At 35.0% G+C, this 144,179-nt stretch overlaps 1 long non-coding RNA gene across 2 annotated transcripts; it reads right to left on the reverse strand.

Moving 5' to 3' along the window:
- Positions 1–34,470: 34,470 nt before the first annotated feature.
- Positions 34,471–88,907, reverse strand: LOC140608036 (uncharacterized). Of its 2 annotated transcripts, XR_012009981.1 has the most exons (5): positions 88,625–88,907; positions 65,930–65,998; positions 51,013–51,127; positions 34,872–34,994; positions 34,471–34,780 (listed from the first exon to the last, which is right to left on the reverse strand). It is a non-coding gene; the product is annotated as an uncharacterized lncRNA (long non-coding RNA). The 2 variants fall into 2 exon arrangements; XR_012009982.1 differs by lacking the exon at positions 51,013–51,127.
- Positions 88,908–144,179: the final 55,272 nt, after the last annotated feature.

A 144,179-nucleotide genomic window follows, 5' to 3' on the forward strand; every position in this document is an offset into this window, starting at 1 on the left:
TGTTTCAAATATTTCTTCTCTACCATTCATTTTATTTTTCCTGCTTATTCTTTTTTTTTTTAGAAGTATGTTACAGAATCTCATGATAATCTCTTTGTCTCTTTATTCCTAGTTCCTGTCTGCCATCATTTTGTCCCTTCATACTGCTTTTTGGGCCATTCTTTTGCTCTGCCTTCAAATTCATTAAGTACCTGCACAAAGATTTCAATCTCAGTGTTTCCCAGCTTCCATCTCATCATGGAACTTCTAGAAAATACTAATAGTTGTAGGGTACACTCGAGTAAAACACAAGTCTGTTCATTCTAGTAATTTGCTTTAAATATTTAACATAACAATTGAGGATCTTTCAGTCTCCAAGACTTATAACTGTTGTTATTAACCAGGCACCGTCACTAATATCTTTACATAGTCAACTTGTAGTAAAAATATTTTTGACTTTATAATCAGGGTTTGGGGTTTATACTAACTAACATGTCATCATTATGTATTTTATTCACATTCTTCGGAAACCAGACATTTCTATTTCTCTTGTTTTATTAAAACCAAGCGTTGACAATTGTCTTGCAGGCTCATTAAGTGAATTGTTCTGCAATGTGTGTGCTATTTTGATTTCAGTTATTAACTGCAAGATATTACAACTAGTGCTCAAATGAATACTATTGTGATGTCCTCATAAAAAAAGTTCAAATTTCTTCCTCATGATGAATTTTTTGTAGTAATTTGCTAGCATAATTATATAAGGCTTGGCACTATTGCTGGTATAACTGCATAATGCATGGCATCATTGCTTCATTTGATCAATTTCCAACTGAAATTATTTAGTTTAAAAATGAAAAAAACCATTTAGTTTGAAAATGAAAAAAATATTGAGTCACACTGATACATTTGTGTATTTTCATTTTTGTTACTTCTTACCTCCTCTGTCTTTCTTCCCTCTTTTTATTCCTCCTCCCCTCCCCTTCCTTTCTTCCCTTTTTCCCTCCTTCTGTTTTCTTCCCTTCAAACTCCATCTCTCCCCCAATTTCTCCCTCTCTCCCTTTTTCTTTCTCATTTCTTTGTGTTTTTTCTTTGATTACTGCTCTTACTTGTGACTTTGATAATTGAAACCAAATGCTCATAAGCTTGAACTGTAAAGACATGTAAAAATTAAATTATTTAAATATAAAATATTTAAATAGAAGAATTTTAGCCTCAGAAATCCATTTTTTAAAGATACTGTTTTTAAAAAAACTCTAAAGAACATGTTGAAATATCTAGCATGGTTTAAACAAATTTAAAAATATTGAAATAGTAATTTTGTTTAATTCAAAAAGTACAATTTTATAAAATGACAAAAAAGTAATGGTATATTTATATACAAAGTATTGAGAAAAAATCAATTTTAAGAAGATCATTTTATTTACCAACATAGCTAGTTTTAGAACCAAAGATTCTTTTCATTCTAAAAAAAAATAGCTTACTTTGAAATTCTACTAAATATCCAACTGTGGCTAATTTTTAGCTTCAAAAATTAATAATGATAAGAGAGAAGAATAAAATAGAAAACCATGACATGAATGTAATCAAGGATGTTCTATTTCGGAGTAGTTAAGGTCAGATGATGAGAATAATAATCACTAGAACAATTCAACAAAAATTCTAGATTATATTAAAAAGTGCAAGATTGAAGAATATATTGTATAAAACATAGTACAAAAGAAGAAATGCCAGTGACAATAAAAATTGAAATAAATAATTATCAAACTAAGTAATATATTTAATAGGAAGATAGTGAATAAGACTAAGCAGCGTGGCCAATACAGAACACTCTCTAGTGGCAAGGACTAGGCACAGAGTCACATGGAAAAAAATATAAATTATGGATTCAGGAATTTTATAGAGGAAAGCACAAACACGTTCTAACATAATTTCGGTGGTTGTAGAAGTATTTTAAAATTAAAATTTATGATCATTTATATCTTATAGTAAACTATAATTTACTCAAACAACAACAGTGGTGGGAAACTCTGGGCTTGTTTATTCTTTAACTATATATTGATTTGTTTCTAAACTAAAATAACTCTATTTAAAAAAATAACTCTCTTTTTTATTTCCAGATTTTTACAATGGTTTATTCACGATTCATGGGAGCTATCTCATCCCAAAACTCTCTAAATATTACAGATCACTGCTAGTATCATCAACTTAAAAGCCTAGATTCAACCAAAACCCCTAGGTATGGTATGTCAAACATTCTGACAAAGATTAGGGTTGAAAATCACAAATCCTAATATAGACTTTTCAGGCCTTTTAGTCCTATTCTTCTGTCTTTAAATTCTGTTGTGAATTTTCCTGGGTTTGTGAGCAATTTTTCATATAGTAATACTCTCCATATATTCTATAGTTTTTGTTTGTGAGCTAATTTTCAGCAGTCATCATCTTTCACTGTATCTTTGTAGAAAAACATACTACTGGTACACTTTTCCCAGTTAATACTATAACACTACTTACAATTGTTGATTTGCTAAAAGTTTAAATGTCTTTAAGAGTTCAGTTGCTATCAATTTTAAATTTTATTTCCATTTTGTTATTTCAAAAACTGACAGCAAGTAGAGGTTTATTTTTTCACTCCTTTAGTGGTCAATTCTCCTATATTTCAGCCTAGATAGAGAACAGTCTTGAGGTGAGATTCCAAGATAGCAGATAGACATGTCCCAGTCCCTATTTATAGGCAGTACAGCATCATTCTGGCTTCTGGCTTTATTCAGACCAGTTTTAACAATAGGTCTCTGTGGGTTTTAAATCTTTTGCCTAATAGCCATATTTACTCCTTGTCAGTCTGTGGGCCATGTGATTTTAACTCCTATTCATATTCTGGATACCATGAGAGACACACAGAGAGAGGCAGAGACATAGGCAGAGGGAGAAGCAGGTGCCTTGCAGGGAGCCCAATGCAGGATTAATCCCTATACCAGGATCAGGATCTGAGCCAAAAGGCAGACAGACGTTCAACCACTGAACCACCCAGGTGCCCCTCAGAAATATATGTTAATATATTGCTGTAAATTTTAAAACACTACAATATTTTCCTGATGTGATCTAATTTTAATCTAAAATGTAAAGTCAGATACCATTCACATTTTACGTGCAACTTTTTAGTGGTTTAATAAAGCAATCAAGAATTTATTAAGCTCTCAGTACTCTTATATGTTTAAATTTTTAGTTTATTTTTATATTACAAAGCAGATCCTGAGGTTGCTGTAGTAATGTCAAACAACTATAGATAATGATATTTTTGAGGCAGGATAACAAAAAAGACTTAATTTGTTCACAATGATTATATTTTCCCCATTGTCTTGGCTAGCAGTAAAATCCTAACTACCTTATTCTGTTTTAGTGAAATATTAGAATATCCTTAATGATTCTAAATTACATATTACCTAAAGATTGCAAAAATCCTTATCTGTTGGAAATCTTGCTATCAATAACTAATTTAATTCCCATCTTATTATTGCTAAATAATTCTAGATGGTTTAGACATTTGAGTTTCTAAAAAAATGTGGAACAGTTTAATCTGTAATACAAATGCTTGTGTTTTATATACACTCCCTACAAAAGATTTCTGATACTAATTAGCCTTTCTCTCAAAAAGAACTGTTCTTGGATAATATGATTGTCCTTAATTCACAAATCGTTTTTCCCATTTCCTAGTCTTGCTTACCTTCTACATATGAATTTCTTACACATTTATTATTTTTCTCTAACACGATACCTTACTTCTGCCTTCAGTACTTCTGATTCCCAATAATGGAAAGCAGACTGTCAGCAACAAAGCACTAACAATTTTCAGAAGCAAGGGTAATGTTTCAAAAGCCAAGTCTTAGTTTGAGGAGTTAAAGTTTGGCAAGCATGCTTTATAAGTTCTGATATTCTATCAAATTTTAATAGTTTTAATTGCCTAATTATCTGCTCCAGTGCAATAATAAAGGCTTTTAATATTTCATTTTCTAGTACAGGAAAAGGTATTCCAGTCTGTGCAGGAAAACCTCCTAACCCTCTGTTGAATGTTAAGCTGAAGTTCTTTCGTATAATCTTGCACTTTTGTAAGCCAGCTCCATCTGTCATTTTACTTTTGTCCCCTCCACCTCCCTCCTTACCCAAATGTTACTTGTTTATTCAAGGAACACCTCGTTTTCTTTCTTTTATCTTTTTGTCATTGGCAGCTCTGCTTTTTATATCCATTTTTATACTCTTCAATAAATTCCTCTCTATATCTGTGTGTGTGTGTGTGTGTGTGTGTGTGTGTGTGTGTGTGTTCTTTAATGCCGGCAATAACTCGCTTTCTAAATCCTATATGCCTCCCCGTGCCTCTGAAAATTTTGTTCTCTACTCCCGATCTTGTCACAGCACCTCTGAATCTGCTGCTCATGCTGTACTGAATAGTTAGGAAAGAATCAATGCTTTTTTTCAGGCCACGACAGGAAGAACTGCCTCGGGCCCACACTCAGCAGAACAAGGGACCTTGAGGTCAACAATAAGAGTATTTAAAGACAACTTCTAGGTACAGAATTTCTACTCAGAAAATTCTGGGATCCATTTTGAGTCTCCTTTATTGAAGTACTCAATCTATGAGAAATGTATAATGATTATGAAAAATTACTCTATTTATTTACAACTTGGAAAATTTATTCCTCACACCACAAGTGCACAAGAAGTTCCAGGGTTTCAGGAACAAAAATACTGTCATGAATGTTTAAAATATTACTATTTTTGTACCCAAGATCAGTACTTGAAGTTTCTATTTCCTACACTGGGATCAGCCCATCAAGTTATTCAGCCTCATTCTTTATTTAGGTACTTACTACCTACTAACTGTAAAATTTTTGGCACTTCACAAATGAAAATGAAAATGTTTACTTTCAGTTTCATTAGAAGGTAGCAAAAGAACTAATCAACAGTAATTAGGGCTTTAAATATTCTTCAGTGATGATGCACCCATTATAATCAGCTTGGGAAACTATGTAAAATCATTTTCTTTTCCTGTGAAAAAGGTAATGTTCAACTGAGAAAATTTGTAAGAAACCAAAGCAGCCATATTCTTTGAAAATCATTCATCTCCAACATAATATTTTTTCTTTAGAAAAAACTAAGGTATTGCAATTCACAGGAAAATATCAAATAGAAGTGAAAGATTCTCATGAGTAATACAACTACTCACATCATTAATGTGTTTCAATAACACGTCAATAATCATTAACTATATTACCATCTAGACTTAATCAAAATTCTTTTTATGTCTTAGGGCAGATGAAAACTAGACGGTAACACCAAAATTTAAACCCACAACTGGTCCCAAAATTTGATTTGGTTTTACTTATACAAGGGATAAAAAAAATAGCGGTTACATGTGTCCTCATATAATACACCTTACAAATAAGTAACTAAAGAAGAACACTTCACAAGGAAGAATATTTATAGGCTTAAAAAATGCTACCCCAGGCTTAGATGTTTTTGTATCATACCTAGACCATTATTTTACACATATGTTGAAAACAGCAAAGAATATGCTTCACTTGTTTTTGAAAAAGCCTTTGATGATTATATATATATATATATATATATATATATATATATATATATATATGTATTTTTTTTTTTTTTGTGACAGGCACAAGTTGAAAATTGCTAGCATAAATGTTCCAGAATAGAACACCAATCAGGGATCCCTGGGTGGCGCAGCGGTTTGGCGCCTGCCTTGGGCCCAGGGCGCGATCCTGGAGACCCGGGATCGAATCCCACATCGGGCTCCCGGTGCATGGAGCCTGCTTCTCCCTCTGCCTATGTCTCTGCCTCTCTTTCTCTCTCTCTCTCTCTCTGTGACTATCATAAATAAATAAAAATTAAAAAAAATTTAAAAAAAAAGAACACCAATCAAAGGGATTTGGTTAAAAATTGAAGTAGAGCATTTGACAAGAAATAATCTCTATTATGGTTTTAGTGATCACAACACTTGTTAGTAATACACAAGGAACTCAAGTTCTGACAAAATAAAGCATTCACACTATAAAAGAAAATACATTTTAGGAGATTACAGCTTATAAAATGTTTTACATTTTCTTTGCAAATGTTTTGTTAAGTTGGTAGTCTTAATATAAATGAAACATATATCCTTTATTCATTTCCAAATCACCTCTCTTCAAAAAAAATCTGAATTAAAATATTTACTCATTTAACACGTTCATCGATGTTTTTAAAAATCATCTTACATGTGTCAGGTTTCTTAAGCTGAACTACTTTAAAACAGTGAAGATGCATCTTTAAAAAAAACAGTTAAGTAAACAAGTGATTGGTTCTAGAATTATGCATACTTAGCTACATTAGAAATCAAATTTATAAGAAAGAAGATAGAGCTGATATTTTAAAAGGGTTTAGCCAGACCAAAGAAGCGTCACATGATTTTTGCAGTTTTGTTATTTTATTACATGTATTTGTATATTTGCTTGTATTCCTGTAAGTGTTGCAATAGTTAACTTTACACCTAACCCACAGTGTGAGCTGCAGGGTGGAGTGGTCGCTAAGCAACCTAACCAGAAGAACATTAAGTACCAGATTCTCCTCATTTAAATCTGTGTGAGAGCTAGAAAAGTGAGAGATTTTTATGGGCAGAACTTTTCAAGTTGATTTGGCTAAACTAAGCAGCCTGCAATTTGTATGCTTGAAATCTTGTCAGGTTGGCAAAGGCCAAAACAACAGAAATTGCTTTAGAAAATACTATTACTACCGTGAGAATTTTTCTTTAAAGGATAGACTAAGTTTTATTCCAAAGTAAGAATATATTTTTTTCAAATACTGTAGAAATTTCATATTTTGTGTATTTTTCTTCCTGTATCACTGGACGGTCTGAAACTAATTCCTTTTTTTAAGACTTTTTTATTTTTATTTTTAAGTAATCTCTACACCACGAGGCTTGAACTCACAACCGTGAAATCAAGAGTTGTGTATTCTACTGACCAAGCCAGCCAGCCAGGTGCCCTTGAAAATAATTCTTTTTAAGGCAATATATTATGCCATCAAAATTAACCCAGACCAATCTTAGATGGAAACTCTGTACTCTTCTTTATAGGTTTAAGCACAGAAAATTTCTATTCCTCACAGGTTCCTGATAGTAATAACTCAAATTAAAGGGGTGGCTAGTTTTTATTTTAAAAAACCCACGAAATAACAAAATATTTTTATCTTTTTATCCCTATTATGAGTTTTAAAAAAACAATTACTTCCTTGTTTGAATGTAAGCTTTCATTAACTATGTATATGTCCTTCTAGTTTATAATTACTTATTTTGAGATTTATATTAATAGAATCATATATTCTTTTATGAATTAATAATTTTTGGTGAAAAATTTTGCAGTTTTGGATGGACTGCAATCTACTAATTTTATTACTATGTGACTTCATTACATAAATGTAACTGGTATAATTATTTGGGTCAACTTAATAAATAAAATGGATAAATATATTAATAGTCTATCAACCGTTAATGCAAATTTAAAGTGTTTCCAGCTTGGTGATATTAAAGCCAATTCTGCTATGATTCTTATATATGTCTTCTCATATACCTGTGAAAGTGTCCTTTGGGTTTATTTTATAGGGTAGAAGACTAGGTCATTGGGATGCTACAACTTTAATTTTACGAGACTTTAACTTTGCTTAGACAATGACAACTCCCTTTCCAAAGTGGTTCTACAGATATATACTCCCACCACAATATTTGAGCATCTATAGATATGGGAGAGCTAGGTTCTTGTCTCACAGAGTCGAAGAATGAATCTCGCAGACAAAAGAGAGTGAGCAAAGCGATATAAGTTGATCAAACAAAAATACAGAGAAAGCTCTCAGAAGTCCTGACAGGGCTGGCACTGAGGGCTTGTAGTGGCAGTCTTTTATTGGGAACTGACTGGGAAACTTGTGGCCTTGAGATTCTTGTGCTATCTCAGTTTGAGTAAGGACTGGTGATAACATCTTTAATGGTTACTTCTTCTTTGGGGTTTGGTTATTCTTTGTTGGTCGCAGATGACTGTCATAAAAAGACACCCTCCCCACCCACACCTAGGGCAGGGTGGTCTGGCTTCCTTCCCTCTGATTTCCTTACACCTTGGCATTTTGGGGACTTCCGTGAACCTGATCACATAGCACCCTGTCTCTCCCTACGTAGTCCCACCTCACTCATTATTAATTGTTCCAAAATTTGTTACCATCAGATTTTTTTTAAAAAAAAATTTTTGCCAGCCCCACAAATTATCTTCATAATTGATTAGAATTTCTGAGTGTCATTAAATATATTTCTCATGTATGACTTGCCCCATGAGAGATTGTAGGAACATTTAAATCTCTGTTGTTACTTGAGGTATGCTTCCCTCAGTGCTCCTTCCTGTAGCAGGTTTATATAGCTTGTCCTATTGAATTAGGAGTGAACACAGTGTGGGTGGAAACTATATGTTACTTCTCTGCACAATGTTTTAAATCCCACAAGTGATTTTCATAATTCTAACTATCGTCTGTCCTGAGGCCAATAATATTCCAGATGGGTTTGCTCTGATAGCAGAGGTCCCTAAGTAAGACCATAGAGGTGGATCAAAGCTCATCTGCAATTGACTTGCAGTGTGAAAAATTAAGATTTGCTGTTTTAATCCACTAATGATTTGTAGGAGTTTAAAAATATATTCTGGACACCAGTCCTTGTTGAATTCAAGCTTTGAAAACATTTTTCCCCATTTTATTTGTTTTTCATTCTTTTTGTGGTGTTTTTTGATGAAAAAAAATTCTTAAACAGAATTTATGTGAGTTTATTATTCTTTACCCTTCTAATAAATCTAGTTTAAAAATCCTTCCCTTTCCTGAGATCATTATATTCTAAAAGCATTTATGTTTAACCTTTCCATTTCAGTAGAACTTCTCTGCAAATATATTAAGCCTTGAGATTTGTCTGCTTGGTTTTGTTTGTTTGTTTTGAGAAATGTTTGCTATTTTTTTAATGACTATAGAACTGGTTATGGTTTCTTTTTTTTAAGTTTTAATGTTATATTCTTTTAGGAATTTATTAACTTAATATATATCTTCAAATTTATAAGCATAAAAATTTTCATAATATCATTCAATAATTGTACATGAAATGTCTGTAATGTGCAAATGTATTTTTGCCCTCTGTATTTTTATGTGAATTTAAATATAAGTTTTTAATTTTCATTAGCTTTTGCATAACCAACTGTGCCTTTTTTAATCTTTTCTTTTAAATGCTCGTTTATTTTTAATTAATTTCTGCTTTTGTTTTACTATGCCTTCCAGTTTAAATTTTGTTTTAGTTGTGATATTTCTCTATTATCTTGAAATGGATACTAACATTAATTTTTCATCTTTCTTCTCTATTTCAGTAGTTAGGTTTCTAATCACAAGTTTTATGAGGAATATTTTCATTATCATTAAGTTCAAAACAAGTTTTATTTTCAATTTTCAGTTCTTTAATTCCTGGGGTATTTAAAGGTGAGTTTAATTTCTAGCATTTTTTCCTTTTGGGTATTATTTTCTAGCTCAACTACATTTGGTCAAAAATATTTAGTTCTTTGAAATGTGTTGAGACAGTTTTGGGGGAGCAGGTATTTTGCATGGGCAAGTGATCAAATTTCATAAACATTCAAAGTGTGCCTAAGTAAACATTTATTTCATATTTTTCTACAGAGATGATATAGATGAAGAGGTAGACAGATTTTTATTGGTAAATTTTTGTGAGTTTTATTTTATTTTTAAAGATTTTATTTATTTACGAGAAAAAGAAAGAGTGAGAGCATGAGCAGGAGAGGGGCAGAGGGAGCAGGAGAAGCAGACTCCCCATTGAACAGAAAGCCCAACTGGGGTCTATCCTGGACCCTGGGATCATTACCTGAGCAGAAGTCAAACATTTAACCAATTGAGGCTCCAGGTGCCCCAATTTTTGTGAATTTTAATGTTTAAAATATGTCTAACTTTTCTGGTATTTTTGCTTGTTTTATCAATTTATCAGTCATGATAGTAGTACCCATAGTGGCATGTTAAAATTTCTATCTATACATTTCTATTTTTCACTATATTTCCCTATGAATTTCTATTTCTCCCTATAATTCTTTTATTTTCATTTCACTTACTTCAAAGCTATATTATTGGCTGCATGAAATTATAAAATATTTTACTGGTTAATTATGCTATCTCTCAATGTTCTGCCTTAAAATAATAAGTTTTATCAAATATTACTGTCTAATAACTTATAAAAGAATGAAAATTAGTGTAGCAGCAGATTCGCCAGCAATAATGAAGTAACATTTCCAAAGCACAAAATGGTAAAATTATCAGCGTAGAATGAAAAGACGTGGCAAAACTCTTAAGTCTGAATATCAACCCAAAGCTATGAAAATTTACCATCAAGAGACTCTCATCAAAAGAATTCTATGATTTTAATTCAGGATTTAGGAAAATAATCTGAGAAGTTAGATATTAGGTGCAAAAATTGAAAGAATAATAATAGCAAATATATAGGGCAACTTTATAAATTAGCAATCTCTATCAAATTCATAAAGTTAAACCACAATATTTTTTGTTAAATATCAATTGTTATACATATCCTGTATTTTCACATCTCCTACTAACACACATAGTAGGAGATCAAAGACTATTGCCTAAATCTATTCAGTAAGCAGGCAGCAATGTCATTTTTTCAGTACAAATTTGTTTATAATATAATATCTGGTAATTCTTGTGATAAAAAGAACTACATAAAAAAACTACGTGTTCCTTTTTACTCTTTGTATTCCCTATGACTAGACTTTGCCTAACACATAGCATTTTCAAACGCTGCTATTTCAACAGTTGCTATTTGAATGAGTGACTTAATAAGAATTTTATAATGCAGTTGATCTTTCAACATTAGACTCTAACTGTTGGATTCCCTTCTGTTTTCTAGTGGTACGACTCATGAAGTATGACTGTGTGCATTGTTGGCCCAAAATTTATGATACATTCCCTCCAAAATGCCCTTGTTTATGTTCCCTATAGCCCCCTAGGCATTGTGAAACAAGGCAGAGAAGCAAGGCTGGTAACCAGGGAACTCAATCATTCAAATAGAAGCTGAAGGCATAAAATCAGACAAATAGCAAGCAAGGTGAAATCTTATAATAACTATTATAATAACAACAGAATGTTTTGGTAAATGACATAAAAGTCACTCAGCAATTTTTTTTTTATTTTTGATAAAAATCTCATAGTTAAGATGATCTTTGGATAAGTACAGCAGCAGAATTTGAAAATATCAGTCCTGAACAAAACGGCATAACATGACCTGGAGCAAAATAACACAAAGGTAAAAGAAAATCAATAGTATTTGGAAGAGTCGAGAGGAGGAGAAACCAAACTTAACCAAAGAAGAGAACATTCAGAAATTCTAAAAATCTGGTATAAAATTTTCCTAACTTTAAGAAATTCACCAGAAACTGGGAAAATTTTAGAGATTGTTCCTTATGTTAACTTTGGCGACCAGTTTTCACTTACCCACTTATGTATTCATTATTAAAATTATATTTTCTGAACATTTACTAAGTGCCAGGAAGTTAAGAACATGGCAAGTTTTTTAATCTCTCACTGTGTCAATTTTACTACCTGTTAAATAAGGATAATATGCTTTACTCACTGAATTGCCTTAAAGGTGAAATGAGTCGCTTCATCTCAAATCCTTAAGACAGACAGCTCTTTGTACATAGTAAGTGCTCAATAAAAGCTAGCCAACACCAATGTTACATATCCACCAGATAAGTGAAGTAATAAGGTAATAGCAATGGCCCTGAACAATTGTCTGCATAAATCTCTTTTTTTGTCTTTCCAAGTCAAATGAAAGTTAACAAATGAAAAACAATGATAATTATAAGAACAACAAAGCAAAGTAAAAATAAAGAAAAGTATTTCAGAATGTTCTTCAATTCCATCTACCCAAGTGTTTTTCACTCTCCCTCCTTGGGACAGAGTTCCAGTGACTGAAGTTAGCTTTTCACTCTTCCATTTATATCAGCTAAGGACCTCTCTAACTATACTCAAAATATTTTCTGGGGAAATTACACCCAACACTCCATGTTTAATTTAATTCAGCTATGGAGAATAAAAGAAGATACTTGAAAACTGGAAATAAGAATTCCAAAAAGACAAGTAAGTGTTCCACAACTGAGAGGCACTAAATATGGGATCTTGGTCAACAGGCATTATGTACACCCCACACCACTGGCTTCAAAGCAGAAGAACACAGGTCATGAACTTTCTGAACAGACATAACTTTGAACTCATGTCCTTCACAGTTGTGTGTTGTTTTTGTTTCGGTTCGGTTTTTATGAGATAGTATGTGCCTGGGAAGGAATAGAGAAAGCTGAAATAGTACCCAGCCTTCAAGGTACAATGTGAAAGAACTATAATTGGAAGGAGGCTGAGACTAGAGTTTGAAAGATGCCAGTTACAAAGCAAGAGGTAACAAAGTCTTGAATGTAATTGGCGGTGGCTCTTGCCATGGAGATAAGGGAAGAGTTGGATCCCAAAGAATGAATTTGGATATTTCAAAACTTGATCTAAGAAGAGTGGAGAGAAAAATGCAAGATATTATCCATATTTCAAGACTAAAGTTCTAAGAAGAAGGGAACTGGAGCATGGATTTTCCTTCACCCAGTGTAAGTTCTTGATAATAATAGCATTAGAATCAAATATCCCCACTCTCAGAAAAAAAGATACAGAATTGGAAAATACTGAGAGAAATGGTAACAGCATTTATGAGTAACTTGTGTAATTATTGTCAAGATTAATGATGAATTGAGAAGTAGTAATGGAATTTTCAGCACTGAAGATTTCATTATCGTATCTTTACAAGAAACCTATGTTAGATTATTGTTTAGAACATATATTTTTCAAAAGCCTATTAAAAGAATTAGAAGGTCTCTTCATTTTGGCTTGCATCCTCCACTTATCAATAAAGGCATTTTATAGGTGCAAACAAGTGTTTGACATTGCCTCAGAGAAAATAAGCCAGAGGGTCAACACTCTTGGCTGACAGTTGTTCTAACTGAGCTTTCAGATTCTAGCCTGGAATAAGGTCACATTGTTGCATTAGATTCCAACATAAATTTTTTTAAAAAGTGACAAAATCTATAATATTTCCTAAGTAAATATAATCATAGGCAGGAAGTTTGCCAGTTACATTCGTTTGCACTGTCACTTAAATCTGTAATTCTCTAAGAGTCATCCAATCACGCTGGCCAGGAAGAATTACTTATCTACTAGACTTAAAGTTACGCTACCAAATGAAGAGTCAAGGCCAAACTATAGAAGCACACTATATAATGTGCACAGTACTCAGCCTTCAAGGTACAATGTGAAAGAACTATAGTTGGAAGGAGGCTGAGACTAGAGTTTGAAAGATGCCAGTTACAAAGCAAGAGGTAACAAAGTCTTGAATGTAATTGGCGGTGGCTCTTGCCATGGAGATAAGGGAAGAGTTGGATCCCATAGAATGAATTTGGATATTTCAAAACTTGATCTAAGAAGAGTGGAGAGAAAAATGCAAGATATTATCCATATTTCAAGACTAAAGTTTTAGGAAGAAGGGAACTGGAGCATGAGAAAGAAAAATTAGTAGTAGGAAGAAATCATGAGCTAAAATTGGATATGAACAATCTTACTGTTGGCAAAACTCTAGCACGTATGGACTTAGTATCTTAAAAAGGTCAAAATTCCCTCAGATTGAATGAGAATATGGGAAGCAATGAAACTGGCATGAAGCCCGTTTTGGTCACAAAATAATGTGTGGCTATCCAATAATAATAGTCTCTCTTTTTTTAAAGTTCTTTTTTTTTCTTTTTTTAAAGTTCTTATTTTAATTCCAGTTGGTTAGCATACAGTGTTATAGTAGTTTCAGATGTACATAGAGTGATTCAGCAATTCAATACATCATCCAGTGCTCATCATGACAAAGGCACTCCTTAATCTCCATCATCTATTTAACCCATCCCAACTCCCTTCTCTTCTGGTAACCATCAGTTAGTTCTCTATAACTAAGAGTCTGTTTCTTGATTTGTCTTTCTCTATATATATTTTTCCTGCTTTGTTCATTCACTTTGTTTCTTAAATTCCACGTAAGAGTGAAACCATATGGCATTCGTCTTACTCTCACTGACTTATTTCCCATAGCACAGTGCTCTCTAGCTCCATCCACATCATTACAAAATGGCAAGATTTCCTTCTTTTTAATAGCTTAATAATACTATATATGCCTTCCACCCCTTCTTTATCCATTCCTTTATTGATGGACACTTGGGCTGCTTCCATAACTTGGCTATTGTAAATAATTTTGCTATAAACATAAGGGCACATGTATCCCTTTGAATTAGTGTTTTTATATCTTTGGGTAAATAGCCAGTAGTAAGGTAGTTCTATTTTTAGAAGTTCTATTTTTAGGCTTTCTGTGGAGCCTCCATAATGTTTTCCAGAGTGGATGCACCAATTTGTATTTCCAACAACAGTGCACGAGTATTCCTTTTTCTCCACATCCTCACCAGCATCTGCTGTTTCTTGTGTTTTTTATTTTAGCCATTGTGATCGGTGTGAAATGATATCTCATTGTAGTTTTGATTTGTATTTTCCTGATGGTGAGTGATGATAAAAATCTTTTCAAGTGTCTATTAGTGAAACCCATCTTTTTGGAAAATATCTGCAATAGTTAGAAGATTGGTAAGAAATGTTCCATAAAAGTTTTAAACATTGACAATGTCACTGAAGTAAGTGACAGCCTTCCAAAATTACTTTTTGAAGAATTATCATTTGGTTGCAGAAGTTCTAATGCATACATTTAGAAAAATAAATTCTTTGATTTTTTTGCTGGTCTTCTTATACTATATATGTTTGTATATTTTAAAAAATGGATAATTTTAGGGGATGCTGGGTGAGTCAGTCGGCTAAGCACCTGACTTGATTTCAGCTCAGGTCATGATCTCAGAGTCATGAGTTTAAGCCTCCTGTTGGGCTCCACGCTTGGTGTGGCATCTGCTTAAGATTCTCTCCCTCTTCCCCACCCATGCCTACTCGTACTGTTCTCTTTCTTCTGTCTCAAAAAAAATGATATTTTTAAGAGCATTCTCAAACTTCAAAGGTTATTTTTTATGATAGCAGATATCACTAAAAAATAATAGCAGTATAATACAAGAAATAATTTGTAGTAACTCAGTGAGGGGGAGTAATAGATAAAGAAATATATCTAATTAAATATATCCAGTGCTCAAATTTCTCTAGTCAGACACTACTCCTACTAGTATACAAATCTCTTATAAATCTGGGTGTAAAAAAATTACATTTGAGAAAATGTATGAAGAAAGCATTGCTCATTTGCATTTGGAGAGCAAACAATGTAATCTGGAAGAAGAGACAGCTAAAAGAAAGGCATGCCCTACCAATGGATTGTGAAAAGAGGGCTAACCAGAGTAGTTACATAAATAAAAGTAACATCATCTTCAAATTCTAAAATAACATTCATCATGAGATAGAAACAGTACACAGCAGGGAAAGACCTCCTAGGTTGACTGTTACAGTGAAAACATAGAAGTTGTTCAAAAGCAATTATAGTAATTTCATGCTCACAAAGTGGATGAGGGAAAAAAAAAACCAAAAACTTAAGCTCTGCACGTGAGCTACACAGGGAAGAGCAGGTTACCCTGTCACCCATGATGGCAGGTTTTACTCTATTATTGCTTGATATATTCGAGCATACCAAATAGGTATAAAATGATGGTAGATGACCTCCTGTGGGATTCTGTGCACAGAAATTGGAGGATGAATCAGCCTGAATTGAATTGTGTTTCTCTTTCCCACAGATAAATATTGCATACTAAATCAGCTTCAGTGTACTCATGTTGCCTTCCATTTAGCTTAATATATGCAGTGTCAAGTTATTTCAAACTGAAGTACAGTTTGACTCTATGTACATAGTTTGTCTAAGGTAAAAATTTGAAACCGTTAAAACAAAGCATAATGCCATTCTTTTCCCACTCCCATAATTTTTTGGGGAATAGTGAGAAAAATCTTAGAGCTGGAACACCAACTTAACCGGTATTTCTAATACCACTTAGAGGCATGAAAACCCCATATCCTTCAAATTCTAAGAGAACCTACTAGATTATTTCATTCAGAGATTTCTGCAAACTAAGATGTTCTTTAGTTACTGTCTCAATTGGGATAAATCAAGCTAGGTCATATTTTCTAACAAGAAGTTTTCACTAGGCTACCATATTCCTGAAAATGTTGTCATCTACAAATCTCATATCAGAGACACATATTTTTGGAAAGAACTGTTTCTGTATCTCTGAAGACTTATAATAATAAAACTGTGTTTGTGTGTGCATGTGTGTGTGCATGTCATAGGTGTACAGTGTGGTTTATAAACAAGTAGCAGATGCTGGATATAAAGTTCTTGAATAAATTCAAAGTAAACATATAATACTACCTGCTCTGCTTGTTTTTGTCCAGCAGATATTTTAGCCAACATCTAAAGAAAAGGAGAGGGACAGGCAGGAGGGAAATTGGCGGTAACTAATACAAAAGCTACACAATAAATGCAACTCCCTTATATTGGGTAGGATACTGGTTGTGCTGTTCTAACAGAGACATAGAATAACAATGGTTTAATACAAAACAAAACAATGGTTTAAGAAAACTGGAGTTTGTTTCTTTTTTAATATAGACTCAGGTTGATACAGAGACTGTGACACATAAATTTATCTATGGTTGAGGGAGGCACTTTCTCTTTCCTTGTATAACATCCCTCTCTGAATGACCTAAATTTATAGTCTAAGATGACTCAACATCATGTGTGCAATCTACATAATGCAATGGGGAAAGGAGATGGGTCGTGTATGATATGCTCAAACTTTTTTTAAGGGCAAACCCTGAAGACAAAAAAAAAAAAAAAAATACTTACATTTACATCACATTGGCCAGAAATTAGTAAGAGGATGAATCCAAGTACAAGGATTCTGGGAAATGTAGTCTTCATTCCAGGTAACCTTGTGCCTGGCTAAAAACTGAGTGTTTTTTGACTGTAGGTAAACTGAATACTAAGACTCAAAGTAACCAATCCTACTATTCTAATAAAAAATTCTTATGTCATAGTTTTCTATTGTCCTCACTCTACTAAGACATATATCTTATGAGAAGTGGTGTGATACAACTTTTTTTAGAAAATCAACCCTGAAAGCATATGCCTATCAATTAAATCCTGGTTCTGCTATTTTCCTGCTGAATTATTTCTTTGTACCTTAGTTCCTTCATCTGTAAAAAAATAGAAATATATTTTAATAGGTTACTATATTAAGAATGTTTTGGGATGTTCACACTTAATACCAGACATACAAGAAATCAATAAATTTAGCATGTAGAATTATGTGTCTGATTTTTTCCAGAGGATTTTTGGGAGAAAAATCCTTATCAGCTTTTTTTTTAATTTTTCACTTTTAATCCCTAATTATAGACTTCTCTTTTATTTTCTTAAAAAGCATGTTGTTCAATAATGCCAGCTATAAAGCCAAATCAAGACCTTAGAATCATCAGTAGGTTTTTTTGTCTTGTGTTGAGGTTTTTACTAATAATTACTAACAAAGGTGTATTAAAAATATTTTTACATCCAAGTCTATAAATGATGTATTTATTAATTGGCTAAATAGGTTTGCCAAAATTAGCGTATTTTTATTTTTAAATGCCTAAAAACAATGTTAACTTTACAAAACTCTGATTATGTTTAAAAAACAAACAGACTGTTTTAGAGAATGAGAAACTAATAACTCTTTAATCTTTCTTTCCAAACATATGGCAATAATAAAGATTTGTGAGTATTTACCAGAGCACAACACAGCTTGAGGAATACAGCTCAGAATGCTGAAGCCATCCTGCTGAAAGAGAGTCAGATAAAATTTAAGAAATTATGTGGAGTATAAATTATAAGCAAGCATTAAACACAACAAACCCGTGGCAAGTAGCTGATGTTCTGCATAAGCATAGGGTTAGGCTGTGGTAATGGAGTGTGCAGTTCGTGCTTGAGCATGTGGATATGTCCTAATATCGAAGGGAAAAAGTATTATGGCTCCACAATGGATCAACAGTGAATGGATTTTATGTCCCAGGACAGAAGAATCAGAGAAAAGATGTACATTGGGAGAGCAAAGAGAAGGAAAAGAAAGGGAAAGAGTAAAGTGATAGAGGCAATGAATCACATTTGATTTAAAAATTTTGGATGTGAAAGGGGAAAACAGGAGTAGAGATAGAAAATGAGAGAGAGAGAGAGAGAAATGGAAAAGAGGACAGACACAGAGTGAGACAGAGAAACAAGAAGATGAAGTTAACAAGAAACAGCAAAATAGGAGACCTCCCTCTCAAAACTCATGTCTCAAATAGAAGCTAAAATGGAGGCAGCTGTCACTCACTCTCTCTGGCTCAGGCCTCGACTGCCATTGTAGCAGCGAATAGTCTAGAATGACAAGTTCCTTCTCATCTGTCTCTCACAATGGGAGGCCTATACCAGCCCTCAGCCTTGACCTCTTGCCTCATTCTTCATGCACACATCAGTATCTGGATGGTCATTGCTGCTTGAGAAGTCTGTGAACGTCAAATCATAACACTTTGTACACTTATGTGTGTCCATGGCAAGTAGATCTCAATCAAAGCCAAGGATAGAAGTGCTTCAAAAACATTGGCATCTGTGGTCTAGAACTACACTGGCATTTATAATCTAGAACTATGCATTCCAGTATGTCAGTCTCCAGTCATATTTGTCTATTAAGCCCTGGTTCAAATTGAGATGTGTTGTTAAGTACAAAACACGTACTGGATTTTGAAGACTTAGTATCAAAAAAGGTAAAACACTTCACTAATATTTTATAATGATTACATGTTAAAATAATATATTTTGCTAATATTGAGATTAAAACATATTAATAAAATTCAATTCATTTGTTTCCTCTTATTTTAAGTGTGGATACTAGAAATGTTAAATTACATATGTAGCTAGAATGATTTCTTTTGTATTGCATTGATCTAGAACTTTACTCACCATAAGACAAAATCATTTGCCTTTCTATAAACTAAAAAAAAGGGGGGGGAGGGGCTTTGTTCTAAGTAGCCTTCAAAGCTTTATAAGTGCATAGGCTAACACATAGTCCCAAGTGCAATGACACATGGTTGCCCTGGCCAAACACAGCACCTGTGTCTCCCCTTTATCTACGTACTTAAGATATGTGCAGCTCAATCTTGTTAATCCAGTTAAACCATTCATTATTCCTTACACTCTTCTAGTCACATTTTATAGATTCTTCCTTATTAATAATAAATAACATAACAGGCAGAAGGGAAGTTATAATTTTTTAAAAGATTTTTATGTATTTATTCCTGAGACACATAGAGAGAGGTAGAGACACAGGCAGAGGGAGAAGCAGGCTCCCGGTGGGGAGCCCAATGTGGGACTCAATCCCAGGACTCTAGGATCATGTCCTGAAAAGACAGGCGCTCTATCGCTGAGCCAACTGGGCACCCCGGAAAGTTATAATTTATGCTATATATACTCTGAGAGTCAGAGTAAAGAAATATTTAAAATATTCATTGAAAAATCTAGGTGGTTGACATGTATTGAAATGAGGCATAGAAACTAATGCATCCTCGTCAACATTAAATATCTGGGAAGTCAGTACTTGATGGCCATGTCAGTCAGTGACAGGAAAGTCCTACAGTAGATAAAGTATTACATTTCATCCATTATAACTTACTTTTTTCATATTTTAACGTCTTTGAAATCAAGATGCATCTTATGATTGATGGCATCCTATAATTTTTGTCAGGCAGGCAGCGTTCACAACAAACTCATCACCACTTGTGCATGCACGCGCATCATTGTTACTTGTGGCATGATGATACAACTGAAATGTCGACATTTTCATTTCAAACTATTTAAGAACCATCTGAGGAAGGAATACGAGTTCTGTTTATATTTTGAAAACCTTCTACAAACACATTCTAATAAGATAAATGAAGCAACAGCCACAGGTCTTGTAGAGTTGGTATCCATAGCTTATAGAAGAAAATTCTAGGAACAATGTAGAGCAGTCTGAAAAAACCTATCTATCATCAACCATCTTGATGGTCCAGGGGACAAATATTTTTAGATAAAGAAAAAGGGACATTAATAAAACTGAGGGGAACATGATTCAGACTCTTCATGTAGAGAACTTTGAAAATACTTTAACCAATTTATTTCATGTTTATTTCCCATTCACCTATTCACCAAGGTGAGATGGGATAAAAATCTCTATGTAAGTCTGACAGACCTCTTTCAAAAAGTATAAAATTACACTACTAAGTTACAGTTTAATTTATAACTTTTTTCTTAAGGTTCTAAAAAATAATGAGACTTTTCACTGGTACCATCAGAACTCTAATGAAGGGGGATGCCTAAATTGCAAGATTGAAAGGAGGCCTTTCTCAGTGATAAAATATTTGGAGTCCCTTCAAGGTCACCAACTTTCACTATGTAGGCTTTTAGGTTATTTTGCAGTTCTCAAGAAAACACCAAAATATAATGTTATTTGATTGTCTTCAGATAGTATTTATTGATTCCCCAACATAAGGAAGGAAAATATTAGAGAATTTTTTTATCTTTTAAAGATTATCTTTGCTATTAGACTCCCAGTCTTTGTTAGAGTTCATTAGTTTTAGCTGTTTACCTGAGTACACATTCGTAGAACCAATTCTTAACCTATTAATTATAGGCAATATTGATTGAAACTCAATAAATGGCTCATCTATCTATTGAAACTCAACAAATAATTCATGTCTCCTCTTATCTCTTTTTTTTTTTTTTTTTGAGAGAGAGAGAGAGAGCACATTCAGGAGTAGGGAAAGGCAGAGGGAGAAGGAGAGAATCTTAAGCAGGGTGCGCTGACTGTGCTGAGCCAGCCGGGAGCTCAGAGCTCAGAGCCCAGAGCCCTGACAACCAACTGAGTACCCAGGTGCCCCTCCTACTGTCTCCTCTTCATTTCTGTTCATTATGCTTTTCTTTTACATTATCCGTATTTATAATGTACATTTCTAAACTACAATTCAGTCTACTGCCTTTTTCTATATGTTGATTGAACAAACTAGAAAGCAATATATAAAGTCATAATATCATGTTTTGGTAACTGCTTTCTTCTTCACAATCAAATATGATGACTGAACCCATTAAAAAAAAAACACAAAATTATATCAGTAAAATTTCTGTCTGTTGATTGCTTAAAAATCATACTATTTTTTCTTCTCAGCATAGATGGAGAAGGCTTTTTTAAGATAGTTTTTTCTTTTGTTAGAATTATAGATTAATTTTTCATCCTGTTTATAGGGTAAAAAATGTCCTCATGAAATTTTAACTTTCCTTGAATTGCAGTGCAACACCTTTCTGGAGATATTTTTTTTTTTATAGATTGCTCTTATGTCTTGCTCACTCTTTAAAATTCAGCACTTGAAAAACTTTACTCCTGAGTTTAGTGCACTGTTTCTTTAATTACATGCTTCCTGCTTTGGAGATATATATATATATATATATATATATATATATATATATATATATATTATATAAAAAATAAAAATATTTATATTTAATATATATATTTACTAAAGTTTTGCATATTTTAATTTTTCTATAATAGACACATTGTTTTCCACTTTTATTTTTAGTAATAATGTCAAATTCTTTAAACCATTCCGCTCCCCGACTCACACCAAAGTATACAGTTGGTTCATAAGCACCTAGGATGTTTCAGGAGAACTACTACTCCTTGAATCCTTCTTCAATATGAATGTGCATCTTAAATGTATCCTTTTATAAGTTTAAATTTTCAATTTCTTAAGGGCAGGGAACTGAATTCACTTTTGCAATCAGACATAAATATTAGATTAGGAAAATAAAACTTAGATTTCTATTAAGCTGAGTTAATTTTAGGAGAGCAAAATCTTATTTAAAAGTACCTTTATAGTAAAATGTAACAGGGTGGCACCCAGAAACTAATTATTTTACAACTTCCATGACCTCAAATTACTTAAGAAAGAACATTCTGGAGGGTATTGTGCCAAGTGAAGTAAGTCAGAGGAAGACGAATACCATATGACTTCAAGTCTACGTGAAATCTAAACAAAACACATACACATACATCTTGAGATCAACAGAGATCCAGGAAATCAAACCCCTGCCCAGCAGTGTAGTGGCTCCAGTCTTCAAAGGCCGAGGGATGAGTCTGCCAGACAAGAGAGGTTGGGGGGAGATCTGGAGGGCAGGGGTCTCTGTGCAGATGACGGACGCTCTAGCACCTGTGCCTAACACTCCCATCTAACCCCGCAGCTGCAGCCTTAGTGTTGGAGTGAAGTGTTAAAGGTTTCTGGCCAGAGGAGTGGGGGTTCCATCCTGGCAGTAGCCTCATCATGGAGACAGCTTTAGGGAATAAATGGGGAGTTTCTCTATTTCTCACCCTCTTGTGAGAATTCCTACCAATTCCTACCCCCTCGAGAACCAAATAGCTTGAAGAAACAGGAGAGCTCTTGACTGGGGCAGTTTCTTGGTGATTTTGCATAAGAGATGCTGTCTGGATGTGTGTCCCTCATACCAAAGCCACTGGCCCTTTCTCAGCCTCTTGGGCTTTTCTCCTAATGACCACATTTTTGCCAAAAATGGGGATACTTGGCCTGACACACAAGAATATTTGAAGTTCAGACAGTCCTGGAACATGGACTCTAGTTTACCAACCTTCCTGCCTCCCCGGTTTGTTTCACAGTAGTATCCACTCTGGTCTAGAGCTTTTGGCACCTGTATTCTTCTGCATCCCTGGCTCGATTGAAGGAAAGCCTGGAAAGCCACAGAGCTCTTATACCTCATCTCCTGATAGAAGGATCCCTGCCCCAGCCTGTGGGTGAGGGAGGCGGTGGGACGGTCATTGAAAAAAAAAAAAAAAAGAAAGAAAAAGAAAAAGAAAAAAATATATGGATATATATATATATGGATATATATATATATATATCCAAACTTATGTGTGTATATAAATTTTTTTAGTGTATGTATTTATCATCAAGTAATTTTTTTTTCTAGAAGAGCCTGTGAAAGGTAGATTTTATGAGTTTTTGTGTGTCTAAACATTTTTAATTTTTTGTCCTTAATTTGTTTGTTGTTCCCAGAGAGTATAATTGCCTTGCTTAACATCCTTTTCCAGTTCCAGGATCCCTTGTTGGCTCCTAATATAAGGCCTAAGAGAATGAAAATCAGTACTCCATTCTCAGCTTCCTGGCAGCAACGGATGGTCAAGAAACACAGCTACATTTGGTGGACCTAAGTGAAACCTGGTTAGCAAAGGGACATATCTAAAAAAACAAAAACTAAAACAAACAAACAAAACTGTTGTTCTCTGAAAATACAAATAAAAAGATCCAGCTCATATGCTACTTCTGCCCTTTCCTCCCCACTTACTTGCTTGCATGTAATTATGAAGAATGGTCAAGAAGAATGACAATTATCTGACCAAATATCCATCATTTATCTGAAATTGAAATTAAACTGGATGCTCTGTTTGTTGCTGTGTTTACTAAATCTGGCAACTCTTAAGACCATCCTAAGATTAAACACAAACACATACACACATACATTTGAAAGAGACATCTAGAGAAAAAAAGAGTACCATTGTGTTCAATGCCAATTGGCATTGACAGCCAACATTTTTAAGTAGTATAAAATTAGAGGGAATGGACTAAGTAGTGGTGAATGTTCATTTCCGTGGTGGATCGGCTCCAAGAAGTTTTTAAATGCTTGAACTTTAGGAAAAGTTGAAGATGGGACTTGGGTGAAGAGGAATGGAGAAAATTAAATGATCCACTGATATTTAGTCTTTTAGTTCAGCAATGGCTGGTTGAGAAAAGAAGAGTAAGTTCTTCCTAAGTGGAATGCCTGGGTAGCACAGGGTGTGATCCCAGAGTTCCGGGATAGAGTCCCATGTGGAGCTCCCTGCAAGGACACTGCTTCTTCCTTTCTCCCTCTACCTATCTCTCTCTCTCTCTCTCTCTCTCTGTGTGTGTGTGTGTCTCATGAATAAATAAATAGAATCTTTAAAAAAAAAAAAAAAAAGGTTCTTCCCAGGTAGAAGTTTTCTGGATTAGAATATATAATATACCCAAAAGAAAATACTCCCTATGTCCTACACATTTTTTTCAGGGTCCTCAATATAAAGGGAAAGGTTGATATATATTTGATCAAATAAGGAACATAGGGAAGAGTAGAAATCAGTGATGTTGGACACAACGAGTAAGAAAATATTTGTTTTCCAGAAAAGTAAAAACAAGAACATTAACCCACACGATATTTCTTGGGAACAGGAGGAGCCAATATCTTGTTGAAAAATAGCCAATCCATTTTTATTGAGTTTGTGGGGTTCAGTCTGAGAAATGAAACCCTATTAAACTAGTCTTTCACTCCAAACAGGTTTAGGGTTTTGTGTATGTACATATAAGTGTGTGTGTGGGGGGGCACACATTGTATCTAAACACTTGCCTATTTCAGATGAGGTGAATATTTATTCTATATGAAATTATGAACTATATCTATATATACACTGTATATGCCCAAATTGTAGATACCTTGTGTTAGGGTTTTTAAAGAAAGAAAATTTCATATAAAAGTGTACTACCTTAAGCTGCAGAATCTTTTCCTCTTCTAAACAACATTTAAAATCAGGATATGTGAAATATCTTCAGAGGAATGACCCTTTGTTTTGCAGTGAAAGAAAATCTTCTGGGTTACCACCCTTGCTGCAAAATATCACAGAGTCTGCGAAATAAGAAAGTCAATATGTATTAGACAAAGAGAAGAAACGGGTGTATAGAGAGTGAACAGGAAACCAGCGATGAGGAAAACAGCAGGGGGCTGCTTGTTGAGCCCAGTGACCTTTTTCTATTCTTAATACACTGAAGATTGTGTAGATCACACACACACATACACATTCACGCATGCAAAGATTTCTTTAATTTCTTTGGTTTTTGGTATGCAGATAAGGATTTTTCTCTCTTCTGTTTTCTATTTAACTTTAGTAATTTTCCCCATTGAGGTTATTATGCTTGTATATTCAATTCAGTGTAAGCCAAATAGGAGAAAATAATAAGTATCTTGAAGTTTTTCCCACTACTATTTATAAAACTCTCCAAGAACTGCAAGTATTCTTCCCCTAACAAGTAATACTATATTCACCAAGGGAAATGAAACAAAGCTTAGAGTGAGTCTTGCAGCCTATTAAACATTTAATAAGTAATAAGAACCCATCAAAGTATGGACTATATTTTACATTATGACTGCAGACAATCACTTCCCAATTTAATCTGGAGAAGCAAGGAGGAAAGCTATTGTGACGGAAGAATCAAATATAAAGTGACCAAGAATAGCTGATTTATTGTATTTGACGTTTGTTAATATGAACTTTCAAGGACTGGGTCCTGAATGCAGACAGTTTTGTGCCGTTGTCTATGTATGTGTCTCTAGCTCAATATCTCAAAATATTGAGATCCTATTTCATTTCCAATGTCTTAATAACCACTTTGATACATTTATTAATCAGATCTCTGGATTGCAATTTGTCTTGTCTTGTGATATCAGAGACTAAGACCAATATAGGAGACATTAAACATAATTTGATAATTTGGAATGCCTTTCATATTCTGCTTGTCAAGACTGACTAATTTCACAGAATCAAAGTAGAACATTTCGGTGATAGCAGGCTTAGAGTCCACTTCTACCAGGGGCCTATCTCTTGATTCTTCATTCCACCTTTCAAGCCTACTACCTTTATATACCCTTCTGAGGGTATCCTCTACTGTTCAAATGAAATCATCTTCACATGTTATGATAAGTAGGAAGAATTCTAAGATGGCCCCGGGATTCCTGTCCCCAGCTGCCTAGCCCTGTATAATTCCTTCTCCTTGAGTGTGGGTGGAACCCATGACAATGATGAACTACCACTGCCATAATTATGTGATATTTCATGATAGAAATAAAGGGACTTGGTCTATGTAGGCCTGTCCTAACGAAAGAGCTCTTTAAATATTGTCTACACTTCTCCTGATCTCAAGGATTTTCTTTATGGCTTTGAAGAAGTAACCTGCCATGTTGTGAGTAGAGAGCATGGTTAAGGTTGAGGTGGCCTCTAGTTACAGAGAGGGAGCCTCAGCTGACAACCAGCAAGTAAACAGGGAACTCAGGAAAACAACCACAAAAAAAAAAAAAAAAAAAAAAGTCTGCCAACAACCTAAATGAACATGGAAATGATTCTTCCCTAATCAAGCTTTTGGATGAGAACACAGCCTGCCTGACATCTTCATTCAGCCTAATTAAACTCTGAGCAAAGGACCCAGTGGAGCCATGCCCAGACTTCTGACCTACAGAAAGTATGGATTAATAAATGGGTGTTGTTTTAAACTAAGTCTTCATTTGTTATGCAGCAATAGCAAACATGGCTTCTAAATTATGAGCATCATAATATAAATTGAGGTTGGCTGATACTATTCTAAGGGCTCTAAAAGACTTTGAATGCAGGGTGAGGTTAATATAAAGTCCTACCCCAGTATTAAACACATAATACATGCTTAATAAAAGCTGTGTATGTCTACTAAATAATTAAACTTATAATGAAAATTTTACACTGCAGATTCTAAAGCACTTTGAGATATATTGACTTTTTAAATGATAAAATATTGATAGTACTGTTACTATTAAAACACACACTTTAGAAGTGAGAAAAGTAGCTCACTGAGAGGTGAGTGGCTTGACTGAAATACAACATTGGTAAGTGACAAAATTGTCTACCATAATCTCTCTATCTCTATTGAATAGAAATATTGAGAAAATAAGTAGATGGAAACATGATTGAAAATAAACAGGAAAAAAAAATTTAAAAAAAAAAATAAATAAATAAAATAAAAAGAAAATAAACAGGATTCGGATTAATTCATGAAAGCAAGTAAAAATAGCATTAAGAAAATCATTATTGGGGCAGCCCAGGTGGCTCAGCGGTTTAGCACCACCTTCAGCCCAGGGCGTGATCCTGGAGACCCTGGATGGAGTCCCACATCAGGCTCCCCACATGGAGCCTACTTCTCCCTCTGCCTGTGTCTCTGCCTCTGTCTCTGTGGTGTGTGTGTGTCTCATGAATAAATAAAATCTTTTTAAAAAATTAAAAAAAAATCATTATGGGGGAATTTTATCTAACATCTTTGAGTTTCAATTCCTTCATCTATAAAATGGAATTAAAACAGTACCAAACTCATAGAGGGCAGAGCATTCACATAAGCATGTCTCTTGCAGACTGATAAAAGGAAAATGAAAAATGTGGGGTTTTCACATTTACAGCTTTTATAACCTTGAAATATGTTGTCTTTATAGATATCTTCATATATATCAAAAATAATAAAGGAAATTAAATCTCTTGTAAGTTAAATTTTTAAAATAAATTTTACGCACTTAAAACGATGTTAGAGGCCATGGGTTAAATGTATTTTGTTTTTTTTTTTTTAAATATTTCAATCAAATGTTACACAATAGGTAACTTATAAAAGTGTGTTGCTTATAAAAGTGTTTATAAGCTCCAAATTTTTCTATCTACCCTCCCAAAAAGAGCATAAAAAGTGAGGTTCATTTAGAATGTCAATAAAAGCAGAGCACAGTTCTAATTTTACTATCATTTTTAGAATTTCAAAATCAATCAAAATCACTGTAAAATATTAAGCAAAGGATTAGATGATTTTTCAAAAAATCTTTAATTTTTTGAAAGGAGGTCAGGATGTATCTTTTCATTAAACGTTGGAAAGAAAGCCATTTAACAAAGGGCTTCTTGAGGCACTTTCATTGAAATAAGTTTCTCCTTAAGAATAAAAGAGACAACATCAACATATTTATACCACTTATAGAAAAATATTCAAATACCTTCACAAAAAGTTTTTTCTACTTTTAAATAGTTTGATAATTGACATTATATTTCCAAAATTTACTTTGTTTTCCAAATTGCCCATACATTCTTAAAGCCTAGTAGTTACTTTTGATAATTCCAAAATAAGTCACTTCAGTTATTTGCCCAGAATAACTCCATTGGATCTTGAATAGGACTTCCTGACAGATACACTTAGATATGAAACATCTTACAACATGATTGACAGATTCTTACATATATGCTAGAGCTACACAAAGTAGATGTCATCTTCTGGAGCTACAAAAAAAAAATGAGTTTAAAATATCTATTTATGAAGTTTAGCTATTTTCTTTATAATCTCATAAAATTAATAAATTGATAAATATTGATTCATAAATGACCACTAACACTGCATTCTATTCAGAGGAGAAAAATAAAATTAAACTTTAAGTACTGATGCATGCTTATTTTTTTTGTCACCATGTAGCAGGAGTATTTATGAAAGTTTTTCATTTTTTAAAGCATTTGGGTTGTCTCTTTTCTGTAAGTTCAAAATATAAAATATTTGAAGAGTATTTAAAAAGCCAAATCCATGTTCAGTTACTATAGTTTTATGATTTATGCTATCCTAAATTCTAGCAGTGCTTATCTTATACATGAATGTAACAAAATGATGTATCTACCATCACAGATATTAAACTCACACGAGATAACTTTACATAAGTTTTCACACAAAGCCATAGTCATTATTCTTCCTATAATGATGGGATCTTCAAACACAAGAAAACCCCCAACTCCACCCACCCTTACCAAATAACAAAGAAATTGTGATTTTTATCGCCTATATTTTTGTATTTAGTAACACAGACATAAAATTAATTCTATTAATAATCAGAGGCAGGGAAATAAAGGCATATATGTAAAATAGGAAAGCTTTAATTTTCAGAAAAGATTTGGAAGGAGACTGGAAATGATGAAGAAAAAGCTACATGTCTTCTGTGCCTCCAGGCAAAAGAAAAGCTACCTTTACTCATGGTGCTTTGAAAATTGTGTGTTGACTGTATATCTTGACAGACAGCCTAGATTTACAACATTGTTATAAATTACATTAGCAAGTATAAGTGATCAATTGTGTTTACAGACATACACATACATCAGTAATTAGGCAGACAGCAATTACACAACGCCTTTAGTATTTTATTAGGAGGCTTTTTAAATGTTGCAATAACTGCAACACACAGTTGAAGCTTTCCTATAAATAAAGTTCTAGAAACTAAAAAGGATACGTTTTTATTCTAGCACAGGTAAGCATATCATAAAGAAGCTACAATAGATATTGTTGAGAAGGTGAAGCATCAGGAAAAAAAAGAGACATACATAAAGCCAAGATCTTATTAGAAAAACTGAGTAGTCTCTTACGATAATTAGCAGATCATTTTTACTGACAAATTGTTACTTTTTAAAAATCTCTTTATCTCTGGGAGAAATTCAATTAGGTGCCTTCAAGTCCCCTTTGCCTGAACAGCAGTCTCATACACCTTGTCCCTGTCACAGTGCTTGATATTATCTAAGGGTGAGTGACACAAAAGTCCAGGAGTAACAAAGGCTCACTCTGTTCCTGTCAGCAAGCTCTGCTATATCTTTCTTATTGGAAGTACCCAGGAGCTTTCACTGCACAAGTAAAGTCCTCCAGTAGGTAATAGCTGTCCTTGTTTTTAACCATTAATATTCCTGGATAGAAGAACATCTCTCCATTTATCATGGAAATGCCTGCCCCCTTTTGGCCAAAAACCAGCAATTTAATTTACATTAAGAAAACACAAACCAGAACATGCTCCCTTCCCCTTACCTGCTTCTGTCTTAAATAATAGAGTGAGCAGTTCTCAGATTAAAGGAAAAACTAATTATCACGATGCAGAATTCGAGTTCCAGGCAGACTCTATATTTTGTCGTTATGCAGAAGTAGGAGCTTGGAAGGAGCACATGGTTTTAGTTTTAGTTTCTGGATGAAAGAGGAAAAACCACTTGTGTTCAAAGAAGTTCAAGTTTAAATCTGCATGTCTACAGGCATCATATACTTAATACTTTTTCCTGGATTCGGATAATTATAATAACAATAATAGGGGGAAACATAGGTTTCATAAGACAAAAAGTTAAATGTCAAACTTAAAATATGTATTCACTTAAAAACTAATTTTATGTACTCCATAACTCTTACAGGAATCACAAATTACTGCTGCCTAAAAGAAAGAGGAAAAATACTGTTTATATCAGTTGTTAATTTATTGTTTGATTCTGATACTGTGTTGAGGAATACTGTTTCATGAAAAATACAGTATAGGATGTGAAGAACAAGAAATACCCAAGCACAAAAATAGCTGATTCAATCATGAATGCGAATAATCACGGAAGTAAAAAGAGCTGAAGTTTAGGGACAAAAATAGAATGATTTAAAGTGTCAGGTTGGTCAAGAGCTAACCTTTGATTCTGTGATTAAGAATGAGAATTAGGTTGCAGTTCCTGTTGTAAGGAGAAAAAAAACCACAACTAGCACTTCTTGCTTTTGTACTAGAAAGGTGATTATTTAATCAAGAATGACATTGCATTTACTTGCTTCTTTGTGGTAGACTCAGCACCTATGTTGAGATTGGATGACATCCCATTTCTTTTGGAGACAAACTAAAAAAGAAATGGTAGGTTTTTTTTTAAAGATTGTTGGAAAAAACCATACCTATTGACAATGTCACAATATTTTATTTCTTTGTTTAATCAGATCTAGTAAATATAAAACAATACTTCCTGGAGTCTCTTTGGATCTTAAGAACTCATCATTTCAAAGGCACTTTGTTTCAGTTTGCTGTTGCTTATTAACATTCTGATTTGTATTTATTTGGAAGTAGTATCCATTATCCCAAAATAACACTCTTTCTCTCTCTCTCTCTCATGCCCTTATACTCAGAAATCATCTATTTTGTAGGAAGATAAACTTGATCCTCACTTCCTCATTCTATTTTGAAAGAGTAATACCCTTATGAGCTAATGAAGCTGGAAAGATGGCCTTTAGGCCCTCAGCTCTTTTTTTTTTTTTTTTTTTTTTTTTTTTTTTTTTTTTTTTTTTAGAGCATTTACCTCAGAAAACTTGCAATTATAAATTCTTTATCTTCTTTTTTGAGATGTAAATCTGTTTTAAGGCCTCTTACAAATTTTACAACCCAGGAATCCTTTTCTCCAAGGACCTGGAGCCAAACCTCTGAAATATATTCATCAAGGAAGATGGGTCCCCTATCGCCCAGTTTCTGTAGGAGCAGAGGCACCTAACTTCAGGAGGCAGCCTTGCTCCAAGTTCTAAAACTACCTGTTGCCATGAAGGTAAGAGAAAGTTTGCTTTTTGTTTTGCTAAGGCCAATTAACAAATACAGGTGGCCCAGGATTCGCTTAAACATTTTCCCACCCTTCGTTTCCATGGAGTCTTCTGTCTGCCCGATTACAATAAGTCCGAATAAAATCTTCCTTATTTGTTTAACTTCCATCAGTTCAATGTTTGCTTTGACAAAGCCGAAGTAGCGTGTTGGGAAACAATGTTTCTTGTTGTGGTGTGATGTGGGATGATCCTGTAGTCTTTTGTTCAATTCTTTCTTGACAACCTCTAGCTGAAACCTCTTTCAAATTATATCTAGAGATTTTTCTTAATCCTTCTCCCTTTGGGGATTTATTCTCTCATGTGACTCATGTTCCAAGATACAGGGGAAATGCCCCTTACCTTGAAGGAATGTAAATTTTCAGAGATTCTCAGGTATAGGTTGTTGAGACCTAAGAAGGAGTAATTAGATACCCACTAACTGAAGCCAATTATTTAAAAATACAGTTACCAAAATGTTTTAAAAATTGTTATATACCAATACGTTTGACTTTTTAACACATTAAACAATAAAACATAGTGGCTGGTCCATTAGCAATCATGACCTCAATGTGGTGATAAGTGATATTTCAAGATACCCACAACAACTAGGCAACAAGAAAAAAAAATTTCATTGGTATATCAACAGATTAGCTGATTCTACTGTGTGTGTGGCTTCTTTTTCTTCTGTATATTCATAATTTCAGTTGGTGGTTAGTGGGGGGAAAAAGATGTATCTTTTTTTCCCTTTCAGCTATATGAATAGCCTGGCCTACAGTATAAGGACCATGTTTTGACTCCAAATCAGGCCTACAAATGCAAACTTATGGCCACATCAGTCTATTGTGGCTTTTCACCATTAGTGACTATGTGTAGGAGATTGTGCCTGAGTCTCTATAGAACTAAACTATAAATTCCTTCCAAATATCTTCCTTATAAAACTGAAGCAGTGCTAGAATGAAAATTCAAAAGGTTGGAATTCCAACACAATTTCATCACATCTTATTTTTATTAACCTCTAACTGTGTGAACATAAAATGTACTCACTCATCTGACTATGCTAAGTTCCATGCCTTAGGGACAAGCTGTTCACTTTCAGTAGATATTTTTGTAGTGGGAGATAGGAAAGAGCTCCCTGAGAAGGATTTTTTTGAGTAATGGCAGAGATAGGGATCATTCACTTAAAATGTTATTTAACCTTTTAAATACATGGAGTTTTGGAAAAACTCTTCCCATATCAGTTGTATAAAACTGTGTTTGTTTATATATTAGTATGGCATCATACATTTTTCTTAAATACTGGTTTTCTAGCAGTTCCCATGTTGTGTAGATTTTTGTAATTATAATTTCGAATAGACTTTGAAAAAATAAACGGAAATACAGCTAATGAATTCTGTAGGAAAGAAGTACTATATTTAATAACCACTGCTAACCAGTTATTATCAATTTATGTTTCATTCTGATATCAAAACCTCTCAACCTTATTAAAAACAAGAAGTCCAAGAATATTTTTTAAAGATTTATTTATTTATTTTAGAGAGAGAGTGAGAGTGAGGGGAGGAACAAAGGGAGAAAGAGAGAAAGAATCTCAAGCAGATTCCTCGCTAAGTGTGGAGCCCATGCAGGGCTTGATCTCACAACTCTAAGATCATGGCCTGAGTTGAAATCAAGTCATTTGTTTAACCGACTAAGTTACCTATACACCCCATAGGAATTAAAAAAAAAAAAAATGATTCTAGAATTCTCAAACAAATTCAGGATAGAAATACTAATTCTTGAATAGAGGTTTAATCATTACTAAAGGTAGGGAGGGGAATGGTAATTAATACTAAACTTAATACATTTAATTTTTTAAAGATTTTATTTATTTATTCATGAGAGACACAGAGAGAGAGGCAGAGACACAGGCAGAGGGAGAAGCAGGCTCCGTGCAGGGAGCTCCCCGTGGGACTCGATCCCAGGTCTCCAGGATCATGCCCTGGGCTGAAGGCAGTGCTAAACTGCTGAGCCACCCGGGGTTGCCCCATTTAATCTTATATGATATAAACTCTGCCAAAATTTACTATTATGAGATGGGATTCTTTTTTCTCTGCAGTGTGCTTAGTGTCTCCCTGCTAATTCTTTTTGTTTTATAAAACATCAACATTTTAACATTTTCCCTTTGAAAATTAGTAAGGAGATGTATAGAAACAGAAATAATTCAATCTGCAATTGTGTTTATCAGAGAAATCAGTTAGGCCAATGCCACGTATTCCCATCAGAGAATACTTAGCTTGTTTCCTGAAAATAGAGTCATCCGAAAAAATAAGACTGTCAAATTCAGTCATAGATTATTGCCCTGCATCAGGCCAGCCAACAATAAAAGGATTTGGCCAGCAGAATACCAGTTTGCCATTTCTTGTTGATTGGCATAAAGCACACCAGAGTTAGAAAGAAAGGAAAATTTAGATGGCATGTGCGGTTTCACAGCCAGCTCATTGACATAGAACACCTCAGTCTTTGATGCAGAGAGAGAAAGGACCACTGTGTGCATTTTGATTTGATAGCCTCTCAGATTATCTCTTGACCTAACTCCACTCAATCAGATGCCAGGGTTTGAGGGAAAGGGAGGTTATTATAAAGAACAAGGCAAATCAAAGCTGCATCACTGTGCTTTCTGTAGACAAGAGGCAGTTCTACCTTGTGACTTTAGAACAACAATAAGAGCTTAATAAAGGGGAAATATCTGAGAAGTGACAAGACAAATGCACTCTGCAGTATTTTTTGGTGGAATCATTCACCTGGGTGCAGCATTGGTCAGGTGCTGTCAGCTTCTAATCTACCTGAAGACATCAGTCAGAAGCAGATATATTGGCAATACACAAGCCAGGAAGCCATGTAAAAATAGGAAAAAGATGGACTTGTGAGACCTCCCAAGATTTATTCAACTGAGCAAGCCAAAAACATGTAAAACATGTGCCAGTTCCAGCAATATAGCTCCTGAGTAGAAGAGCTGGTGGTAGCTCACAAATTCCTGGGGATATTTTTTTTGATGTTTTTGTCCCTTGATCTATTATCATCCTGAGGCCACTGGCTTAGGTGAGACCAATCACAACTATGATAACAGGTGTTCAGACTCAACAGCTTACTTAGATCTAAATAATATATCTTCCGCATGGAGAATTGTTTATTCAGAAGCTAGCATTTATTTTTTGCTTAAGATATCAGTGTGGCTCACCAGTCCGTGGATGAAGCAATTTTTGAGTTAACGGTCTATGCAGTATCCACAAGTAGAATTAGGAATTTTCGAAATGTAGTAAAACAGTATCTCCTTTCTGAGGTATTTAACTTCTGGATATAATCATTGTCATTCCAATAACTGAGAGAGAAAATCAAAACTAAGTATCCATGCTCTTGATCTGAGAGATAAAATATAGTAATTTATCATCAAAGGAAATAAATGAACTTACCTTTCAAGGTTAGAAATCTCCTTATTCATATTGCTCCTTATTCTGTTGGCTCAATCAGAAAAAGGTGCATGTTTTTCTATCTGTCAGTCTCTTGCACCATGCCTGGAACACAATCTGTCATCACTAATACAATAACAAAAGGGAAAGGTCAATTCTTAACAGATTTTCCCTACCAGAGATACAGGAAGAAAACTGTAACAAGTATATATGGGATACTTAAATATCACCAGGGAAATTAACATTACACTCCCACAATAGTTTCCTAAATGAAGTGTTTATAAACTATAATGTAAGCTAACAGTTTCTTTTTTTTTTTTTTTAAGATTTATTTATTTGAGAGAGAGAGAACCAGCAGGGTGGGGGGAGGGCAGAGGGTGAGATGAAGAATCCTCAAGCAGACTCTCCACTGAGCCCAGAGCCCAACATGGAGGTTGATCCCAGGACCCCCAGATCATGACCTGAGCTGAAATCAAGAGTCAGATGTTTAACCAACTGAGCCACTCCGGCACCCCATAAGCTAACAGTTTCTAAATGTGTCTCTTAAAATTTTGCATCAGAAAGTGTAGTACCATCTTTCACTCTTAGAAGGAGCTTACTTCTGATCTTTAGTCTTTTTTGTGTGTGTGGTAATGACATTTTTTTTCAATTCATTGAAATCTTATTTTAGAAGTGTACTCTAGTGCAAAATAAGTACACTTTTGCATATTAAGAAGCATAGCAAATGCAATTGACATTTTTTGCTGTGGTAAGACAGAAAAAAAAAAAGGAAAAAAGAAAAAAGAGAACTGAGAAAGGCTTTTCATCCAAGTGTGTTTGCTTAGTTCAATGAGACTATTAGAACATAAAATTCTTTAGTGCCATTTTTCAGCTTTTGTCTGTCATTTGTTGGTACTCATATACTAACATAATATTGTTTTCATATTCTTGTGTCTTTTTTCTAACTAAAGCATATATCACCCAAAGAGGCAAATATATCTCATATTTTATTTTAAATACTTACAGCATCTTTCTTACACATGGTATCTAGTTAATAATTATCAACTTAATGTATGCCAAGTCTTTTATGTCATTGCCTGAAATATCTGTCTCCTCCAATCCCAATCCAACTGGAAACCCATCTGGATGCACTTCTCTTATGCTTCAGTGTCACATTTGGATAAAAATACCATAAAGATACCTTTTTTTTCCCACCACAATCCAAAGACTCTTCTTTTCTTTTGAATTTTTTTTTAGATCTGAACCTATCTTTGTGCCTGGTGGAAGTTGAAACTTTCTAGAGAGTCTGCAACTCCGCTATCACCAGAAGTGGGGCTGTTTCCAAGAGATGTTGAGAGCCTTGGGAACTAACTAAGCCTTTAGTTCCCTAGTCAAGTTTCAATTCCATTATCTACTGCTGCTTTTTCAAACATGAGCAGTCTCTTGAAAACATCCACAGACCTTCCATTTCATAGACAAAATAAAGAGAAGATATCAAAGAGAACTCTCATCAACTCTGAGCTTTTCTTTTTAAAGTCTCCCAATGGACCTGCTAGGTCACATCATTCAGAGACCTTGCTCAATGTCTCTTCAGTTTCTCTCCAAACCCCAGGACATCGAAGATCCTTTTATTTGTTACTAAGTCATGGACTATCCCTCAGCACCTGCCTTCCTAGAACCTTTTACAATGATTCTGTATTTGACGCTCTCTTCTTTTGTTCCTGCAACAATAATCTTGTTTCTTTTTTCCCCCATGTCTGATTGTTCCTTTCAGTTTCTTTCCATTTCTTTTATTTCATAAACATTGGCTTTTTTCAAGCAAAAGAAAAGAGATGAAATGCAAAAATATTTGCGACACATTTTTCTTCTAATTAGTAATCGTGCTTATAACCAATGCAAAGCTCCCAAAAATGTTGAATTCTGACATTCTGTCATTTGTTTTATATGTCTTTCCAAATTTCTCCATCTCCATCATCACCAGAATTTTTAGCCCAAACTGTCATCTATCTTACTAGGAATATTAAGAACTTCATGTTTTCGCTGGATCCTCTGTGGAGACCTATAATCTATTTTATACACAGAACCCAGGGTAATATTGGCAAAATAAAACCAAAACATGCCTTACACACACACCAGCACTTCAAACTCTTTTTCTAAGGATAAAGTCCACCATTATTAACCTGGCCAGCAAACTGCTGTATGGTTTTCTTTGCTTTTTGCTGCTTTCTCACATCACACAAGTTCCCTGGCTGCTCTCTGGATTCTAGGTACTAGTCTGCTTACAGTTCCTTTACTGTGCCCTACTTTGTTTCAGTCACTGCAAGATTTGGCATTTACTGTTCTACTTCTAGCTGTGTGTTTTTCTCCCCTTTGACCTACTTGACGCTTATGGTTCATTCAAATTTTGCTGACTCATCACTTCTTCAGGGCAACTCTCCTACCCAACTTCTGACCAAGCTAGATTCCTTTACTTACATTGTTTTAGCACCATGTATCTTTCCTTCATTGCATCATTGTAGTTTATAACCATGATTTAATGTTATGGAATCACTTATGCATTTGCTCAATCAAGAAATTAAATATCCAACAAGCTATCCCTGCCTCTTCTGCTCCTGAATTGTCCTCAGATCTTGCCAATTCTTTTCCTGCCTACTATGAAGTGTTACCTGGATTACCTCTAGAGGTTAGGAAACAGTTACCCTGGTTCCAGTCGTGGATCATTTAATCTAATCTCTAGTCCTTAATCGAAAATCACCTTTCAGAAATGTAAATCTGATCTTGTTCCTCTCCTAATGAAATCAGTTCAAAGAGCCTGTGTTCTCAGAAATGAAGCGTAAATTGTTTAATTTGGTTTACAAAATCCAGTGTGGGAGAAGTCCTTTTTTTCTTTGTGTTCCCCACCTACCCCTTGATATCAAATGTGCTTCCCTGCTCCCCTGCCTCTGATTCCATTCATTCTGTTGTCTTACCTGCTTATCATTTAGGCCTCTCTGTGGGGGCATGTCCTCATTAATAGCATAGGAGTAGTGTGGCTGCTTTTAGCCTGATTTCTCACAGTAGCTGAGCTTGTTTGCTTCTAGTCTGATTCCTTATAATACCTGGATCTTTTATAGCACATCTATCTATGTATCTTTGTATCTATGTATCTATCAATCATCTATCTAAACACATAAAAATATGTACATGGACATGTATGTATACATTTGTATGTCTACTTTAAAAAAATAAGTTATATAATTTTCCTTCATCCTATAGGGCAGTAAACTCCTAGAGGGTGGGGTATACTTTATTCACTTTTGTTTCCCCAGGGCATATATTATGGATTTCTTAGATAATTATTTATAACTAGGTGTTTTTAAGATAATGACTTTTTTAAATTATGATTTTAAGATAATATATCTAAAGGGTCTGAACACCCAATTCCAACATTTAGGGGTCCATTTCCCCAAACCACAAAGCAATTTGCAGATACCACCTGGGTGACCTTCAGTTAAACTCCATTCTGACACTTACTCAGGGATAGCATTTGATCCCACGAGTGAAAGGTTCAGTCCTACAAGACTGTTCTCTGCTTCAGATTCCAATTGCAAGTCTACATTGTGCTTCTGAATGACTGGCTACAGATTGGAGGTTTCCTCTGAATGACTGGCTACAGATTGGAGGTTTCCTCAAACTGATTAATTTGCTAGAGTGACTCACAGAAATCAGTGAAACCTTTTGCTTACTAGATCACCAATTTATTATAAAAGGAACAGCTAGGGATCCCTGGGTGGCGCAGCGGTTTGGCGCCTGCCTTTGGCCCAGGGCGCGATCCTGGAGACCCGGGATCGAATCCCATGTGGGGCTCCTGGTGCATGGAGCCTGCTTCTCCCTCTGCCTGTGTCTCTGCCTCTCTCTCGCTCTCTCTGTGTGACTATCATAAATATCATAAATAAATAAATAAAATTTAAAAAAATTTAAAAAAGGAACAGCCAAAGGGAAATGTTACATAGGGCAAGGTATGGGGAAGGAGTCGGAGCTCCACACCCTCTCTGAATGTGCCACTCTCCTGTTCAGCAACCTGGAGTTTCTCCAAAACCTATACTTTTGTGTTTTTATGGAGGCTTCATTACATAGGCATAATTGATTAAATCATTGGCCACTGGAAATTGATTCAACTTCCAGCGCCTCTCCCTTCTCCTGAGATCAAGAGTTAGGACTGTAGGTTCCACCTGTGTCATCACATAGTTGGTTCTGGCAACCAGGGGCAATCTTAGGTATGGTCTGAAAGTTGGATCATTAACATAACAGCAGACAGCTTTATCTCTCTCATAGTTTAGGAAATACCAAGGGTTTTAAAAGCGCTGTGCTACAAATGGGGATGAAGACCAAATACATATTTTTTATTGTAAATCACAATATTACAAAGTCAATGCCCTATCAATTAACGTTTATTGTGATAATGTATATACTTGTCTAACCTCACCTAATGCATTATGAACTTCTTGAAAATTGTAATATTAATATTCGTAAAACTTTATCAAATGCAAGATAATTTCACTTGCAGTAACTCATTTGACTTTCAGAACAAATGAGATTAATGAAGCAGTTGTATTCATAGCATATTAGTATTGCTATCCCCACTTTTAGGAATGTATAATTGAGACTCAAAGTGGTAAAATAACTTTTTCAAGTCTGTAATCTATTAAATATTAAACTCAAAATCCATTTTTGAAGCTTCAAATTATTCACTTGTTACACTATTTGTTTCACATGTTCCATTTTTTTTTCAAATGCAAAAGTACTTAGCTGGGTGAATGGCATACAATTTTTGAATGAATGAATAATGAATTAGTAATCTAAATGAAAACTTCACATTTTTGCTAAGAATTTTGAATTATTGGAACAATATAAAATAAAATATGGTGGACTTAACAGTTCTCTGGGAGCTGGCATGGTACTAGAGAAAGTTTAAAGTATTGCATATAAAGTGGCATTTCATTTTTTGGGAAGAGATCAAAAATATGAAGAAAATAGCAAGTGTAATGCAGGATGCAGAACTTTGTTTCATGTTAGTAATTTTAAAATTTGTTTAAATGTTATATATCAGATTCAGTTTTCTTTAATACACAAATATTCCAAAATAACTCAAAATAATCTTTAAGACAACTCTCTCTCCATTGTAAAGTGAGTTTACATTTAAAATCATAGTGATTTAAGACTTCATATCCCTATAAAGCAGTATGAGCCACGCCTCCATTTATGTATCTCTGTTCATGTAAGTGTGAATGCAAATTATAAGAATAAGAAAATTATACTTGACTGTTCAACAGTGTGAGGGTTAGGGACAATGATTCTCTATGCAGTTGAAATCTGTGGATAACTTTAGGCTCCCAGAAATCTTAACTACTATTAGACTACTGTTGACTAGAAGCCTTAATCATAACGCAAATAGTTGATAACACATTTTATATGTATTATGCACTGTATTCTTAAAATAAACTAGAGAAAAGAAAATGTTATTAAGAAAATCATAAGAGAAAGTACATTTATAATACTATACTGTATTTATCAAAAAAAAAATCCACATATAAGTGGACTCACACAGTTCAAACTCATGTTGTTCAAGGGTCAATGTATAAGCAGTTTACATTTGTTGTAACCTTGTTTTTATAGCAGTGGGAGATGACCATAACATGTCACCCTGGTGACCAGAAATGCATAGAGCATCATAAAGGGCTGCTCGCACTAAGAGCTTCTCTTCAAACTTAATGAGAGAATAAAAAGGACAATACAATCAACTTTAAACTATCTCCAATAACATGGCAAGAATTGTTCACTTTAAAGATGAAACTACCATCATTAACACTTCTAGATATCTGCATGGTGCTCACTATTTCTGAAATAATAATAAGAAGGAGGAGGAGGTGGGGGAGGAGGAAGGGAAGGGGAGGGGAAGAAAGAAGACATAAAATTGAAGCCTTTCTCCTGCCTAAATTATGCCCTGAGACACTCAGTGTAGTCATATTTTTTTAAAAAGTAAATGTTCTTGACTCAAAAGAAAGGGAGAAACACCACCAAAACACCAGCAAAATGCAAGAATTGCTGTTCGTCATTAGATTACAAAAATGTCTTATTCTTTTATTTTAAATTGGTGTGATTTAGCAAGATGGGACAATGTTATTTTAAATATTTTGCCCCACGGATTACATATCTTGGTAAAGCAAAAATCTTCTGATTGTCAGGCATACAAATGTTATTGAGTACTGTGTTATACAGATGTCTGACAGGATTTATCATAATTATTTAATATTACATTATTTAATATATTTTGAATCTACTTTTCAAGAAGTAAGTCCATTTTATTAAGCTGTGTTCAACTGTGTTCACACAAGAAGTTTGAGGACAAATATATGGGATTAAATAGTTATAGATCCATAAGCATTTCAAAAGATAGTAACTCTAAAAAAGAGTCCACAATAGCCCTTAAAAGATGTTCTGAAGACTTGCATTCTCATTGCAAAAACTGTAAATGAAAAGCTTTTCATTCTAAGGCTTAAAGTCCATATTGTGCAGAAAAGTTGCAAATTAGATACATAGTTATAATGTGGCCAAATATACAGTTAGTGAGTTTATGAACAGAGGACTTGAAACATGCATATGCTCTGCTGCTAAACAATGTAATTTCTACTTCTTCCTTAGTTCACCCAAGAGGTCACTGAACAGAATTTTTCTTTGTTGCCTATTTTCTGTGGGAAACAAGACCACACCAAAAGGTATGTAAACATTCCCAAATGCTGTCAGTTAATAGGTTTGGCGTATTATTCCATTATTTCCTATTAATAATGGGTAAGTTCATATGCTATTCTAATTTACACCTTTAGGAAGACTACCTATGCAACAGACCTAATCAGAGGGATCCACACATTCCTGGTGCAACTGGATCAACTTTATGCAGAGTTAGCCTCTTTCTATTGACACCCGTCCCATTGTATGCAATGCCTATGTGCTTCTGATTCTTTTCTTAACATCAAGCAAAACTGAAAAAAAAATCAATGATTTGAAAGTTTGCTCTCTATAGGTTCCACTTCTAAATCCAAGGCTTCTAGACACTCATCCATCACCTTACATGAATCAATTCAGTCCCATTTTTAATTATTTCCTAACATGACTCCAAGTTTACTATTCCTACTGATACTTGCTTAAATCATATCTAAGAACCAATTCATAATACTTACCCATACAATGCCTTTTTCTAGTTCTGCAAAGCATAAATTGTTTGGGCAAGAATACAGTTAAGAATTAATAGGCATTAGCTATAGTTGACAAGCTAAAAACCTAGGAAACAATACATATTCTGATTCACATAGACTTTTGCTAGAGTAAATCCCAGCAGAACAACAACTACAATTGACCCATTATTTCTCTTGATCTGTAGTAATTCATAAATACTACCCTGCGTCTTCGATACGTACGTATTCCCAAGCTCATTATTATCCAACTCACCCTGAATCGCCTCTCTCCTGTCTTTTTTCACTACTTGCCCAACTATTTATAACTTTTGGTCGACTTTTTAATCTCATTCCCTCTAATTTGTTTCTGGGTTTGGAACTGCTGTTGGTGAAATTGTAAGACTTTACTGAATGGGTCACCTTTAGTCTTTGCTATCAAACTATAATTGGTCCTTTATTTTTCCTCACTAATCATTTTCATTATTTTGGGGCTCCTTTGGGGCTTGTTTATAGTGGCTCTTCTCATATTTCCAGAATTCTCCTATTTTCAATTTTATTCCATCTCAGCAGATGACTTTCCTATTCATTCTCTGGTAAGACTAAAATGATTGGACATCATTGTCCATCATTGGACATTTTCACAGTGTCCTTTCTCTAGACAAACCCAAAACCTAACAACACATACTTATCTCTATCTTTATATATTACTCTTAGGCCCTAGGTAGCCCTTGACCTCAGACCTTCTTCTTTTCTGTTCTAGCAAACAGTCTCTCTCTGCCTCTTTGTTCAATAGTAAAAGTATTCTATGATCCCACAAAGGAATTAAAATGCTATATCAAAGAGGGAGCTACAAAGAACTTATCAAGGTACACCTGGGGGGCTCAGCGATTGAGACCCTGCCTTGGGCTCAGGCCGTGATCCTGGAATCCTGGGATCCAGTCCCACATTGGGCTCCTTTGCAGTGAGCCTGCTTCTCCCTCTACCTGTGTCTCTGCCTCTCTCTGTGTGTCTCTCCTGAATAAATAAAATCTAAAAAAAAAAAAAAAAGAACTTATCAAGATCACTATCTCCACTTTTGCAAGTAACTTCTAGTCTAGGATTTTTTCATCATTAAGAGGTCAACAGGTACTACAGAAAATCCATTTCTGGCATTTCCAAGGAGCTGCCAAGAAAGAATGCCTAGGAAAATCTGTTACTGAGAATACAGGAACTAGAAAAAAAGAAAGATGTCTTGCGATTTAAATTTTGTTGCAAAGGCAAAATGTTTAAAGCTCAATTTGCTATAAAACAGCTAATTAAACATATAAATCTTAATAACTGGTGCTTAAGGAGCATTTATTATTTACTTTAATTTTGGTAATTATATCTTATTTAGAAAAGCAGTTACAAATACACAATTATCACTTGAAATTTCCAAGATTTCGTTTTCTGATTGGATGTAAAATTCAGATTTTTCTCTCTCAGTAGAACTCACCATGTTAACTCCTAATATTTTTTGTTCTTTGTTCCTATTCTGATACTAGTTCTTTCCCTCTCCCCAGCCACTATCACAAATTTCCAACATAAATCTAAAGTAATTTTATGTTTTACACAGTCCAAATCCATAACGTATTCAAACTAACAGATATGTCTCTCTGAGCATCTTTTATGCACATTTACTAATGGCCAGACCGAGTAAACCCATTATCTCCTTTATTTAATTCTAGCCTTGCTAGAGAAAGTATGGTAATTGTATTAATCGGTCTCTGTACATTTTCAATTTCATTTAATTCAACAAATACTTATTCATTGCTTATATCAATCAGTGCCTATCACATGGTTGGGCACTGGGAAATAAAGGGAAAATGAGATAATTCCTCTTTTTTGAGAAACATTCTTTGTGCTAGGTGTTAGAGACATGAGCTAAGATAGAAATCAATAATATGAGACAAATCCTAAGCAAGGAAAAAAAGAACCTGTGAATGTTCTGATAGGAGCACAGATGCAGGACACTTTAACCAGCCTGGAGTGGACATGGGGAACGCATAAGAATAAAAAGGTTCCAGGTAGAAAGATTACTGCAACCAGGGTAATAATCTAGTGAGTTTAGGGAAGTATAAATACCTTCAACCTGGTGTAAGAGGTGAGGCTGTGCAGGTAGGAAAAAGATCATTTATAGAAGGATTTGTCCATATTAATTGAAGGAAAGGAGTAAAGTGTCAGCATTCTTGATCAAGGAAAGGGGAAGGATTGGGCCTTGGGTACAAGGAGTTTGATTATAAACTTCCAAAGTAGGTGTGCCTTCTGTAATAAAATATGCAGTTTTAAAATGTAGGATAGATATTTGGGTAGAAAAAATGTATCTGAGAAAGTCTTTATGTAAGTAATAAATGCAAGCATGGTTGTAAATGAGATCACTTGTCTGAAAGAGGTGAAATAAGGATAGTTCAAAGATAGAACCCCGAGGAATAACAGCAGAACGTTAGGAACAGAATGAGGAGGAGAAATCTTGAAGCATCTTAGCAAAGGGCTTGAGAATAAGAATAAAATCCAAAACTGATTATACCACAGAAGGCAAGAATGAGATTTCAAGAAGGCTGTGTAGAAGATGACTTCATTAAAAAACAGAGAACAAATGACACTGAATATCCATATGATCTCTACTTAGAAAGATGTTTTCTAAACACAAAAGAAAGTATGTATATTTCAAAGAGAAATATAAATGTAACTACAAAAGTTAGAGGAAACATGTACCTCAAAAGAACAAATACATGAAAAGTAATCATAAAATCAGGAAAAACATTAGGAATAAATATAGTATGGGGTTATAACTGTTACTGTATAAGAATTCAATATACGTGAAGCGTGGGGAGGGGGAATCATTCCTATAGGAAAATAGGCAAAAAGCATGAAGAGAAATTTTATAGAAGGTTAAATACTAAAATGAAAAGTATGTTAAAATGCTTTGAATTACCAATAACCAAATACATTCAAATTGAAGCAGGAATAAAGTAGCATTTTGCCTACCAAATTTATCAAACTACTTCATTACTGGCTAGTGTGTGGTAAGATAAGAAATCTCAAACATCAATAATTGAGAGGAAATTGATTCAAACATTTTTTAAAAATCCATCTGGCAAAATCTGTGAAGAGCATTAAAAATATCCATATCATCTTACTTAAATCAACTTGTAGGGTCACATACTCCCAAATGGTAATAAATATTTAGGAATAAATACAACCACTTCTGATTTGATAATCAAAATAAAAATTATAAATAATATGAAATGTAAGTTAAATGAACCAAATGTCCAACATAAATTGTGATACATTCATATAAAAGAAGCTTTGTAAACATCAAAATTGTTTATGTCTGACTTTTGATGATTGTGTTAATAAATTTTGATTGGCACCTCACTGAAAAAGGAGGGGAAATGTAGAGCATATTTTTAAATGGGTATGGGTTTGTTTTTGGTGTGTGTGGGGGTATTGTTTGCATCAAGAAATCCCAATTGAGCTGACTTTCTTGATGGAATGAAAATTTATTTGGGAATTTGGAGGATACTTTAAGGTATCCTGGGAAACCTGCTGGGAAATATTCTCATTCTGAAACAAAGAAAATATTGGATACTGAAAAATTTTTTTTGTTTGTTTTTGTAAAGGGTTTTCTGAGTTCTGCCTCTGGAATGATATTGGTCATTCAACTTTTTGAATTCCATCAAGTCACAAGTGTGTCTTAAATTAAAGCTGTTACTCTAAATAATCTGGGAAAAATCTAATTAAGTATTTTGCTTGAGAGCAAATAAATTCTCCCCATGTGTGAGTATGGCTTTGAGGACCTACAAGATGGTATTTAATAACTTAAGAAGATATTTAACAGGGGAGAAATCATTAGTTAACACCAGAAAAAGAGTAGTTTGTAGGGCAAGAAGGGAAGATGGCAGATGCCACTTAGTCCCAAAGACTTGACCATAGCATGTATGAGACATGTTCTGCTGATTCCCAGAAAAGACCATAAGAAACATTTTAAAAATTAAAGTTTCTACAACTACCTAAGAAATATACTGTATTATTTTCTTACTGATGTTGTAACAATTTACCATAAACTTACTGGTTTGAAACAACACATATTTATTATCTTATAATTCTGGAGATCAAAATGGCTCTCACTGAGCTAAAATAAAGATGTTGGCAGGGCAGCATTTCTTCTGGAAGTTTTAAGGGAGAACCAGTTTCCTTGCCTTTTTCAGCTTCTAGACGCTTCCTAATGTGGTATTAACTCAGGGCTTCCTTCCATCATCGAAGCCAACAATCATCTGTCTAGTCTTTCTTATGGTAACATTTCTGTTTCTGACTCTCCTGCTTACCTCTTCATCATTTAAAGACCTTTGTGATTATATCCAGCCTACTTGGGAAACCAGGATTACTGGGTTAATATTGCTGTTTAGCAACCTTAACTCCTTTTTGCCATGTAAAGTAACAAATTGACAGGTTCTGGGGATTATGATTTTGACATCCCTGGGGAACAATTATTCTACTCATGCCCACATGGCTTACATATTATTTGATCTGAACTCTGTACTGCAGTAAAGTGAAAGTCTTCAGGGTTATTATGAAGAAGCAATTGTTGGTTGGGCTTTGGTTAATAACAAGGTTTTCTTTTTCTTAGTGATGCCCAAATAACTTTGTCTTGCTAACTGGCATAGGACTCTAGACAGATATTTAGAAAGGAAGGCTAGGAGAGGCAAATGGAATCCATGTAAATGGAGATGTTGGGAGGAAGATGTTGATAGTAAAATATATGCTTATCAGCTATTAAGGTGGGGAATTTGATGAAAGTGCAAGATTTTAAAGAGCTTACTGGGTTATATATAATGTGATCCAAATTTCCTTCTATCCATAACTTTAGCTGAATATCTTCAATACTTTTGGGGTCATATGTGTTTTCTATTAGACATAATCAAATGTTAATATTATATAATGGGAGAAAGAATGATGCCCAATGAAAACCCATGTATTTGGGTTACAAATGAAAATATTGTTTTAAAGCTTTTGACCCTAAGTGCTCCAAAAGATGTGGTTCAAGACCAACATCTTTTTCTTTGCTTCTGGTTGTTCTATATAACACCTAACTTGTATCTGAGGCCCCTGAGAACACTTCTCAGTAATAATCCAATTGGCAACCATACAGAATTTCTAAATAACTTATTCTATTTCACTTTTTTTCTCTGTGGTTTATTATATATTCACTATCTCTCCAAGATTTTTGTTGTTCTTCCAGAAATAACAATTTTAAAACCTTTCTAAAATTTTTAATTTTTAGAAATGCCGATTATTGAATACCTCTAAGGCTATTATCATTTATAACTATTAAATCCTGATGAACCTCCATGAAAAGCGTTAAAATTTTGATACCTGCTGTGCAGGTTAGTAGTACTTACTAAATAAAAGTACCATAACAGTACTTATTTATATCAGGATAGGATATACTACATACTCATTAAGTATCTCTATGTCTTGGGCACTCTCAAATATGTAGTGTTTCTAAAAATGTATAGTATTAGCAAACCCAAAAAATATGTTTTTATTTAAGCGAACAGCTTATTGGAATTAATAAAAAATATAAATGTTTCTAGATTAATATAATATCTCTCTTCCCCATATAGATCGAAACACTATTATAAAATGCTTCCTTGAAGAGATTTATATACATTATAGCTACAAACGTGTCTACAATAGGGATATGCAATTAAATTATGATTAGTCTTATTTTCAATATTATAATAGGTAGATGGAATAGTATACCATAGTTTAATATAATTTCATATTTGATTTATTTATTTCAATTGAATAATGTTAGTGGGTTGGTAGATCTTTAAAACATCCTATCTATAGTCAGAAATATTTTTATCAAAATACTAAAAATATAAACAATATACCACAAGATGTAATTATTTAAGAGTATCTTCACACACATCATTTAGATATGCCATTTTTTCTTTTTCTTTCAAAGAAGCTCAAGTGAGATTTTCATCTGTTTGCATCATGGATAAGATATACTGCTTAAGCAGAAAAAAAAACGTGTAAACTGTTTGGAAAAGGAAGATGCTTATGGCAGAAAGGGTAGTGTACATGCTGGGCAGGTGAATAGGTTTGCATATTTAAATATTCATACCGTTATTAAAGCCCATAGAGGTATAAAAATAATTTCTACTTAATTGGCTATGTATTTCTAAAAGAGATACTCAAACATGTTATAATGCCTTCTGCCTTACATAAAAAGTTAATCAATATCTTTATATAGAATTGGTTAAATTACTCCCCTGCCAGAAGACCTTTGTATTTTATCTAAGGTAGCACTTAAATTAACAATTGTAAAATCAACAGGAGAATGCGCCAAGATTATTGCAATATACCTTTATGTGCTAGGGTACTTTGTGGGATATTTCATGGTAAAATCAGCAAATCAACTCAATGCTATTCAGGAAAAATGAATGAACAAGATCACAAAGATCTCTCCGATACCAGAAATCCAGAAATGCGTGGTTTTTGAACTTGCAACAATACATTGTGATATTAATTACTTAAAAGAAATTAAAGGACAAATAAAAGCATTGAGTCATTTTAATTCTTATAGAATTCTCATCTGCAAGTTCCTGGTGATTTCATTGTTATTTATTTATTCATTTCTAACACTCAAATACTCAAATTAATACAAATCATTGCCAAATTAACTTAATTATTCATATCCTGATTTCTTTTTTAGGAAAATATGGATTACCATTGGTCACATCCAGAAATATTAGAGTCTTAGTTATAAAATCACAGTGTGTATTACTTATGTCACTGACTTATCATCTCACTACCCCTTTTTCACACTTTTCAAACTAAATTTTGTGTTTTAATAATTGATTTTAGAACAGCAAGAGTAGAAAGGAATACCGCTACCAAAAATCCAATGGCAGAAAATAGTTAAATAATGTGGTTCTTGTGCTTTTTTAGCATTTAATATGTCTGCCTGATATGTCAGAGGTGACTCTGTAAAACAAGAGTTTAGTATAATACAAGCTCTATGAATCCTCCCGGGTTACTCTGCAAAGAGGAGGTTCAGATTAGAACAGTACCACAGTCAAAACACAAGTGTCATACATTCACACTGGTGTTATTTCATCCTAGTTAAATAATTACGCCAAAAGAAATCACAACTGTTTTTCATTTGGCAATTACAGTTACCTAGGATTTTTTAGAACCAAGTGATAAAGAGATAGAGAAGTAAGAATAAATCATTGTGAATCCAATCAGCACAGAAAAATTATAAATCAGAATTAAATTTTGACCACATGCCTGAAAAGATGGATTTCCACCTAATGTTAAAGTGCTATTTGGCTATCTATTTTCCATTGAAGTCTGTAGTAGCAGAATTGTTAAAAGATTCACACAGTGGTCTCCTATGTGGTGATAGGCTACCCAATGGGTGTTCAATAAATACTAATTATTGCTGCTATTTCAGTACTCTAAGGCAGCCTCAGAACATTGTATAATCAATAGAAAAAGAGTACAAATTACATTAGTGAGTTTTAAAATTATTATCCGAGGGCAAGGATGGCAAGGAGTAAATAGAGCAGATACCTACTGACCCAGCATCATTAAGGGGTACTTTCAGGACAGTCTGGACAAAAGGTCCACCATAAACTCTAGATATTGCAATCCTTCCCTGCTCAGCTTTGTCAGAAATAATCTTGATCAGTCTGCACAGGACACAGGCAAATTCAAACACTTATTTTATTTTCTCTAATGTTATACAGGATAAATAAAACAAAAAACAAAAAAAAAAAAACCTGAAAAGAAAGGAAAAGATGGTGGAAAGGAAGGAAGAGAGGAAGGAAATGGAGAAAGGGAAAAAAATGATAGAAATATCCTCTGCAACCTCAGTGTCTCTTGGGGAGACGTCCCCTACTGGCTGTGAGTAAAGGGCAATGACTCTACCTTGTGGAGAGATTGTTTATGTTCCTGGTTCCCTGAGTCACTATGAAAAACAGAATTGTATGTAAACATTTCCAAATATACCCAGGTGGATTATACCTCCTGGCTTGGGAACCAGGACTTAATGATTGATTATTTATTTATCTATCTATCTATCTATCTATCTTTTATTTATTTATTTATTTATTTTTAATTAATTAATTAATTTATTTTTTTTTATTTATGAGAGAGGGAGAGTACACCCTTGCATGGGGGAAAGAGAGGAGCAGAGAATTTTAAGCAGCTTCATTCTCAATGTGGAGCCCTACATAGGGCTTGCTCTCTAGACTCTGAGATCATGACCTGAACTGAAATCAAGAGTTGGATGCTCAACCAACTAAGCCACCTAGGTACCCCACCACTACAGGACTTTGGAACTCATAAAGCTCCTGTTAAAGTAAAAATATACCAGAGAGACATGTCACACTACACCAATGATTCTCAACCTTGGCTGCACGGTAGAAGCATTCAGAATTTTTTTTTTAAATTCTCAAAGCCAAGGTAACGTTACAACTTAATTATATCAAGAGTCTTTGGAGGAGAGACCCGTACATCAATATTTTTTAAACTTCCCCTTCCCCAGGCTAGTGATTTTAATGTTTTAAACCATTGCAGTAACCCCCTGCCAAAACTTTAAAACTTATTAGTCAGTTTAATAACCAAGTCAAAACTGTAGCACCCCTCCCACCCATAAGTCTGGAACAAAAGACATTAACCATTTATTGATAGACTACTATGTATCAGAAATTTGCTAACTTATGTAAAACATATATATGTATATATGTATATATATACACATATATGTGTGTGTGTGTGTGTGTATCAATCTTCCAAACCAATCTGCAAAGCACAAATAACCATTCTGTTTTGTTTTATTTTTTTTTTAAAGAGGAAACAAGTTGTGATTATTGATTCATGGAATATCAAGTGAGTAAAAGATTCCAGTTACAAACCTGAGGTGATCAATCCATCTCTTTCTGTTCAGAACATGAAGCAAACCAGGAGAGAGCAGTTCCATGGGCTAGACCCTAGCAGGGGCCACAGCCAGAACCAGGGGAGCCTGGGTCCCTAAAGAGAAACAGGAGGAGAAGAGGGGGTGACTGGCTATGCTAGCTTCTGTCTTTGGATCAACAACTCCTATAATTGAACTTGGTTTGCATAGTCAAGTTTCAGGAAAGGCCTCACAGCAGGTGAAACATAAAAACAACAGATCGTGAACCTGAACTCTATAGAATTCATGAAAGGCAAAAGTTGGAGGTAGCAGTAGGGAGAAAGGTAATATGATCAAAGTGGTGCAATTTTAATTTTTAGCACTTTTTGTTTAGATGCAGGGTTTATAATATGCAAAACATAACGCAAACCCAGAAAGAATTCCAAAATAAATAATCATGAGATTTCTAATTCTCTCATCCCAAAAGGAAAGAGACACTTATAAGATGTAAATGTAATGAGTGCAGTGGTCAAAAAGATGAGTTGTTAAGGAAATAGCATCGCCACAGAAATAAAGTCCCTGGTAAGAGTAGTTCTAAATACCATACGCATACGTTTCATTTTCATCCATTTTACTGAAGCAAAAGAGAAAAAGGTATACAGAGAGGAGAAATAAAGACTTGTAACATTCACCTGCATGAAGAAAGTAAAAATCTGCAGAAAGCATTTCATTATGACACCTCACAAAAGGTAATGCGTTCTGTCTCTTTTAATTATAATAGAAAATTAATGCCATATTTTGTTTTTTAAATTATATGTGTTCTAGATTTAAAGGTTGCTTTATTTTTTACAGACTATATATAATAATTATGGTATACCCCCACAAGTCCCGCATATTCATACCAATCTGTTTGGAATTCATGCATTTTAAGAAGAATATGATTAAAAATTAAAGTTATTCATATTTTCTAAAGCATAAATCAGGAAAATTATATTTCACTATTTAGCTCCTTTACTTCTTGTTTTGTTTCCTTTCCTAAAAATTATTTGAGAATATTATAAACAAGGTTATAAAGAAGAATTATGAGTTTTAAGTTTATTTTTGTAAATAACATTTGTTTGGTATTTTCTTTTGATCATATTATGTAAGAGTTGGAATGATTAAAAGTTTAAAATTTCTAGTTACAAGCATATTTTGCTTAAATTAAAATATTTTCAAATATTTTTAAGCAATATCTTCTGAATATCTACAAAAAAGGAGTTGGGAAAATAAATGACCTACAAGAGCCAGCTACAGGGTTGGTAATCAAATCCGTAATATCGTGCCTTGAAAAGGAATCATGGGGCTGCATACTAAATACCTGACATGATTTTTCCTACTCCCAAAGAGAGTATGACTTTCCCCTGCAAAACATTCAAATTGTAGTTTGTATCCAATGCTCTCAGACTCTCAAATTGTTTAAGACTTTAAAATTTAATCAAGGGATTTCTTAATGGAAGCTAGGAAGAGCAACATCAGAAATACATTTGACAAAAGGGTAACAAATTTCTACTTAATTATTTACAATGGCCATATACGGCTACACAGAGACAGAAAAGTAGTCAGACTCTTGTGCATCAAACTCAGCTGTCTGAAAGAACAAGGGCATCAATTCGTCCTCACACCATGCAAACAGTTTTCAAGATTGCATCTTGTTGATCTTGATGAAATTACAGGACTAGGATCTGAAGCTTCGTGCTGGTAATTTATGGCCACAGGTCACTTGGAATTGAATGTTTTCAGGGTACAGGGAGCCTACTTGTCATTTGCATGCATCTCATTTTGCCACCTACAACATGTTTTTCATCATTGCTATAAGCCACTACTTTTTAACTTTTTTCCTTCTCTCTTTTTTTCTCTCCCCTTTTCTGTCTTTTTCTCTTTCTCTCTGCCTCTGTCTCTGTCTCTATCACTAACCCTCTTTCTAGAATAAAATAGATATGTTTTGCCCTGAGTCCAACATTATAATAAACATCCACAAGAAATGATAGATGAAAGCAATTTAATTTACTAAGTTTAAGTCAGAGATTTTCTTTTGTTGCCACTGACTGAGCTACAATCATAGCATGAATCAAATATTTCAGTTGTTTTATGGATAGGGAAAGGCCGTAGCTTTTATACTTTGCATTATGCATTTATTTACTTTCTCCCACAAATAATTGCCCAGGTTTTCTGTGTTACTAAGACACAGAGATATATTTTCAGACCAATATTTGTTGTCTTTGAAACTTTAGTATATATTTGTTACCCTTGGCATTTTTAAGTTTGAAATTATACATTAAAATTTTTTAATCTTAATTTTTAAAAATGAAGTTGAGAAGTGCCTGGGTGGCTCAGTCGGTTAAGCCTCTGACTTTTGGTTTTGGTTCAGGTCCTGATCTCAGGATCGTAAGATTGAGCCCAGCCTGGGGCTCTGGCCTCAGCATGGAGTCTGCTTAAGATTTTCTCTCTCCCTCTCCCACTGGCCCTACTTCACTCTCTCTCAGTCTCTCTCTAAAATAAATAAATAAATCTTTTTTAAAAAATGAAACTGGATGTTTCTTTAAGGAATGTCCTTATAAATAAATCCATGGGGCTCTGAAAAACCTTGTTTCTTGAAGAGATATCCAACTTTGTTTTTACCATGAAAAGTCACAAAGATCAAGTAAATGTATATACAATCTCTGAGTTTATAGGCTTTATTCGAATGAGTTAAGTTTTCTGAATGCACAAGTTTTTAGGCATTTATGTAAAACCAAATGTATAGAATACCTGAAATACCTTAAAACTTGCTTTATTTTTAGCATATGTAAGGGATGAAACTGAAGAATCTTGTGACACATTAAGTACAAGAGGATTCCATTAGTAGAATTATTCTAGTGATGCATAAAATATAAACTTGCAATTAGATTGTTAGAAAAACATATAATTAGAAATACTTGTGTAGATTTTTTAAAATTTCTATAAAAAGTTGTAAAATCATTGAGTCTTAGAGTTGGAAGTGATCTTATGAATCATTATATGCCATCTGTAGGAAATCCTTCTTACAACATCCTGCATAAGCATCCAGTCACATTGAAAGACTAAATAGAAAATATAATTCATATCCATAATTAAACCTCTTTTATTATATATTATAAAGTATGGATTACTTATTTAAGAACTTTTTATGTGTTTCTTACTAAAGCAAAAGTAAGAGAGATTTCCCTGAAATCTCCTTATCTCTTGTTTAGGGTACACATGTATATAAACTAGAAGTCTCACATTTCCCACAATTAAACTCAATATATTTTAGTATTTATCTTGGTCCATTACAAATTTTGATGCTAGATTCAACATCCTTTGTACAAAGAAGATGTAAATAATAACTTTTCTGACTTAAGGTAGTTCTAAGTGGTCAGAACCATGTTACATTTCTCCTCACCACACCAGTCATCTTAGAAAATTCTACTCTTTGGGTTTGAAGATTTACTACAATAACAATTTTGAAAGAAACTGGTATAGGATAACCGAGAAACATTCACACTCAGGATAATTTTTTCTCTAGTTCCACAAGAATTCCTAAGCCATTTTATTGTTGTAGGAACCATTAGGAGGTTCCATAAGAATGAGGAGCAGTGATAGACATTTAAGTGTGCATTTACCAAGAAATGATAGTGAAAAAAGCATCATTTTATATTCCAAGAACCATGCAAGATCTGAGGTATTACTCTTTTGCAAACTAATATGTTAGCCTGCCACATTTTCATAGATGCTGACAGAAGACTTGAGACTCGTGGGTCAGAGACAAAGGACACTATCACTTTATTTCACACCAGCAGGAGACAGTGTATCAGTTCCCCAGGCCCCTTCCAGCTCCCTCAATCTCCAACCAGGTTCCATAAAGTTGAAGCAGAGCTGCACTGAGCTGGAGATTGCACACAGTGATAGTGTCACAGTTAAAGAACCCTGAGCTTAGGAAACCCCAGTCTTTTCAGAGGGGCCACTAGCAAACTGGTCCACACTTTCCCAGGAGAGAAACATTATCTTTTTAAAAATTCCAACAAACCTGTCTACAACCCTGAAGGGGAACACTATTTCTATTTTCCATGGCTGTTTGCTATACCAACATGCTTCCAGTTAAATTCAGGAGTTGATACATGTGCAAAAATGTCATGATTAATTGTCTTCCAACATTGATATGTGAGCTCTTCTAAACACCTTTATATCACTTCATTTCAATTGTGGGATTTCAAAACTTAAATTGACAAAGCTGTTACCATAATCTAAAGAAACCTAAATATTTCATATATATTTGTCACCAACGGTTGTGAAAGCCTTCCATTGAATTTATCTGAAATTTTTTAACTATAATTTACAATCATTTTTCTGGGACTAATACTCTTGGGACAATAATAGGATCAGCATAACTGTTAGATAAATATGTTCTAACAGTTTTAAAAATTCATAGTTTTAGTCTCCAAATACCTCTTGTCTTTTTCTCTTCCTCATACTCTTTGTAATAATTCATAATATTAATATAAATAATTCGAATACATCTAAAGGGTTTTTCTCCTTCTGCTACATCTCAGGAATAGCTACTGTAATCTGAAGTTAGATCTTTGTGTTCATCCCCATATTGTATGTTGCTCAAGTCATCACCACAAAGTGAAGACAATGTCTTTCTTATTCACGCAAGTTACTGTTCAGTAATCTACTGACTTGTGCTGCTTTGAACTGTCAAAGACTTTCAGGAATTTTAAGGAAAAACACTTTCATTTAGTTATTTGAAGTTTATGTCATCAGGACTTATTATATATTTTTTACATTTTATTTTATTTATTTTCTTAAGTAAGCTCTAATGTCCCATGTGGGGCTTGAACTCATGACCCCAAGATCAAGAGTTGCATGCTTTACCAACTGAGCCATCCAGGCAACCCCTTTGAGGACTTATTTTAAAAGTAAGTGTGGGCAGCATCAGGAAGGAAAAACAATAACCCACAAGTTGGGAGAAAATATTTGCTTTACATCTAATCAACAAAGGATGAGTTGATAGAAAAAAAAAGGTAGCAAAAACTAATGTGAAAATACAATCTAATAGAGAAATGGTCAAAAGTCAAAAACAAGTATATCATAGTACAAATAGTGAATAAATATGTGAAAATAGGCTCAACCTTAAGTAACACAAAATTTATAATCAAAACTACAATGAAATAATATTCTGAACCATTAACCTGGCAAGAGCTCAAATTTGTAAGAATAAGAAATGCTAGCACACTTCTGCTCAGAAACTCTCAAATACTGCTTATGGGTCAAAACCATTATAATCGCTCTGGAAAATAACTCAGTGACATCTTGTAAACAAGTAAGCTTTGTGCTTTTGTCTCAGGAAACATGAAAAAGAATGCCAGAGAAGTGTTGTGTTTAATATTATACAACTGGAAAAATTGCATTATAGCAATGGGAATCAAAATTGTAAAGATAAAAGTATATATACATTATGAAAACATTTTATATGATAAAGCAAAAACTGAACATTTAAAAAATGTGGTACATATCTAAATAATAAATACATTACAAAAATAAAGAACTTGATAAAACAAACTAATTTAAAAATGTGTGTGTATGTGTGCATGTGTAGTTTCTTTTTCTGAAATAAAAGCAGAAAGATAGACTGATAAAAACCCACAAAAGAATTGGAAATGTTGGGACGCCTGGGTGGCTCAGTGGTTGAGCATCTGCCTTTGGCTCAGGGCATGATCCCTGGTCTGGGATTGAGTTCCGCATCCAGGTCTTTGCAGGGAACCTGCTTCTCCCTCTGCCTATGTCTCTGCCTCTCTCTGTGTGTCTCTCATTAATAAAATCTTTTTTTTTAAATTGGAAATGTTCCCTTTCTTTAAATGGAGAACGAGTTCACAGATCTTTACAGATTTACTATTATGCTTCATAATTTACACACGTATCTAACACTTTTTATTTAACAACTATTTCATAATAAAAAAAGAATAAAGTCAGCCTCAGCATGTAATGTTGAGGCAAAGGATTGAAAGATATCTAACCCCTCACACACACGCACAAGAATGGGAGAGAGAGAGAGAGAGAGAGAGAGAGAGAGAGAAAAGAGAAAGGGACAGAGATAGAGACAGAGCACCAGAGACAGATGAGGTAGAAAGATACAGAGAGAGACAGAGAGAGGAAGGGAGAGAGATTTTGGTTTGCTTTGGTTTGGGTTATAAGGGCAGGTGCATTCCATCTGCTGATGTCATAGAATGTTTAGGCAAATCTTCCATATTTACCTAATCTTGTGGCAAAAACTGGTGGGCTTTTTTAGACTAATCCTCCTTGACTTCTGAGCCTTAATTCTGTCAAGATACATTATCCTCCCCATCCTTATGAAATTAAAAATTAATACTATGAACACTTTAGTTTTGTCTGAATTCTAGGGAGAAAAAAAAACACAAAATTAAGATTGGCTTTGTGGATTTGAAGATAATTTTATAGATATTGACTCTAGTGACCAACTACCTTTAGAGCAACTGGCAGGCTAGAAAGTTTGCTATGATTCCCTCTCCCAAGTGTTTACCTCGCCTCATTGTATATTTATTCATTAACGATGATTTATCATTTTGGGTTTATCATTATCATGTCTTTCCTTTATTTTTCTCTAAGATGTCTCCATGCTACATTAGGTTTTAATAAGGAACAAGAGAATGAGCGGAGAGAACTTAGGTTTCAGAATGCCATGGATTAAAAAAAAAAGAAGAAGAACTACTTTAATTGTTCTCCCCTTTAAAAAAAAAAAAAGAGTAGGAGGTTAGGTCAAATTTAATTTTTCAAGTAAATTTGATATAGTGTTGATGCTGTTGTGCAATACATCTGTTTTATAGACTAATCAATTATTAACCACTGAATTTTAAAATGACTTGCAAAACTACATTAATATTTCATAAAACTGCTGAATTTTGTGGTATCTAAATACATGTGTTAGACTTTGTGTGGGTTCTATCGATGACTGTTTAAAAAAACCTCCAAAAGCTAATGTTGTACGTATGTTAATATTGGATACCACTACATTAGATAATTTGGGGCTCAAGTCTTCCTGTTACTGGCAATATTCTAAATTATGAAATTCAATGCACCATTATTACAGACTTTCTTAAAACCAAGAGAATATGTAAATCTTAATGTTTGTGAAAATGACATTCTCAACATCATCATAAATAATATAAAATACATGGAATTTTCATTCTGATTTACTCTTTTATCTCAAGATTTTAAAATAGAGTGAAAAACTAGATTGGTTTTGATGAGAATAGATTTCACATTTAACATTATTTTATACCAGTAAATTGTGACTATGCCCTAAACTTTAGGTTAAAACTATACTTTAAAAGCCATTTTACAAAAAAATAATAATAAATAAATAAAAGCCATTTTACAGAATAAATACACGTGTGTTTGCCAAAAGTATATTTAAAGAGCCTCATAATGAAAATATAATTTTTTTATGATAATAAAATGTGTAACATTTGTCGCTGCCAGATTAAATACATATATGTGTGTTTGTTAACTATTCATTAAGTAGTAAAACTGTTTTTATTCTCTTTTGCTTTTTTCCAGAATTAGGAAAACAACAAGAGGTAAATTTGAATATAAAAAAACATACTGACATTTTTCTTTGTTATTATTGAAAGATATATATATTTCACTGAATGATATGTATGTATGACACACACACATATATATATGCTGTTTTTGTCCAGCACACTAGACAGTACTTGTGGTACAAAGAAAATATAAACTATGTATTTTACATTCAATATGTGCATAAATATCTGTATGTTTTTTATGTACAGACATATATAAATACATGTATGCACATGTATATGTGTGTATATATGTTCATGTATGTGAATAGACAGTAACATGTATGTCAGGGTTTGCATATGATTAATATAATCTAAAACAGAGATTCATGAAAAAATTGTTGTTACATGAAACATGAACATTCTTATAATTAAACTCAATCACTTATTTTTTAATCCTTGCAAGAAGTCTGTAAAGACTGCTATCAGTATGAAAATAATCTCCAAAAAAAAAAAAAAAAAAAAAAAAAAAAAAAAAAAAAAAAAAAAAAAAAAAAAAATAATCTCCATAATCCCTTTAAAGAGACAAATACAGGAAATAAAAAGTAAAAATGTTGACTTTACTATTATGTTTCTTTGTAAGGTCGAACACTATAACCAACTCAAACTCCTCACTCTTTTTCATTACAGCAATTCCTTTTTAAAGTAGACAAATGGCTCTTTGGGTCCCTGCAACAGGGCAGAAACCTTCAGCGTCAGGCTCAGAGTTTTTCGGTGAACCCACCTCGGTCCCTCATCACGCATCCTGCAATCCACAAGTACAACTAGCTCTCTTTGGTTTGGACAAGATGATTCTAGGCTTTACTGTAGCTTTAAATTTCTACAGGCCTCTGGTACAGTCAATTTAATTATTGTGTTTTCTATCCAGGTCTTATATTACCTATATATTTTGTGCATGATCACTTATTTTCATTCTGAAGACCTCTGTGTTTTTTCCAATTGGATTGGGGCTGCTTTTATACATTAACTAAGTTCATTGTATTATAGAATTGTAAAATCATGAAAAGATTTCTCTTTTCACCCCCATGATTACTGCAATCCTTCAAGCCCCTGCTTTTTGTTTTCTGAAGTATTAAATGGTCTCTGCCTCCAATTTCATCATACTGTCACTTAATTGATTTTTTTTCTAAAACACGAGTCTGATCATATTAGTCTTCTTAAAATCCTGCAATGGTTCCATTGCCTACAAGCTAATATCCACATATTTCACCATGATTTAAAGGCACTTCATTGATCAGTACAAACCTCCCCGCACCTTCCTTTCCAATTATTTCCCAATTACACTCTCTACTTCTGAAGTACATTACACCTCTCTACATTTGTTCATGCTGTTCCCTCTGAATAGAACACCTAACCCAATTTGTTCCTATTTCTTTCAGGCTCTAGCTCAGGCATTACTTCTACAAAATAACTCTCTGACCCGTCTGAGAGGTGGAAGAGACATCCTCCTTTCTGCTTTTCTCTAAAACCTCAAATTTAAAATATCCATTCTGCCACCACTATGCTGTGTTTATTTTTCTGTTTACCAAGCTTTAATATCAGTATTTGTTAAATTAGGTGTCTTTTTTATTAGATTCGAAATCCCTTTAGGAAAAGGTCTTCATCTTTGTATTACCAGACTTAGTACAGGGTTGAAACATAGTAGACTCTCAACTGGTATCTACTGAAAAAACAAAATGAAGCATCTACACCAGAATATAAGCCACATGAGATGAATAAAATATATGGATTATGCAAATGACTTTGTGCATTTATGATAATTTACATATTCTACATTTATATGAACACCAGAGACAGTATAGTAACATCAAAATTTTCTGAAGTGCTTATGAAAATACAGATTTTGGAGTCTCAAGAACTAGAAATTTTTATTTCTTAGGTCTGTGGGACACAGAAATCTGTATTTGGCTAACTCTCAAGGAGGTTCTTTTACATACTCAAGTATGAAAATAAATCCTTATAAAATATTGCAAGAAAAAATGGGGTAATATTTTAATGGACTGGTTGACATGAAGAAAAGTCTCATCTTTGTTTCCATAATGAGCAGAGTTGAATTATGAAATTCTAAATCCCCGAGTCTTGATCATGGACAAGTTTCCTCATATGTGAATTTAGCTGTCTCCAAATATCTCAAGATGGCATATATAATCTTTTTTTCTTCTAAAACCAGAGTTGCTTAATACTTTTAGCAGTCATCGTTGTTTGATAACTTAAGCACTAAATATGCTCAAATGAAATGCCTCCTTAAATTAAATCTCTATTAGTAGAATTTCTGAAAGACGGTCAAAGTTTACATAATATATGCATTTATTGATCATATATATTCATATACTTTATTAATATAAGTTTCAGTAATCAGAAGATAAGTGATGAAGGTAAAAATCTCTCTGAAACTTAAAATATAGTGTATTAAATATACAGTATAATTCTTCAGACATATTTACTAAAATATTTGTGTCTGATCCATGTTCCTAAATGCAATTAGTATATAATTAATGGAGTTAAGATAATATAAGCAAGTATTATTTTTTTGGAATATTTAGTAACCTTCTTTTCTCAGGGATATATATGACTTGCAAAAAAGTTTGTATTTCTGTATGGACACACACACACACACACACACACACACAGAGTCACGTACAATTTCTTGTCTTAAGTGCCATATGGTCTCTTTTTAAATCTTTTGTCTTCCAGATTGTATAGACTTTTACTATTGATTTGGCTTATCTAACTCATTTTCAGAAATGAAATGAGTTTTCTGATTAACTTGACTCATTCTTAAATGTATAGATTAAATGCCCCTGAATGTGTCTGCTCACATCTGGTATTCCAGATGTTTGCTATAATAATCATATAAAAATCGACACAGCATTTCCAGGGCCATGAAAAACACTGAAGAATGAATAAAGGCAGAATTGTATCTCTTCCTGCATATGATTCCCTAGAAATTGGGTATTCTGTACTGCACGACCCAAATCAATTCAAAACCCCAAAACCAAAACAGTTCTAACCCAGACTTAAACAAACTAGAGTCCTAAATAGCATGAAATAAATTTCTCATTCAAAGATTCTTCTGAGTACAGAAATCTTACCATAAAAATACCCTAAAAAGAAGCATCTTGAAATATTTTCTTTATTATGATGACTTTTAAAAATCAGAACTGGTGTTTGGTGGGGTATGGTGCTGTCTGGGCCATACAGACCCATACAGGAGTTAGACAGCCACACAGAAGAGGATTTTAAGGGAAAGTTCAAGTTACAGATATTAGGAGAGAGGGTGGTACCACATAGGTGTCACTTCAGTAGCAGTTGCCATCAGATAATAGTTTGGGACACCGATGGATTGGGCAACATGAATGTTTCTGTGTTAAGTAGCAGTGAGATGTTTCAGAATGGGAATGTAGTATGAGGATTTATAGCACATCCTGTACTATAGTAGCTGAGGAACAGAAAAGTAGCTGAGGCACAGAAATTTATCTTCAACTTGCCTGAATTAATAATTGAGATTCTCAATATGAATGCTAGCAAGAATTTCTGAGTTCATGGCTCTGTACTGGGAGATTTCAATTAAAACTGCTAGGTAATTTTCTATAATTGTTCTTCCTTCAAATAATGGTCCTTTGCATAAAGCCAAACTTAAGAGTACATAGGTAGGTCGAAAATTTTTAAGTACACTCTGACATACTGAAATAATGGGTATAAATATTGAGACAAAATGAATAATGCAGATTTCAATTATAATTAAAACAAATTCAGGAAGGTAAGTAGAGAATGTGGAAGGCAAAATCTAACAAAAATATCTGTGGAAATAATTCTGTCTATATGAGAATGATATCATTTGATGCCTCAAATTCTAATGCAATGAATAATCAATTAAAAGAATTATGGCTTTTCGGGGCATCTTGGTGGCTTAGTGGGTTAAGTGTCTGCCTTCGGCTCAGGTTATGATCTCAGGGTCCTGGGATGGAGCCCCACGGAGGGCTCCCTGCTTAGTGCAGAGTCTGCTTGTCCTTCTCTCTCTGCCTCCCCCGCCCTCACTTACGCTCTCTCTGTCTCTCTCAAATAAATAAATAAATAAATAAATAAATAAATAAATAATATTTAAAAAATAAGAGAATTATTACTTTTAGATCAAGTGAAGCAATACTCCACTATGTTCTACATACCTAGTGTTCAATTCTGGATACTTTTTTTACAAAGAACATTGGCAATTACATGTTGAAGAGAGCAATTAGTTTAATTTCAACTTATCATATACCAGCATGCTGATAAATGCCAAATACTTTGCTAGATATTAGAGAGGGTCTAGAAAGCATTATAGGGAATATAACCTGTAAAAGTGAGAGTATACTTACCTGGAAAAGCGAAGACTTTGTATGAAGTAGATGAGGTTAGAAGGAATACATCACATCTCTTTTGAATGTATAAAAGACCTAGCACCCAGAGCAATGAGACTCATTTAAAAGTAACTTCATAGAAAAGAAACTGAATGGGGTATCTTATGAGGTAGTAATTTTCCTATTGATCTACATGTTCAAGCAGAAGACTGGTGACAGTGTTTAGGTAACCTGAAATAAAGATGGGGTTGCACTTATGTTTGGTGGAAAACTGCTTGCAATTCAAAAATTTGTTTCTTTCCGGCTATTGTATGGCATGTACAGAAACAGAAGCTAGAGATACTGTCTTTTATTATTTTCAATATACTTTGACTTATCTAGGTGATATTCACCAGCCTGCCTCATCTCCCTCAGCAAGCAGATAATGCATGATGGCCACTTCATATCAAAAAGAATATATAGGCTGTGAAATGTTGCTCCAACTATATATACTTTGTCCTGGAGTATAGCAATACAATAGTTTGCCTTTTCCAGAAAGATGGAAAATGATATATCTAATGTGAAGGACCATGAGGAATTTGGAGAAGGAGCTATTATTTGAAACTTCACCAAAACATTATTTTATTTACTATTTATCTCATTTACTATGTTGAAAAAAAAAGTCTATGATTATACTCTTTCTGATGTCTTAAGTACCAAAATTATTATACCTCTATTTTCTTACTTCACCTGTATTGTACTATAAACACAATTTATTCTTTTATTCCCACTGTGATGGGAGGACAATTTGGGATGAGAATTTAACAAATGTGTCCTATTTGCTTCTCAAGTAGCTTTAAGAACAATGTAGGATATAAAATCACGAGCAGCTCGTGATATATTTATTTCCTTTTGAATAATATGGGAGCTTAATAGATGCCAGATAGGATTCTTAATACATCATACAAATTTTCTCATTTAAGCAAGTTTCAATTACATAATTTGATAACTCCTCCATAGATGTTGAAAGAAAAGCTGATTCTCACCTACTAAACAAACCAAGCTAATTGGCCATTGTTTACAATCCTAGCAATGTTCAAGGTATTACTTTGTTTCAAAATAAATCTAAGACTGTTGTTGACACAAATAGTTTAATACTTTCCCAAGAGATGGATGTTATATCCACAAAATCATGTTAGCCTTGAGGTATCCTTAAAAGTGACCAACATAAAGCAATCCTTTCACTAACTTTCATATAATTACAAAAGACAGTCTTTTTTTTTTTCCAAATATCTGGATAATAAAAATCATTTTGAATGTGAAACATTTCAACCATACTTAAATGTTGCATATTCCTTATTATGCTGGTTTTCTCTACTTCAGCAGATGTTTTACATGACAGTTTAGCTGACCTATAATGTCTTTGCTGAGGACAGATGTCCTGGCTAGCACTGGTAACTATTTTGTTACAGTACAAAGGTGTGAAAATGGCTGCAAAAGAATTCCAAGCAGTTCAAACCCGAGGATTTTGGGAACAAAACAGTGAAAAAAATTCTCATGTAGCAGAAGCAGTTGGAAAGTTCTGTGCCTCTACCCCACTACCCAGCACTTAAAGCATAATCAGTTTTGTAGATGAAAATGGTACACCCTACATGGCACACAGCTACTCCAGAGAGCTCTTAAGTAGTTTTCTTTACTTCTTTTTTTTTTTTTTTAAAGATTTTTTTTTATTAATGATAGTCACAGAGAGAGAGAGAGAGAGAGAGAGGCAGAGACACAGGCAGAGGGAGAAGCAGGCTCCATGCACCGGGAGCCTGACGTGGGATTCGATCCCGGGTCTCCAGGATCGCGCCCTGGGCCAAAGGCAGGCTCCAAACCGCTGCGCCACCCAGGGATCCCAGTTTTCTTTACTTCTAAACTAACTCCACATAAGTCATGGGCTTGGGTCACAGATTATAAAGTAGAGAACTCTGGAAATCCAAGCTTATAAAAGTAAAGATGATCAATCTGCAATCGGTTCAAGTCTTTGTATATGTAATATTCAAAATTATCTTCAGAAATTATTTTAGAAAATGAAGACTGAAATAAGCTAATTTATTTTGCTCTAGAATTCATTCTAAAGTGGGTAAAAATATGAAAACAACTGTTGGGAATCAGCTAAATTTAACCTCAAACAAGACAGTTTTCATTAGCAATTTTGAATCCTGACCGCAATAGGTATTTTAGGAAATAATTCACACTGAGTAAACATATGTCCCCAAGTCACATTATGTATTTTTCATTCTTTTCACGAGTAGCATTTGTTAACATATAAAAAATTGAAATACAAGAACTGTATTAGTTAATTATACATTTTGTCCGACATTACTTAAGGAAAGCAAGTCAGAAAGGAAAATATAGAAATATACCTATATAAATGTAGTAGAAAGAGGGGATCCTTGGGTGGCGCAGCGGTTTGGCGCCTGCCTTTGGCCCAGGGCGCGATCCTGGAGACCCGGGATCGAATCCCACGTCGGGCTCCCGGTGCATGGAGCCTGCTTCTCCCTCTGCCTGTGTCTCTGCCTCTCTCTCTCTCTCTCTGTGACTATCATAAATAAATAAAAAATTTAGAAAAAAAAAAAATAAATAAATAAATAAATGTAGTAGAAAGAACACTCAATCTTGGTCAAATACTGAGTTTTAACCACACAAGCAAGTTAAACATTTTAGATATTATTATCTTTGTCTATAAAATATAGAAAATCATATGTACCTTATGTACCTCACAATGTTAATGTATGTTAAAAAGTGATTGTAAAAATGAAGCTGTTGGAAACCATAGGAAAGCACGTAACTAAGTGACTAATGAATGAACAGATACTGAAAAGGTTGGTTTGCTTGAAGTTCATAAATTTGCAGTTATCTTAGTTGTAATTGAAGAGTATGTCCTTCTTAAAGGAGGCTGGTTCCCACAACCTTATGTCCCCTGGCTTTGGCTTACCTTCTGGTCAAATTCTCCAATCTTCTGGTGGTTTCCAAGACCTACCAGTCTTCCAAAATGTGTTATTTCCTGCATAAGAGAGTCAGAGTTGGGTTTTGCTGCTTGCGATCAAAAACCTGATTGTCATATAATGATTTTGCCAAGAGTGTGTTTTGATACATAGCATGGCTATAGTAATATAATTGGTACTCTTGTAAGGTTTAAAACATGATTATTGATTTTGGGAGTTTCTCTTCATTTCTAAAAAAATACTTTATTTTTTTTGAAGTTTTTATTTAAATTCCAGTTAGTTAAGATACAGTGTAATATTAGTTTCAAGCAATGTAGTGATTCAACACTTTCCATACAATACCTGGTGCTCATCACAGGTGCCCTCCTTAATCCCCATGGCCTATTTCACCCATGCCCCACCTATCTGCCCTCTGGTAACCATCAGTTTGTTCTCTGTAGTTTAGAGTCTGTTCTTGGTTTGCCTTCCTCTCTCTTCTCCCCTCTGTTTGTTTTGTTCCTCAAATTTCACGTATAGAAAATACTTATTTCTTTCTATCTCTCTGATCTTTTAGATATCCTAATATGATAATACTATATTTTGGTAGTCTGAAACCTCTTCTATGATGTTTTACCTGAAATGGCCAAACTTATGGAGACATTCCATATCCCAGTCAGAACTTAAATTATATTATGGTAATTACTATCCAAAAAAGAATCAGTTAGAAGCAGTAAATACCAAAATAAGAGGGTTGCTATGTTAGTAATGCATATTTTAGTGTCTACAATTCTACTTTTTACTGAAATACAGTGTTTCTACCTTTCACTTGTGTAATGGAATTGATAGCATATTTCTGAGGACTGATTTATTTGGCCCAGTTTGTATGAATTGATTCATTTTGGAACATTTGACAGAATGGTTGGTATCAAAATAATGCTGTATACAGAGCACATAAACACATTATTGAATGAAGAATGAACTGAAAGATCATAAGTTCTCAAAGATGATGCTCACAGCAAGAGGATTAAATTGCATAAAAATCAAGTCACTACTCTGAAATACACGGTGTAATAAAAGCTTGAAAGAAAAATGTGAGATGAACTCAATTTCTCAGCCATTGCCATGAGTGTAGATGTGCTTCCTGCTGTTTTGTGAACAATTACCATGCCTGGAGGGAACTGAATGAATGCTGGCACCTATTGGTAGACGGAATAAAAACCTAAGCTTATTCTCCTATCATGAGGCTCACATGCCATATGCTACAAACTAATACATTAAGTCGGCATAATGAGGAAGATAACACATTTTACCATTGCTTGCTTACACTGCAAAAACTGGAACACCATTATATAAATTGCCTGAAATTCACTGAATTTCTTTTTTCTCGCAATTCTTAGACATTTAGAAGACACGAATCATGTAGAAAATATACCAGTTGATTCACTTAAGAGTATAACGTACTTTAAACTTTGTCCCAAATATTATTCTTTCCATTTTCTCTGGAGTCTTCCAAGTTATATGCTATGCAATTACCATTGATATATATATATATATTCCCTATATATCTTTTTCATAAAATATAAGAATGCATAGAAAATATTGGAAATGATACATAGGATCTTATTTTAATTTTGTGAATTATTCTTATAAATATAATTTAATTGTATAGTTTTAACATCAATGTTAACGTTATGACTATGTTTTCTGTATAGTAAAGATATAAAATGTCTAGCATAGTTTGCTTTAAAGCAAGAAGTCAGAGACAATACTTAACTATTGACTGATAATTGATATGTGGAATGCTTGAAACTTAAAAGTTGTATAACCAAATATTATTTCTGAATATCAAAATGATGATGTATGGTGGAAAAATGGGCTACTACCTCAACTAAAGAGGAAACAGGGGCACTTATGTGGGTCACTTAGCTAAATGGCTGACTCTTGATTTCAGCTCAGGTTATGATCCCAGAGTCATTAGATTGAGCCCAGTGTAGGGCTACACACTTAACACCGAGTCAGCTTTAGATTCTCTCCTTCTCTGTCTGCCTACTCCCCCACCCCTATTTATACTCCCTCCCCTCAAATAAATAAATAGATCTTTAAAAAAATAAAGATGAAACAATTTCAATCCTTCCTTCCAATTATTCCTGATAGAAACCACATGGTTATCTATGAACAAACAAAAGAAAGGGTAGGGTATGGTGAAGCTACCAAGGGAGAAAATAATAATGTGCCTATGATTGTTATGTCCCTAGACCTCTCATCAAATCAGACCATCAAAAAAGTGTTTTGCATTTGACCAGGCACTGTGGAATATTCAAGGAAGTTAAGACACATTTTTTCTTCTCAAGGTGTTTAAATTTCAAATAGGGTGCCAATACATGCAGAGGTAAAATGTTAAAAATAAAAACTCAGGACAGAAAAATGAATGCAACGTAAGCGGAATAGACCAAACGACCATGGGACTCGTAAAAAGTTGGAAGACTTAGTACAGAAGATTGGAGTTGGCTGGTTTGTGGAGGATGTGAACGATACAGATAGATAAGAAAAGATGTTACAGAATGCCATGGAAAGACAAGCCAAAAAAAGCAATGCCATTACAGTAGCAAGAAGTATGTTTTGTCTTCAGGAGAAAGGAGTAGTACTGCTTGATGAAATGTCACAGAATAATTTGATACATGTTTGGTTAGGAAGGAGCAGATAGTTCATGGAAAATATTGAAGAAGAACAGATTTTTGGACCTGATCTGCTGGATAATAAGGAAATACTGTAGAAAACACAATTTCACTCAAAACTAATACATATTAATGTAATTCCCAGCTACTGCTTGGCCATTGTGCAGGATGTTATCTAGCTAAAATAATTTCCCCTGCTTTATAGTTTCAAAGGAAGGGGAAGACACTAGGAGTTCTATCATCTAGGATAGCCTAGCTATTATTGATATTATCTTTTAGTTAGGTATTCTAGGTGTATCATCTAGTATTGGTGTGTGGTTTCTTCATCTTGAACATGTTTTCTGCCTTGCTTAAAAGTTTATTTTTAGGCATCAAAAAGGAAAAAAATAAAACATGGTTAAGATCACTCTTACACTGACACCTTTAAATGTTGATTTCTCTGATACATACCTCTTACATCAAAATGTGTAGCAATGATATATAAATACATGTAAAGAGATTTTAAATGTTCAGCAAAATAAGCATTTCCAACTACCAAATATAGAATGTAAATGTAAAGCAATTAATAGAAGGTAAAGTCACGTACTTCCTGGGTTTAGAGCATCAGTGTAAGCTAGAAAAACCTGAAGTTCAATCTGTCAAAGTAATAAAAATGGAAACTGCACTATATAAGATGGGGTGGAGGTCAACAGATAGGCTCACCTCTTAAAACACAGCTGAAGAGGATTTCCACTGATAGTGAAAGGAGCTAAAATAAGCCTAAAATTATGGTTTATTAGAAATGATGAATCTGGGAAGTAGGTGGACAAAAACCCAACCAAGACTGGGAAAACAGTCTACTTCTGGCATGGCATTTGAATTTACCATATCCTCAGTGTCATTGTAGGATAGGAGCTCCAAGCTGACACTTTCAGAATGGGCTCTACATTATGGATCTTGTGGATTCTTTGGAGGCACTTAAATCCAGTATACAGGGCAGCTCGAGTGCCTCAGCGATTTAGCGCTGGCTTCAGCCCAGGGTGAGATCCTGGAGACCTAGGATGGAGTCCCACATCCCGCTCCCTGCGTGGAGCCTGCTTCTCCCTCTGCCTGTGTCTCTGCCTCTCTCTCTCTCCCTGTGTCTCTCATGAATAAAATAAATAAAATCTTTTAAAATAAATAAATAAATCCAGTATACAAGATGGGTTATGAGAAAGAGAGAACTATAGAGAAAAAATTACTGCTCTAATTACTGCCACATACCACACGAAATGAACCTGGGAAATCAAAATTCTAACAAACGCGAAGAATGAAAAGCTAGCAAATTCCTCTAAATGAATTTACACTAAATTAAATAGGAATAATGTGATAACATGTAAAAACTTTTACATACTTCTATTTAATATTGTTAAAGAGGTGAGGGAATAAGACTCAAAAATTCATTTCTGCAAAAACACTGCAGAAGTGAGACAATATCAGACAACACTAAAAAAGTCCATTGAAAATATTTGAAAAAAATATGAATATTGAAAACAAAAACTCAGGATAAACTCCAGAATGTTTAGAGTTGAGGTCCACCAAGCTAATTGGACCTGATGATGAACAAGATTTCTGGATGCTTTGGAGATGAGAGATAAAGTCTTCAAAAACTTGGAGGTTGCCACATCAGTGAAACATTTAGGGTTTCAGTAATCATTGGTCTGCAAGGATATTCTTATAAGTCAGTTCTTAAACTTTATTGTGCATTCGTATTTCTGGTTAGTAGGTCTGACTTAGAGCTCAAGAATATATATTTCTAGTAAGTTCTCTAGTTATGCAAAGTCTTGTCATCTGTAGCATGAAGCAAGAAGCAAATCCTTGTAGTATTGGGCACCAGCCAAGGTCAGGTGCCTGACCATGTGACATCAATTAATAAGTATCATTATAGTCAGAGACTCATAATTTTGGGTGCATATAGCAGCAATTCATCACACAATAGAAATGATATACTTGGGATGGGAGTCCTTGAAGTTCCAGAAGTCATAAGTAAGATATATAAACAAGAAGCCCAGACTCTCATGTTACCCACCTCTGTTTGCTACCTCTCCTTCAGCTTTTCACCTATAGTCTCCTAGAGGGTTCTCTAAGTCTCACTGACAAAGGTGGATACTAATTTAGCTCTATTTTACAGGTAAGTTGTTACTAGAGGAAAACAGACTACTTTCAAACCACAATCCATTTTCAGGGCTAGCCCTGAAGACTGTGAGATGGAAGAAATGTCTTCCCAATGGGAAGAATGATATGCCATGCACACTGGTCATTTTGGGGGGAAATGGCCCTATGTACCAATATACAATGACGCCTAGGCAAGCATGGATGGTTTACCAGTTTGGTCCAGATATTTGAAGGACAAATTTGGGAAAATTAGAGTCAAAAGAGAGTGACAATGAGCTGGACAGAATATTTCTAGTCTATGTCTACCAGCCTCTTTCCTTATAATCTCTTATGCTTGTACAGTGGGCCCAGGAAGAGAGTGCACATGGTAGCAGGGTTGTAAACCATATGCGGGCTCAAGGACATATGTTCACTATCACCACCTATAAACCTGCCAGCAGAAGAAAACAAGTCTGAGTCCTTTATCTCAGCACCATTCCTCAAAGAGACCTCTGGTGCCAGATTGAATATAATGGACCCTTTCTACCCTGGAATGTGCAGCAATTCATTCTTACTGGAATTGACATCTACCTCAGATAGAAGTTTGTCTTCCTTGTCTGCTGCAGGGCCCCTGAGAACATTATCATCTTGAGACAAAGAGAAACTCTGACTTATTGGCATGGGATCCTATACAGCATTGCCTCATACCAAGGGACCAATTTTATGGCAAAAGAGCTTGAACAATGAGCTCTTAATCACAGAAATCACTGCTTCTACAGTATGTTACATTACAAAAACATAACCTAATAGAATCATGGATTGGAAATAAAAGTCACCACTAAGAAATAGCTCAGATTAACATCTCTTCTGAGTTGAGTTGCAATTTTCTCATTTGCTTTGAATGACAAACTTACATATGATGATAGGTCCTGAGAAACTGGAATGCTTGGATCTAGGAATCATGGGTGGGAGTAGGATTGGCCCCTTTAAACATTACTGCAGGAGATCTACTTGGGAAACAAAAGGGCAAGAATAGTGAAGTAGATTTTGAAGAACAAATTTGGGAAGACTCACTCTAGCACATATTAAGACAGTGTATCATTAATATAGATCGACAAAATAGAATGGCAACATGTGAAATGACAGATTTGACTTTACAAAAGCAGTAAAGAATGAACTTTCTGTTTAGTAGACTTAAGATAACTCATTGTTCACATGCATATAAACTTGGATTCTTTCCTCCTACTGTGTGACAAAAATCCATTCCAGGTAGATTGCGATTTAAATGAGAAAAACAAAATGTTCAAATTTTAAAAGAAAGTATAAGAAAACGTGACCCTTTTTACATTCTGTATATAAGTGGTATCATGTAGTATTTGTTTTTCTCTGACTTATTTCACTTAGAAATTAATTTATTCATTCATAAGTTTTTTAAAAAGAACATATGACCTCAGGGATATTAAAGAAGAAACAAAGAGCACAAAATGTACAAGGAAATATTTATAAATTTGACTATAATTGACTTACATTTTGTCTAAATAAAGATACCAAAAACAAGGCGAAAAGAAAAGCTACAATCTGAAAGAAAACACTTACAAGGCCTAGATAACAAAACAAAAGTTTGAATTACTTATTAAGAACTTCTCTAATAATAATAAATCAATAATAAGATGACATATAACCCAATAGGAAAATTGACAACAATAAAAACAACTCACACAGAAGGAAATCTAAACAAAGAGTGAACACACACAAAAAAATATGCCACTAGTGTCCACAGAAATGAAAGTTAAAACACAATTAGATGCCATTTTCTTTTTTTTTTAATTTATTTTTTATTGGTGTTCAATTTACTAACATACAGAATAACCCCCAGTGCCCGTCACCCATTCACTCCCACCCCCCGCCCTCCTCCCCTTCCACCACCCCTAGTTCGTTTCCCAGAGTTAGCAGTCTTTACGTTCTGTCTCCCTTTCTGATATTTCCCACACATTTCTTCTCCCTTCCCTTATATTCCCTTTCACTATTATTTATATTCCCCAAATGAATGAGAACATATAATGTTTGTCCTTCTCCGACTGACTTACCATTTTCATAATTATTATAATGGAAAGAAATTCTAGATACTTGATAATGTCAAGAACTGTCAAAGATGGGGAAAAAATACAATTAGGAATTGTCTCGTACTTCTGATGAAGTGTAAAATAACAGCAGCCAGCAGCGCTTGGGAAAGTAATTTGGCAATATCCAGAAAAGTTTAAGAGACATTGTATCATTTAGAATGATGTTCACATATAAGTAACTGTAAACTAGATTACAGTGGTTTAATCAAGGAAGAGGTTTGTCTCATGCATTAAAATAAAAATTATCCAGACAGGTATCCCAGCGCTGAAACAATGGCTAACCATGCCCTGAAGGAACCAGACCTATTTTATCACTCTGTTTTCCTTAATGTGTGGCTGCTGCACCTCCAGAATCACCACAGTCCCAGGCAAAGAAAAGGTTAGAGATGACTGAGTCAGCACTGACAACGTATTGGCTACCTCTAGCTGAAAAAGAGATGGGGATCCAGAATACAGGATCCAGTTTGCTTTACAAACTCTAAAGTTGAGGTAGCCAAATGTAAAAGTGGTTTAAGTAACGTTGAATGAGCCAGTTTGCAATATGTACTTCATAGGTGCACGGGCATGCATGTACACACACACACACAGGATATATATAGGATATAATATATATAATATATATAATATAGAGAGAGAATATGTGTACACACACACACACATATATATGTTATATATATATATAACTATACATCCTATATAACTCTACATCCTAGTGCTTTGCTACTCAGTGTGTTCTGTTCTGTTTTCCATGAACAAGCAGCAGAGGCATCACTTTGGAATTTGTTAGAAATTTATAATCTCAGGCTCCATCCCATATCTACTGAATCAGTATGTGAATTTTAACAGGAATCCCAGGTGGATCCACATGCAAATTAACATTTGAGAAGCACCACTCTAGAGAAACCACTGCACGTGTAACAATGTGCATTGCATCTTACAGGGAAACATGGAAATAAACTAAATGCCCATTAATAACAGAATATTGAATATATTAAGAATTCAGAATATTGAAATAAATATTGAATATAAATGTATTTATTTAATAGAATGATTTACAGGGCAGTTGAAATGAGTGACTAGATTGGTATTAATTTGGACAAATATCAGAAGCATAACATTGATTTTAAAAGATACGTTGCAAAACTAAATCAATAGCATGGCATAATTTGTATATATATATATATGTATATATTAAGGATTTATTTATTCATTTGAGGGGGGTTGCAAGGGAGAAAATCCCATACAGACTCCCCACTGTCCACAGAGCCCAAATGCAGGACTCAGCCTCAGGCCCCTGAGATCATGATGTAAGCCGGAATCAAGAGTCAGACACTCAACTGATTGAGCCACCCAGGTGCCCCATTTTTTAAAGTACAAAACAGTACATTTTATATGGATACATACAGACTTATTAAAATATTTTAAAATGTGTGGATGTAGTTTGTTTAGCAACTTCATGATCTTGATTAACTTGAGATGAAGATGGAAGAAAAGGTGATTGAAAAAAGTACAAAGCGGTTTCAATTGCATCTGTTGTATTTCGTTTCTTAAAAAAAAAACAAGCAACTATGGCAAAATGTTAAGAAATGTATGTGTATGTTTACACTGATGTCTGCAGAATTATTCTTTAAACTTTTTTATATGTTTAAAATATTTCATAAAATATTTTTAAAGATAAAATGAATGCAGATAATTTTTTGAAAGGATAGTAATGGTGTAACTCTTTTCACACTGGCAATTTGTTCTTAAATGATTTAGCAATAGCTGGGTAAAATGGATACATTATTTATGAAGATTAAGTAAGTCAACATTAGAGCAACATTTGTAACTGATTTTTATGATAGTGAGTCCAGAATATTTCAATGAATTTGCAGCTCTCTCCTGGTAATAGCACAGTTAGGGAACTCAAGAATATATCTAAATACATGCACACATATTTATAACAAGCATGCTTCAAAACTACTAAAGATGAATAGAAAAAATGTAGCGAAGCTGAATATTATGCCTGTTTTTGAAAGGAATCTGAATACTCTTGGAACCTATATGCCATTCTCCCAGTGTCTTGTAGTTTACTCTTCACCAAGTGCTTTGGCTTGGACAGTGATGTTTATTATATGCTTGCTCCCGTTCAAAACAATAGATTCGCTTGAAAATTTTGCATCCCAGTTCTTGTCGTTAGGTTTGCTTCATTTTTAGTACACACCTTTCTCTGTGTTTTTAGTCCTTAATATCAGCACTAGAAACAGCATATTGTTTTACACGGCAGAAAACAATTGCTTTGCATATAATACTCCTAGAAAGAAATAAGCCTTATTAACAAAAGCATCGTTCACCTAGTTTCTACCATGTATTCTACTTTCATGTTTATTAGCCATAAGATAAGTAAAATAACAGGAGCAACATTTAAGTGACATACCGTGAGGACACACAATAGAAAGAACATGCCGAGTTTGAAACAATCCCAATGCGATTTCCACTCTGTTCTTTTTGAACCTTTCACTATCTTCATGATGTCCTGAAATTAAAACTCGGAAACTTGTAGCCTCCTACTAAAATACAATATTTTTGGTTTATTCTCATATTGGCCTCAAGTATTTACTATTCCCTGTCTTCTCCTCATAATAGATGTCAAAATAGCTGATTATTATAAGAAGCTGATCTGTGGCTACTTGGCCATCTTTACCTGCATACACAAGTGCCTGAAGCTGGAGCATCTAGAGGGTAATTAGAGAGAGAAAGCTGGCAAACTTTTAAATTGGTGAACCAAGAAGGAAAAAACTAAATTGTCATTAGTTGCACATAATATATTTCTATTCTTGGTAAATGCAAAAGGACCACTTAAAAACTAATAAAACTAATGAGTATTCAGTGAAATAGCCAGATACAAGAAAACATACCAAAGTAATAGCTTTCTCAAATGCCAGCAATAATCAGTTAGGAACTCATTCACTCACTCACACACACACACACACACACACACACACAATTTAAAAGAAAAAAAAAACGATTGGATACTTGGGAATGAATTTCAGAAATTAGAGAAACATGTAAATGAACAAAATAACAAATAGTAAAGAAGTATTAATTTAAATGGCCTAATAAAATGTACTATATTACTGGAAAGGGAGAACCAATAATACAAATATGTTAGTTATCCTGAAATAAACATGTTCTTTCAATGTAATCTCCTTCTAAACAGAAGCAAGGAGTAAATATACATGTACTGACATGAAAGTCCATTCTATGTATATTATTAGTTGAAAAAAAGCAAGATGTAGAATAATATCTGATCTTTTATCAGTCATCTGAAGTTGTAAATATGTAGACTACATAGGATGTGCATTCATTTTTCTTCCTTTCTCTGTGTGTACATTTACTCAGGAATGGAATAATCCACACCAAACTTTTAATATTGGTTATTGCCGAGAAACAGGAGCCAGAAAAACATTTTATATATTATGATCTTCTGTGTTTCTTGAAATTCGTATGATGACCATACTATCTTTAAAAATATGAATAAATCAGCAAAGGAACCAAATGGAAATATGTCATATAGGAGGACATAAAGGAATCATTTTTGGCACCTCTGGCGGCTTCCAAATCTGTTTTGAGAAAGGCAATAAAGAATGCTGAAATGACTCCTCCAATGATGGCAACGTCTAAATCCCTGGAATCTGTGCATAGATTACCTTACATAGTAAAAGGGACAGGTAAATGTGATTAATTTTAGGATATCGAGATGGGGAGAGAGGTTATTCTTGATTATCCTAATGGGCCCTGTGTAATCACAAGGGTCTGCACAAGAAGGAGGCAGAGGAAGATTTGACTATAGAAAGAAGGCAATGTGAAGACAGAAGCAGACATTAGTGAAGCAGCCATGAGCCAAAGAATGTCAGCAACCTCTAAAATCAGGAAGAACTAAGGACAGGTTCTCTCATGGAGGCTCCAGCAGGAATAAGCACTGCCAATACCTTGATGCCCCTGTAGGGCTTATTTTGAACTTCTAGCCTCCAGAACTGATACAATATATTTGTACTATTTTAAGCCACTAAGTATGTGTAATTTGTCATAGAAGTGACAAGAAAATGAACGCAAGGGAAAAAATGTACTGAGTCAAATCTGGTACACGGTTAGGGTAACCAGGTAACTTGCATGGCCAAAAACCTATAAATTGATGAGCTTGAGTAAATTTGGTGATGCTGAGCAAGAGGGAAAAAAGAATGAAAATGAGAATCACTATGGTAAGGGTAAAACAAGCATTTAAATAAGCAGAAAAATTAAATGAAAATCTGGGATAAGACCGAGTCAAAGTGAAAGACCAAGATGGTTATCAGGTCAATCAGTCAGGGGATGAATGAACAAGTATTGAGTGTTACTATACTTCAGACTTGGGTTGGAAATGTGAGAAATGTATGTGCCTTTACAGAGTTGCCAGTTAGAAAAAGACAAACCATTGTTTGTCTGTCTAAATGATTTTAGACAGTTGTGCAATATGATCACTTAATCTGTAGAATGATTACTTTGGCACCATTGAGGGAGAGTGGATTGGAAAAACAATATTAACCGCAAGAAGAACAGGAGCCTATGATCCATATGGAAGCTACGGGAAAAGGCTAGACCAGAAGTAAGAAAAGATTAGGCCAGAGTACCCGTAGCAGTTAAAGGTCAAGGATGAACTGTGCCCATCATATCTTATCTGGACCCCAAAGACCTCTCAAGAGATGAGAAAGGGGGCCTGGAGTTGCAGATGTCCCCAAAAGAATACTTTTATCCTTCTAAACAGAACATTACACCAAATGAGAGAAAAAAAAATTGTATTGAACACATCAGAATCAAACAAGAATTCTTTGCCAAACTAATGCCACTTCATTTCTGATCATTCTTGTAACAGTGTCATTGATCTACTTCTAACACTCATAATGGAGAGATGAAGAAAAATGCACACACATGTACACACAAATACACATGTTTGTTTTGTACAAAGTTAGGCATTCTATTAAGGTTTTTAAAAATAATATCTACTTATTCAATGTCCACATTTGTTTCCTCCCGTAGTATTGGTTTTAAAATATAAACTTTTGTGATGAGGGTGGTGTGGTCTTGTTAATCTGTTCCAAAGCCATTTCAGTGTCAGGCACACATTATACACTAATTGGATTCCTGATGCATCTTTAAAAACTAATTTCAAAACACTAAGTAATCAGAGGCTTTGTCTTCAACACAAGACATTGCATCAGCAAAAAGTGTTTATTACTCAGCCACCTGTGTTCTGCACAAAGCAATTTAAGCAGACACAGTCCCTGCCCTGAGGAACTGTCTAAAGCCAGTGCCATTTTAACATTCAAAGACATCAGACAACTACACTAATGACAAACACAAGCTACTAATGTTATTAAAATATAAAAGAATCCACTTCATAATGTTACTTGAATTAAAGAATGAACTAGTGTTTTATTTGGGGAAAAGTGACATGGGAACTTGCTAAGTACTCAGTAAATATTTGTTGAATAGTGCATATAACAATCTTATTTAGATTCAAGAGATGGAAAAAAATTAAAATGCCAAAGTGTTTTCTTGATTAGACTATATTATAAGTGGCATAGTCTATATGAAGTGGTCTTTCAATAACTTACCTGAAAACCAGGTTTTTTTTGTTTTGTTTTGTTTTGTTTTAATTTTTATTTATTTATGATAGTCACAGAGAGAGAGAGAGAGAGAGAGAGAGGCAGAGACACAGGCAGAGGGAGAAGCAGGCTCCATGCACCGGGAGCCTGACGTGGGATTCGATCCCGGGTCTCCAGGATCGCGCCCTGGGCCAAAGGCAGGCGCCAAACCGCTGCGCCACCCAGGGATCCCCGAAAACCAGGTTTTATATACCTTTCTGCAAATATTAATGTATCGATTTCACCATTGTGTCTGGCATATGATATAGGTCTTAGAGAAATGCTGAGGATGCCTAATAATGAATAGCATACAATAATATCAGGACCAATTTTCTACAAGCAGAAAAGTTCCTGTTTATTCCTTCTTATTCCTTATTCCTTTAAGGCCTGCTATTTGATATTTGTGGAACATTATTAATAGCCTTCAATAGGAAGAATTGTTAGATCATCCTGGCTTTCCTTACAATACTTTCCCATAATACAGATTATCCCTCTTTGCTTCATATAAAGTAGTATCAAATGTTTCTTCAGAACAAAGAGAGAGATTAAATGAATTTCCAGCCGAGTCTATTTTGTGAACTCATTGTATACAGATGTACCACACAACTCTAGGGGAGCACCACTGACATGGAAAAAGGAATACAACTGGAAATCATACCCTCTGAGCTGTGCATCTTGGTGGTCCTGAATGAGCTAAGGTGCAGATATCACCTTCAGTGTAGACAATGACTTTTCTCACAAGACAATGTGCGTAGGAATTGTACCCTGTTAAAGCAATCTCTTCACTGGGACACTCAGTCTCTCTTCTATTAATGTTTTTCAAAATACAGCCTTCCTGGCCTCCTTCCAGTGGAGAAAAAGCAGATTAACAGATAAACAGCAACAATAAAATATTTATGGCATCCTCATGAATCTATTCTAGGGAAAAGGAATTTTTTTCCATCAAGCCATGGAACAACTTTATTCTATAAAGTTCTGAAACTGGAATTCATCGAATTAAATTCACTTGGTCTAATCAATTTTAAAATATTGATAATCTATAATTATATTTGCTCGGTATTACATAGGAGGTTTAGAAAAATATCATGAGCATAGTTTCTGCCTTTAAAGAGTTTCCTGGGAAAATAAGAATTACAAAGTACGTAGAGTGAGTTTCATCGTCAGATCTTTCACTATCAAGACACTTGGGGGAAATTCTCATAGGACACATAAGATAGAATTTTGTATAATCAATTATATCATCTTAACTTGTATCATATATTTTTAAAGTATATTAGAGATATATGAGATAGATATAGATAAACGATAGATAGATGATAGATAGATAGATAGATAGATAGATAGATAGATAGATAGATAGATAGATAGACTGATCCATCTGCTTTGCACAATTCCAGGGAAACAGAATCAATACTAGTAACTACAAATAAATAAATCAGAATCAGTAAAAGTTTCATTTGACACCTACTGTAGTAGGCTGAATAATGGTCCCCAAATATATTGTCATAATCCTCAGAACCTGTAAATATTACCTTATTTGGAAAAAAACATCTTGACAGGATCTTGAAATGGGGAGACTATCCTGGCTTATTTGGATGAGATTTAAGTGTAATCACTTGCATCTACATAAAAAAGAGGCAGAGGGAGAGAAGAATGAGAAAATGGGATGTGAAGACAAAATAGATACTGGAAGATGTTATGCTGCTGAATTGAAAGATGGCGAAAGAGGCATGAGTCAAGGAGTACTACCCTAGAAGCTGGAAAAGGCAAGGAAACATTTTCTCCCTTAAACCCTCTAGAGGGTACACAGCCCTGCTGGTACCTAGATTCTTACCCAGTGAAACAGCTTTGGACTTCTGACCAAAAAGACAGAAGACAACAAGTGTTGGTGAAGATGTGGAAAGTAGGGAATCCTAGTGCGCTGTTGGTGAGAATGGGCAGCCATTATAGAAAATAGTATGAAAATCCGTGAAAAAAATAAAACAAGATCTACCATATGATCCAGCAGCCTCACTTCTGGGTATATATCTAAAGGAAAGGAAACCAGGATCTTTCATAGATACCTGCACTGTCATGTTCATCTGCAGCATTATTCACAAGGGCCAAGCTATGAAAACAACAGGAGCGGCCGTCAATGGATGAATGCATAAGAAGATATGAAGTATATGTAACATGGAATATTGTTTAGCAAGGGGAAAGAGGGAAATCCTGACATTTGTGAAGACATGGAGGGACCTTAAGGGTATTGTCTTAGGTGAAATCAGCCTGACAGAGAAAGTCAGATACTATATGATACTCACTTATATGGGGGATCTAAAGAACTGAACTCACAGAAACAGAGTAGTATGGTGGTTGCCAGGAGCTGGGGTATTGGGGAAATTGGGAGGTGTGGGTCAAAGTGGGTCAACTTCTAGTTGAAAGATGATTAAATTCTGGGGATCTAACGTTCAGCATGATGATTATACTTAACAATAGTACATTGTATACTTCAAAGTTGCTAAAGGAGTAGATCTTAAATGTACTTACCAAAAAAAAAAAAAAAAACATGTTAATTAAGTGAGGTGATGGACCTATGAACTAACTCTATTGCTGTGGTAATTAGCTCACAATATATAACTGTATCAAATCATTACATTGTGCACCTGAAACTCTCACAATGTTTATGTCAATCATATCTCAATAAAGCTGGAAAAAAATAGAGATTCTAAACAGGTTTGTGTATACTTTAAGGTGGAAAGATAAAGATGATCCCAGTCTAATGAAGTCAAGCTATGAAGAGAAGTAGTGGGTTTTAAGAGAAAGATGAATTAACTTAAAACTTGTGTGGTATCGAACTCCAATTAAAAAAAAAATACAAAAAAAAGAGAAACGAAACAAAAATATAAAAGCCGTATAATTTAAAAGAACTCACTTTTTAAGATCTGACATAGGTAATAAAATATAAATGCATTTAGTTACAGTAAAAAAAAAAACTTGTGTGGTATTTATGTTCTAAAGGGTAGAACATAAGTTCTAAGGGGTATCCTGGATTTTTAGAGGCCTTCCTGCTGCTCAAATTTTATCACAATAACACCCCTCAAAAACACCAGCACAACACAAAAAGTTTCTTATCCTTGATATGCAAATGGATCTTCAATCAGTATTCACTCCAAAATAGACTAGCCCTTTAAACAATTCCTACATAGTTTTTCTTGAATTGCCAGTGAAGTTATAATACCTAGTAGCGCAAGACTATTTGTGTTAATTGCCCCTTCTTACATCTAAGCATTGCTGTTAAAACCATTTCACCACCCCCACCCTCACATTCTAAACTGTAATTTCTGGCATTTGTATGTAACTTGTAATCGAGAAATATGCCAGATACAGATTCAGAGGTTGGGATTTACTAGCAGTTTAACTATCTATCCAGGTGCAAACCTAGCAATAGATTTCATCTCTTTTTTTTTTGGGGGGGGGGGTCAACTTAGTTGTTTATTTGCCTGTACAACACAACAGAGGGTTGAATTTTAAACTAAATTCAGATCCCTAAACATCCCTTAAGATGTCTTTAAAATGATAGCACTATAATCCAGCATTGGGGGAAAAAATCATACACAGAAAATTGCCTGTCACACACCAGGCAATGTAATCAAAGTTGGTAGAAATTGCCAAATTTCTCAGTATAGAATAAATCTTTTCAAAATCTGGACTTCACAGGGAATGGATTCATACATGATGAAGAACTATGACACAGATGCCAACAGCTATCTCAAAAAAAAGGATTTGGCAGAATTGAGAGAAGGCTATTTAATTTTCAACAATATTTAAATCAATTATAATTAAAAAACAAAACAAAACAAGAATTTAGCCAAATAAGAAGTGCAGACAGAATCATGCTACTGTTTCATACTATTGGAAATCATATATTGAGGATTAAGGATACTTATATAATGAGGTTTACACATATACACATAGTAGAAACGTGGTCACATTGCTCTGATGATTGTCAATTGTCTGAGGTGATTCACAAAAATCTCTTTTACCCTGAAATTGAACTAGGTATAAGCTCAAATTGCAATTGTGACATTTAAGAGGGACAATAGGAATTTGAAAAGATAACATTATTTATTTTTGATTCATTAAAAAGTTCTGTCTTAAACAGAGTACATTATTCAAAAAAGGATTGTGTATAACTAGATGATGTATTGGCTTCACAAAAACATGACCGTAAAATCATGATTAAAAGCTCTAGTTAGATCTCACCAGTGTTTCAAGGATTTAGGACCCATAACTCAGTGGGGTCATTCTAGTGTTGTTAGAAAAATTAGTGAAAGCTTGTCAAAAGAATACAGGTGACAAGAGTCAGGAGTATGACATTCAACCACTGCTCTTCATATTGACAACCTTTAGGAATTAAGTTTTAATTTATTAAAGAATAATGAATTTCCATTAGAGTTATCAATTGATAAGTGGCATTATGATTCTGAATGCTACTCTTGCACCCTGTAGGATACTGAATTTGAGAGGTCTTAGCTTAACTCTTCAAATAATACCATATTTGAAGATACTCTTGGAAAGTTGAGCACATTTACTAAAATATGTACCTTTTCAGAAAAAGGTACACTAAGGTGGTTCCCCCCCTCAATATTTGAAAATTAAACATTGTCCGTAGACTGTATCCATTCCATCTGGCTATTTACGTATCTGAAAAGGAATACTTTTAATCTTTGCACTTTATAAACATGTAAAATATTGAGTTGTGAAAGAAAGAAGCCACACTTTGGAATGACAGCTATTTGGGCCCTTGCAAGACTGTTTCAAATAATCTGCAATAGAGGTTTCATATTAGTTACCATGAACTCTTAAAAAAAGAATTGTTAGAGCATCCATGCTAGTGTGACTAAGAACAAATGATTCACTTGGTTTTTCATATCAAAGAACAGTAACACTTTGTTTGGCTACTTAGTGTCTCATGCTGTTTTACTTTGGCAATATGGTTTCTTTGAAGCTGAGTACCTACTACTTACTGTTGCTCAATTTCCCTTTATCACCAAAAACAAGTGCCCAGGCATGAGGCAAGTCAGATAAGCATCAGCATTCACAATCCATATCCCAATCTCCAATCCCAAAGTTCAACTGAAGCAAAGTGTATGGACAGCAATGCCAGCAGTTCTCTGCTATGCCACAACAACACTGATCAAATGTCTAGTGTTACAGTTTAGGTTGGTATTTCTTGTCCATGAGAACCTTATCATCTCTCTTGGCCCCTCCTCTCCATCCTTTCTATAATAATAATTTCAAAAATCTGTATTTTCCTGAGTAGCTTGAAAAATACCTACAATCTTCAGTAGTAGTCTTATAATCCTCATTTTATACACTGCGAAGCTGCAGAAACATCTTACTTTTCCTGGTGTATGATTCTTCTACCAAAGAGCACTCTGCACAGCCCTTGTATTTTCTTTTTTTTTTTTTATTAAATTTTTTTATTTATTTATGATAGTCACAGAGAGAGAGAGAGAGAGAGAGAGAGGCAGAGACATAGGCAGAGGGAGAAGCAGGCTCCATGGAGGGAGCCTGATGTGGGACTCTATTCTGGGTCTCCAGGATCACGCCCCGGGCCAAAGGCAGGCGCCAAACCGCTGTGCCACCCAGGGATCCCGCCCTTGTATTTTCTTTTTCCTTTTTTATAAAAATGTTTTTTTTTATCAAAGTAGTAAATATCCATAGGCTTAATAACAGAGATCTATGAAAACTGTTATAAAAAATAAATTTGTGGTTCACACTAATCTGTCATGGCTATTCCCCAGAGGTAGCAAATTTCATATTTACTGTTTGTTCTATGATTTTATCCATATTTCTTATTTTTTAAGTCTTAGATACTATTTACCTAATACTTTAAGATAATTTTTATATATTATTATCTATTAAATTCTATCTACAGATGTTAGGGAGTTTATCTCTTTTAAATTCAAACAGCCACCAGAAACCTCATCTTCTCAATCTAACTATAACAAAAATTTTGGTTATATTATTTTCCATGATGGCCATTAGCATTATCCTTTAATTGTTGACTACTATTTATTAGTATTATGTTATTAATTAGTATTATATTTCCTTTCTTGTATAATTTTTCTCTTCATAATTAATAGTATAGTTATTTTTTATTGGTGAGGATTTTTTATACTTTTCCTTAATTCATCCCCAAACTCTCCCATACAAATAAATATCTCCTTTAATACAGCCAAACACATCAAAATTTCTATTCTTTTTTTTTTTTTTTTTTTTCTTAGAGAAAGTTTCACTGGAATCTGCCTGCTCCAATGAGTCATTTCCATTATGTACCTGCTGCATGACTCTCATTTTGGGCATTTCATTGGTGCCGGTCTCCATTTCTCAAATCAACAGTTCTTCACAAATGTTTCACATTCCTTGGCTCTCAGTTCCTATTTAAGACTGAAGCACAAATAATCCCATGCATTGGAGTTCATTAATGGATGATCATTACCCTCTAATGATCAGGCAAAGGTCCATCAGCCTATTTGACTGTGTGTAGATCTTTCCTCTTTCCAGCTTTTCATTTTTCACAGAGAAATTATCCAGTCTCAAAATGACTGCTTCCAGTACGGAAGCAAGGTCAAGAAAGTGGTGCAAAGTACCCTGTTAGGTAAGTAGACTTCCACTAAGCCCTGCTGTTTCTGGGTGTACTGCTCTGTCTCAGTATCTCCAGAGAGGAAATGTAGAGAGTTCTCATCAGTGTTGTCTGACTCTGCAGGATGCATGAGAGGATCTTGGATAAGATCTTTTAAGATAACCTTTCAAACAGTAGTCTGACTTTCAACCACAGCAGCACCTCTTTGTTATAACCCACTCCCATTCCAGAGATTTTCCCTAACTAAGCCACATCTTGACTATCTTCCTGAAAGCTTTGGTATTAGTTTTCTCATTTCTGCTGAGCTTTACCCACATTTTAGGTTCAAAACCTCTGTTGACAAATATGTCCTATTATCTTCTTAACTCTCTTTTCTTGGGGCGTATGTGTTTATGATTTTTAAAAATCTTTCATTGTTATATTGCCAGAGTTTCCAGGGAACATGGAAATAAAAGCATGTGCTCAGCCCACCTGTTTAACTGGCTCTCTGCTGCTTTTTTAAATCAATTTCTCATTAGTGAAAATTTCCCTCTAACTGTTGTCCTCGGTACATTGCAATGCTCTTCATTTCTTTCTTATTATAAAGCCGTGGAGGTTTCATCTCCTAGGAGATGTGCAGTACTTCTATGCAGTTTCATCGTCTTCAAGACCAGTCACCTGGCTGACTGTTAGGTAGTCTGAGATTAGCAACGTTTCTGCCTCCAGCCATCCAAACGGGAACTTTAGGCAAAGGCAGAAATCATCCTTATATATACGTCCATTGAAAACAATTCTTTCTGTGAGTCTGCAATAGCTTAAAGTTGAGTCCCTCCATAGACTATTTTTTATGGAACTCTTGCTTCCCTAACCCATTCTCTGTTGAGTCTCTGTTGGCACTTGCTTTCTTTCAATAGGCACAAATTTGCACCTTTCTTTTTCTCTTTGAGAATCCTGAGCTGACACTTTTTAGGAATAGGAAGATACTCATAGTACTATAGTGAGCTGCACAAATGTATTAGCTGAAAACATGGCATCAGAATCCCTCCTTGAAATATAATAATCATTGCTGAACAAATCACACTGCTGAAACTATATAGGGAAAGTAGAGATTTCAAGCTCAGATTGTGAGGAAAAAGCAACAGTATAAACTAAACTGCTCTGCATGAGTCAGAGAGGAATTTCTTTTGCACCTGACTAACCAAGGAAATGGAATCCTAGGAGATGGGAAATTTGGGAAAGGAGTCAACAAGACTGTGGTTATTTTGTATTAATTTGAACATAAACAAGGTCATAAACTCTATCCCTGTGTTCTTTGGAAAGGAAAGAAAAATGGAATCAGGAAAAAGCACAAATGGGACTTAAATTACGTTAGTGTTTTATTTCTTAAGGAGAAATCTGAATTAAACATGGCAAAATGGTAGAATATTAGATCATGTAGTAGGCATGAAAGTATTCATGATGTGTCCTCCTTTGCTTTTATGTATGCTTGAAATACCTCATAATTTAAGAAAAGGCAACAAAAAATATGACTAGTACCTCTGAATTGGAAAATCAGATCCATTTTACAACTTAGGGAATCAGGCTTATGGTTGAAAATTTAAAAATGTCAGCCTGATCAGAATTTTCCCAGATCATGAGACCTAGATCTAGGACTCAATCCAACATCTGTCTAAAGTTGACCTTTTATCTGAGAGGCAAATTAAGGAGGAAAAGAATATAGGAAGGTAGAAAAGAAGTAGCAGTCATCTTCTATCATAAAACAAAAAACAGCAGAATTATCAAAGATGAAATAGATATTAAAGAACTAACAAAAAATATAATGTTCCTTTCTTGGTGCATGTTACTCTACACAGGCAGTTTTCCAGACTCTGTTGCATTTGCTTCATCCTCTACTTGACGGTCTACTTTTTTGTTATTTTGTTTTCTATGTCATGCCTTATTTCTTTATCTATTTATTTGCATGTCTTATTTCCTCATTAAGACTATTAAGTTAAAACATTATCAATTATTATCATTTCTGACTTCTCGTCATTAGCACACAATTTTCTAAACTTAATTGGGGTTCAAGGATTTTTTATTATTTTTTTAAACATGGGATCCCTCTCATCATCCCACAGTTCTAGTACCTTATGGAACACACCTTAAAAATGATAAATGAGATAATTCCCTAAGGCACATTCAAGGGCTAATATTAGATGATTCCATCATTTCCTTGAAATATTGCCCCTTCCTGTGCTGGTGGTGGATGTTCTGCTGTAGCTTATTAAACAGCAGATGCTTAGGTATCCTGCTGTCATCCAGGGAGCAGGTTTATTTTGTAGCAAGTGACACTTCCAGATGGTGAACTGGATGCAATCTAGCAAGCTGTTGATGAAAAGGCTCAGGAAGTAGTGTAAGGCATTTGTGGGCAGTCCAAATTTCATTCAAAATTAGATATGAACACCATGTTTTACACATTCAAGTGGTTTGGAGCTTAATGTCAGGGTTCAGCTTTGTCCGTTAAGCTCATAAAGGTCATGCTTCATCATTAAACTCAATACATTTCCTTCATTAGTGTGTTATCTTAGTGCAGATTTTGTAAAGAGTTGTCATTTCTGTCTTACAAATAAAAAATTGCCACATCTAGTATACTAATAGACAAATGACCTTCTCTCTTAGCTAATCCACATGAGCATTTTATCTACTCTGCAAAGCAAGGTGGATTTTTTGGTATGTCTTACTTTTATTTTTGCATATTTTCAAATAAAATGAGTTATTATTAACTTTTTCTCAGATGATTTTTCATTTTATTTTATTTTATTTTTTAAAAAGATTTTATTTATTTCTTCATGATAGTCACACAGAGAGAGACAGAGAGGCAGAGACACAGGCAGAGGGAGAAGTAGGCTCCATGCAGGGAGCCCAACGTGGGATTCGATCCCGGGTCTCCAGGATCGCGCTCCGGGCCAAAGGCAGGAGCCAAACTGCTGTGCCACCCAGGGATCCCATGATTTTTCATTTTAAAATGATCATTCAAGAATGATCATATACAAGGGCATTTAAATTACATAATTTAGGTGTCTTAAGTTGTAGACCTAAAGCAATAGAGAACTTTAAGTAAAGCACAAAAACTCCTAACTGAAGGAAACACTGAATAAGTGAGATCATTACATCATACATAAAACACATAAGAACATATTTTAGAATCTATTTGAGTTATTCTGAAACAAAGTCTGTGGCATTAGTGTAGGTTTCTTCTTCCCTCCTTGCTTCACAGAAAGAATATTCTCTAGTTGTCTCATAGTAATTGCTTTTCTAAATGATTTATATTGCGTTATGCCCAGTTGTATTGTTCTAGTTTTCATAAATCCAGTAGGGTTCAGATAAAAGAAAGTAGCTAATTCGGCTTAAGAATTTACCTTTGTAAATATCATGATTCAGGTATATAATATCATCCACATGCAAAGTGGCTTATTTCCAGATAAATAAGCCATGAAAAGTTAGCTCTGAGTCTACACAGAAGCAAGAGAAAAATGTACAAACTTACTAGAACATCTGTATTAGTTATATATCATCATATAGCAATTTCCTCCAAGTATAGCTGCTAAGCAATGAACGTTTTATTATTTCACAGTTTTTGTCTTTGCTGGTCAGGATTCTGGCCATGGTCCAGTGTGAGCTTTTGGCTTAGAGTCTTACGAGGTTGAAGTCAAAAGTGTTGGGAGTGGCTGAAGCTTCCTCTTAAGGCTCTTGTAGTTATTGTCTGAACATGGCTTCTCTCTGTAGAGTTGCCTCCAGACAAGGCAGCTGCCTTCTCCCAGGGTTAGTGATCCAAGAGAGACTAAGAAACTGTAACCAATAGAAAAGCCAGAAGCTTTTTATGACCTAATCTTGGAATCTCATCATTTCTGCCATATTCTGTTCCTTAAAAAAGAGTCTTAAATCCTGATTGCACTCAGAAAGAATGGATTACATAAGAGCATGGGTCATTGCTCTTGTGTTGGTTCCTATCCAAAACCATAATATGTTTTGGATCTTAAATGACTGAAATAAATACTATTTTGAATGACTTGAAGTGTTTTTAATACATAAGATCCTCTGGAACTCATGGGTGGCTCAGTGGTTTAGCGTCTGCCTTTGGCTCAGGGCATGATCCTGGATTCCCAGGATGGAGTCCCACATTGGGTTCCCTGTGGGGAGCCTGTTTCTTCCTCTGCTTATGTCTCTGTCTCTCTCTCTATCTCTATCGCTCATAAATAAATAAATAAATAAATAAATAAATAAATAAATAACGCATCTTTAAAAAAATACATAAGATCCTGATTGGATGTAATTGAGGAATACAGGTCTTAAGAACAGGAATTTTTTTTTTTTAAGATTTTATCTATTTATTCATGAGAGACACAGAGAGAGAGGCAGAGACACAGGCAAAGGGAGAAGAAGGCTCCATGGAGGAAGTCTGACGTGGGACTTGATTCCAGATCCCAGGATCACACCCTGAGCCAAAGGCAGACGCTCAACTGCTGAGCCACCTAGGCGTCCCAAGAACAGGAATTAATACCCAAGGAAGTCTAAAAAACCAAAAGTCTCTTGAGATAATTTTCCATTCTTCTTGTAAGCAAACATAACTGTAATGCTAATAGAGAATTGTCTTCACATAATTCTACACCGGGAAGAGTAGATTGTTCCATCTGTGAGATTTACTTGACTCCAAAGGGAAATATTTATGTATGCGAACATTATATATGGACATAAATCTTTATGGTAAGTTATAGAAATTCTATTTGATAAAGTGCCTTTGTAATTGTCCATTACTTTTAATGCACAGAAGCAAAATAAACTTAATTATTCTAACAGTGTGAGAGACTAAAGCCTTTTTTGAACAGATGTTTTATATTTCATTATTGAATGTATTGTTCCTAACAATTTAATGATTTACATCAGTATTATCTTATTATACCTAATTTTATTTATGGAAGAAAAAGACATTTTTTGTTGTTGTTGAACAAGGAACAATGATAAAATAGGAGATTTTAACCTACTTCTGATACATAAAATATCAACAACGAGCTGACGATCAGAAAGATACCCCTCTTTTCCTCCCTTTGATCATATTTTCTCTATTAGTTTTCAAATTTCCACTGAAACTAGAATTTACATTTTATGCCATTCAAAGGGATTAATATAAAGCCATCCACATGCAAGAGAAACTTCAGGTCATTTATTAATTCTTATATTTCAGTTAATAAAATCTATGCTATGAAAGAATTCTAAATATTAATTCATAAGAAATATGTAGAAAATATTAGTTGCTTTACAAAGTCATTTTCCAAAATCAATACAGCCTCCCACATTAGATTGACACTCGCCCCTTTTCAAGTAATCCTAATTACCATCTCATATCTAAACATTGGAAAAGTAACCTATTTCAGATCAATATTTCACGATAGATACTTTTAATGATAGCAATCCATATCGCACAGCTTTTGTTTGTTAAGCTGACACAGAAAATTAGCTCTGCTTTTTCTTGCTTATGATTTGCACTTGCACATGAACCAGATGGCAATACGAATCAGATGAAAGAATAATAAGCATAAGCTAGAGAAATCGAGATTGGTTGAAACAACAGATCATTTCAAAGATATAAAAACTCTGATGGTTAAATCCTTTTCCTTTTGCTCCTTGCATGAGCTGTCTAATGCATTTATTTCCATCTACTTTTATTGGAGAATCTGTCCATTAAATTAAACCACGGAAATGCAGGGCAGATGAGTCTTCGTTCGGGGAACTAATAAGCCTACAAAGTCACGAGCAGTACATCAGATGAGCTGTACTTTTTCACCTTTCTTACACACCTGGGAGGCATTATACAATTTTTCCTCTGAAAGGGACTTTTTTCCTTGTGCAGAGGAAATACTTTTCTTACACAGTCTCTAAATAATGAGCCACTTTAAGGTAACTCTGTGTGGAGAGACTTGCGTAACAGAAGTACATCACAGGATGTTTGCCGTATGAAACCCAAGCTTATTACTTTGATGTACCAAATGATGCCACAACTCAAAAATTCCTAAAGCTCTATCTGTTTGGCATGCAATGAAGTAAGTGACAAGTAAAGATGTTCTAATACAGCCCTGCTGTCTCCATGTCAAGGAGAAGCAGGTTTCTCATGAAAAAAAAAAAAATCTAGTGAGGTACTTGCATGAGTGTGGATCCTTGTGAGATTACTGCATGTAATCTTACTGCATGAGAGGTTAGCTTTAACAGCACATTAAATGCAGTTAATAAGATAACTATTCTGACAATGGATAAAAAGAACCTCTAAGAGGTTGAGCTAGTGGGTAAAGAGGGTAAGAGATGAAAATTTAAGAAAACACCAGCTTCTCAAAGCAAATGAGTACTTAATGAAGTAAGTTGAGATTTTTTTTTTTTTAAGATTTGATTTTTAAATAATCTTTACACCCAATGTGGGGCTCGAACTCACAACCCTGAGATCAGGAGTCACATGTTCTACTGACTTAGCCAGCCAGGTGCCCCCATAAGCTGATATTTAAATATGCATAATACAGCCTATCTGCATTTATCAAATACTGATACCATACAAGTGGGAGAATTATGTAGAAATCTTTTAAAGTATTTTTTCATTATCTTCAAATTGTTCAAATGTACATTTTGATAAATTAGCTATTTATTTCAAATGAAAAAATCATCTCAATTCTGGGAGTCAGAAGAAATGTGTGTGTGTGTTAAAAAATAAACATTTTCAGGTAAGAGCTAAGAAATTGGAATTGCTAAAATGCCATTTGCTAACAATACCTGATTTTTGTGGTACTGTTTGAATTGATGACTTCACACGATTATATGAAATGATTCTAATATTTTTCAGTAAGTTGAAGTGAATAAATAAAGCAAGTTGAAATAACTAAAGGGGCAGGGTAAGGTATGCACGAATATTTCACCAGCTATTGTTGGTGTCTTTTGTGCAAATTGTAGGTTAAATTCTGACAGGCTGGAGAAAGAAAGCCAATAGGAAATTGAACTCATGCAACTTTAGTCTCTATATTTTCAACTTCAGATAACATTTCTTATATGAGAACTGACTTCTATTTATACTTTTAATAATGATCATTTTAAAGCACCTATGAAAAAGTAATATTGATGAATATCATCCTGAATTGAGAAAAAGGGTTGAATGGAGTCAACATACACTTGATAGAATTAAAGATCTGTATTTTTCCAAAAGTAATTAGCTTAAAAACAAATTTCAAAATTCTGTTAATGAGAATAGGTTAAAAATTGAAATTTGTTCCCCAGAAACAAATAGAACTCATTGGTCCTTAGCATCCTGAGTTTAGTGTGAAGTAGGTAAAAATAAAAACCTCTGTTATTCATTTTTAAATTTTTTAAATATTTTATTTATTTATTCATGAGAGACACAGAGAGAGAGGCAGAGACACAGGCAGAGGGAGAAGCAGGCTCCCTGCGGTTAGCCCGATGTGGGACTCAATCCCAGGACCCTGGGATCACAACCTAAGCCAAAGGCAGAAGCTCAACCACTAAGCCACCCAGGTGCCCCATCAGTTTTTAACGTTTTTGAAGTCACAGCTTTAATAATGAAAATTTTGGAAGTGTCATTTTACCCGTCAGTTTGTAAGGCAAAATTGAACGCTGTTTGGATTATGTTAATAATTGGCCCAGTCTCACATAATAATCCATTCACTGCCTGCACTTTCTAAATTTTGGTCAGTATGACATATAGGTGCAATGTCCTTGGGAAATATAGGACCAAAATGGGGAAGAAGGAACTACCTGAATAGCATCCCAGACCTTTCAGTAAATTACCACATGTAGAGAAATAAATGGTGGTATGGAAGTTTAATCACTGGCTGCTGAAGAGTGAGTAATATATTTACTTATTCACCAATTCCACTTCCAAAGAACACGTGGGGTATGTTTTGAGGCATGTATCACCTGTCAGTGTGCTTCAGAAAATAGATAAACTGGTGGGGAGTTTATAAAATGAAAGCACAACAAAGAACAGAACAAATCTAACCAACTGCTTTAATGGAGTTCAATTCTTCTATTTCAATGAAGATATTTTGAATTTCTTAAAGTTGATAATGTCATTTAAGAGTTTTTTTCTTCCACTTAAAAAAAAAAAAAAAAAAGTGAAGTAGTCACATGGCCATAGCTACAGCCTTAATATTTAAGGACTCACAGATGTATCCAGTAAGTGAGATAGAGGAATTGATTGATTTGTATTTATGGATATCTCCAAATCCCAAATCACTCAGAACAGAATGTAGCAGTGGCAGGAAAGTTGTTCTGAATTTCAAAACTTCTACATAACTGCTATCTTTTCTTCTTCTAATAGTGTTTGTATATGTTACTTAGGCCTAATACATTTCATTGAAAATTAGCATATTATTTTTATTTTTTTTATTTTTTTATTTTATTTTATTATTATTATTTTTTTGCCTCACTGAGAGAAAACAAATCTTTGGACAAAGCTCTCTGTTGTTATTTTTTCCCAATAAAAATCATGAAAAAAGGTGCCCAGTATGAAGCCTCTTTATATATGAAAAGATAAATAACTACATTTGTATAAAAATTAAACTGCTAACATATTAATTGCTGTATAAGGTCAGCTATTATAAAAAACAAAATTAAAAACACAGTGTTATACATGGAAAGAGTATATATATTTTCTCTCTCATCATAGTCTGGAGATTAGTGGCAGGTTCAGATGATTCTGCTCCAGGAAGTAAACCAAGTTCCAGTTTCATTTCACATTTCTGCTTTGCCATTGCCAACGTGTTATTCTCTTCTGTATTGTTGAGTGAAAGTCAACGCTCTTCTATACTGTGGCCTGTGGAGAGAGAAAAGGCCATTCAAATAAATTTCATTTAACAAGTGAGTTGGATGTTCACTCATTCTCACATTCTACTGAAGAAAAAAATGTTATAACTAACTGCAAGAGAGATTGGAAAATGTCTCAACAGTCATGTGCTCAGCAAAAATCTACTGTAATAGAAGAATGGATTTGGAGCAGTGGTGAATAAGTGGACCCAAATGCATGGGTCCTTCCTTATTCCCATATGCAGTTCATTCCACAATTTATCACATCTGGCTCAGTTTAGAATGTCTTAGTGAAGCCTAGTCATCTCCATTAAGCCTAAATATGACACTTTGCAACCTGATAATCTATAAACTAATAGAAAATTTGTATGTAGTACTAATTTGTACTTGTACAAACTTGTATCTGTACTAATAGAAAATGTAGTAGTATGATCTATCAGTCTACTATATGCAAATAACTGGCTTTGGTAACCCAGACATTTGGTTTGGTTTCGTTAGCAATAAAATTCTCTCAAAAAACTTGAGATTGTCATCTTTGTTTCAGTCATTTTTTTTGGTTGTTTTTGTTTTTGTTTTTGTTTTTTTCAAGTGACCATTCCCAAAGATTTCTTCTAAACATATACCTCAAGCCTACCAATTCTTCTCTTTACTGGTTCTGGGCTTGACTTATCCACTCGCCAATGATGTGAAGGCATCTAAATGGAAGATACCTTGAAAGGATGCAGTTGGATGATAAGACAACACCTCCGTCTGAGCTTTATCACAGACTCCTTATTCTGCCTAAAGAGATTAGTTTGGAGTCTGGAGATATAGGTTGCAAGTGACAATCTCATCTTCTGCTATTTAGGATAAAAAAGCAGTTGGTATTTTAATACTTTTAGGGCCCAAAATAACGCTTGCTCAGTCAATATGATTGCTGATTGTAGGCAGAGATTGCCTCTTAGCAGTGCTATATTTTCTTCTATATAGAATTGCAAAACTTATCATTTCTTGTCTGATCTCAGCTCTCTTTAACAGTAATTTTGCTAAAACAACAGAGCAGCCAAACACATCATTTGTCTGAGTTTTTAAAACAAATTCCAGTAAAGCTACAGATTTATAAGCATATGGTCTGCCATTGAAATTATCACAGGTGATAGCTTTACAAGTATTTCGCTGTGTCCCAATAGAAGTTGTCATCTTTGCAGCCAGAAAACTCATGTCATCCCTTTTCACCTTCTTACAGTGATGCCTTGCCATGTGATTTAGTTTTTGTCTAGTAGCACCTCACTTCCAGATATTCTTATTGTACTTTGAAGGACAAAGTTGATTATAAATAAACCACAGAATACATTAGTTCAAACAAGAGTTATTGTTCTCAGATATGCAGTTCGAGAGGGGTTCAGACTGAAAAGCATCATGCCTCTGTGAAGTCCTTTTTTGAGGAAACCCAGGTTCTTTCCATTTGTTTCCCTTTCTTCCCCTGCAGAATCGAGCCCATCTACATGTCTGAACGAAGCTGTTTTCAAGCCGTTTCTCATCCCCTGGACCATCTCCTTGGGTGCAGCTACTTCCTTTAGAGCAATCAATCAAATGTTACACAGATTACATCCACTATCCATAGCCCCTGAGAGAGAACATGTTCTCTTGGCTACACTTACCTGCAGAGAACCCTCCAGACAGTTTGTCAGTGAGGGACTTGTAAAGGGGACTTTTTGGAGTGTGGTCAGCAGATGTATTTCAGCTGTTAGGTTTTTCAAATGTTGCCCCTGTTGCAAAGAGTGATTTTGTCTAAGGATAGCCCCATCCATGACAACCTGTATGCAGACTAGTCCATGTGGGGATACAGAGTCGGGCTCCCTCACCAAAATTGAGGTCAACTTGGAAAGCCTATTCAATTTTCAAAGCTGTCCATGGGCTCAGGTAAAGCTGGACTGAAGCATGTCTTCTCTTTCTGACCACCATTTTTCCTTCCTTGTTTCCACAGGTATTGATCCCGGGGACCCATCTCAACAAACATCCTGTGCACTAAACTCCATCTCAGAGCCAGTTTCCTGATGAACCCAATAATCAACAATGGCAAAGTATTTCATTTGGTTAATGTATATATAAATTTATCTTTCTATAATTTAGCTAGCCACACCAAGGCAAATATAATAGATGTCCCCATGCATATCTTACACCTGATTCAAACTTTCCATCAATAAAGGAATTTTTCTCAAATAGCGAAATTATTCTCTATCTTTGTCCTGATGACTATAGTATCAAATGAATAAGGAGAATGAGGAAAATATGTGGCTTTAATTATTTTAGAGTATATCACCATGGCTCCTTAACAACATATTTACTAAATCTGTATTCAAAAGCTAATACCTGGTAGGAGTAACCAGACAGCCTTTTGTCACTTCATTCCAAATTCATGTCAGTTTAGTAGGCAATGGTAATACTCTGACCCTCTCTGCTTCTATTTGTAAGTACTAGTTTTTGTTTAAATGGTTCATGCCAAAGCCAATACATCATATATCACTAGAGACTAAATAAGGAAAGCTTTGTCAGCCTCATAAACGATGCTTGTAAAAGAAAGAAATGCACACAGAGGAAAGAACATGAGGTCTATGAGGGTTCACAAGACAAGGAGGATTTAGCTTGCTCTTTCCTCTTCTTAGGACAAATGATGAGGGGAGAACTAGAGAGGTTGCCAGCAGGCAGGGAAGTGACATTCCCTCTGACCAGGGGAAAGATGTTCCCAGAGCAGGGGAACAACAAAGGTGAGTAAATTCCTGCTAGTTGGAAGATAAGACTTCATTCTGAATAGCCTATGCCATATCTATCCTGCCATTACATTTTTTTGAGGCAAATGAAGTCCAAAATTTTAATGCATTCTACATTACATAAATTACCATAGTGTGTTTTGCTGTTTTGACCTTTTCAGCATTCCTTCCATAATTTGATTGGGCAGCTATTATACTTGCTTTCTGTTTACAACATTTAACCTGAAAGGAAGAGAGATATTGAGCCAAACAAGGAAAATACTAAAATAACACAGAGACTTAATTAGAGGTATAATGTGCTGCAAGTCAGAGGACCAAAATGCCAGCAAGTCTGGAACTGCCTTGTGAATTTCTTGATTGACAGAGGCAACAAGGGGAGTGAAAGTGATCAGTAAAGTGAGGACAACCAAAACCAATTATTGGTCTTATTCAAAGGTCATTTATGTTAAAATTTTCTCTAATATATTAGATGCAATAATAAAAATGTTTTAAAAATAAACTCACAGTTGAAGAATGTGAAACGTACTGAGCTTATGATAGAATAGCTTTAGATAAGTAAGATTTGGCAGAAGAAATCTAATCCATCAGGTAACATTTCTTGAGGGCCTAGAATGTATGACACATTGTGTTAGGAACTGAGTACAAATATAATACGTATTTCTTTTTTGTTTTAAGATTTTATTTATTTATTTGACAGAGAGACAAAGACCACAAGCAGGGGGAAGGGAAGAGGGAGAGAGATAAGTAGGCTCTTCTCCATACAGGGACCCTGATGAGGGGCTCGATCCCAGGACCCCAGCATCATGACCTGAGCTGAAGGCAGACGTTCAACCACCTGAGCCACCCAGGAATCCCATAATACATAGTTCAAACAGCATATGATCTCCACCTGAAATTTCAGACAATGAATGTGAACTGACACAAATCCATACAACTGAGTGATTTTCCTCAAGAGCATTCAGCAACCTGAATGAAGAACTAGTGGCAATGGACAGTCAGATTGATTGAGGGTTGAACTTTGCCAGTCCATGTAACAGAAAGATTAAGGAACAAGGAAGTTGAGGTTGTCTGTAAGATGGTGATTTTAGGGAGTTCTAAGAGTATGATGAATGGGATATAGTATGTGAAGTAGGGAAAGAAAGACACAGTTGACAGTAAGGAGAATATACAGTGTTGTAAAGGAGGAAGCAGAGATCAGTTTGGAAATAAGTGTAATAGAAATGCCAAGAAAACAGTGCCCACAATTCTGATGTTGAGCAAGAAAGACAGGGATGTGAGGCATGGTAGTAGTAGCTGACTTTACCTTTGTGAGTATAACAGAGAAAGAATTCTGAGAAAGTTAACTACATCAGAGTATGTAAATCTTAATTTTTGAAAGACAATTTAAACAAACTAATAAGAAAATTGTCTTTAACCCATCCCAATGCCCTAATTATATTCTATATTTTATTTAGTCAATTTATTTTTTTAATTTGTTATAATCCACTAGATGTGCAATGCCTGCCATTGTGAAATGACTCTAAAAGTATAAAAATGATTATAAAATTAGTTCCCCCAAATATAGCAATCCCCATTCATTGGAATTAGTATTACTTTGTAGCCCGAGTCTAGATACAAAAGTGGTATATGGTTGAATGACTTTAGATTTCCTTAGTTGATGGTATTTCTAAATCATTGATTTATGATTCTCATATAAATCAACGTAGGTACATTCTTTGAAAATAAGATATGAGGGCAGCCCCAGTGGTGCAGAGGTTTAGCACAGCCTGTAGCTGAGGGTGTGATCCTGGAGACCTGGGATCGAGTCCCATGTCAGGCTCTCTCTCTGGAGCCTGCTTCTCCCTCTGCCTATGTCTCTGTCTCTCTCTCTCTCTCTGTTTCTATGAATAAATTAAAAAAAAGATATGAATTAAATCATTAATATTCTTTAGATTTGCCTGCCATAAATTTCAGTTTTCTAAACTTCTAAAAATAATACAAAATATATTCTACTATTTCATATTATTGCATGCTAGTAGTGCAAATACTCTGGAAAGGCTTTCTACAAAATAAATAACTAAATACATATATACATACATACACACAAAAACAAAATTCATAATTAAAACTTATCATATTCTATCAGGCTTTCAAGAGGTAAAGGCAATCTCTACAAGTCCTATTTTCATTTTTTTAAAGATTTATTTATTTATTCATGAAAGAGAGAGAGAGAGAGAGAGAGAGAGAGAGGCAGAGACATAAGCCGAGGGAGAAGTAGGCTCCCCACAGGGAACCCAATGTGGGACTCAATCCGGATTCTGGGATCATGCCCTAAGCCAAAGGCAGATGCGCAACTACTGAGCCACCCAGGTGTCCCCAGCAAGTCCTATTTTCAAAAGAGGGGAATTGAGATTTCATCTCTGAGAAGATAGTAGATATACTTTCCGCTATTCCTCCCTCTAATTATATCTAAATTCCTGGATGTTGCATATAAAGCAAACGTAAGGATGGGGCACCTGGGTGGCTTAAGTTGGTTAACCATCTGACTCTTGATTTTGGCTTTATGGTCTCAAGGTGGTGAGATTGAGCTCCACACTTAGTGCACAGTTTGCTTGAAAGTCTCTGCCTCTCTCTCTGCCCCTCCTCCTGCTCCCATGCTCTCTCTTTCTCTAAAATAAAATTTAAAAATACAATAAAGCAAACATAAGAATAATCTTTAAATGTAGAGAGAAAAAGACAAAATAACTAGAGACCGGGGGCCCAAGGAAGAACAAGGCAGTAAGTTCCCTAGGGTTTCTTTTTGCCTCATATATCCAAGATTTGGAGGTGAAGAAGCAACAACCCAGAATGCCAATGGGTGCTGATAAAAAAAAAAAAAAAAAAAAAAAAAAAAGCCACCTCTTTCTAGCTAAAAGAGCAAGAAAAGTGCAACATAGCAAGACAATATTGTTAAATGTTGACTGCTCTATACCAGCCAATACCACAAAAAAAAAATAAATAAATAAAACTGTGGTTCCATCCTTAAAAGCAAAGGCTTAGTCAGGAGCCTAGAATTTCACTTTTACCAGGAACTAATAAGGCACTAACTTCTTGCTAGGGTGATGTCAGAGAAAGCTAAGTAGTGAGCTAGAATTTAGTCTCTTCTTATTCTAACATTCACAACCCTGCCCTCCTGCCCCACCCCACTCCCACCCCCACTTGGCATTGTTAAGGTCCTATTCCTCTTTCACTGCTAGGGAAAGTCAAATGGGAATTATAGAGCTAATAAATACAATATGCAAGATAAAAAAATTCAATGGATGGTCTCAACAGCAGAATGGAGAGTATAGAGGAAAAATCAGTGAATCTGAAGATGGAGAAATTACCCAACTGAAAAAGAGAGAGAAAATGAGGAGAAAAAAATAAAAGAATATCAGTGACCTGTGTAACTATAACAAACTATTTAATATTTATGTCATCAGAATTCCAAAGGCAAGGAGAAGGAAGCTAAAAAAGAAACTTACAGGGTTGAAAAGACACTTAAAGAAATAATGGCTGACAACTTTCAAATTTGACAAAAGACCTAGACCTACAAATTCAAGAAACTGAGTGAAACACACACACATGCACATCTACACCAAGACATATGGCAATTCAACTTTGAAAAATAAGGATAAAGAAAAACCTTGAAAACAGCAAACATGAGATAACAACTCACTTAGAAATGTAAAACAATTACATGATATTCGTTTTTCATCAGAAATCCTGTAGGTCAGGAGGAGGTGGGACTATATTTTTTAAGTGCTGATAGAAATGTCAACTCCAAGTTACATATTCAGAGAAAATATTCTTTAAGAAGGAAAGAGGTATTAAGATATTCCCAGATGAAGGTAATCTAAGAGAACTTATCACCAGATTTACCCTAAAGGTTTGGCTAAAGGATGTTCCCTTAACAGGAAAGAAATGATACAAGAACTCTTAGAATTCTGGAAAAAATAAATAGCAGAAAAAACAAAATTGGGGCAAATGCAATACTTTTGCCCTTTTCTCTTGAGTGTTACAAATTTTGTTTGATGTTGAAGCAAAAATTTAACACTGTTTTGGTTTTAAATATATGTAAGAAAGATTTAATTCAATCACATTGTGAACAAGTGAGGCAAAAGAGCAGAATGATAGGTTTCTACATTTCACTCTAGCTAATATAATGTCAACATGAATATACTGTGATAGACTCTGTACCTATTTGAGATACTATAGAGATACACTCATTACAATCCCATCAGCAATATGAGAGTTCTAATTATTTCACATTCTTTTCCATGTAGTAGTATATGTCAATCTCTTTAATTTTAGCCATTCTTGTTGTGAAATTTTTCTCATGACTTTATATTTCTATATTCTTTAATTTATTCTTTAATTTATATTAGTAACTAATAAGTTTATATCTTGCCTTTCTGTTTTCTATATTGTATGTCTGAACAAGCAGAAATATTTAATTTTTATGAAACTCAACTTATCTTTTTACTATTTTATGTTTTTTTTTTTTTTTTTCCTTTTGGGTCCTTGTAAGAAACCATTGCCTAATCCAAGATAACAGAGATATTCTCCTGTTTTCTTCACAAGCTTTGTAGTTTCAGCTTTTCTGTTTAGGTCTATAATCATGTTTGAATTAGATGTTATGTATAGTGTGAAGCAGAGATCTAGATTCACTTTTAATAGCTTTTTCAAATTCTTCCAGCAACATCTGTTAAAAACTCTTTCCTTTTCTCCATTGAATTGCTTGGCTTCTTTGTTCAAAAACAGTTAAAACTATCTATCATCTATCTATCTATCTATCTATCTATCTATCTATCTATCTATCTATTTTTGTTTTTTTTTTAAGATTTTATTTATTTATTCATGAGAGACACACACAGAGAGGCAAAGGGAGAAACAGGCTCTCTGCAGGGAGCCCAATGTAGGACTCAATCCCAGAACCCTGGGATCATGACCTGAGCCAAGGACAGATATGCTCAACCACTGAGTCACCCAGGTGCCCCAATTAAATCTATTCATCAACTTTCTATTCTGTTTCTTATATCTATTTTCTTTCCTATAATAACACTTAATTTTTTAAATAATTAATTTTTACAGAAAATATTGAAATAAGATAGCATGAATCTTTCAGCTTTTTTTTTAAGATTTTATTTATTTTTTTCATGAAAGACACACACAGAGAGAGAGAGAGAGAGAGAGAGAGAGGCAGAGACACAGGCAGAGGGAGAAACAGGTTCCATGCAGGGAACCTGATGTGGGACTCAATCCCGGGACTCCAGGATCATGCCCTGGGTGGAAGGCAGGGGCAGAACCCCTAAGCCACCCAGGCTGCCTGAATCCTCCAGCTTTTTAAAAATTCAACATTGTTTATGTCTCTAGGCCTTTTCCATTTTCATAAATATCACTTGTCAATTTCTCCAGTCTTGTTGGGGTCTGATTGAAAATATGTTCATTTAAAAATCATTTTGGATTGAATTTTCATCTTAACAATTTAGTGTCTTCTAATCCATGAATATTGTATATATCTCCACTTACTTAAATAGTCTTAATTTTTCAGCATTTTGTTTAGTTGGTTTTGTTTTTTAGTTTTCATTAAGATGGTTCTGCACATTTTTTGTTAAATTTTTCCTAATACTTTAAGGTTTATGATGCTATTGTGTCAGTCAATTATTAAAATAATAACATCAACACAATAACAATAATACTAAAATACTAATTGATATTTAGTTAGACATTTGCTATAGAAACAATTTTTGATAGTGTATTATCTTACTTTCTAACCCTCCATGAGGATGGATTATATGAATAAATTGAGAATAAAACACATTTCATTTGCAAATAATGCAATTGAATAAACCAAGACAAATATTCCTAGGAGAACATTGCTTTAGGAAAACAAAAAAATAATAAAATTTATAGCAACAGACAAAATTGTATTATGAGAAGGAACTGGCCTATTTAATGGTCAAAAGGCTGGTGTTCTGGCCTATGCTGTTCCACTAATTAGCTATATGACCTTGGGCAAATTATGTAATCTCTTTTGTCTCTTGACTTCAATTTTCCCCATCTGCAAAATAAAAAGGATAAGCTAAATGACCCGTAAGTTATTCTCAGTTTTAAAGGCACTCTCTTTTCAAAGATTGTTCAACCAAAAAATAAATATTGCTATTTAGAAGTTCAGGGAAATTATTGTGTATGTTCCTTTTGTCGAGGTGGAGTGGCATGATATGGGAATATTTATGCTCTAGAGGCATCGTTTATGGTTTGAAATGTGTTCCCCCATAAAAGATATATTGAAATGTGTTCCCCCATAAAAGATATATTGAAGTCCTAGCCCCCAATACCTCAGAATATGACCTTATTTGGTTATATAGGTCCAAATAAGGACACATATAGGGTCATTGCAAATGCAATTAGCTTGGTCAAGACAAGGTAACATTGGAGTAGGATGGGCTTCTGTTCCAATATGCCTAGTATTCTTACAACAAGACAGTTGTGTACCCAGAGGCCCACAGGGAGAATGTCAAGTGATGAGAGAGGCAGAGATTGGAAAATTAGGTAGTTGCAAGCCACAGAACATGAGGATTCTCAGCAAACCAACAGCTAGGAAGAGGCCAGGAAGAATTCCACTACAGATTTCAGACAGAACAGAACCCAGCTGACATAATGATTTTGGACTTCTAGCCTCCAGAGCTTCTAGTTTTCAGAACTCTGAGAAAATCAAACCAACTAGTTTGTGTTAGTTATGGTCACTCTAGAAAACAAATACATATGGAATGCAGATTTTAAAAATGACTTGAATACTTTTTCACCATAGCAAGCATTCAACAATTCATTCCTTATAATTTATATCACTGGTATTTGAACTGTTGAAGAAGTTTTGTAAAATGTAGATTCCTTAGCCACCCCAATTTTATGAGTTAAAATTTCTGGTAGTGTGTTTTATGAATTTATACTTTTAACTTGTTCCTATGGTGATCTTTGTAGATCTGTTTTGGGGAGCCACTTATTTGAGTAAGAATGGTTTCATTGTTTATCTAAAGAAGTCTTACATCTGTAATATGGAGTAATTACTTTCAAACTTAAAACACTCTTCATAGTTAGAATTGGTGTCTGGAGCTTGTTATCCCTTTAAAAGAAAATCTATCTCTCCCCCCCCCCCCGGAAAGTAGTTTGTATACATATTTTGTAAATTGGGGTTTTCAACCAAAACTCCAAAGTTTGCATATCAAATAATAACCTAAAAAAAAAAAGTCTCAAAGTGTCTGATGGTCTCTCAGGGAAACCATAAGTAGTTCATTCAAAAAAACTATGAAATTATTTTGGTTACATGCATTTCACAAATTTAAATTTGCAGCTTCATTGATATTCTCTCAGAAATATTGTTGTTGTCACAATAATCTTTATATTTTTAAGTTTTTTATTATACTCTAAATTTGTGTGTGCGTGTGTGTGTCTTATTTAACTTTCATTATCAGGTTAGTGACTAGTTCCATCTCAGGTAATGGTTGGGGGTCAGTTTACTGTAGTCAGTTATAAATTATGTTTTTAGAATTTGCATTTTTATTGAATTATGGAAAAGCACATAAACAGCATGGACCCAAAAGCAACTTGAGAAAAGATAAAAGTTAGTGATAAAAACAGTCATATAAATATTACAATCAAGACTTGTCATAAATAAGTAGTGAGATGGATGCCAATATTGATGTAGATTATGAATCTGTATGAACTGGAGAAAATAAAACAGTATGATCATTTTACACAAATAGCGCAAAATGACTTAGAAGCCATAGGATTGGAAAGTAGATTATATTGTACTAGAAATTCATAAACTCAAGTTTTCAGTATGTTATAATTTATGGAAAATTGTCATTTTCAAAGCAATTTTCTGTTTGGTAGACTAACCACATTTTTTTCTAGAACAAGTACTCAATATTCTACTGTATTTTGACAAATTTATCATGATTTAGGTATGAAAGTTATGGATATATAAAAATGTTATCCCTTCAGGAATAAAATAACTTTAGGAAGTCATAAACAATCATTTTAGAAGACATTATTTCAGATAATGAATAATAAACATTATACTTGAAGGTAGTGCAGATTGGGGAGTTAGCAAAATTCCTTTATCATTGAAAATATAAATGGTGGGATCCCTGGGTGGCTCAGTGGTTGAGCGTCTGCCTTCAGCTTAAGGCATGAACTGGGATCGAGTCCCACATTGGTCTTCCTGCGTGGAGCCTGCTTCTCCCTAGGCCTATGTCTCTGCCTCTTTCTGAGTCTCTCATGAATAAATAAATAAAATCTTTAAAAATATATATATAAATGGTAGCAGACGTAGCATTTTACATTTTAATTAGACCACTGATGTGTAGGACATGAATCAGCATGTCTTGGCATATATGATTATTAAGTAGAAGTGTTCAACAATTTACAGACAATTCTCATTATTCCCAGGTTCCATATTTGTGAATTCATCTACTTCCTAAAATTTATTTGTAACCTCAAAATTAATACTTGTGGTGCTTTCATTTTTTTTTTTTTTTTTTGAGAACATGCTTACAGCAGCAAAACACTTGAGTCACCTGGCATCTACATTCTCAGCTAAGATGATAGGAGTAGCTGCTCTACCTTCTTGTTTCAGCTGTCATGCAGAGATGACTGGGAAATGGAAATAGTAGCAGGCAGTGAATTCAACTGCAAGAAGCTCCAGCTCTGGGATGAGGACTGAATCCTAATTTTGGAACCTGTTAGTGGGGAGGTCTTAGGCAAGTCACTTAACACTCCTGAACCCCATTTTGTCTTTTACACAATAATAAAGAAAAAGTAAGGAGAGTTGTTTTTAAAAGGGTTTAAGATTATAATCTATGTGAATCACATATATTTATATGTATCTATTTCCCCTGGGGCAGTGGTTCAGTATTTGTGAATTCAGTATTTGGCAACTTTATAGAACATAACTACTGTGCATAATAAGAATTAACTGTACAATGTGTCTCATTGCAAAGCTATATGAAAGGAGAAAAGATTTACATATACAGTATTTTATGAACAATTATATAGATTGTAAAGGTGTGTTATCTGTAGCAAGTACCTTCCAATTTAAATGGATGGTTGAACGCATGAGTTTTTACTTGTTCTCCAAATCCACTAAAATAACATTTAGGGGATATAATGTAGATATACAGAAGCAAAAGGAGGAGGGAGTGGACAAGATATGTGAACAACTATTTGGAGATTGAATGTATGTAATTCAAGATTTAGAGAAGAAAAAGCTGAAAGTATCAGGAGCAGTAAAGGCAAATGGTCTTCTTCCTGTCAGTAATAGATCCCTTCTGTTCTATCAACAAGATAGAGGGAACCTGAGTGCCTGACAGTCTTTAGGAGTAAAATTGCTATTCATTTTGGACAGTCTTCCAGTTTGTTGGCTGTCTATGAAAGGCAGATGAAGAGCTGTCTGAAACCAATAGTATCTCTAGGTCCCTTTCTCCATTCCAGCAGGAAACAGAAAGTTGATTCTTTTGAGAGACTGAACCAGAATTACTCTGAATAAGAGAAAACAGGGCTTAGATGAGGGCAGGGGTAAAGCACCACGCCAAAATAGCAGATACTAACTAAACATTTTAAAGTTAAAATTGTAAAATCCTAGTCTTTCCCTAGCTCTACATCAGGCTTCCCATCTAAGAAACTGGAAAGACTCCTCTCTGAGGAAATGATAAGCCAGAGAATAAAATTGACAACGATTGATAGGTAAGTATCTTTTAAAAATGTGATAAAGTCTATAATTTTATAGGAACTCAGTGAACACTAAGCTTTTAGTTCACCTTTTTTAATATTTTACTCCTAAATATAAACTGTCAGTCAAGAAAAAGAAAAAAAAAACATAAACAGGAGATAACAAATCAAACAAAATAGAAAGCAGAACTCAAAATATGAAAAAACACAGAAAAGCAACTTTTTAATCTGAAATTAATAAAATCCATATTAGTTATCTAGCGATGATTAATAGAGTATCTTAAAATTTAGTGGCTTAAATAACAATAAATGAGTGAGGGAATCAAGAGGTATGAATGTACAAACTTCCAGCTATAAAATAAATAAGTCATAGGGATATGATGTACATCATGGTGACTATAGTTAATAATACTGTATTGCACATTTCAAAATTGGTAAGAGAGTAAATACAGTTTTCATAACAAAAAAAATTTGTATGGTGACAATGTTAACTAAACTTTTTGTGATGACCATTTCCCAACATATGCAAATATGGAATCATTATGTTGCACACCTGAAACTAATATAATGGTATATGTCAACTATATCTCAATTAAAAAAATAAAACTTCCAGCTGATTTCTAGTTCAAACCAGTAGAGAAAAAAAAAAAAGGGGAGGGGGATGCCTGAGTGGCTCAGTGGTTGAGCTTCTACTTTCAGCTCAGGGCATGATCCTGGGTTCAGGGATCCAGTCCCACATTAGTCTCCCTGCAAGGAGCCTTCTCTCTGCCTCTCTCTCTGTGTCTCTCATGAATAAATAAATAAAATCTTAAAAAAAAAAAAAAAAAACAGTAGAGAGATCACACACCTGTCTCTTCCTTTTCTCCCTAAATACTAATGAAGTAACATTAAAAAGTCAAAAAACGTTAAGAATAAGAGGGAATTCTATAATAAAACAGAATCTAGTGGGGAAAAAAAAAAAACACATTGGTTATCTTCCACAGTTTCTTTGGGTTAGGAGTTTGGGAGCAGTTTAGCAATGTGGTTCTGGCTCAGTATTTCTCATGGTGTAACAGTTAAGATGTCTGAAACTTTAGTCATCCAGAGGCTTGAATGAGGCTGGAAGATTCCTTCATAAGGTTAGCAGGTTCATATCAATTTTTAACAAGAAGCCTCAGTTTCTCCCCATGTGCTCTCTCCTGGGGCTACTCAAATGTCCTTAGGACTCGGATGGCTAGTGACCCCCAGAACAAGTGGTCCAAGGGAAGACAACATAGAAACTATTATATCTCTTATAGAGTAGCCTCAAAAGTCATAAAGTCATTTTCTCATCATACTGGGTAATCACTATCCATCATGGGAGGAGTCTACACAAGGGTATGGATACCAGAAGACAAGAATCATCAAAGCTCATTTTGGAGAATGTCTACTCCATCATCTGTAAGGAAAAAAGTAAATATTAAGTTGGAGGAAAAAGAACAGCATACTCCAAAAAGGAATTTTTCTAAAACTAAAAACAAATCCTTAGAAATTTAGGGACACCTGGGTTCCTCAGTGGTTGAGTATCTGCCTGCGGCTCAGGTCATGATTCTGGGGTCCTGGGATCAAGTCCTGTACCGCGCTCCCTGCAGGGAGCCTGCTTCTCTCTCTCTGCCTATGTCTCTGCCTCTCTCTGTGTCTCATGAATAAATAAATAAAATCTTAAAAAACAAATAAATAAATACTTAGAAATTTAAATTTTGATGTCAAATATTAAGGATCCAATGGAAACTTTAAAATAAATTCCAGAAATTATTTTTTTTAAATGTCCAGATGTTAGAACTAAAAGACAAAGAATTGGTAAATTTGAAAGACATAAATATTGTGACAAATTTTCTAGAAAGCTTCCTAGCAAGAATTCCTTCCATCGCTATATATTCATGAAACTCCTCCTGTCGTATTAGGGAGTCCATTTCCACTCATTTTCAATCCAGGCTGGCTCTGGAATTTGCTTTAATCAGTAGAATTTGGGAGCAGGAAGATTAAGGAAGGAAGGAGTGGGGGAAAGATCCATTTCCAAGCTGGCCACTGATTTTCAATTAATAGCATTCAGTTGCTTGTTTATGTAAGACATTCTGAAAGAGGGTATGAAACTACCACATCAGTATATGAAAATATCCCATGGTGTTCAATATTAGGAAAAGTAAGAGCCAGTATTTATCTGCTAACTCCTTCTCACATCCTATCTTTCAGGGCTTGAAGTTCACCTCATGAAGTATGAATTTTGCTACCATTCTAGGTTCTTATTGATGCCAATGGACAGTACCTACTGGGGAAGTCAGATTACCCACCACCAGCACTGCCCCCCACAAGAGAGGTTCTTTATTTGACCCTGGAAGCCGTGAGCTGTGAGAATATCTAGGTGTTCCCTAAGACAAGACTTGGCACTGCAGATGCTCTGCTGTCTCCATAGCCGGTGCACTGAAGGTCAGGTTATCATTTCAAGGACTCCCAAGACAGCTAGTTGTGTTAGGAGATTAGAGGACAATAGTGGCAGCTAAGGTTCTCCATTTTGTAAGCATCGAAATTTGAGAGGCAAATGGGACTTAGCAAATGTGTTGGGAGAGCACATAAATTGGGTTTCATACAGTCCCTCCACTGTACCACTCAGATTTGCTCACATTCTCCATTAACAATACGAAAGTAAGATTGCCACACGACTTCATCAAGAATGGAGGTACAAATCCAATCATCCAGTAACTTATTGCTTGTTGCAGAATTCTCAGAAGTATTTCAGAAGGTTAGCAAACCATGTTTGAGTCCCCATCGCTGCAGCTACTCCTGAGATTTAACTGATATTTCTTTTCCAAAGTCTAGATTCACCACCCCCTTCTGCTTTGACCAGTATTTTACCTTGTGTAGTGAAGTAATGAAGTGACTGAGATCATGTCTTGAAGGTTCTGAATATAACATTCTTGCTTGTATCTGGCTGAATTTGCTGCATCTATACAACAAGTGATGTCAAGTCAAAATTCATTTATTCCATACATCTTCCTTTCTGTGCCCATTGTGCAGAAGTACCCCCAGCTTCTCTTGATACTCAGGGTTAACTCTACCAGGCAATCCAATAATTCTTTCCTTGCCTACTAATCCTGGAATAAGGAGCCTAAAATAGCTTAGTGATAATCTGCAACTTTCACTTCAGTGAAGTTTCCTCTGGTGGAAGTTACTTCCATAGTAAACATAACCTCTATTTCAGCATAGCTTCCAGCTATGCCGCCATTGCTATTCCATTCATAGGGCCATTCTGCAGGTATTGAAATGTCTGGGGGATCCTGCTAACATGCACAACATAGGTCATATGTTACCTAGTTTTTGAAAGCCTGTTCTTCAGTAAAAGCACACTGGTGGGCATGAATATGAGAGACCAAATCCTCATACTTTGTGCTTTCTCCCATTGAGTCCATCCATTTAATTCTTCTTCAGACATCCTTATCCCCAGGCTTCCATTCTTATTTCTTTCCAGTCATTATCCACTACACAGCGTTTTAGGTATATCCATGTATTAAGTGATGTCTCCATACAAAATGGATGCCTGAGTATTTTGTTCACAGGTTTGTCTCCTGGCATGATTTAATTTTACTGGTATCTTTCAGGCTCACCTATAAATGGGGTTAGAACATAGCAGCAGCTTTTTTTCCTGATAGTTCCAACATAGTGTGGTTGCTCATCAGTGAGCCAGGCCTAAATCTTTTCTTACTCTGTCAATTGGTCAAAAGTTATCCTCCATAAGGACATAGTTGTGAGTAGAAGGATAAACATCAGATAAACAGAAGTAAGTGACAAGGGAGTCTGGGCCATCTGTTCATTTAATTTACTTGTGCTTTCTGAATCTGCTTCAGCCTACTCTTAAATGTGTCACTTCTATTAAATATTTGATTGCTATAGCACCTGCCTAACCTTAGGACTAGCTGAATTCAAAACAAGTTACCGCATAGTGGAAAGTTCTAGTTACATAATCTCTTGGTGTTCTTTGGTCATGTCCACAGACAAAAGCGGTTACTTAGATAAAAGTCTCTGGCATGTGCAGACAAACTATGCTTTTCAAAGAGGGTAATCCTCTGCCATGGTGTACATGGCTTTCCTCTGGGACCCTTTGTGATTATTCCATATCTAGCACATATTGGTCAATGGATGACATGGCTACAGTAGCAGGACAGTCTGCACTGAAGACTGGATTTCTGAACCTCATTCAATACTGATAGCATTCAGAATCTCCTGATGAATGGTTTGGAGTTATATTCTCAAAGGCTGTGCATGTTGCATCAATAATGTAAATAGATTTATCAAGTGCAATGGCTCTTTCTTAACATATATAGCTCTATGAGCAGCAACAACTTGTCTTTTACTTAATGCAGGATATCCTGAATTCCCCAGATCTCTGAACCCCTAAAAATGTCCCTAATCTAACATGTCTCTGGCTTATATGGATTTATTTCTACCTCCTGGCATTATTTTACGATAATGACTCTCACTTGGTTATAGTACACCTACTGAAGCTTTAAAAACAAAACCAGGGATGCCTGAGTGGCTCAGCGGTGGCTTGAGCATCTGCCTTCCACTCAGGGCGTGATCCTGGAGTCCCAGGATCGAGTCCCACATAGGGCTCCCTGCCTGGGGAGGGGCTTCTCCCTCTGCCTGTGTCTCTGTCTCTCTCTCTCCATGTCTCTCATGAATAAAGAAATAAAATCTTTAAAGAAAAAAAGGTTTAAAAAGAACAAAAATAAAAAAATAAAAACAAAACCAAAAACTTTCTTGCAGTTCTACCAATCCCATAATCAGATCTTTGGTCTGATTTTCAACAGAGTCTATCTAATGACTGCAGAAGATAAGTCTTTTTAAAATCTACCACTGAAGCTCTTTGGCTTTGACAGCCTACCTTAAGTTGACAATTTACTTTTTATAAAGTCTGCAAGCCATTAAAAAGGTCATACCACATTATTTAATGTTCATTATTGGCCTTGTACTGATCAACTGCACTTGTATACCTTATGTGAAAACATGACTATGATGTCACTGAGTGCAAAGGGTTATCAGTGCCCCACTTATCACAAGAAAGCCTGGTCCTATTTTACTCAAGTGTTAAGCCTATAGCCTAAAGTCCCCTTCTGCAGTGACATTTTAGGGTGAATGCCACTCAATTGTTTCAACCCAAATTACTTTGAAACTGTGGCTTTAACTAAGGCTTGTGTACTAATGTTTTGTTGGTGGGTAAAACCCCAGATAGCGAGAGGGAGGTCAAAATGAATATGGAACAAGCATGGAGAGAAAGCAAATGCAACATTCGTTACTCACCTGGTCCAGCCTCCCAAGGTGTCCTCCGTGGGTGGACTTGGACTTTGGAGCTACTCCAACTCCCACTGTAGTGGAAATAATGGAGACTGACTAGTCCTTAACCCAGGAGAGAGATGGGACAGCCAGCAGTGGTTAGAGGTAGAGTGATGAGACAATGGAGGTTGCTGTGGCCACATCCTTCACTGGTTAAACAACAGAGAAGGAAAGTGGGAATTAGTGAATGGAGGTAGGTGTGTAAATTGGTCCCGATAACATAAATTGTAAAGTCGAAGCATAAATTCTGAACATTGCTTTTGGAATTTTATTTTGTTTTTTAGATTATTCATGTGGATTGTTAGTAATTAGTATTGTTTTCTTCAGGTATTCTGAAGGTACCAGACATTTGAAACATTTTCCTTTTATCCTTACTATAAGTATCATACAAATCTCTAATTCAGAGATGCCATAACTGAAACTGAGATGAAATAATGTCCAATTATCAGATAGTATTTGTGCTTCCAACCTAGTTCTGAGTCTAAATCCCACATTTGATTTTTCCTATACTGTGGCAACTCAGTAAAAAAAAAAAAATAAATAATAATAATAATAATAATTTTTTAAAATTAAAAATTGCTGTTTTTCCATTGCTTTATAAAAAAAAGAAAAATCATGAATATCTATTTTGTCCCATTTAAGACTTGTAAAATAAATATAGTATAAATTATTATTCTTCTCCTACAATCAAGAAGCCCAAAACTCCAAGAAGGTAGACATCGTACCTAAGCTCACATTCCCAGAGAGCACAAGGTTATGGAAATTCTTCTATCACTAGTCTGAAAATTCAATAAGCCACCACAAGGACTCCAGGAAACAAGGAAACATTTTTAAAATGGGGCTCAACTTTACATTACAGGCCACATCTATCAATGTCTATGACGCCGCACTTTTGCCTGCTAATTTGGTTATTTTTCCCCTTCGGAAAAGGAAGATAAAACTATGAAGAACAGCCATGATATAGACCTTCACTCAGAAAGCATGTCTCCTGATGAAAAAGCGCAGAAAAACACAGTAACTCGTAATGTATGAGAAGAGAGAATTTCTACAAATCTTTTGCAATAATTAATCTGTTTTCTTTTTCTGCATTGATAGACCATTCAAGAAGTAATAGGATGGTCTGTGCCAAAAATATAGGTGCTTTTCGGGTTCATAGTGAGGTTCTCAAGTATGAATATGTGGTGCAGAAGCAGATAGACCTGGGATCTAAAACTTCGTACAGTCGTTTAGTAACTATGAGACCCAGGTGAAGCTAATGGGTCTTTCCCACATCAGTTTTCTAATTTGCAAAATGGAGATTTCTAATTGGCATGTAAAAGGTATGAATTGCAATGAGCTTAGTAGATGCCTACTTCTGGATTCCTTAATATCTGTCAGTCCTGTGGTTTAGTTTCACTGTTTTAAGTTCTTATTTTATTGTTTGTATACTTCAGAAAAGGTAGGGTGTTTGTTCATTTTACCATCTATCCCTCTTACATATTCCCACAAAGTTGGACACTAATGAAGTTAACTCTCAGTTGCTAACTAATTAATCTGAAAATGCTAAATACCCACAGGATTTAAATCCTTGTTTTCATCATGAGTCACTCACTAAAAATGAAGAGCTATTTAAGGTTGTGTAAAACACTGATTAATTATCAGAAATAAGAGTTCAGGGATACTTAAATTCTTTGCATTTCAATAGCAGATGACAGTGTTTAACTTTCATCACCAAACTAAGTCATTTTAGGATTGAGGATGTGAAAAATGAGCTCTCAACTGGGAGAGAGGGGTAACACGACACAAGAGAATGACCCTATTCCCCATTTTTGTGACAGCATGTGAAGCGTGTTGCTGTGAAGTGAACAAACAAAATCACATATGGGAAGAGGCAACAGCTGTCTCCATAAAGTCTTTGGCCTCCTGCTGCCCTCCGTCCTAGAGGCAGACGAGGTGGTTGACGGCTGCCCACCATGCTATATTTTATTGCTTCGTTGACTGTGTTGCAAATGCTGACAACAGTTTACCAGCCGCAAAGAAATTATTTGATTTACTCAAGTTCTTTTGCTACCATTCCAGAGTCTTGCATGTCCTTGGTTAAATGGTGCCCTTGTAAAATTGCGAGGCAAAAAATAAACTGTTTTCCCCTTAACCAAATAGATATAGTGCTGTGATGTGAAATTACTGAAAAAAAATGCGATTTGGGGAAATTACAGTTCCTTGTTTAGTATGTATTTTGCATGCCCTACAGCCTTCCCTAACCAGTAGCTCCCAATTTCATTTAAATTGTAATGATTTCCTTTAAGGACAATTAAGTTGCCTAAGAGCAGTGCATGCATACTAATGCGGCAGAGGCAAGGCTCAGTGTAGGAGAGAGTAATAACTGTTTATTAATATGATAATTAAGTGTTAATGCTTAGCAACCTAATGATATCTGTTAAATAACTTACATTTTGGAACCAAATCCTGGCAAATGGAATTCTATTAAAAATAACAAAATGCAGTGAATATAAAAATAAATGATGCTAATCTGCCATTAAATCACATATATTTTCTGATTTGCATCTCATATGAGAGAAGGCCCCTATTCTCTCTTTTCCACCAAATATGTGAAACCAGTGTAATTATCCATGCCCATTTTAGAGTTTTTTGGCTTGTGGATGTTTATATATATTCAAAAGGAAGGAGAAGTAATAAGAAGTAGAGATGAAGACGAATACCATTTTAAAATATTCTTTTCAAAACTATCCTCTTAGAAGTATGCATTTAGATTTTTAAGAAATTCTAAAATAAGAAAATAAAACATCCAAAATGTGATATTCAAAATTTTAACACTTTCTATGGGTCCTATTTCTCCAGTCTCAAATTATCTTTCATTTTTTCATAGTCTATTCCATAAATAATGAGTATTTCCAATATTCCCAGTATTATCTGAATTATTTTCTCTTTTTGAAACTCACTTTTAAATTTTAAAATGCATATTTATAATTCTTCATTATCATGACACTTTTAGTGACATATGTATTTGAGAATGTAACTAGCTATCCATTCTTAAGTGAACAGTTTTAATCAATGGGAAATATTGGGAGAACAACTAGAAATTGCCATTGTTCTTGCAAAATGGGTAACAGGGAAAATTTGTTCTACAAGTGTAGGTCACTTCTATATAATGAAATGAACAAATCTCTTATGAGTTGCTTCCTTTGGAATTGTTAAACTACTTCCTAGTTAGAAATGAGACACAACAGTATCTTATACATTGTGTGATTTTTGGTCTTCGATCTGCAGTCTGAACCCAACAACCAAAGAATACCATCCAATACCACATTCCTGAAATTTAATTTTCTTTTCTTTTTTTCTTTTTTTTTTTTTTTGCATTTCCTTAGACTGCACTCTCTCTTTCACTGCTGTCCCTGAGTTAAAATACACACAAATTGACTATGTAAAGTCCTTTGAAAGAAAACAAAAAGCCTGGTGAGCTTCTTTCCAGAGAGTGACATGTATGAATGTTGATAGAAGAAGTCAAATGCTTTAGCGGATCAAATAAAAAATGAGAACTAGAAACACTCATTGGATGTAATCATGAGGAACTCTTGATTACTTTTAAAAGGGAAGTAATCTTACAGTATTAAGAGCTAGGTCAGGTTGCAGTGGTCTGAAGTGTGAACTGAATTACATTAAATCCATTAAATCACAAAAAAAATTAAAACAAAAAATAATTACTTTTCAGATGGTAGCTACACTCATAGATGTCAGCTACACTTGTAAGTGTAGCATAATGTATAAAGTTGTCCAATCACTATGTGGCACACCTGAAATTAATGTAATATTGTGAATCAATTATACTTTAATTTAAAAAATATAATATTCAAAAAGCTTGGCTATTAAAGGGAAGGAAAGGTAGAGGACATTAGCTAGAGAAAGAATATAAAATTGAGAACTATTTTTAAAATAGAGTATATGTTTACTTAAATGTGTTTAGATGTTAAAGAAATATTCAGGAGAAATTGGCTGAAATTAACAGGAAAGGAGTAAAAAATAATCTAACAAATTCTCTGAAAAAGTAGGAGGAGATGAGACTCAGAGCACAAAGGTAGATATTGCCCCTGAATCCTACCCAGTGCACCTAAGTCTCTCAAATTGCAAAAAAGGAGGTGAAGTGGTTGTATTTGTATTGTGAAGGCAGGAATCTCTTACAAAATCACCTCTAATATCTCAGCGAAATAAAACAAAAAAGCACTGCTATCCAACCTTTTCTTTACTACATATAGTTTTATGTTTGGTGTATTACTCTTCACAATATTCAATAGTGGAGTTTTCAAAATCTGGGTTTCACAGCACACCTGTCATTATTTTCTTTTAGTCCGTAGACCTCTCAACCTCAGAGGTTGTAGTGGATCTAGTTAGTCTTCTTATTTCCAACTTCTGGCTCAAGTTATTGTCTTGTGTCTCTCTTTGGATCTCTAGGGAAGTGAGGAATTCTTTGCTTTTTGGCCCCAGGTTCATCCCTTTGGCTTCTGGTCAAAATTAGACTGGCATACTGTCTACCTCTTTGCAAACTTGGCTGATATCCATAATGTTAACAGGAGAAGGCCTCTGTCTGTTGGCTAACTCTTCTATTCAGACAGGGGCATAAGTCCCACTCCCTCCATTAAAGCAAACTAGATATTCTGTTTTTCTACTTTTTCTGCCTGACTTTGACTATTTGTATCCTATCTTTTATAAAGTGTACTAAGGAAAAAAAATGCAAACAGAATAAGAAGAGCGTTTTTGTTCTAAGTGCCAGTTAGTTATTTATGTTGAGGAGTTTGGACTTTCATTAATATTCCAAGAGCTTGGAAGTCTCTTGTGATCTAATACATGTCTCCTGAGCAACAAGTAAAAGAATAGGATCCACAGCTCTAGACAAAGAGATTAATAGTTTGATAAATTTGTGTTTTTTTTTTTTTTAGTTTGATAAATTTGGAGTTAAAATGACTTCCTATTTGATATTATGATTGAATAGAGTAGAACTTGTATATTAGGGCTAGCCATGTGAAAGCAGTAAAAATTACACATTACAGTGAACATGTTTCCAAGGAATGTTGTGGATGGGGTCAAACTCAGGTCAGGAAAAGCTAGAACATTTAGAGCTCTGAATGGAAATATAGCACACTACCAAATTTTCTGTTAACCTAATGAACATACACATGTCAATGGTTTGGGGATGGGTAAATTGGTATCAGTGAGTTTACTAAGAAATTCTAAGTGTGCCTAAGAAATTTATCCCTCAATGCCAGATGTTTGCATTTATTGTATTTTTGCTTAATCAGATTTCCTAATGCTACTGTGTCAGAGTGCTAATACGAAATCATGCCTTGTCCAATGAGGTAAATTACTTTAGATGGACCTAAAACTGTAAAGGAGATCATAAGACACAAAACCAAAAAGAAACATGCTAGCGAAGGCATTATGAATGCTTTATTTTTATAAAGAAACAAAGACAATAAACTATTGATTTCAAGATGTCAAATTGTGCTCACATATTTATCTTTCTTTCCTTTAGGTATAATAGAAATTATCAAGTAAACACAATAAATTTTAAAACTGGGCTCAGAAAGAACGATGCTATCAACAGAACAAAATTTGGATTAATTTTATAATAGACAAATCAAATGGGATTGGACTAAGAAAAAAGCCAATTAGTTTCAAAGAGGCTTTGATTAAACATATCAAAGGAGAGACAAACAAAACAGGTGGACTTGTTTCCCACTTCAAAAAAATCACCGATTTGGATTATGAAGTCAGTGTTCCATGTGAGCATGCGCTCTTGCACCTATCCTTATGTATGTGCACGGCTGTGTGTGCTTAGTGGTTGGTAGGAATTGAAGGAGTGTGAAAACTTCATTAGGACCAAAGCTGATTGTGTCTTAGAGTTGTAGGGGTCACTTGGGGCAAGTCAAGTAGATAGTCCAAGATGGAGAATCCAGAATGGAAAGGTAGGAAAGCGATTCTCCAAGTGAGCATGATATTGTGACTACCACCATAAATACCAAAGGAAGAAAAACTTTCAATGAAGTAGTGAAATCTCTAAATGAGACAAGTTTCCTCATCACCTCCTTCCCTATGTCCTGCTCATAATTGTGCTTAGATTGAAAGGCATTCTCCATACCTCACAGGCAAAAGATGAAAGACTAGGGGTTGAACAGTAGACAGGGGTTTGATCAAAGATGTAAGGAACCCCTTTAGCATCCTTCCTCAAGAGCAAGCAGGTACTGCACGCAGCCCCAGGGAAAGTGCAGAAGTGAGTTTTGCCCACCAGCTTCCATTAGCTGAAGTTTCTGGGGCACCCTAAAACTCAATCTGAGAAGTCTTCGAGCATAGGAAGAGAATTCAAGTGATGAGCAGCCGAAGAATTCATGATGTTGCTTGTTTTCTTGATACCAAAACCAAAAGCCAACAAAACAAGAGTAATCTAGTGCCACAGTCCAAACTCATAAATGGCACATTCTCAGAACCCATCATAATAAAACTAGAAATTACCAACAAAATGCAAATCAAACAAAACAGCTTAGTGCTCAGAAATTTAACACTTCTTAATAAATCTGGGATCAAAAGCCAATTCAAAGTTAAACTACAGAAGTACTCTACAAGGGGACAACAGTAGAAATGAGAGCTAATCTACCCTTCTAAATCCTAGAGGGGCATTGGGCTGGAGTAAGAAGCAAATCCGAGGACTAGTTGAAGGTCTATAAAAAGGAACAACTGTTCCCAACACCTGTCACCTTCTCACCAATACACATAGTGTAACTTCTGGCAAAAGGACAAGTGGTTCTTCTCTAAGAAATTGAAATAGTAATAAGGTGACAAAGGTGAGAGCAAAGTTGTTTTTTCTTTTTTTTAAGATTTTATTTATTTTAGAAAGAGAAAGAGAGCATGATCTGGGTGGGGGTGGGGCGAGCACAGGGAGAGGGACAGGCAGGCTCAGTGCTGAGCACAGAGCCTGGCTCAGGGCTCCATTTCACGACCCTGAAATCATGACCTGAGCCAAAATCAGGAGCTGGAAGCTTAACTGACTGAGCCATCCAGGCACCCTGAGAGCAAAGGTTTTTAATGGAGTGTTAAAGCCTCACACTAAAACCTTCTCTGTTCTGGGGATTTAGAGTCCTTGCCTGACAGCTAGCTACTTCTCTGTAAGCTACCACCTGAAAGGTGAAGACTGCCAGTCAATCCCAACATTTCCCCATACATCAGGGTCCCTGCAGACTTCCTAGTCAGGGAAGGTGAGAAATCATCCTGTATATATTACAGAAGAAGAAACCCATACCACCCTCCCAGGGCTTAATTATCAAATAAAATGGACAAACAGAAATTACCAGACAGATATATAATGAACACCGGTAGCATGAAAGACAAAAGGGTATTCTCGGAACATCATATAAATCAAAAAAGATATTTTATGCTATCTCATTAGTATATCCAGAGGATTAGGGGCAAAAATTTACATGTTTAACACAAAAATAGAATACCAAGGGGGGAAAAAAGGAAAGATCAGAGAACAAATAAAAACCATTACGAGAATATGGATTTTGTGTGAAAAACATGAGATTTATTATTTAATCCATTCAGCAATTACTTATGGAGTATCGGCTGTGTGTAAGTATGTCAGGCACTTTCTCCCCGTGCTCTCACATCTGAAAATTGTTTGGCAGGAGAATCTTGCCGAAAATTCAGGCTTAAAATGCCATTATCACTGAGAAATGAGAGAAAATTTTTAAAATGCAAATAATATGCAATTTAAAAAAAAATCAAAATTTTAGATGAGAGAAGCTGGATACTAGAAGGCATGGACTGGGCAAAATCCTGAGAAATGAACCAAAAAAAGATACCGGATGTTGAAGAAATCTGCCTACACCAAGCTGCTTGTGGCCCAGCTGTGAACGATTAGTTGTTAGGCCAATGGGTAGGCGCTCCTGGTAAGTTTCCTCAAACCTGGATAGTATTTCCTGAATACCTCCTCCAGGCCTCCAAGAAGGATGCACTGAACCAGAATCTCCAGGGGTGGGGCTCTTGTAACAACTAGCTTCCAACCAGGAACTGAGAAAAGGAAAGGAAGTGGAAGTGGAAGTGGATGGGTGGGTTTGCAGGCGCTGGGAAATGACATCTTGGCTCCAGAAAGGGAAAGCTCAGTTCCTGGAAAGCTCGAATCCCTGAGGACTAGGGGAGCTTCAGGCATCAGTGCTTCCTCGGTGAGGTTAGTAGGCTCCTCTCTTTCTGCCTTACTTCTTTTGCCTTGTTTTATAGTATTTCTCTAAATTGGAATGCACACTCTCTGAAAGGAAAGAACTGATTGGTATGATGGTGGAGTGCTTGCCCTGTTTTTCTAAGCCTCAGTCTTATTTGGAATGGAGATGCTAACTCCTATTACACACACTACCATTAATATTTACTAAAATGGTAATATAAGGAATACCTGGCATGGTGCACCGTGCATACTGGGAATTCACTAAAAGAGACCCGTGAAAGCTAGTAAATTTGCAGCTGCTAATGACAAATATTTGAGTCATTTTCGTGATTTTATGAATATTAATCATGTTGTCTTTCTCCTGAAAATATTTGAGGATGTGATTATCAGTAGAACTGCTACAACTACTGTTTTTACTACTAGTTTACAACTCTTCAGTCAGTTGTCAATGCGGCTAAATTTTATAGGATGAAATGCTTAAGATAGTACATAACCATCATTAGGGAAATCGTTCTTTAATTCACAGGAGAAACTGTGAGGGATGGTTAAAACTTAGAATGTACAGAAACCACCAGGAAGATTTGGTAAAGAACACAATTCCCTCTCTCAGAGTTTCTGATTTGGGTCTTGGAGTAATTCCTGCAGAACCCACAGTTCCCCAGTTCTGTACCTGGGAAGTCAGTCCTTGCTTATGAATTGATGAGAAATTAAAATATCTTCGTCTGTCTGAGTCAGCTATTTCTGGTGGAGCCATTTATTACATCTTAAACTATTAATAGAGTTTAATATCCCCATCTTTACTCTTATTTTAATTCAAGAGGAAGAGAGTTCTGCTGTAGGGAAGTCAATTAAACGACTCATTACTATAAATATGATGAAGGTAGAAAAATTTTATATTACCATAATCCTGTAAGGTACTTGCAGGCAGATTTAAGAGAAAGCGTAGCAGAATATTTATGGTGTGTTCAACTTCACAGGTGTAAACTGTGAGTAAATCTGTGGTTGGGTGTATTTGATTAGTGCTCCTGCTCTGGCTGTGATGGCTCAATACACAAAAATGGGCTGGAATAAATTGAGGTGAGAAAATGGTTGACTGCAGTCAAATGGACCTTTCAGGTTCTTGTTTGGGGCTCTCTAAAAGCAAAGTTATTTACTTTAACTTTCAGTTGGTTGTTTTCCGATCCAGAAACCATTAGTTCATTTCTTTATTCAATAAATAACTACTGTAAGTGCCTATCATGTACCAACGAATATGTGAAATTAATTTATTTGATTCTTATACCGGGGCTTTTAGTGAAAATTTACAGAGTTCAATACTGTCCTGACTTAAAAGAATAACACTGTTATCAGAGGACAAAACTCAGGATGGACCCACTTCCATTTAAAACCTATTTCAAATTCTCTTTGCAAGTCTGTCCCCAGGGGAAGGAGGTGAGTAAGAGTTCCAGATTTTTGCATTTATGAACCTCAGCCAGTTACATGTAAATCACCCATTCATCAGCACATAGAGCCATGCAGATGATTTCATCCTAATCTAGTCTGATTTGTTTATCAAAGGATCCACCACATTTTAAAGCCTAAGCATTATTTTTGTTCTCCACAGGTCACTTTATGGAGGGCTCCACAAAAAACTAAGTCTCCTCAAACATGTCCATTATTATTTACCAAAAGAAAAAAAAAATATTTCAGAACATTTTGACCTAGGAAATATTTATTTCCTCTTTATTTTTCCAAAATATGTCTGGAATTACCAAGATAAGATTTAACTTTGGCAAAAATGTAAATCAATACTAAGTAAAATTATATATGATTGGTAAGCTTATTTGACTAACACATTTGAAAAGATTGTCAGATCTTTAAAAATCATTTCATACTGGATTGAATATAAAATATATGGGCATTTCTTTAAAAAACTTCAGGGTTATGCTTCTGTAAAAATATTTTACCATTATTTCTATAGGAAAATCAGGTCTGATTTATATAATTTTTACTTAAACTATGAGTCTGTAACACACTGTATGTGTCTGTAACACACCGTATGTGTCAACTATTCTTGCCTCGTTTCTTCCCGCCTCTTGTGGTAAATCAAACTCAAGTTGACATTTTTTCCCGAAGATATCAACATTACAAGAAGTACATCTGTGGAAAACAAAGGAAACGTGGAAATGACCTGAAAAGATTACAATAGCTGTCTGAATGCAGCGAGGTGCAAGTAATAAACCTGGTTGGAAGGAAATAAAACTGATGGGATATAGAGATAGTAATCTGTTAATGAAAAAATAAGCTCAAGGAAGATGTAGGAGAGATAATGGAAAATGGAGTGAATAAGTCTTTCCAGACAGAAAACCATTCTGATGACAAGTTGATTCTAGTAATTAGAAATTTTGGTATTGAAAAAAAGCAATCAGATACAAACAAGGCAATGACTGTGGCTTGAGGGTTAGGATCTGCTTGTGGAGTAAATACTGTGGCCCCTACAAGATCACCTTCTTGGTTATAGAATAGTCTAAATAACTACTCTACTTCAGTGAGTCTAGGATTAAAAACCGGAAAGCATTCATGGGAAGAATGTGAAGAATATACACATTTTATAGATAACCAAATGGGTAAGAACTGTTCCAAAAAAAGAAATTCTCCAAACCAAAATAATAAATGATGGAAGGGTGAAGGGCATAATGAAAATACGGTAATATGAATAGCATCTTAGGAAGCTGTGCATTATTCAGGCTTTCTCATTTGATCCCTATAGTCACCAAACAGGAAGATAAGAATCTCAAACAGATGAAAAGGCTTACACTCAGGCTAAATTTTCCAGGCTGTCTTTGTGTTTTTCTCCAATATACCCATAACTTCCAGCATCTCTTGTTTCTTTCCTTTGAATTCTTCTCCTATGTTTTTGTTTTGTTTTGTTTTGTTTTAAATCTAGAAATTGTAACAGTAAGTATTCATGATCTTATTCTCTGGGTTTCTTATGCCTTTTTTCAGCAGAGGAAAAACTGAATGGTAGTAGCAGGTCTTATGTTTCCTACTGATATAGGATGGTGCAGAGGGGCTCCTACACCAGAGTTATGTGCCATATCTTTGTCTCTGAGCTACTTGCTGTCTGGACTCCAAAATTCCCTTGTAGATTTTTATTTTATTTTATTTTTTCTTCCAAGTTCTTGTTTAAATTCAAGTTAGTTAATACATAGTATAGTATTGGTTGCAGGAATAGAATTTAGCAATTCATCAGTTGTGTATTAACACCCAGTGCTCATCCCATCAAGTGCCTTCCTTAATGTTTATCACCCACTTAGCCCATCCCCCCACAGCTCCCCTTCAGCAGCCCTCAGTTTGTTCTCTTAAGAGTCTCTTCTGGTTTGCCTTCCTCTCTGTTTTTATCTTATTTTATTTTTCCTTCCCTTATGTTAATCTGTTTTGTTTTTTAAATTCCACTTATGAGTGAAATCCTATGATATTTGTGTTTCTCTGACTTATACCACTTAGCATAATAACACTCTAGTTCCATCCACGTTGCAAATGGCAAGCTTTCATTCTTTTTGATGGCTGAGTAATTCCCTCTAGATTTTGAGGTGAAGATATTTTCCCCATTTATATATCTATTGGTAGTTAAGACTTAATAAATTATTCCCTTTCCTTCCTACTTCTACGGTAATGGAGAGACCTGAAACTGGGGTGTTCAAAGTGAACAAGCTGTCATGAACAGAAGTGCTAGAGAAAGCTGTTCACGGGGAACCTAAACCACCTGATGTACAGTCCTGACACAGCCCTCTTGACAAATGAATTGGTAGAGCAGAAATGTTAGTATAATCCACTGTCTGGCTTGGACACTGGATGGAGAGGGAAGGAAAGTAGACCTTTATACTTTGGAACTTCTAGAAAACCAGACTCCAAGAAACAGACTAGAATGGTGGTTATCAGGTAGGGTAAAGGGGACAATGTTGAGCAAAGAATACAAACTTCTAGTAGGAGATAAGTTCTGGGAATCTAGTATATAGAATGATAATTATAGTTAATACTATATTTTATATACTTGTAAGTTGCTTAAAAAATAGATTTTAAATGTTTTCACACCCAAAAAATGGTAGTAATGTGATGTGGATGTCAGCTAATGCTATGGTGGTGATCATTTTACAATATACAAATCAAATCAACAGTTGTATGCCCTTAAACGTACACCATGCTCTAGGTCAATTCCATCTCGATAAAGCCAGAGAAAAGCTTAGGAAACTTTTTAAAAAAGGTTTTATTTATTGGAACACCTAGGTGGCTCAGAGGTTGAGCATCTGCCTTCGGCTCAGGACGTGATCCTGGAGTTCTGGGATCGAGTCCTGCATCCGGGCTCCCTGCATGGAGCCTGCTTCTTCTCCCTCTGCCTCTCTGTGTCTCTCATGAATAAGTAAATAAAAACTTAAAACAGAAAAAAAAATTATTTATTTAGAGAGAGAGCCTGTACACACAAGGGCAGGTGGAAGGTGGCGGAGGAAGAGGAAGAGAAAGACTCTCAAGCTGACTCAGTGCTGGGCAGAGAGCCCGACGTGGAGCTTGATCTCACCACACTGAGACCATGACCTGAGCTGAAATCAAGAGTCAAACGCTTAAACAACTGAGCCACCCAGGCACTCCAAGAACCATTTTGCTTCTATAGAACATACTTGCAAAACAATGGATTACTGTGTTTTTAGACAAGCATTTAGCATGAACTTTTTCTCAGGAGAATAGTTCTCTTACTCCTACCAGTAAACTAAAATACCATCATGTGCATCTTTAGGTCTACGACAAAAGTAACCCACATGAATTAAAGCAGGTAGAGACATAAAGGAGAACAGATGGGTGCAGTGGGCATGAGTGACTTGCTTGCCTATGAGCCAGTACCTTTTATTGTAGTAACAGCCCCTCAAATTTTCCTTCCCCTAACCTCTCCATAGGATTTAGACTTCTGCTCCTGTCCATTTCCCCTAGATTCCAGCAGTGGACAGATGACCCAGAACTGGTCAAGTGGGGAGGAGGTTGATTCCCCCTAGCTGGAGGGATGGGCAGAGAGGACATGACAGATCAATAGAATCCATACAGAACTATTTAGAGAGAAGTTACATGTCAGGGCACAACAGAATCCTGCTGGACCTACAGTCAGGACAACCTCGAGGCTGAGACTTTTTTTGTTAAACAAATTACCTTTCTTTCTTTTTTGACAAAGCCAGTTGGAGTTAATTTTTTTTCTCAACTTTTTCCTTAAAATCTAGAAAAGGGGAGGTCAGACCTTTGGGATCGTGTATTTTTTTACTGTAATCAAAAGCATCTGATATGCAAGTGGTAAGTAACCTTAGGGTGGCTGTAATAATTCTGGTATTAGTAGTATTCACAGGCTGCTATAATCCCTTCCTTTGAGTGTGGGCTGACCCAGTAACACTCTTAAAATGAACAGAAGGCAAAAGTGATGGATTATCTCTCCCAGAATGAATTTGTGAAGAGTTGCGGCTTTTGTCTTGGCGTGCCCTTCCCTAATCTCTGTAATCTCTGTCTCAGCTCTCTCACTCTGAGACAAACCAGCTGCAGTGTTTGAACTGCTCAGGGGGGAGGTCCCCGTAGGGGGGGAAAAAAACTGATACCTCCTACCAATATGCAGGAAGGACCTAAGACTATAGTCACATGAGAGAGCTTTGAAGGGGCTCCTTCCAGAGTTCAGATTTTAGAGGATGGTAGCCTCAGCTTGTACCTTGATTTTGGACTTAAGAGACACAGTGAACCCAAGGACCCAGCTAAAATGCATGGAAATTTCTGAACCTGTGGAACTATCAAGGAACTATGATCTAACAGATGTTTTTTTAAGCTGCTAAATTCAGCGATAATTTGTCATGTAGTGATAGGTAACCAATAGAACAGAGTTAACCCCCAAATAGATTAACAGGATATTCTTTGAAAAAACTCCTTAATTGGCAATGATGTGTCAATAATAATTTTAGTGGAATTTAAGTTATTAAATTGATGTATCCTTTCTGGTATAATATAAACACTTTGAACAGATTTTTAAAAAGAAAGGCACACTGGAGAGTGGAGATTGCCAGTAATTTTTATTCCCCTTGCCTTCAGCTTCTTGTACACCAGCATGTTACTGGCAGGTAGAGTGACATTCACATGTTCATGGTTTTTCTGTCTCTGGCCAATAAGTTTCCAACCATCTCATGAGTTTCTACCCTTAGTTTGATTAATGCTGGTTTTTTTTTTTTTTTTTATTGTTGTTGTTTTTGTTACTTTTACTTTTTGTTCCTTTGCTTGTTTGCCTTATTAGGTGTGAAGAGTGGGAATGTTACAACACTATTTATTCCACCATCTTTTCTGTGTCAGCTTTATTTGATTCATTCTATTGTGCTCACTCAGGATACTGTTTAGTTTTTGAGGCGTGTGAAATCTCTCACCCTATAACTTTAAGGAAAAAAAAAAAATATATATATATATATATTTATAGTATTCTAGCTGTGGTGGAAATTATGAAAAGAACTTATACAGATTAAAAAAAAACAAAAAAAAAAGAACTTATACAGATTATTGTCAGAAGATTGTCAATTAACTTTTAAAATTCATGTATCTTTTCTCTTACTGGATTAAAAGTTTCTTGTGGGCAGAGATCATGTATTATTCTTGAGCCTCAAATGTACATGGTGATATAAGTATAAGGGATCAAGAATTAAAGAAAATAAAGAGGGATGAGAAATTGAGTTCAGGTAAAAAGGAAGGAGAAAGGAACATGGGTGAATAATTTATGCTAAATTTTATGAAATATAAATATTTGGTACATAAGAACAGGCTAGACTACCATGGGAATCAATTGAAAGTGAAAAAGGACACTCAATTTAAAGTCGCAGTTCTGGGACGCTGGGTGGCTCAGCGGTTGAGCATCTGCCTTCAGCTCAGGGTGTGATCCTGGAGTTCTGATCGAGTCCCACCATCAGGCTCCTGCAGGGAGCCTCCCTGTTTCTGCCTCTCTCTCTGTCTCATGAATAAATAAATAAATCTTTAAAAAAAAATAAAGTCTCAGCCTTTATTACAGATCAATTCAACAGTATTCAAATACATAAACATGACTAAACATGTAAATTATAGTCAAAATAGACAGGAAAACAAATAGCACATTTTATTAACTTCCATCAGTGATGCATAAAATAGTTGAATAATTGCCCTTGTAGATAAATATTTTCACTAAATAATTCAACTCCCATGCTTTCATGAAAGAACAAACCAAATGCTAGTGAAAATATATCTTAATACCAAAAGCTAGACCAGTGTTACTACTTGATACACATTATTTGTGACGGGTATGGTTTAATTAACTCTAAGACTCAAGGATCAACTGAGTTGTGTGATCTACTTTACCAAACCAAACATACCCAAAGTAACAGATTAATCAAAAGAAGTATTTTATTAATGCTGTCATGACTTTCTTGGGACTGCTTTTTCTCCAGAAAACTAAAGATGCTAGGTTAAAAAAATATAAAATAAAACAAAGAGGGGTGTACTTGTCCTTTAGTGGTGGATATACCGGGAAAGGTGTCAGGAAGGTTAAAAAAACAAGCAAACTTGTCCTTGCACCTAACTGAATTAATTATTCAGTAGGGTTATAGTCAACTTTATGAAATAGGACAGAGAATGTTAAATAATTCCTGTGGAAAGTGCTATCAGGAAAATGAGTTTTACTCAAACCACTTTATCCTCTTATTCTAAACTAACGAATTTCTGTTTTCTCTTCACATAAATGTAATTCTCCTTCATGTGTGCTAGATATCTATATTACTAGCATAGTTAAGTGCCACTTGAGAAAGGATAACTGAGATGCCATCCTTGGTCCCTAAGGTCTTGGCTACTATAAAGGAGTAATAGTGATAGTAAACTTATCACTATTAAGCCTCACAAAGTTATTATGTATGAATGTGTATATATACACAAACATACTCTATACATCAAAAAGCAGGCTATATATGTAGTGTTGCACTTTCACTAATTTTCAATACCCCCTACCATACCTATAGGTGAGTTTCCAGAGTCCCTGAAATATACTATAGTGTGTGGGTACATTTTAAATTCTCCTTAGAGAAGACTTGACCTCTTTGGGCTCAAGATTAGGTGAACTTTAGAATTAGAGTGCTAGGGATGATGCAAGCAGTGTGATTGTTCAATAGAAAATACGTGGTATCATCATTGGTATGTCATTAGAAATTCAAGCTTGTGGCTCAGTTTTAGTAGTGTCAAAACCTTATATAAAATTTATCCAATGGGGGGATCCCTGGGTGGCTCAGCAGTTCAGTGCCTGTCTTCAGCCCAGGGCGTGATCCTGGGGTCCCGGGATCGAGTCCCACATCGGGCTCCCTGTGTGGAGCCTGCTTCTCCCTTTGCCTGTGTCTTTGCCTCTCTCTCTTTCTGTGTTTTTCATGAATAAATAATTGGAATCTTTAAAAAATAATTTATCTGGTGGGATGCTTGGGTGGCTCAGTGATTGAGTGTCTACCTTTGGCTCAGGGTATGAGCCCAGAGTTCCAGGACAGAGTCCCACATCCGGCTCCCTCCAGGAGCCTGCTTCTCCCTCTACCTATGTCTCTGCCTCTCTCTGCCTCTCTCTCTTTGTCTCTGTCTCTCTCTCTCTGTGTCTCTGATGAATAAATAAATAAAACCTTTAAAAAATTTATCTAGTCATAAAGTACACTGAGAACTGATATTTGTAAAGACTCATTCCAGAAGTATATCAAAGCAGACTAGAAACAGGCCATATAATTTGGCTAGATCCATGTGACCTCAGACAATGGTAAGTAATGTTTTCTATGATAGGTAGGCGAGTCAGTTTCCACAGTTCAGGTAGAGCCCCAGTGCTATAGGTTTGAGGGGTAGAGAGAAGCTTCAACCAGGCAACATACTTTAGGATTGATTATATCTTGAAATGAAACTAGAATTCTAGGACAAAATCCAGTTATACTTACAGAGCCACCACCGCAAAGGAAGTAGAAAACTGACTTGAGAGCACACTGACTCCTACATGTTCATCTATGGGTGTGGGGTTCTAATCTAGTTTGTGGTGAACCAGGAAGACTAAAGGATCCATGAGGAATGCCGTCAGTCAAGACCACAGAGGTGGAGCAAATGGTAGTCCCATATGAGGAAGTTTTAGAAAGGTATGGCGAGAGAAAGTAAGCCTAAAAATCTGAAAAGTGGGGGGGTGACCAGTATTCATCATTTGCTTTTGCATGGGCTAAGGGCCAACATAAAGAGCTGAAAACAAGAGAAATGGCAGTAGTTCCCAGATTTAATAGAAATGTTAAAGGAAAAATGTGGAACAACTATTTTTAAACAACTTTCAAATCAGTTCTATGAAACTTGACATGTATTTAAACCAAGAATAAATTTAAAATGGAATAGCCAAAAATCACGATGTACTTTGTTATTATTACAGACTTGGAGAGAATATGCTAATTGCGACGTGGCAGGAGGAACTTGTGATGCACAAGAGGAGATCCTGTGACCTGGCAATGTAGGCAAATTTAGGGCTGTCTCCAACGTTTAAATTGCAGTTAGAAAAAAAGACTGATGAAGATTTAATATAGAAAAACAAGTGTTGGGGATCCCCGGTGGCTCAGCGGTTTGGTGCCTGTCTTTGGCCCAGGGCATGATCCTGCGATCCTGGGATCGAGTCCCACATGGGGCTCCTTGCATGGAGCCTGCTTCTCCCTCTGCCTGTGTCTCTGCCTCTCTCTCTCTCTCTCTCTCTCTCATAAATGAATAAAATCTTGAAAAAGAAAAATAAGAGTTAAAAAAAAAAAAGAAAGAAAAAAAAGAGTTGTTTGTAAGCAGTAGCTGGCCTAGAACTATTTAGCAACTATAGGTTTTATTTTAATTTTCATTACAAATTAGCCATCTAAATATCTTTTTTCTACCCCAATAAGAAGGCTAATCTTTAGTATTTATCACTAACACCAGCCTTGCTCATTTTTAGCTATATTCACTTTCTTAAGGAAATCTCAGCTTTGTAGTCATTAGTGATCATTATCCTTAAATGAAAATGTACTGGAAATAACTTTTATATCATTCTTATTGGGTAATTTAAGGGAGAAAATGGGAATATTAATGTTGAAAATGTACAGTGTAATAGCTAAAAAGCCTGTTGAAGAGAATAACAAGGATTACCAGAAAGAAGTATCCTTGTCTGATGCTTCACATAGGGTCTCTATTATTTCATTCCCATTACCCAAAAAAACTCCTCCTTGCTTTCCAAAACAAAGAGAAAGAATGCCAGCCAATACAACCTAACACCAAGCTGGTGCTTTTAGCTCCCTATACTTGAAGTACCAGCTTTCTTTCACTGCCAGAATTATTCACTAAAACCCTAATTCATGCTTGAATTCTCCATCTTAAAAGATCTGATAATAGAACTTTTAATCTGGACTAAGCATTCATATGCATGAAGCCTACTTACCAGATGCTGCCTTTACTTACCAGCAATAACCAAGTACCCAAGGGTACTCTCACTTTGTATTAACTGTGAGACCTGGGCTTAACAGCAGATGGGACTCAGCAAGTCCAGGCTCAGGCAGTAATGAAAAAACACTGACCAGCCCTGATGATAGGAAGAAGGGCAAGGCACTCAGTGCTGTCTTCCACTTAGACTCAGGTTTATATAGCACCTATTGAGATTGTTCCACATGCCAATCCAAGCCACCCCCACATCAGCCCACCAGTACCCTCTGATGTCTCCCTGAATAGTCCGTGTTCATGGGAATATTCCATCCATACCTCTCACAGCTGCAATTCCCGAGGCTATATTACGCTTCCACTTCCCCATTACATTCCTCTCCTGCTCAGCTTTCCACTCTTGTTGCAAAATCTTAACTTCATTGCACTTCAAAAGTTCTCTGTAATTATAGTCTATAAGAACCTTACATTTACTTTCCTTCTTAAACTGAAACCTGGATTTCCACTAGAAACTTCTGTTTTTTCTGTGGCCTCCATGCATGGAAATCTGTCCTTTACTCTTATATTACTGACCATGAAGCCAGGAGGCAGAGTCCTCATTCTTCTAACCGTGCCTTTTTGAAGCTTAATTATTATTTTACCCTCCTAGAGAATCCTCTCCTTCAAATTCCTACCCTCTTGCCCTCCTTTTCATTAATCTATTTTGAAGAGTCACTCATTCACATCATTCAGGAGTTACACTGAACTAAAGGCTCTTTAGTCATCTCAACTCTTGCCGCAAGGGTGAGAAACACTCATATAACAATTTGGTTATACATCAGACAACCAAGTCTCTTTCTTTTCTTCATTCAGTGACCTCTGTTGCCCCTCAATTTCTGCAGGTAACTCCCAAGAGCACACCTCAAACTTCTAAAAACTTAGTTCTTACTCTAATTTTTTGCTACAACTTTCTATTCCTTTCATAACATCACTTCTTAAAAATAGAATACATGATATGTAGATCACTTAAAATATTTTATTTTGCGGTGAGGGGGGAGTTGAGAAACATCTTAAACTTTGAGGAGGACTTAAATGTCAGAGGGAATTTATTAAAGTTGTAGAGAACATGAACAATTTAAAAAATTTTAAAGATTCAATAGAGAAAAAATGTCAAAAGTTATTTGTAAAGTTGAATAAAATAGAAATATTGAGTTTAAGGAAAACACAGAAGGCACAATTAAAAGGAGATAAAATCCTACGTTAATTTTTTTAAAAAAATAGAATGTCCTAAATACCAGTAAATCAAAGTCTTAGATAAATGAACAATTTTCTGAATAGCTTATAGAAATGGACTCAGGAAATCAAAACTTGAAAAGCCTATAATTAAGGAAATTGAATTTATAGCTGAATTTATGTTATGGACACAAATATACTAAGCCCAGATACTTAGGTTCTTTATCCTATTGCTGATTTTCAAACTTTTTTTTTTTTTAATTTATTCATGAGAGACAGAGAGAGAGAGAGGCAGAGACACAGGCAGAGGGAGAAGCAGGCTCCATGCAGGGAGCCCGACGTGGGACTCGATCCCAGGTCTCCAGGATCATGCCCTGGGCTGAAGCCAACACTAAACCGCTGAGCCACCCGGGCTGCCCTGATTTTCAAACTTTTAAACAAGATTTTTCTGAAATAAAATTTTAAGGCTATATATTTCCCCCTGAATACAGTTTTATTTTTTCAGTGAAAAATGTTTCTGGAAAGGTAAAATCCCCATGGTTCACAAACAACGAAACTGAAAGCTAGAAAGATGAGCTTTCCATGGTCAAGGGGATGTCCTCACCCTAAGTGTGCCAGTTACTGTGACTGCCAAAAAGACTAGTCCAGAACTTAGTGACATCTCTTTAAACGACCACAATTTGGCACATGAATCTACTAGTTGGGAGAAATGTCAAAGAATTTGCAGACCTGTTTTAAAACCAACCCAGTAACCAAGAAGCAGTGTTTTTAAAAGATGGAGGTGGAAAGAAGTAAGATGCACACTTAGAACTGAGACTGTCTCAAAAAACAATGGTCCAAAGGGACTCAGAGCATAAAATTTTCACCCTGAATGAAACAGTGGTAGGAAGGATGAGCCCACTAGGAGAACAAAAACATGCCTGTCTTAGCCAGGATTCTGGAGAGAGAAAGTCCCATTCCCCCACTTCAAGATTTGTAATTACTGATCCAGCCATTACTTCAGTTTGGTTCTTGCTGAGCCTAAGGTCATAGTGCAACATTGCCAGCATATATTGAAAAATAACTGAAATACGGCACCTGGGTGGCTCAGTGGTTGAGTGTCTGCCTTTGGCTCAGGTCATGATCCCAGGGTGCTGGGATTGAGTTCCCCATCAGGCTCCCCCGAGGGAGCCTGCTTCTCCCTCTGCCCATGTCTCTGCCTCTGTCTCTGTGTCTCTCCCAAATAAATAAAATATTTAAAAAAAAAATAAATAACTGAAATATCTTGAAAGCAAGAATTGCCCCAAAATTTTCAAGTGAGTAGTAGAAAGAAAATATACTCACTTTATGAGCTTGATATTGCAACGATAAAGCAGCTTTTGAAGGGGCTGGGGGGGTTAAGAGGGAAATACAAGATCTAACTGATTTTGGTGGAATCATATACTTGCAGCCGGCTTCCTTTGTAATGTGTTTAGGGTGGTACCAGATTCCTGAAACAAAAAGCTAAGAAGGGAGGTGGGGAGGTTTGCAGAAGAGAGAAAAAGGTTACTTTAAAATGGAGCTTCACTGAAGCATTCCTGAAGCCAATCTGATTTTTTCGGTTACCAGCAGAAAGCCAGACTTGTTGGAGCGGTCTGTACCAAGGCCAAGCGATTTAGTCCCGGGCTCCTTGTTAGAAGAGGGGTGGACATGTGACTCTTTTGGTCCAAGTACAGGTTACTGAATCAGGATTCTGAGAAGGCCTTTTTAAAGAGGCCTGACTCAACATGCCCTTTTATTCTTTTTTTTTTTGTCTCCTGCTTGGACCGCCTATGTCATGACTCTTGAAGTCATTTCTTGAGCATGAAGATAAGGTTCACAATTACTCTCTGCGTTAAAAATCTTTTATGTCCTCTTTTTAAACGACATGGATTTATTGTCTTTCCCCCACTCCCCTTCTCCTTGCTCTCTGTGTTTAAAAGTATATAAGAAACATTGCAGAAGTGATTTATGTTCTTCCTATAACAGGAACCCATAACTAGGGCAGTGGCCCTACGTTGTCATCAATGCTTCAGGCACCATCTACCTATGGGGCCTGTGGTTTTTGAAAAGTGACTTTCATCCTCAATTGCAACAGGGCTCTGCACTCCCATGCATCACAAAGACATTCCAGAAGATAAAAGGAGAGGCGGAAACTAAAAGTAAAAGGGGAATGACAGCTAAATCTGTTTCATTTAATCCAAGAATAAAGCACTCTCCTTGGGGTTCTTCCCGGTATTATTCCATTTACATTTTATTGGCCAAAAGCATATCACTTAGACCACACCTAGGTGGGCAGCAGCCTGGAAAATCTTGTGTTTAGCTGGAAACATTATTAAGTAGAATTGGGTTTCTGTTCCTTTAAAAAAAGGCGGGGGGTGGGGGGGGGAGGTGGATTGAGGGGACAGCCAGTACTGTCTAGTTACATCCTCTTTCTCTTCAACATTCTGATCTTGTTTGATTCTATGTAGCCAACCAAAGTCATGGGGATATTTAATCTTTAGCCCAAATTAGGCAAACGGATATTTTTCAAGTTAGGAAAAAAGTTGTAGAATTTCAATGATGATTTTAACTATTAGTACAAATTGACCATTTGTCCAGTCTTTTAGAGATTACATTAACGTATGTGGTAGCATTAAGATAATTATAGTTAATATTGGCAATCGTTCCCAATTTATTAAAAAAAAAAAAAAAAACTAGTATCACTTTGTCTAACTTCCCAGGGAAAGCTTTTGGTTATTATATTCTTAACCCAAATGTCCTTATTATATTTTCCTCAGGCGTTTAGCCATTTTGTTACATCTTACAGCAGCAATAATTCTCCTTTCCATAAAAAATGGAATTTTACAAGCAGGACAAACGGTTCCATAAATTAAGAGGAATACCTGCCTATGCTGGAACAACGCATTTCTTTCTTATTCACACTTTTGTGATGTATTTGTCTTGGAATCACACTCTCATTTTTCTTAAATTTACAACTCCTTTTTATGGGTTGAAAATCCGGTGAAAAATTGGTTGACACCTCGAATATCAAGAAGCAAGGAATTTATAAGTTAAATGCATATTTCCGATATGAATGTTTTCTCAAAACCTAGCTCTTCCTAAAGTGTTCCTGAATGTGTTTAGTAAGGTTTTTCTCCCAATCCGCTTTCAGTAGTTGAGGTGTATGTAAACACATTTGTACATGGATGTAGTTAGCCATGTAGTTGAGAATTTTTTATTGTTTTTCTGAAACAAAATCTCATTGGTATATTTTTTTCCTTAAAAATTTACTAGTATTAATCCAAATCTATACGTGACAATTGCTAAAGGAAACCAGTCCTGTTGAAACCATAGTAAAGCAACAATAATTTACATTTTGCATTTTGATTCATATTGCATATGATCATTTTCTCACATGTTACAGGTGAGGCAACTTTATCAGAACGGGTAAGCACTTTTCATATTTTCACATTTGAATATGAGTTATAAGTGGAGTCAGGAATATGGAACCCAGGGGCTTTGTGTAAGACAGACACTTAAAAGCCATGCAGATACTGAAAGTAACATTTGTAGAAATAGGACTTCCTAGCATTGTTACCAGCCCAGTATATAAGTACCTATTAAATTCCAAGAAAAAAGTATAAAAATTTAAAAATTACTAAACTTTTTGAAAATATATATGGCTTAAGAATTTCAACTTAAGGGGCACCTGGCTGGCTCAGTCGGTAGAGCATCTGACTCTTGATCTCAGAGTTGTGAGTTCAAGTCCCACATTTGATGAGGAGGTTATTTAAAAATATTTCAGAACCTTTGAGTTGAAATTCTTCAGATATTCTTAGGAAAACTCTTTATAAGAGTCAATACTCATTTATTTCTTATAGATGTATAATATCTCTGAACTCTTGCAGATTTTCTTCAGATGGATCAGACTTATTCATTAATATGTATTAAGCTACTATTTCATCTCACAGCCCATTGGTACGAGAGAGCTTGGTTCTTGTCTCACCAAGTCAAAGAATGAATCTTGTAGACACAGGAGAGGGAATAAAGGGGTAGAAGTTTATTAAGTAAAGATAGAAAGCGCTCAGGAGTGAGAGGGGTCCTGACAGGGTTGCCGCTGAGGGCTTGTAGGGTTGGTCTTTTATTGAGAGCCTAATCAGGGAACCTAAATCCTTTTAACATTTTCTACTGATATCACCTTTGACTAAGGACTAGTGATAACATCTTTAATGGCTTACTTCTTTGGGGTCTGGTTATTCTCTGTTGGTCACAGATGATTGTCATAAAAAGACACCCTCCCCACCCACTCCTAGGGCAGGATGGTCTGGCTTGTTCCTTTATCTCTGGTTTCCTTATACCTCAGCATTTTAGGGATTTTTGTGAATCTGCTTTCATGACCCCCTACCCAGTCCTGCCTAGCCCTATTTTTTCCTAACTCACCATGCTTTGGAAAAAAGTTTGTTGATTTATAAATTTCAGTTAAAGAAAAAAAAAATCCAGGTTTGCAGGGGTGAAAAGTTAAAGCTAAGCTTAGTAATACATTTATACTTCATATGACTTTTTTTTAAAAGATTTTATTTATTTGAAAGAGAGAGTACCCAAGAGAGAGCACAGTGGAGAAAGGGAGAAGGAAAAGCAGATGCCCTGCTGAGCTGAGAGCCTGATGCTGGGTGCAATCCCAGGACCCTGGGATCATGACTTGAGTCAAAGGCCGACCCTTAACTGACTGAGCCACCCAGGTCTCCCGCTTCATATGAGTTTTGAAAAATAAAATGCATAATGCTTTATTTCTATGTCCAGTTCAGATTAAATAGATCTAGAGTTACAGAGAACTCTTCCCAAGTCCTTTCTGTATTGGAGAATCATGAGTCCTCTCGAAGAATTTAAAAGTGTTCATTGGAGAAAAAAAAATGTTCACTGGAAACTATGCCAGGTGCTTAAGGCTAACGCAGATACAAGAATAAACGAAACACATGGTGTGACCCTCCAACACTTAAAATCTAGCAGGCTAAAACGTAATACTAATACAAAGCAAAATGAAAGGTGGAATGTTACAAGTGTTCAGGAGAGAAGACAAAAGGAGAAAGAGGGAATGAACATTCTCTTTGGGACTTCAGAAAAGTGCTTTATGTATTATTCTCAAAGGTAGAAATTCCCTTTTATTGATGAGAAAATATAAAGAGACAATAACTTGTAGGGTCTACATCAATCTTTATCTCTTAGAGACTTTATAGAACAAAGTACTCCCTCTGCCTACCTTCCCCACCCTGTCATACACAGAACTATTTTCATAGTTAGCAAGAAATAAACTTTTGTTAGGTTTTATAACTTAGATTTGAGGCTGTTACTACAGTGTCACCTGTAATATACCCTCAATCAGAGGCATTCTGGATAGTGGAAACAGTTAAGTATAAATGTTTTAAAGAGTACATCAGGAGTGTAAAATAGCAACAAATTTAGTTTGACTGAAGTATGTCACTTGTGTAAGGTAATAATGTGGGGTGAGATTATAAAGGCCAGTTAGGTCTATGATTTGGGTGTCCTTTAATGCTGGAAGGAAAGCATCTATCCTCAATTCAGTAGGTGTAATTCAGTACTTAGGCAGCAGGCTTCATATATCCTATGAAGATTGCGTCAACATGCAATGCATAGAATAAAAGTGCTTTATAAACTAATAAATCTATTATGCTAGATTTTGAATCTATTATCTATATTAAGTGGATATAAACAATCCTTCTCTAAAATGGTTTTTATAAAAGCTACACAATGTGATAAACTGAAAATAGTCACTTTTGGAATAACATTATTTAAAGTAAGCATGTTTGCTGTATCAGACAACTAATGGTGATAATATGAGGAATATAAATATACAAAGACATACCTATTCAACTAACAGGTAATTTGAAAAAATTCCAGAAGCTGTTTTGGTAAAGATATGGTTGTTTCCCATAAATCATTATTAGGATCGTTAATATAGGGGGAAAAGAGAGGGATTTCCCATAGTTTCGGTCCAATCAATAGTGGCTGGTTACCATCTGTAATGTAACAGATATAAACTGAAGTGACACATGGTATAGATCCTGGGCTAGGAGAAACTCACAGTATTGCAAATAAAAATGGAAGATGTGGAGCTTGGAAGTAAAAACAAAGATGGTGCTCCATGGAGTGTAGCAAAGATCTGGACAGATAAGCAAATGTTCAAACAACAATAGCAAATAGGGATGAGGGCATTTTGAAACTCATGTAGGGCAATAGGGCACATTCAGGAATAAAAGGTAGCCATCCCTGCCCTAAGTCTCCATATTCTGGGATTGTAGACAAAACTAATCAGTTATTAAAAAACAGAAAATAAAGTTCCATGTCGGTCCATGGAAATACTATGTAAGTGACTAGAAGACCTTGGGGAAAGAAGACAATAGCAGAACTAGTAAAAGTAGAACCTGATACAATGTCAAACATGCATTTTCCTTGGCTCTAGCTCCTCCCCTTTCAATGAGATATATAATCCCTGCAGATTTGAAGTTCTAGATATGCTATAGATTATTCCAAGACCTCTGAAATAAAGAAGTTCATTGTTGAAACAATCTAAATTATAAAAGATGCATATTTTGATATAGACATTTGATTCTGCTAGGAATTAGGAAGACAAATTGTAAAGCTGATTTTTAAAAAGTGTACTAATTTGTAGATTTTGAAAACTCAATCTTAAGAAACCTTAGGCTCAGAAGATATTAATTTTCTAAGAAGAGATCTTTGTTCACATGCTCTTTAGAATTACCTTTTCTCTTGTAGCTTCATAATTAAGATGTCAGAGTTCCCAAGATGTCCCAAAGTAAAGAAACATATTTTAACTTTGAGTTAAAGAAGCCTATTGCCACACTAGTTTTTTGTTTGTTTCTGTGAAAACAAACCTAGCAACACCTCTTTAGTGCTAGATTAGAATGCTTAAAATATGACTTCTCAACCTTGGTGCTACTGAAATGTTGGGCCTACATTTATTTTCTCTTGCTACGTAACAAATGACAAATTAGGCAACTTAAAAACAACACCCATTTATTAACATGCAGTTCTGTAGGTCAAAAGCCCAGTACAGTGTGGCTTCTCTACTCTGGCTTGGGCTGAGTTCTCATCTGGGGGCTCCATGTCCTTTTCCAAACTCATTCCTGTTATGGAAAGAATTCAGTTTGCTGTGGTTGTGGGATTGAACACCCTGTTTTCTTGCTGGATATCAGCCAGAAACTGTTCTCAGTTCTGAGAAGATGCTTGCAGATCCTTGACCACAGGCCCTTGAATCTCAGCAAAATGAAGAATCTCAGTCATATCTGCTTTCCCCTGTGTGACCATCAGGAGAAAACTCTCTGCTTTTAAAGGGTTCTTATGATTAGTGTATTTGATTCGCCTATATCTTGAAGTCAGTTATGCTGTATAACATCACAGGTATGAAATCTCCTCATATTCACAGTTCAGGGTACATATCCTCCAATGGGGTAATAAATCATAAGGGACATCTTAGGATCCTGCCTACCACAGCGTGGGATAACTCTTTGTTGCAGGTGCTCATCTATGCATCGTGGAATATTTATCAGGATATGTGGCCTCTACCCACTAGGTAACAGTTATACCCTCTACCACATTTGTCTCAATCAAAAATACCTCCAGACCAGCAAAATTGTCCTTGGTTATGCTGGTAACTGGCCAAAGGACACTAGCCAAAACCCTATTATGGAACTTAGTGCAAAACTATGCATACTCTTATTTTTTTAAGTCCAGTAAAATATAGATTTTGTTAATAGAATTTATTGGTGCTTATTTTTAAGGCATTTCCTAGCCAACATTTGTATAATAAGCTTTTTATTCATATGGAACCATAACATTTATTTAGCTTTGCTAGCTAACAACTATGATAAACCAGTTTTAAAAGCTTAGGCAGATAGAAGGCAGAGTAGTGGGAACTTAATATTGAGAGAACTCATTATAAAAGTCATACCTTAGAACGTATTGGCTTTCAAGTTCTAGTTTCCCTTCAATCTGATATGAATTTGTCATCTTTGGAAATTTCTCTACCCTCCTCAGATTTATTTATATCTTCAACATGGAGCATTTTCATGGTTTTAAGTTTCACAGTTTTACAACTAACTCTGTAAAATGGAAGTATCTTTTATTACTTCTAAAAAGTATCTTTTGTGAGTTTCTGGGGACAGCCTCTTAAAATGTTCTCAGATTGCTAAAAACTTTCATGTCCGTTCTCTCATAATATTTTTGAATTTATGGATTTTATAATATTCCTTCTTGACTTTTATTTCTCCAGGTTGAAGAATTCAAATTTTTTAAAATCTCAACTTATATAGTACTATTTTTTTGCTCCATAATTCATGAATCCTTAACCTTTTGTGAGGAGAGGTGAGAAGATAGGTTGCTTTTTTTAAAAAAAACCTTGTTACTATCAGTAGTATGGAGAGAAGGGGTATGGGCTGACACTGCCAAAGTAGATAGTAGCTAGTTGTGTGACTTGAGACTACTTAAATTTGGCAGTCCTTACTGTCCTTTTACTAATCTGGGAATATATATCTCTAGGATTATTTAAAAAAAAAAAAAGTGTAATTTATGCAAGGGTCTAATATTGTTACTTGGTACTTAGCCCATAGAAGTACCTAGTAAACAGATTCATTCGTTTAAGAAATAACATGTTGGAAACTAGTGTATGGTAATGCTGAGTAGGAGTAGAAAACACACACACACACACACACACACAAGGCTGGCCCTTGTTCTCATTGTTCTCTAGTAAGTTTTATGCTCATATGAGGATGAGGGAAAGGAAGACAAAGATGTTAAATGATGTTCTTGCTCCCCACTGGTAGGAAAACTGAAATTTTAGAAGCTACCCCACAGGACCAGGTACAATGATAATTGCCAATTCCATCTTTTTAAGCTTTAACAAGAACTAGTAAGCAATTGATGAGTAGTTTATATCCTATGATAATTTCTGGGGGTAACTTAACAAAATACATCTAGGCCATACTCCAGAATAATATGATTGATTGAGTTTCTAGTGTGGAATACTATCTGAGTGTTCAGAAAGGATCACAGGTAAATTTGAGATATAATTCAACTCCAGAAGGTATGTCTGTGTGGCCAAGAATTATGACTATGTATAGCATCATTCATTGACCAATTGTGTATCACTGCCCTAATTTTATTACATGGTATGGACTTTCCTCACTGTGTTAATTTCTTGCCTGAAGTGATTTCCAGAAATGCATATAGTATTTCATGTCTGGATGTATCATTTTAGAGAAGGGTACAGTATTATTCTATTTTGTATTTACCATTGCTCAAGGATTCTCAACTTCCCAGCATGTTGTGATATCTTCAAGGTAAAGCTCACAGTAATTAATCCTGGAATATGGTGAATTACTAGAGAATCAAATTAAAAATGAAGTAATTTTTTCTCTACAATCTTAGTGATATCTACAAATCTAGCAGATTGACTAATTACTTTAGAAATCCTATTAAGTTATTATGACCCCAGACAATTTTTAGAAACCCTTCCATTCACAGCTTTGCATCTGTTTTTAATCTATGGTCATTGGCTTTATGAACAAATAATTGAAAAAAAAATCTATTTCCTCCTTTCCCCTAATCTTTTAATTTTTCGACATTATATTTAACTTTTCAAAAAAAATTTTGAATATTATTGGTACCTTTTCCAATTATAACAATAAATCTAAATACTCTTCAATTAACCAAAATGATCTTCACTTACAGAAGTTTTGTAACTCTTTCTTAATATATGCAATTCTGTAACTGTCCCCTAATCTTAGCTTTTATCACATCCTAAGTGGAAATAAGTATATAAATGAGACTAGCTGGGCTATAATTCATAGATCCCAGGAGCCCCTCTCAGGAATAAAAGTCAACTGGTATTCTTGAAGGAACTATTTAATTATATGGTACCATACTTTAATAATTTTACCCTGCCATTTTTTTTTTTCCAAATTCTTGGTAATTGCTTCTTTAGTAATTCATTTCTCTTTCCCTAAAATGCTGGCTTTTAAGTGTTCACTACAGCTGTGAATAAGATCACTATCTGTTACATGGTGACCAAGGAATATCCAGCACAATGGCTGATGACCCCAGGCATCTTCTTAGCCCAGCCTACATACTTCCCTTCAATTTTCTTGGATGACAGTAGCCCCACATTGAGGTGGAACCCAGCGTGTATAGCATGTGTGTATGTCATTGAGCTTTTTGCTGACCTTTGCATTTGGGCATCCAGAACTTGATGGGCATCCAGGATTTGATTTGCTTGGCAAAAGTAGAGAAATGTTACAATTTTTCCATTTCTAGTGTCTTGGAACAGTTAATACCCATTGCAAATGCAATTCTTACTGTTTCTTTGCTGCCTTCTATTGTTTCATACAGATTCTAAAATTCACCATTTTCTCTAGAGACTAGAGATCAGGCTCTATAATTGAATAGAAACTGGTTGTGATTTGAGCTTTTGTAGTCTTCTACAAGAGATGTATGTGAGACCCTCATTATATAATGATAGAGTCCTGGAAAGTTAAGAATTCTCAGGTTGGTAAACTTTGCATATTTTAAAGAAGAAAAGTAAGGCTGTTTGCCTGTGCCTATTTGCCAAAGGCACTGAATTTATTTGTTTTTACAAAGGTTATTCAAGGCAAGAATAGTTTAGAATTTTTCTCTTTTAAATATACAAAGTATCTGCTCTATTTTCTAGGATGATGATGAATCGTTTCCAAAAATACATGCATTTGAAGTGAAATGTATCATACTTGAAAAAAAGCCTAAAGGCAAGTGAAGTTTAGATATTTGAAATTACCAAGTTTCATATGCTAACATATCATCAACTGATATATATATATATATATATATATACACATATATATATATATATATATATATAATGTTAAAAATGTAAATATTAGTAAAAGATTCTTACTTTCTCATACAGAGGTTCTCTCTCACCTTCTAGGAATATTGTATTTACTTTGACAGCTAAAATCACGACTCATAAAATTAAGTTGACTAGCACAGAAGATGAGACTGATAAAATTAATTTGTAGGGATGAGAGTCACAGAAGTAAGGTGGAAATGTCACTGTCTAAATATTAAATATTTGAATTCTGTCATTAAGCAAAATATAGTAAAGACTTCAATCTACTTACTTATGCTGTTTCATCACAGGATACCATATTTGAATAACAGATATAATGAAAACATTGAGAAAGAACAAAGGGGTCATTAAAATACATGTAAAAATGGGAAATAGGCTACAAAAATGAAATATCTGTTATTCAGAACTAGGAGCTTCTATTTTTACATAGAATTTTGATTTATGGAGCTGTTTTTATTTGACCAACTTTTCAATTCATAAATGTATATATATCTTAGGTATGGTATTGACTTTTTTTTAATGGGATAACTACTCTAGGAAATTAAAATATAGAGAGGAAATGACCTATAAATTAACAAATATGATATATTGAGTTGATTGGTAGATTGGTACAGATTTGGAAGGAAGTCTGTCTTAAAGGAAATAGCCAGAGTTTTGCAGTGAGAATGAAATAATTTTGAATCCCTGTTCTGCCACCAACACATGGTATGAACTTGTCATGGCACTTAGTGTTTTGAGAGGTTTATCTGTAAAATGAGATGTAAGTTCCTAGGGGGTAAAAAAGGCTTACACAGGAGACGACACTTGTGAAGTACTTAGTGGAGTACCTGGCACATAGTAGGAATTCAATAAGTGGATTTTATATGCTGTCTGCTATTGATAACATTAATTTACTCTAAAGTTGTATTTGTCCCTGGCCCTATGACTTTTATAAAACAAGGTACAGCGTAAACAAAATAAAACTGTGCATTATGTTCATTTAAAAATTTTAGTTAGGTAATGGACATCAAAATAGGGTAACCAAGAAAAGCTTATTCAAAATGCAGAGTGACACTGATTTACCTACTTTTAACATATCTAAGTCCTATCAACCTTGAATCACACATGCTTTCAAATAAACCAATACTGATTTGAGAAATTTCTAGGGGTCAGGACATCTTCAACTATGTTTTCACAGCTTTCCTGAAAGTGTCCCTTGATAAACCAATAAGTTGCCAGGAAGAAATTACGGAGGTTGAAAATAGGAAAATAGAGTTAATTTCCAGATTGGAAATAAGGCAATTAAGTGACTTCAGGCCTGCCACTTTGAATACCTCCAGTTCTATCAACAGTCTTTCATCTTGGGACCTTGTTTTACCCTTTTCCTAGAGGCATAGAGAGAAACAGTTGGAATAAAGGACTGTGGTTATCATTGCTGTTTTTGAGGAGAGGTTGGAAATAATGAAACTGAAGGACTAGATCAAAAGAGTATCATAAAAAATGACTAGTTCCTGACCTTTAATTCCATTTTCTAATGTAAGTTTGCCGTGGGAGTACTTGGTTATGTTTATGTTATTTACACAGTCATTTGTCAAGTATGTAATTATCAAGTGTCTAGTGGATACCCATGACTAAGCCAAGAGATACAGAACATACAGAAAAATGCGGTATGTTCTCC

This window comes from Canis lupus, chromosome 17 (assembly GCF_048164855.1).
Source record: "Canis lupus baileyi chromosome 17, mCanLup2.hap1, whole genome shotgun sequence".
In the NCBI taxonomy this organism is placed as follows: domain Eukaryota; kingdom Metazoa; phylum Chordata; class Mammalia; order Carnivora; family Canidae; genus Canis; species Canis lupus.